This window comes from Trichosurus vulpecula, chromosome 3, assembly GCF_011100635.1.
Source record: "Trichosurus vulpecula isolate mTriVul1 chromosome 3, mTriVul1.pri, whole genome shotgun sequence".
NCBI classification, from domain to species: domain Eukaryota; kingdom Metazoa; phylum Chordata; class Mammalia; order Diprotodontia; family Phalangeridae; genus Trichosurus; species Trichosurus vulpecula.
In genome coordinates, this window is record NC_050575.1 from 111,508,337 (window position 1) to 111,652,515 (window position 144,179).

Below are 144,179 nucleotides of genomic sequence, written 5' to 3' on the forward strand. Positions count from 1 at the left end.
CCCTCTGCTTCATTCTTTTCAATGCAGATGGAAACTTGGTAAACGAATCATCATTTCCCACAAACCTACAAGGACATATCTTGGTATGGAGAAAGAGCGTTGGGCTGGGAGATAGGCACTCTGGTCTCTTCCTGAGTCTGCCATTGATTCCCTGGGTTACCCTGGGGTAGTCTCTGACCCTCAGCTTCTTCATTGATAAAATGGAGCAATCAGACTCATCTAAGCTGTTTTCCCTGTTGAGGCCTTTAAGAGAACATTCTTTTAAGTAACTATTCAGTTTCTCTGACAGTTTATTCATCTTGAACCTCTACTTCTTTCCTCATCCTCCATCCCCACCCCCCACCCCCAGCCCCATATCTTTCCCCTAGATTTTGTATTAAGTAGTCGATGATCTGAAAAGCATAGCAAGTCAGAGCCAGGAGAAATTTCATAGAGACCATCTATTATTCCTCAGGGTCAAATCTGGCCTGTGGCCTGTTCTTATACTGCCTGGGAATTAAAAATGTTTTTTTTAAATACATCCCTTTTTATGTTTATTCCTTCCTTTTTTGTTTAACATTTAAAACAATTTTTCATTTTCAAAATTTTGGTTTCCAAATTCTCTCCCTTTTTCCAGTCCCTTCCCCACCCATTGAAAAGGCAAGAAATGTGGTACTCACTATACATGTGAAATTATGCAAAACATTTCCATATTAGGTATATTGCAAAAATAAAGTACAAAAACAGCTTCATTCTGAACTCAGAATTTATCACTTCTCTCTCTGAAGGTGGATGGCATTTTTCATCGCAAATCCTTTGGTATTGTCATGGATCATTGTATTGGTCAGAGTAGCTAAGTCTTTCACAATTTATCATCATTACAACATTGCTGTTACTGTTCACAATGATCTCCTGGCTCTTCTCATTTCACTTTGTATCAGTTCACATAAATCTTCCCAGGTTTTTCTGAAACTATCCTGCTCATCATTTCTTATATAGCACAATAGCATTCTATCACAATCATATGCCACATGTTTAGCCATTCCCCAGCTGATGAGCATCCACTCACCTTCCAATTCTTTGCCACCACAAAAAGAGCTGCTATAAATATTTTTGTTCATATAGGTCCTTTTCCTTTTCCTTTTAAAATCTTTGGGATACAGACCTAGTAATGATATTGATGGGTCAAAATGTATGCACAATTTTATAGCCCTTTGGGTATAATTCCAAATTGTTCTCCAGAATATTGGGGCCAGTGCATTAGCGTACCTATTTTCCACATCCCCCCCAACATTTATAATTTTCCTTTTCTGTCATGTTATACAATCTGATAGGCATGAAATGGTACCTCAAAGTAGTTTTAATTTGCATTTCTCTAATTATTAGTGATTTAGAGCATTTTTAAGTGATTGTTGATAACTTTGATTTCTTCCTCTGAAAACTTCTGGTTCCTAACCTTTGATCATTTATCAACTTGGGAATGGCTCTTATTTTTATAAATTTGTCTCAGTTCCTTATATATTTGAAAAATGAGACCTTTATCAGAGAAACTTGCTGTAAAATTTTACCCGTTTCCTGCTTTCCTTCTAATTTTGGCTATATTGGTTTTGTTTGTGCAAAAACTTTTTTAATTACGTGTAATCAAATAAATCCATTTTGCTTCCTCTATTTCTTATTTGGTTGTGAACATAGACCATAGATCTGAAAGTTAATTTTTTATCCTCCCCTAATTTGTATTTGAAATCTCCCTTTATGTCTAAATAATGTATCCATTTTTACCTTGTTAGTATACAGTGTGAAATGTTGGTCTATGTCTAATTTCTGTCAGACCACTTTCTAGTTTTCCCAGTAGTTTTCATTGAATAAAATACATAAAACTTTAAATACAATAAAACAAAATTTTAAAAAGTAAAAGCAATTATTAGCTTTCTAGGCCACATAAAAATATGGAGGATCAATCTGATTGTAGTTTTTTGACCCCCTTATCTAATATAACCCGTTAATTTCACAGAGAAGGATATTTGAGTCTCTGAGAGTTGAAATAATTTGATCCAAACAACATAGGAAGTTAATGGGAAAGACATGATCTGAACCCAGGTCCCCTTAACTTTCAGGTCAGGGTTCTTCCCATTACACCATGGTTGCATTGCCTTTATTTCATTCTGTCAGTATTCAGGAGCCTTGCGAGTGATCTTTGTGAAGATCAAAGAGATAATAAGTGGGTTTCCCCAGGTGCAAGGTATCTAGGTTTAATCCTTAATTGAGAAATCTGTACAATTTTCTTTTTGTTCAACCCATCTAGGTTACATTTTGTATCTTCTGCTTTTTTCTAGGTGTCTCCAATAGAGTCAACTCTGAATTTCTTGGCTTCTCTATTCCTGTTCCCTGCTGCCAATGGTAAGAGGCAGCAGACACAAATTTCTCCAAGGGAAAAAAATATAAGCTATTATTATTATTTTAATTGGGCAGTGTATAATGGAGCTAGGTGTGGTTCCACAATCAGTAGTGGTGGGATATATTTATTTTTCCCTCTACCTTGGGCAAGTCATGTCCCCTCTATGTTCTTTAATTTCAGGCTGTCCGGTCTCCCTCATAGGGCGACTTTGGGGATTGAATGAAATAATGGATGGGAAGCATTCTGGGAAGTATGATATTCAAGATATGTTTATGCGAGGCAGTGTTGGGTAAGGGCTGTCTCCTTGGACACCACAACATCTCAACCTGCCTATCTTTGCCTTTGACCTGGTAGGGAGACATTGTTTTCTAGATAAGTACAAAATGAAAGTGGCTGTCAGGCCTCCTTCCCATACTAGCGGGGCCTCCATTTCTTAATCCTTTGCCCCGAGATCATCCTCCAAATCAAGCCCAATTCAAGCTGACAGAAGGCAGGCTCAGTTGTGGGGCAGCAGTTAAAGGCAATGCCAGCTTTCATGCATGTTCTGATTCTCTGTATAACAGCTCTTTGCGACCTTTATTTCTAGCAAAGCTTCAGGCTGGTTTCTCCCTCCCTCTGACAAGAAACATTTCCTTCTATGACTGCATTCTGCGGCCTTATAAGGTCAGTGTAAAGCCCTGCTCCAAGGAGGAGGAGATTCTGGAATGGTTGAGGTGACTTATTGCCCTGATTAGGAGTGAGATTTCAGAAGAGGGGTGAGGGATGGAAGAGGGTATTTTGGGGGGTGCGGATTAAGCTCAAAACTTCAGTAGGGCCCTGGGATGGGAGTCAGGTGGAGAGAAAGGGGACTGACCAGGAGTAGAGAGGGATTGACTTCCATTACACATGGATGTGAGGTTTGGTTTCCACTCACTGATCACTGCTGTATCTGTCTTAACCCTGGCAAGTATCTCTAACACACAGGAGTTTAATTCCAATACTTCTACCGCCACCCTACTCTCAACAGATAACCAGAACTGGCAGGTGAATTTCTGAACCAGATCAAGTATCCAAACCTAATTTGGACACTCAAGGACTAAGGGAGGGAAATGGTCTGAAATATTTTTTGAAACTAGTTTTAAGGCAGGATCCCTGGACTCTTAATTCTGATAGAGAAACTTTGGCAAATTGATGAAGAAAGTCATGCTGTGTAGATGGCAGTCTGTGTATCTGAGGAACCAAAAGGGAAGAATACTGCTCTGTGCGCCATTTTACATTGCCAGGCTTTAAGAAATTGGATCCAAAACTTGAGTGAGGAGAGGTAACAAAGGCACAGCAAAAGTGGACTTATGTGAAAGTCAGCTCTCAAGAAGCATAACTGCCTAGGGCCAAGCTGTAGGAAGAGAGAAAGGAAACAAAGAAATCCTCTGAGCAGATACAACAGATGGCATGAAACTTATATTCTTTAACTTCCTCTAAGTTCTTTCTTCCTATCTTGTTTACTCTTATTTTAGACCCAATGCTAAGGATCTGGGTTCTGTTTTGTTGTGACCTTACACCCCACAACAGAAGAAAGAAATTAGCAGGTAGAAGCAAGAAGAAGTGACAGCTTAAAGTTGCAAGGAGTCAAAATTGTTATGAAGGCAAAAGTACGATATTAAAAATCAAAGTTTAATCTAATTTAGAAAGGACAAGTTAAATTAAGATGCTTGGTTTATTTAAGAAAGCCAGAAATGATTCAACTAAAAAAATGAGTGTTTCTAGGGTAAGCTTCTAAGCATAAGTGAATAGATGGAAAGTGTAAATGGTATAAAAGAAAGAAGACTGAGTAGAAGCCCTAGGTTCAAGACCCAGCTCGGTTACTAATTTGCTTTTGTGACTTTGGGAAAATCCCTTCCTCTCTCTGGGCCCTAGCTTCCTTTTCTAAACAATGGAAGGTTTGGACTAGATGACCCCTAAGGTCCCTTAAATCTATGTCTTTAAGAACAGCTTGTTTTCCAACCTCATGAGATGAATGAGCTGTTTCTTTCTGATCCAAATGAAGAATAATCCTGCTGAGATGGTTATGATGGTGGTGTCTCCAGATAGCATCCTTTAGTGACAGATAGTGGAGGGAAAGGATTTGATATTGCTGGAAGCTTTAGGTATATCCTCTCCTTTAACATAGGATAAGAGAGCAGCAGTACCAGGCACCTGCAGATTTCTTATATGTGTTCAGCCAATGAAAGTTACACGACAGATGACATTTATCTATATCTTTCAGAATATCACCAGTCAGTTGGAAAAAGGATAGATGGGGTCCCAGAGCTGGGCTCAATGCGCACCACAGGGTTGAGGGACCACAGGATTGTTATATCTCTCAGTTGACCTGGTTTCTCATCAAAGTGAGAGTTTGCATTTCTCATTGAAAGCAACTCCCATTAAATTGGAGAGCTGTCTTTTGGGAGGAAAGGTTGATCTTTTCTGTTTATTCTTTTCTGACCTTTCCCTAGAACTATCTACTCTTGGGAGCCAATATCCATTATAACTCAGAGAGTGAAAACTGACTGGAGATCATCAAAAGCATGCTGGAACTAAAAAGGTCACCTTCCCACCTCCGTGTATCTGAGTAGTGTTTCTTCTGTCCTTGTGGATATCGAATGCTGTATTTCCTATTACGCATCTGTCAGCAAAGCGCAAGATATTCCTCGTGGATTCTTTTTCTTTCTCATCTAATTTTTTTCCGTATCTAGAGTCCAAATCTTCCCCTGATATTCCCCCTCTGTCCTGGAGAGAAGGGAAGGGAAAGGAGAAAGGGCACTTACTCTTCTTGCAACACAAAAACCAATAAATATTTATGTTAACTTTAGTGTCAATCTCATTTGATTTCAACATGAAACTTTTTGCACGCATTCTGAGGCTTTGAAGGATTTTATGAAATAATAGCTCTGGAGTTATAGCTAGGCAAATTAAGTTGGTGGAGTGTAGTGGAGGGGCATAGAGGACAACCTATCCTGGTCAAGTATAATTGCTCCAGCAACCTCTGGGAGGAGGTAGGAAAGGGAGGAGAAGGTGGAAAATGAGCAGAAAAGGGACAAGACTCTTGTGGCATGGTATAGGACCAGCCGAAGGTCATGAGATATGTGGATATTGGGTTAGAAGAATTCCATAAAGCAGAAATTCTTAATCTTTTTTGAATCGTGAATCTCTTTTGAAAATTGGCGAAACCTATGGACCCCTTCTCAGAATAATGTTTTAAATGCGTAAAACACAGAGCATTACAAAGGAAACTAATTATACTGAAACACAATTGTTAAAATATTTTTTAAATTAAATTCATGGATCCTAGGTTAAAAGTATCTGCTATATAGAGATGTTCCAGAGTTAGAATCCTAAGGCTTTTAAAATCCTTTTAACCTACCCTAGTTATACCTTAGCTTATTAGACCTGGCTGGGACTTTTGTAATCATAGTCTCATAGGCTCATAGATTTAAGGCAATAAGGATCTAATTTCCTCATTTTATAGATGAGGAAACTGAGGTACAGAGAAGGTAAGGAATTTACCTAAGGTTGCACAAGTCCTAAGTAGCAGAGCCAGGACTCACGAATCATTTGTGTAACTACGTCCAGGGCTCTCTCCATCTGTGACACCACTATGTCTATCCATGATTCTGTGACATTCACTTGAAGTCAGCTTAGCAAAATAGCAGCATGACAGCATCAGGCACTCCACGTGTTATAGATTTAAGTTTCAAGTTCCAGATGTGGATGGGAATAATAAAAAATTGATGTTCCCATGGAACGATGCTTAGTGTGCCATGAAGACTGCATAATGACACCAGGCAGAGAGATCAGATAAGGTTCCCTGGATGAGTTAGCATCTGCTTGACTTTCAAAGATTAGTAAGAAATGAACAAGTGGGGACTGAGAGGAGGTGAACAAAGGAATATAGATGAAAAAGCACCGAGCATTTTTAGGGGCTGAAGATTGGAGAGACATGAAAGAGAATAGTTGGAAATGTGTGTGGCTAAGCCCTGGGGATACAAAGAAAGGCAAAAGACTGCCAGTGCCTGCTCTCAAAGAGCTCACAATGTAATTGGAGAGACAGCATGCTAACAACTATGTACAACCAAACTATATATAGGATAAATGAGAGTTAATCAACCAAGGGAAGATACTAGAAATAGTGGGGACAGAGAAAAGCTGATTGATTTTAGCTGTGACTTGAAGAAAGCCTAGGAGGCCAGGAAGCAGAGATAAGGAGGAAAGAATATACCAGGCATGGAGCATAGCCAATAAAAATGTCCATTATCTGGAGATGGAGTGTGATGTTCAAGGGAAAGCGAGGAGGCTAATGTAAATGGATTATAGAGTACATGGCTGGGGAGGATTGCTTTGTGTAGGGTCTGATATCCCCATGCACAGGGACATTCTCAGCTTCCCTACACAAAGGAGTTAGTTTTTATACTGAAGAAAGAGCCTGGAAATTACAGATTGATTATAGATAGTAATTTAATCAATTGGGTTACTTACTTTAGGGGCCAGTCTGGGGGGCAGCTGCCAGATGAAACAATCTCAGTAATGGATCAATCCCTGCAAAGACCCGGGGAAAGCCCAGTGATAATTATAGGAAACAATCGAAGTGAGGAGGAGCTATAGAGCACATTGCTACTGATTAGTGAATATTTGGGGTTTCTGCTTAGTAATAAGTTCATTTCTGAGCTTGGGTGTTAAGCCAGTGCTGTTAGGTAAATGCCCAAACACAGAATTGTGTGCTGGTCATAAAATGGTCACCATTACCATGTTATGGTTGTTACCAGTTACAGTATCTAAATTATGACTTTTATTGGTCACAGTATCTAAGTTATGGCTTTCACTTCCTATTGTGTTTTATGGATTTTTCTCAATAGGGACCCCACAGTGTATAAGGTGTAATATTAGAAAGGTAGGAGGGTATGGCAAGATTTGAACATAAGTCCGATCCAACACCACCCCCCCCCAAATACTTGGACTACTTACTTCACAGGGTTTTTGCGAGGATGCAAAAAGCATAGTATACTGCATAAATAATAAAACAGTCCCCTTTTCTATTATACTTTAAGGTCTACAAAAACATATTCCTTAAAATAACCTTTCATTTTAAGAATGAGGAAACAGTCTTAGAAAAGGTACATGATTTGCCTAAGGTCATACGGCTTATGTGTATGCAAATAAAATACTTTATTTTTCTTATTATTGTAATCCTTGTGTTAGATTATTCATATAAAACCTTCATTTTGATTGTTTTGTGGTTGTTCTTTCCATTTCATTGCTGTAGTTATCGTGTAAGTTGTTTTCTTGGCTCAGTTAGTTTATTTTTGTTTTAGTTCATATAAGTCTGGCTCCTCTTTGTTCATTATATTTTACATGTAATTTCTTAACAGCACAGTAATATTCCATTATATTCATGTACTTTAATTTATTTGGACATTTCTCAAGTGATAGGAATCTACTTCCCTCCACCCCCAGTTATTTGCTACTACAAAAAGTAGTAGCTATAAACATTTTTTCTGTATATGAGACATTTCTTCTTATCAATGACCTCCTTGGAATAGCTACCTAGCAACGGAATTCCTAGGTCAAAAGGTGTAGACATTTTAACCACTTTATTTGAACGATTCCAAATTGCTTTCCAAAATGATTTTATTAATTCACATCTTCAGCAACAAAGCATTAGCACACCTTTCTTTTCATAGCCACTCCAACATTGACTATTCCCATATTTTGTCACCTTTGCCAATTTGCTGGGCGAGACATAAAACCTCAGCAGTGATCTGGTTTTCATTTCTCTTATTATTCTCTTGGTGGTTAGGTGATGCAGTGGATAGAGTAAGAGGCCTGGAGTTAGGAAGACACAAGTTCAAATCTGGTCTCACATACTTACTAATTGTATGACCCTGGGCAAATGATTTGTTACGTTAGCCTCAGTTTCCTCATCTGTAAAGTGAGGATAATAATAGCAACTTCCTCTCAGTGTTGTTATGAGGATCAATTAAAATAATTTTAAAGTGTGTAGCACAATGCCTGGCACTTAATAAGTATTATTATTGTCTAGTAATGATAGTGGTCATAGTCACTGTCATCATCATCATAGTAGTAGAAGAAGAAGGAGGAGGAGGAAGAGAAAATGGAGGAGGAGTGATTTATAGCATTCTTCATATGATTGTTAATATTTGGCAGTTCCTTTGACTACTTATCTATTGGGAAATAGATTCTGGTTTTGGATATTTCTTTTAATAATATAAGAGTACATACATGTATTGGATTCTAAAACTTTATCTGAGAAATTTCATACAAAATTTTTTTTCCTATTCATTCCTTCTTATCCAAATATGTTCATTTTGTTTTCCAGAAGTTTTTCAATTTTCTGAAAATGATCTCTTCTATCTTTTGTAATTGTGCCTATTCCTTATTTTGTTAAGAATTCATCTCCTACCCATAGCTATTAGATGTATATTTCTAATCTCCCCCTCTTCTAATTTTTTATTGTATAACCTTAATATTCAGGTTGTGTATATATTTTGAATTTTTTTTAGGATATGGTGTAAGATGTTGGTCTAAGACCAATTTCTTCCTGTCTAATTTCCAGTATTATTTATAATTATTATCAAAAAGGGATTTCTTGTCTGAGTGTATATTTTAGGGTTATCAAACACTGAGTTATGGTGTTCAAATATGTCTGATCTTTCTTAATTTAATCTGTTTTATTTATCTACTTTCCATTTTTAAAATACGTACCAAATAGCTTTTATTGCCACTGCTTTATAGTGCAATTTGAAGTCTGGAAGGGTTAGTGTTTCTTCATTTATTCCTTTTCCATTCTCTGTTTTAATATTCTAGTTCTTTACTTACTCTGAATAAATTTTATTATCTTGGCCAGCTCTGTAAAGAATCCCTTTATAGTAAGCGGGGTGGGTGGACTGCTAGAAGGGAGGGTGGATTAAAATAGAATGGAGATAAACATAAAGTTAGTAATCAAAACCTGTGAATGTGAATAGGATGAACTCACCCACAAAATGGAACTGGATAACAGAATAGACAAGAAATCAGAATCCAACAATTTGTTGTTCACAAGAAACATACTTGAAACAGAGAGACACACATAAAGTAAAAATAAGAGACAGAATCTATTCTTCTTCTTCAATTGAGGTTTAAAAAAAGCAGGAGTACCATTCATGATCTCAGACAAAGAAAAAGGAGTCGTAATTAAAAGAGATACGCAGACAAGCTACATTTTGCTAAAAAATACCATAGACAATGAAGTAAAATCAATACTAATCATATTTGCATCAAATGGTATAGCATCCAAATTCTTAAAGGAAAAGTTAAATGAGTTACAGGAGGAAAGAGTAAAACTATACTGCTGAGGGAACTCAACATTTCCCTCTCAGAAGAAGATAAATCTAACAAAATGCAGGACTGTTTCAATATAAGAAAAACCATAAGTATAATTTACTATATCAAAAACCCAACAAAAATCTTTTGACTATCTCAATAGATGCAGAAAAAGATTTCAACAAAATACAACATTCGTTCTTATCAAATGGAGCACTTCTTAAAATGATAAGTAGTATCCGTCTAAAACCATTAGCAAGCATTGTATGGAATGGGGATAAGCTAGAAGCTTTTCCAATAAGATCAGGGGTAAAGTAAGGATGCCCATTACCACTCTTATTTTTCAATAAGAAAAGAAAAAGAGACTGGATGAGTTAGAAAAGGTGATGAGAAAAAAAACCATTCCTCTTTGAAGATGGTATGATGATATACTTAGAAAATCCTAGAGAATGAACTAAAAAACCTAGTTGAAACAATTAACAACTTTATCAAAATTGTAAAATATAAAATAAACCCACATAAATCACCAGCATTTCTATATATTATCAAAAAAGTCTAGCAGCAAGAGATACAGAAATTCCATTTTAAAATAACTGCGAACAATATAAAATACTTGGGAGTCTACTTGCCAAGACAAACTCAGGAACTATATGAACATAATTGCAAAACACTTTTCACACAAATAAAGTCTGATCTAAACAATAGAAAGAGATAATCAAGGAAACTACATTTTCCTAAAAGGTGCCATAGACAACTAAAATTAACAAAAAATTTATAGCAAGCTTCTCTGATAGTGGCCTTATTTCTCAAATATATAGAGAATGAAGTCAAATGTATCAAGATAAAAATCATTGCCCAATTGATAAGTGGTTAAAGGATATGGACAGGAAGTTTTTGGCAGAAGAAATCAAAGATATCTATAGTCATATGAAAAAGTACTCTAAATCACTCTTGATTAGAGAAATACAAATTAGTACAACCCTGATGTACTGCCTCACACCTCTCAGAAATGACAAATGCTGGAGAGGATGAGGGAAAATAGGTACACTAAGGAATTGTTGATACAGTAGTGAGCTGGTCCATACATCCTGAAGAATAATTGGGAACTATCTACAAAGGGTTATCAAGCTGTGCATACCCTTTGACCCAGCAATGCAATGAGAGAGAGAGAGAGAGAGAGAGAGAGAGAGAAAGTTGATGAACTCTGAGTGCAAATTGAAGTATACTTTTCTCACTTTCTTTTTCTTGCTTTTTTATGGCTAATATGGAAATGTTTTACATGATTGCATATATATAATTGATATAATATGCTTACTTTCTCAATGGTTGGGGGAGGCAGTTGGAGTGAGGGAGAAAATTTTGAACTCATAATTTTAAAAGAAGAGAATGTTAAAAATAAATAAATACTTTTGAAAAAGAAAAAATGCTTTGGAAATATGGGCTATTGTTGTTAACTGGCCACTTTCATCCTTTTTAGTTTAAAGCCCTTTCAATCAGATAAAGCTTTATTTATTAATCAGATCAGATATACTAGATCCTTTCCTGGTCTGACCTGAAGTTTTACTTTGAACCACCTTTGAAGAAAGCTTGCTTTGTGAGACCTATGGTGCAACCAGGATTGCAGGGGAGATTTTGTTTTCCATTTCTGTCCCTTAGTGTAGTCATTTTCATGTTAGGGACAGAATCTGTCACAGATTCCCACTTGGCTAGCTTCTGCAATCCAAGTGACTCCACCCTCCTCTTCAAGCCAGAAACAACTATTAAAGGGCCCAGGTTAACTGGTAGAGCCTTCTCTTTCTTCTCAGCACTAAAGGAACCACTAGGATCTGGGAAGCACCTGCTACCAAGCCCATGGTTTTGAACTTGCAAACACTCCAGCCTCCAGTCTGGTAAGAACTTTTATGACCATGAATTATATGAAGTAATTCTGTCCTCATACCTCATTTTACACTTCCTCATGACTCCCTAGGATCATTTACAATGCAGATGTAGGTCTCCTGATAGCTGTGTAGCTCCCCTGGCTCCATGTAGCTCACTCCTTAAACTTGGTGATATTAGACAACACTCTTCCAATTTTGGGCCTTAATTTTTACATCTATAAAAGAAAAGGTACAAACAAATGGTCTAAAAGGCCCATGATAGGTATTTCTATATTCTAAGGCTTCTTCTAGCTCTGACTTTCTAGTTCACATTTTAGCTTCCCTTCCAGATCTTACAGTCTATTTTCAAAGGTCCCTTTCACCTTTGACATTCTGTGTTCTACAGTCTAATTCCCATGGGGTCTGGAGACAGGAGGTGCAAGTGGGAGGAGGTGTGGGAATGGCAGATAGTGACTTAATATTTGAAGGGCTGCCCTTTTACTAAGTAGGTGCTAAGCCCCAGGGCCCTAAACAGGATATATATACCCTGTGGGTAGCCATTAAGCTCAGAGAGACTAGCGAACTGCAGAGACAAGAGAGCTGCAGGATAGAGATCTGTGGAGATGGAGAGCTTCAGATACTAGATTGCTGCCAGAAGAAGATGCAGAGTAGAGAGAGCTGCAAGAGATGAAGAACTGCAAGAGATGCAGAAATGGAAGAGAGAGAACTGCAAGGGCTCTCAGAACCACAAGGGCTTTCAGAACTGCAAGAGGAGAGGATGCAGGCAAGCAGACAGTTAGGATTCATGTTGAGTGTTTATGGGAAGGCCCTAGCAGAAGGGAAGGTTATAGGATGGCTTGGCTCCTTGCTGTGATACTATGTTTCAATCTCCTTGCTGTTACATTGAAGTGGACTTACTGGTTTTGGGATACAATTACTGCTATGTCAAATCGGGGTTATTGGTTTTGGGATTTGATCCTCTGGTGTCTGAATAAATGTTTTACCTCTTCTGCCTTCTATACAGAGAGTCTCTTATACTTTGCTATTCTAAACTATACAGGCATATTCATGGTCACCATCAATACCATGAAGCACATTTGAAAACTCTGACACTGCAATCTTTCTGTCCCTGACACTCTACTGAAACTCTTCTTTCCAAAGTTACCAATAATTTTTAAATTGATAGATCTGATGGTCTTTTCTCAGTCCTTATCTTTCTTGTTGTTGCTGTTTAGTCATTCAAGTATGTCCAACTCTTCATGACCCTGTATGGAGTTTTCTTGGCAAAGATACCAGAGTGGTTTGCCATTTCCTTCTCCAGTAGATAAAGGCAAACAGTGGTTAAATGACTTCCCCAGGTTTACACAGTTAGTAAGTGTGTAAGGCCAGATTTGAACTCAGATCTTCCTGACTCCAGGCCCTGTGCACTATCCTCTGAGCCATCTAGCTGCCTCTAACTTTCTTAGTTTCTCTTTATTATTTGACATTGTTGCCAATAAGTCCTTTCCTTTTGGATAATTTTATCCCAGGTTTTTACTGATGCTGTAGTACTTGTACCTCTGCCTGATCATTCCCAGTCACCTTTTATTATCTCTATCAATTTCTTAAACCTTATGTGTGGATATAACCCAGGGCCTGTCTTTTTGGCTTCTTTCTCTATACTCTGACTCAGTGATCATATCAACTTTTGTGAGTTTAACTGTTATCTCTATGTACATGAACCACAAATCTATATATCTAAGCTATCATCTTGCTCCTAACCTCCAGTCCTGCATCTCCAACTACCTGCTAGGCACCTGTGCCTGGATGTCACACAGACACCTAATCTTTCCCCCAAAGCCACCTCACCTTCTTGCTTTTATACTTTTGTTGAATTCACCACAATTCTTCCTGCCACTGTAATTTCTAGTCATTCAATCAGTTGACAGTTTATTGATTCAACCTTCTATTTATTCCCATGACTACCACCTTGGTTCAGGCCCCTATCACCTCTCACTTGGAATATTAATATAGCCTCCTAATTGTTTTCCCAGAATCCAATCTCCCCTCTCTCCAATCCATCCTCCACACAGTTGCCAAATTTTTATTCCTAAAGCTCAAATCTGACCATGCTCAAGAAGGTTGAGTGGTTCCCTGTTGTTGCTATGAAAACATACAAATTCTTCTCTTTGGCATTTAAACTCCTTCACAAACTTACTACAACCTGTCTTTCCAGGCCTATTATGCATTAGTCTCCCTTAGTACTCTAGCAGCTAGGTGATGCAGTGGATAGAACACTGGGCCTGGAGTCAGAAAGACCCTAGTTCAAATCCAGCTTCAGACTCTTACCAGCTATGTGAACTTGGAGAAGCCATTTAACCTCTGTCTGTTTCAGTTGCCTTAGGATAAAATAGGGATAATGATAGCACCTACTCCTCAGGGTTGATGTAAGGATCAAATCAAATAATATTTGTAAACACTTTGTACACTGCCTATAGGCACATGGTAGGACCTTAATAAATGCTTGTTTCCATTATTCCTTCCTTTTGTCCTCACTGGTTTGTCTGCCTCTTTCATGACAGGCTCTAAGGCCCTCTCCCTCCCTCCCCACAAAAGTTAGCTGCAAACAGACTAGACCAGACTAGACTGAACTAGACCATTCCTAGAGCACTTTCCAGTTCTGACAAACTATGTTCCATCTTTTAAGGTCACTTCTGCCTCTATTATTGTATTTTCTAAGGTCTCTTCCAACTCTGCCAGTCATTCACTATGACTTTTGAGCATGCTGTAGCTGCCTGGTCCTGGCTCTTGTTCTTTTGGTGCTACCCTTGGCTGAGCTTTCTGCCTGGATTCCTTCTGACTCTAGAACCATGGGACAGAGGGCAGTCTATTTCTCAAAGAATCTAGCTCATGTCCCTATGAGGGATGTGAGGCAAGGGGGGGGGCGGTAACCCAACTCTAAAAATCACTGGCTGGAGCAGGGGTGTGGTTCAGTCATGCTGTGTGACATGGGCTGACAGAAAGCCCAAGACGTAGGACTGCAATCTCCAGGACACCATGAGAAGAAAACATGCCCAGCCCAGTCCCAGATATTGGCACCCTGTGCAAAGCCTCACTCTCCCCTCTCTAGGTACAATTCTGTCTGGTGACTGAGCCACTGAGCCCTTTTCCTGGTTATGGGTCAGGTTATTACCTCTTGTTTTCCACTGCTCAGGAGGAGGGTCCCTGCTCTTCTACCCACTCTATCCCTAAAAACACAAATCATTCCCCAGCAACATGTCACAAGTGGCACCATTCTGGTGTTCTCTCTAGTAGTGTCTCTCTTCTTCTTGTGGGCTAGGATACTATTGGAACTCAGAGGCGTCACATAACCCACAGCATTCCCACGTGCGAGTGGGGATTACTGTGAGCAGGGAAGTTGTCATGCACACCTGGGGCAGTTTAGGTCAACTTTGTCCCCAGGTAGATGGATCTGAGATCCAGTTATGGGCCTTTTGGACAAGAGGGGAATGCGAGTTGTTTTTAAGACTTTGGAAAGAAACTCCCAAGAACCTCCACTTCTTCCAGAGTCAGTTTCCTCATTTGTATAAAAAGGATAATAATCACACTTCCTTCACAGGGTTGTTATGAGAATTAAATAAGAGAAAATATATAAAGTGCTTTGCAAACCTTAAAGCACCATAGAAATGTGAATATATATATAATGTATTCATGTTCAACTAGCATATTTTGGCAGATCCAGACCAGGAACCCAGATTTTTCCGACTAAACGTAGTGATCTTTGTATCAGACAGCTTTAGTGAAGTGAAAGTCATACATCCTTCTTGTTAGTTGCACTACACAACAAAGGCTTCATAGAAGAAATGGCTCTTGAGCTTGGCCATGAAGAAAAATTCAGACAACAGAGATGGTAGGGTAGGGAGGAGGTGGTAGAATTCCAGACAGGGATGATGGCATGAGATAAGGCCTGAGGCAGGGAGAGGTAAAGTCCTCTTGGTGCCTTGGACACTTACTAGCTGTGTGACCTGGGGCTAGTTATTTAATCTCTCTGCCTCAGTGTCTTCATCTATAAAATGGGGATGATAATGACACCCAACTCTCAGGGTTGTTATGAAAACAAAATGAGATAATATTTGTAAAACACTTTAAAATACTATTTACATGGTAGTTGTTGTTTGAGTGAAAAGTGAGAGTTAAATCTGGCTAAGTAGCCTAGAAGTAGATGCTATAGGGTCTTGACTGCCAGGTTAGGGGTTTGGGTTTTATCCTGGGTATGCCAGAAAAATAGTTTTGATGGGGGAAGTGACAAGCAAAAAGAGAGGTTCTAGGAAGATTAATTTATTCCCATATATAGTAGCAGATGAATTGAAGAGAGGAGAGATTGAATGTGGGAAGACTACTTACTCAAACCATGAACCATAAACAAACCCCAATCCTTTTTATAAGCTTCATTTTTCTCATTTCCTCATTCTTTTTTATTGCTGAAATATCTCTAAAAACCCTCTGGAAATCTTATTTCCCATCTGTCTTGGTTCCTCTACCAGATAAATACAAATACAATAAAAATGCTCAGCCAATTTCTACAACACCACTCCATACACACACACACAGACACACTGGCAAGAAAGACACTGAAGAGAGTATCCAATTTCCTTTTGCACAAGGAAGGAGCTGAGGATGAGGATGATGGCCAAGATCTGGGCATTGGCATCTCTGCTGCTGGTGATCCTCAGCTCAGGGGTTGGCACCACCAATCCAGGACTAGTAGCCAGGATCACTCAGAAGGGCCTCAACTATGGTAAGAGAGCATTTTCTTTTGCTCAGGGTCTCCTACTTCTAATTTTCGATTACTCACTTTCCACAAGTTATCCATGGTTATCAGTTGATGCCTTTATAAAATAAGGAATCTTACTGGGTAGGGACCTGCCCAAACACTCCAAGTATCCTTTAATGTCCAATAAAGCTCAGGCATTCAGGAATTTATGCCAATTCTTCCTGAATTCTCTCTTGGGGGTTCCATACACCCAATGACTTCTCTTCCCCCACACCAACTTTGCACATTCCACAGAATCACAAAATCTGAGAGTTGGAAGTCACCCCAGCAGCCATCTATTCTATAGCCACACACAAAAGGAATCACCACTCTAAAATATCTGACAAATTGTCTTCTATTCTCTACTCAAAGACTTCCGAAGAAGGAGAACACATCACTTCTCTAACCAGTCCATTTCATATTTGGATAGAGCTAATTGTTAGGAAGGTTCCATGTGCCACCCCCCACCCCAACACACACACACACACACACACACACACACACACACTTCAAGCCTGAAAAGGCCTCTTTGCAACTTCACCCATTGTTCATGGTTCTGCCCTCGAGGGACAAACAGAGCAAGTCTAACCCTCCCTCTATGTGAGAACCCTTCAAATAGTTGAAGACAGTTATCAGAGCCCTCTGGTTCCTCTTTTCTCTAAGCTAAATGTCTCCATTTTCTCTAATTGATCCTCATATGTTATGGATTCAAGGACCTTCATCACTCCATCTGTCCTCATCTGGATGTCTTTTTTTTAAATAGTGATGTCTAGAAGTGAAAACAGTATTCCAGACCATGTTGAACAATTGGCAGAGTATGATGTGAATATCATCTCCCCAACCCTGGAATTACTCCCCTCTTAAAGCACACCAAGATTGCAGTAGCTGCTTTGGCTACTAGATTCATCTGCTAAAATATATTGAGATTTCAATCCACTAAAACCCCTAAATCTGCTGCAGAAATAATTACTGTCTTACCATGTCTCTCTCATCTTATACTTGTAAAGCTATTTTTTGTTCCTCAGTGCAAGATCCCAATTGAATTTTATTAGACCAAAACTATTGATGGAGCCTATCAAGATCTTGGGGAGATCCTGACTATGTCATCAAGTGTATAAGCTGTCCCTTTTGGCTTGTTGTTCTTTGTATATTTAATGAATATATCATCTACACCTTTATCCAAGTCATGGATAAAATGCTAAACAACACAAAGCCTAGTGCAGACCCCAGGTTCCTCAACTGGAGATGTTCTGCCACGTTAACAAGGAAATATTAACAATTGCTCTTTGAATCAGGCCATCTAACATGTCCTGAGCCTATCTGATTATACTATTGTCTAATCCATCTCTCTCCATCTTGTCTCCATGTAAGAATAGTATGAAATACTTTACCAAAAGCTTTGTTCAAATCCAGGTAAATTATATCCACAACATTCTTCTTATCTACTAACTTAATTATTTCTCTGCGAATGATTCTCAGATAAATATATCCAGCACTAATCTCTCTTCTAAGCTATGGTCACACATCACCAATTGTCTTATGAACACTTGGAATTGCATTTCCCATAAGCTTCTCAAACTCAATATATCCAAAACAAAATTTGTTATCTTTCTGCCAAAAATCTGCTCTTCACAACTTCCCTGTTCCCTTCAAGGACATGCTATGCCTCAAGATTTTGGTGTAACCCTCAAATCCTTACTTTTACTCACCCCATATACCCAGTTTCCATTTCACGCTACTCTTACATTTATAACATCTCTTTTTTCATATTTTTATTATTTAATATTTTTAGTTTTCAACATTGATTTCCACAAGATTTTGAGTTACAAATTTTCTCCCATTTCTACCCTCCCACTCACTCCAAGATGGCATATATTCTGATAGCTCTTTTCCCTAGTCTGCCCTCCTTTCTGACACCCCAATCCCTCCCATCCCCTTTTCCCTTACTTTCTTGTAGGGCAAGATAGATTTCTATACCCCATTGCCTGTGTATCTTATTTTCTAGTTGCATGCAAAAACTTTTTTTTTTGTTTTTGAACATCTTTTTTTAAAACTTTGAGTTCCAAATTCTCTCCCTTCTTCCCTCCCCACCCACCCTCCTTGAGAAGGCAAGCAATTCAACATAGGCCACACATATATCATTATGCAAAACACTTCCATAATAGCCATGTTGTAAAAGACTAACTATATTTCCCTCCATCCTATCCTGTCCCCCTTTGTTCAATGTTCTCCCTTGACCCTGTCCCTTTTCAAATGTATTTGCTTTTGGGGCAGCTAGGTGGCACAGTGAATAGAGCACTGCCCCTGGAGTCAGGAGGACCTGGGTTCAAATTCGACCTCAGACACTTGACACACTTACTAGCTGTGTGACCTTGGGCAAGTCACTTAACCCCAATTGCCCTGCCTTCCCCCCTCAAAAAAAGCTGCTATAATATTATTTTTTAAAAGTTTGCTTTTGACTACCTCCTGCCCCAATCTGCCCTCCCTTCTATCATCCCCCCCCCTCTTATCCCCTTCCCCCTACTTTCTTGTAGGGCAAGACACCCAATTGAGTGTGTGTTATTCCCTCCTTAAGTCAAATCCAATGAGAGCAAGATTCACTCATTCCCTTTCACCTGACCCCTCTTCCCTTCCAACAGAACTGCTTTTTCTTGCCACTTTTATGTGAGATAATATCCCCCATTCTATCTCTCCCTTTCTCCTTCTCCCAATATATTCCTCTCTCACCCTTTAATTTTATTTTTTTTTAGATATCATCCTTTCAAATTCAACTCACCTTGTGAGCTCTGTCCATATATATGTATATTCCTTTCAATTACCCTAATACTGAGAAAGGTCTCATGAATTACAAATATCATCTTTCCATGTAGGAATGTAAACAAAATGGTTCAACTTTAGTAAGTCCCTTATGATTTCTCTTTCCTGTTTACCTTTTCATGCTTCCCTTGAGTCTTGAATTTGAAAGTCAAATTTTCTATTCAGCTCTGGTCTTTTCATTGAAAAAGCTTGAAAGTCCTCTATTTTATTGAAAATCTATATTTTGCCTTGGAGTATTATACTCAGTTTTGCTGGTTAGGTGATTCTTGGTTTTAATCCTGGCTCGTTTGACCTCCAGAATATCATATTCCAAGTTCTTTGATCCCTTAATGTAGAAGCTGTGTTATCCTGATTCTGTTTCCACAATACTCAAATTGTTTCTTTCTGACTGCTTGCAGTATTTTCTCCTTGATCTGGGAATTCTGGAATCTGGCGATAATATTCCTGGGAGTTTTCTTTTTGGGATCTTTCTCAAGAGGCAATCGGTGGATTCTTTCAATTTCTACTTTACCCTCTGGCTCTAGAATTTCAGGGCAGTTTTCCTTGATAATTTCTTGAAAGATGATATCTAGGCTCTTTTTTTGATTATGGCTTTCAGGTAGTCCAATAATTTTAAAAGTATTTCTCCTGGATCTATTCTCCAGGTCAGTGGTTTCTCCAATGAGATATTTCACATTGCCTTCCATTTTTCATTCTTTTTGGTTCTGTTTTATAATATCTTGATTTCTCATAAAGTCACTAGATTCCAATCTAATTTTTAAGGTGGTATTTTCTTCAGTGGTCTTTTGGACCTCCTTTTCCATTTGGCTAATTCTGCCTTACAAGGCATCCTTCTCCTCATTGGCTTTTTGGAGCTTTTTTGCCATTTGGGTTACTCTATTTTTAAGGTGTTATTTTCTTCGGTATTTTTTGAGTCTCCTTTAGCAAGTTGTTGACTTGTTTTTCATGATATTCTTGCATCATTTTCATTTCTCTTCCCAATTTTTCCTCTACTTCTCTAACTTGCTTTTCCAAATCCTTTTTGAGCTCTTCCATGGCCTAAGACCAATTCATATTTTTCTTTTTTTTTTCTTGGAGGCTTTTGATGTAAGCTCTTTGACTTTGTTGACTTCTTCTGGCTATATGTTTTGATCTTCTTTGTCACCAAAAGAAGATTCTGTAGTCTGGGCCTGAGTCCTTTTTTGCTGCCTGCTCATGTTCCCAGCCAACTACTTGACTCCTGAGCTTTTTGTCAGGGTATGACTGCTTTTAGAGTAGAGAGTACTTTGTCCCAAGGTTTAGGGGCCTTGCACTGCTATTTTCAGAGCTACTTCTACTCCACAGTCACCGCAAGCTCTACCACATCAGTGCTCCTCCTCCCCCAAGAACTGCCAACCAGGGCCTTGACCCAGATCCAAGCAGGGAAAATCAAGAGAACCCTGCCTCTGTACCAGCAAAGCAACTCCTGAACTCCCTCTCTGATCCACCACTTGATTCCTCTCACTGTGTGGGCCAGGGACTCGGGAAGCAGCTGACACTGGAGCTCTGGAAGCAGCCTCAGGAGCTTCCTGCTGCTGCCCCTGTGCCACCTCCACCATCCCCGGGACTGGGGCCGGACCACACACTTCTCTCACCTAGATCTAGCAGTTTTCCCACTAACCTGCTCTGTTGCATTTGGCATTTGTGGGTTGAGAAGTCTGGTAACTGCCACAGCTCAGTGATTCAGGGCCCTAAGACCTGCTCTGCCTGACTCCTGGTCTGGTTGGTCCTGGTGCTCTGGGCTGTGCTCTGCTCCCAGCACGGTGCGATAGACCCTTCCCAGTGACTATACAGGCTGTCTCGGGCTGGAGACTTATTTCTCTCTATTATTTCATGGGTTCTGTAGCTGTAGAATTTGTTCAGAGCCATTTTTGACAAGTGTTTGGAGGGATTTGGGGGAGAGCTTAAATGAGTCCCTGTTTTCCAGCTTCCATCTTGGCTTCACCCCTTATAACATCTCTTGTATGAAATTCTTTCTCTATACTCTCACAGCCACCAACCTTAGTTCAAATTCTTATTATTTCTGCCCTGGACTATTGCAGTAGCCTTCAATCTGGTCTCTCTGCCTCAAGCCTTTCTCCATTCCAATCCATCTTCCACTTATCTGCTAAGGCAATTATTTAAAAAGCACTGATGTGAAGAAGTCACTTCTCTCAATGAGGTCATTGAGCTCAATGAGCTCCAGTGGCTCCCAATTACATCTAAAATGAAATAGAGCATCTTTTGTTTGGCACTTAAAATACTTCATAATCTGGTGTCTTCCAATTTTTCCAGTTGTGTTATAATCTACTCTTTTCCATGTATTCTGTGTTATAGCCACAATGACCTACTTTGCCATTCCTCAGAAATGACACTTCAGCTCTTATCTCTTTGCCTTTTCGTTGGCTGTTTCCCATGCCCAGAATGTTTGACCTCTCACCTCCACTTCTTAGCCTCTTTCATTTCCTATAAGATTTGCCTCAAGCCCACCTCCTCCTTGACATCTTTCTCAGTCCTTCTACCTGTTAATGCAACCCAGTGAACACTTTCCATCTATTTTGTACATATCTTGTATCTGCCCAGTTTTTTTACATATTGTTTCTCGTATTAGAATATATGATCCATGAAGGAATGAACTGAATTTTTTTCCTTTCTTTGCATCCCCAATACTTAGCAAAGTGCCTGGAACAAAGTAAGCATATTTTTTAGTTTACAAAAGGCAAGTTTAATAAGATAATTAAAATCTATTTGGTAAGTTCTTACAAAGGACTAGTATTTTAATACATGGGAATGTAATGGCCAAAGTAAACATTTCTCATTGACATAAATGAAATTATTTTAAATTTCTTAAACAAGTCACATTAACCTTTCTTGTCATTCATTGTTTTACCTGTAAGACAAGGAAATTGGACAAGATGATGTTCAAGTACTGAAAATATTTTTATTCGTATTTGTGAGATTGTTTATTGCTGAAAATATACTAACAATATTGACAAAAATATGTATTATAGCTAAATCCTATGATTTAGAGCTGAAGGGAACTCAGTAATCATCTGGTTCAAGTCTTTCCTTTTACAAAAGAAGAAACTGAGGCTCAAAGAGGTTAGCTGACTTGCCCAAGATCACAAAGAGCTAGGATTCTGACCCTATTTTAAAATAGACTGTAAAACATAAGGTTTCTCAGCCTACATTTTAGCCTTCTTAGCCATTCACTTAGGTGTTTAACAAAATCTAGAGAAATGCCATGACTTGTGGGAGGGCAGAGAAAGGCAATGCAAGATCAATTTAATTTCATCAACATCTAGGAGCCTCTGATGTCTGTGGAGCCCCAGAAAGACTTCAATGGAAAAAAAAACAAAAAAGATGGCCCATCCAATCTAGATAGACCCAGGCAGCCACCATGGTGATGCTCATTTTCATCCCTTAGCTTATTAACATTTTAAGAAAAAGAAGACAACATAATTTATTTAATGACTGCCACACTGGCAATATTGTAACACTGCTATGTTACAAGATTAAAATGTGGGAATTTCCATACTTTGTGAACTCTGGACATGGAGCCTGTTATTTTAAGCAACCTGTTCAGAAACAAAGCGGTTCTACTAAACAGTGTTGCCTGAGTGATGCTTCATAAGAGTATGTGGACACCATTCTTCCTTTAAGAGAAGCCGTATTTTGCTTAAAGATATAAGGAAACTCAGTGAGTTGTGCATCAAGGGAAACATTTAAAATTTATATCACAATTAAAATGGACTATAAAGGTATAGACTTGTTTATTGTTAATCCTTGGCTCATTATTGGTAGATTTTTTTAACAATAAATTTTTAAATAGAAAAATTCCAGAAGTCTTAAGTATGGCTTACCATCAAATCTAGCTTCAGATTGAAGGAGAAATGGAACAATTCTATACTTCTAGAGTAAAACAGTAAATTTAGGTCAATTCAATGAGAATAATAGCACCATCCACTGTTTCTAAATTTCTCCATGTGACAAATGTTTTAGAGACTTCTTAAGCTATTCCCTCTTGTGCACCATTGTTTATAGTGAATTGTTTCTAAAGGTGAGAGGCTCCTACAATATGTGCAAATTTACTACTCTTTTTGAGCAGTGAGTCATAAGGGGTAACAGATGCTGAGCTAACTCTTTCAAGAGGACACTGCATTGACAGCTAGTGTCGATGTTATCTCTGACCTTGTGCTGAAAGGTCTTGTTCTCTAGTAAACAGGAAGAGAGCCACCTTCACAACCACACCTTGAAGTCTCCATAGGTAATTTGACGATTTTGAATTGTATTGTTGTTTAGACAGAAAATTTTTAGTAAATGCTATGGAAGTGAACTCAACATGAACATTTTCCTGCTGAAATGATTAGTACAAATAGCCTCCACAAATTAACCAAGTTCACTGTTTAGGTAGATCTAATTAGGAAGTAAATTACCTGATATTAAACTCAAAGTAAGTGTTTTTTGTCTGTCAGCTTATTTTGCGTCACTCAAGTGTCACAGCTTAGTGCTTGTAAGACCATTATGCTTTATTTTAATTAGGCTATTCAATTTTTACTTATTCAGGTACACTGGGGTTATAGATTCTTCAATGTGGTAATAAGATGCACACTGCGATGTTACTCATCTACCACAATAATAAAAATCTTTTGCATTGTTAAAACACAGAAATGTTTTTTAACTGATTGTGTGGCTGGTTATTAATTCTTTTGTGGGTCAGAGAAAATTCAAGTTAGTCATTATAGAAAATTTGCACAAATTAAGATGATTCCTAAATAATATGTTTTTCGACTTGTGATTAGAAGCCATTGTGAAGAGCTGAAAAATCTTAGGCTAGTATATATTTTATAAGAGGTGATCTCTGAAAGTTGTCACCTTCCAATATAATAGAAATGGAGTTCACCTTAGGTCTAAAGCATATAAGCTGTCAAAGCATCCCTCCTTCTATGCATGTATATATCATATAGATATACAAATTCTATACAGTCAACATGAAGTTCAGTCACTAAAAGAAGATTCAGATATCTGAACTCTCTTTGGCGTTTTCTTCACCTTCCCCATCAGGCACTGGGGCATCTGGCTTCTCAAGAAAATCTGGGTCCAGTGCTTCAGATATCATTTTGTTTCTTATTGCCTTCACAGGAACACCCACTTGAACCATTTCGAGATACCTGGCATATCTTGGATCCTTGGCTGCAGTTAAGATATGTTCTGCAGCCGCTTCACATTTCTGTGGTCCAGTGTTTTGTATACTCTTCTGCTCAGATTGAGGACCTAGAGATGAATGTTGAACTGAGGGGGCTTCAGGACCATTTGTAACACCATTAATGTTTGCAGTAGATAGTTCAAATTTAACATCCTCTAGACTTGGAATAGATGATAGCTTCGCATCCAAAATATTGAGAGTTGTTTCAATTTGTTGGATCTGAAGAGAAAGTGCTGACAGCTTCCCTTCACAAACTGTAGAAAATCGGTTGAGGAATTGTACATTATGTACCACAAATTGGTTTAGAAATGTAACAGTCTTTTTCTGTTGAATTGCTGGCACTTTGATCAAGTCTATGCTGGACCCCATTGGAGGCAGCCAGTCCTTTTCCATGGCCCTGGTGAGCAGACCCCATGTCCCATGCTTTCCCAGCCCAGCCCCTCGGAGCAGCTCCCAACCAGCCCCTCAGTCTGAGGTCCCACAGCCCTTTCCCCCTGAAAAAGTAAGCATTTGTTACCTTGCAAACTTGGTCCAGAAAACCAAAAGTCATTCTCAGCCACCACCTTCTTAGCCTAACCTGTTTACTTCCCAAATTAATTCCCCCTGTAACCTTTTTCTTTAAGGAGTAACAGTGCGGAAAACACAAGCTGTGCTCCCCAAATTGTCAGCTTCTTGGTCAATATTGTTAGCAATATTTTTAGGTTCATTCTCAAAGGTTTATTTATGTCCATGTGGATCATCAGAAACGGGTAGTTACTATTGGCTTTGATAATTCTTGGAAGGTTTCCTGTTATGTCTTGAATATATGCCATAGGAAGACAAGAGACCTATCATTTGTCATCTAGTTGACAGGCAGCTACTTCAGTACCCCTAAACAAAGAATTGCCAACACCTATTGCTCTTCTCTTCTTCCTCCACTTCTTACTGGATGGTTAGTCACATGATAGTTTCTGTGCCTCTTCCACATCATTCTCAGGAGAAGAAACAGCTATTTCCTCCTCAGAGCATCTATTTCTCTCCCCTTCAAGAGGAGTTTCAAATCTGTTTCAGATGTCCCTTTCCTTCCCTTTCTTTTCTGTGTTAGGCTTGTACATTTTCTATTGTCCTAACAAGGGCCCTCTCCCCTCCTCTACCATAGATCTCTTTATGTCTCCATTGAAGCCTCATTCCTATTTCCTTTAAGACCATTTCATTCTTCCTAAAAATCTGAAATGTTGAAATGTGTGCTTTGAGTTCCATCACTCCTTCCAAGAGGGAGCTCAGCTTATACCTGGAACATAGATAATAGTCACTCAGCTGTGGCAGAAATACGAACATGGCACCCTTAGTGAGAGTCCCTGTACCATTTCTATTATTCCCCATGATGGTTAAGATTTTCAGATGTGTTTCTTTGAACTACTTGTGGGTGTTTACACCTTGGCATTAAGCACCTAATTAAAACTTTGACAGCAAATTATCATCTCTTAATAACTTGACCAACCTATTTAAAGACTGTCTTCACAACTGCACAGTCAGTCATATCCACCCTTCAGCCTTGGGTCAACTTCTCACTGTTTCACCAAGTTGCCCTTTACTCCAATCTACTGTATCCATTTGTTTAACACTTGAATTTTTTCACTCACCTCTTCTTCCTGACCTTGCTTTGTCATACCAATTACCTTCTACTTTTCTTGAGTTCCTCTTCCTGTTGAACTCTCTAATCCTCCTCCATCTCCCCTACTCCTTCGATATTAACCTTGACCCTGCCTCTTTCAATTCAGAAGTAGAATCTGAACTAGAATCTGTATCTTTAGTTTGGGATCCTTCAAATTTTCCTCAAGTTCTCAAATTTTTCTTCCTCCAACTTGACCTCTGACCTACATCAATGATCCAAACCCTTTCAAGTCACTAATACAATTTTCTTCTTATCATTCTGTCTTCTTCTGTTTCTCTTCTTTTCCCAGAGAAGCTTGACATCTCATATCTCTATTTTCCATCTCCATCCTCCAGAGGACAGTAATTACAACCACAAACATTTCTATAATACTTGAAGGTTTATTCAATCAATTTAACATACTGTACTTGTGTAAAGAGACCTAAAGTCTGTTTCTCATCTCTGCCACTAAATTGGCATGAAAAGTAGAGAGATTAGATAATCGTTTCCAATTTCAGCTTCTACTGTTCTATTTTCCAAGGTCCTTTCCAGGTGACACGTTATGTGTTCTATATTGTCATGTCTTTTCCAGTTCTAAGACTCCATGTCATACTGGATAGCTTTTAAAATTCATATTAGATAATCTCTTCTAGTTCCGACATTCTGTTGTTCTATTGCATGTTCGATAATAATTTGTTGAGTGAATGAATGATCTCACAGGGTAGGTCAGATTCCCTTTCCTTTCTCTATTGCTCCAGCCAGACACCATGGAATGATCATTTTGCAGAGAGAGCTGTCAAATATCAAGCTGAAGGATTTCTCTGGTGACTTTAAGGTTGGAGTTTTTGGAAAGGTGAAGTACAATTTTTACAGGTAATGACAACACATTCAAACAAACATGTATTAAGCTCTTGCTTCATATCCTAGCAAGACACCGTGTTAAGCTCAGAGACAGTCTAGAAGAAACAGTTGGGATATCTGTTCATAGAAAAAGAATGGGGTCAGAAGGGAAAAAATGGAAGTTATATTCATAGCTTCGCTGTGACCACCAGAAAATTGTCAAGAATGTAGTTTGTTGGCTGTAGAATGAACTTTACAGGTAAGTATTCTTCCTGAGAGATCAATTCCCAAAGTGTGAAAGTGGGATTATGAGAGGAGGACATCAGCCTATGAAATGGTCCCTCCTCCCTGGTTTCCCAGCTCCATAGTTCCTTCAGTTCAGTATTCTCTCTCTATCAGGTGAAGCCAGGTACATAAAAGCTACAGACAGAGTTGATGGGAGGTACTCTCTGAGGAGAGGACCCTAGATGGGGAAAAAGCTTCCGCAGAAGATGGACTTTGATTTGAGATGTGGAAAAAGCCAAGCAGAGCATGGCACAGTGGATAAAGTGCCAGGGTTGGAGTCAAGAAGTCTCATCGTCCTGAGTTCAAATCTGACCTCAGACACTAGCTGTGTGACCCTGGGCAAGTCATTTAACCTTGTTTGCCTCAGTTTCCTCATCTGTAAAATGAGCTGGAGAAGGAAAGTGGCAAATAACTCCAGTATCTTTGCCAAGAAAACCCCAAACGGGGTCACAGAGCGTTGGACACAACTCAAAATGACTGAACAGCAACACTAAGCAGGGGGACAAATTAGAAAGGCATTCAAATAGTCTTGGCCTTGTTATACCCATTTACAGATATGGAAACTTAAGCCTGGAGATTAAGGGTCTGGTCCATCATGACACAAGCAGTAGGTTGTCAGAGCCAGAATTTGAACCCAGGTGTCCTGACTCTGAATGCACCACTCTCTCTGCTCTACAGCACTGCCTCTGGGCACGTTAGGGAGGTGTTACAGACATCCATCTGACTTCCTTTAAATTTCATCTCTTGCCAAGATGGCCAAACCCATTTGTCTTCAGTGATGCAGCTTTCCCCAAACAATGTCCTCAATCATTTGAATCCTATTTTTCTAGCATACCTCAGAAGGTGAACAAAGTGAACCCATGAAGTTTTTCTGAATTTATTTCTCTTTGCTGATTTGTCTGTCTAAAGCAGTTTTGTGTAATGATCAGGTCTAGTTCTCTGACTCTATGTGGGATGGGCATTGCACAAGAGGCCCATTGCAAAGAGATGCTCTAAAGTTATTGGCCAACAAAGATCCAACTATAAGCAAATAATAAGCAACAAAGGTGAGCAAGGATCTGTGCTCAGTGTCAGTACCTGGTCTGAGAGGGACTGAGGAGAGATAGGGAAGTCACAGAAGGCTTCCTGGAGGAGGTGACACTACAGCTACAACTTTAAGAATAGGCCATTTTGATTTATTTATTTACCTATGATTTAGTTGTAAGATGTGGTTAATCTAGGGAGGATGATCCAGGAATAGGATGTTCACAGCTCCTGTGATTAATTTTGTGTCCAATATCCCTGTTCCGGCTTGGCCTTTAACTGCGTCTTTCTTTACTAGCCTCATAAACAAGGAAATTCACCTTGGGAACTCCTACTTGGGCCTGTTTCCTGGGGAAGGTGTCAAGGCCTCCATCTCTAATTCTGCCATCTTGATTAGAGGGCACTGGAAACTAGAAAAGTTGTTCATGTAAGTTGGACTTTAGTCAGAACTCTCAGAGTCATGTGTCATATCCATAGGCCTCGCTTGTTCTTATGACAGAAGCTAATTCTCCCTCTGACACTAAACCAAAGAATCTTATCATGTTGTAGTCAGTGTGGAAGGGACATTAGAAGACAGGACATAGAATATTTGAACCTGAAAGGACAAAGAAGAATAGAGCTGGATGGAAACAATCTACAAATTGTTTGGGGCTAAGAGAGACCTTTCGACAGAGAACATGCAATTAATTGAGAGAGAATTTGAAGCATAGAATACAGAATTATAGACCTGGGGGAAAACCCTTTAAACATGGAACATGAATTTATGAGCTGGAATGGACTTTAGAAAACAAAACTTCAGAACCAAAGTGACCATAGGTACCATACAGTACAATTCCTGACTTTTAGAGCTAAAAAACCAAGGGCCAGAGACAGGGCAAATGATTCGCTCAGTCACATTGTGAACTAACCACTGAACTAAACTTAAACTCAGTCTGGCTTGCTTCCTTCTGGTTCAGGGTTAGACTATACAATCTCTAAAATGCTCTATGGTGTTAATATTCAATGTCCCTATGAGGGATCTCCTGTTGGATTGCCTTGGTCTTTTGAGTTCAACAAGAGATGGGTTATTAGCTGAAATTGAGAAAGGAAAGGTGACTTGGAAAGAGCAGAAAGTATTAGGAATAGTCCTGTCAAAATGCAGTAGACATGAATAAAAATAACCCAAAGGAATGAAAGGTTGGAATCAAAGCTGGGGTGTATGTGGGGATGGGGCGAGAGAGAGTTATTGAGGCTTCACTCACATAAGTGGGTGGCCACTTACTCTGCTACATATAAGGCCAATATTCAATATAGGAGGACTTCAGTTGCCAAGATCTCCCTCTACCTAGCCCATGCTGAGGGATGATGACTAATCTGATGGATTAATTCCTGTTGCTGTATTAATTTGAGAGATCTGTAGGGAGGAGTTCCAAGTATGTGATTTTCAGTTGTAGGATTCGACATTCCTATCCTTTGTTGTTTAAAAAACAATAATCTTGATAGAAATTCTAAGTCATTTAGGAGGGCTGGGCTCATGATCAGCTAGTGGGGAACTTGGTTATGGACAATTTGGGCCTTGAGTAGCCCTCCAATACCATAATGCTTCTCTTTTTCTTTGCCAGCACTCTTTTTGGAACCTTTGATCTGAATGTTAGTCATATCTCTATTTCTGTATCTCTGAGGTTGGGCAGCGATCCTTCAGGAAAACCCATGGTCACCGTTAATCACTGTAGAAGCTATATTGGCCATGTGGGAATCAGTATTTCTGGAGACCTTAGGTAGGTACCTCTCTGTAGTGCCTAGAATTGCCCCCCTATTAGGTGGACCCTATGTTCCACTCATCCTAAGGTTTTGTCTTTTATGGGGACATCAAATTCTAGTGTTTTTGTTTGTGTGTTTTATCCACAGTGCACACAGTAAGCACTTAATAAATTATTATTGACTGGCTAACAGGTAACTCTGCTGCTACCTCATTTTCTTATACCTTGATCTCAACTCTGGGTGAGTTTACTGAGAAAGTCAACCAAAACCAGAAATTCTTAATCCCATGAATATAGTATTTACAATGGAGCTTATCTTATTCCCAAAAAAGCTGAACAATGAAGGGTCCTCCTAGGTTGAGCCATAGCTTTTATTTCGCTTAACCTCCTATAAGTTTATCTTTCCAGCTGGCTGCTGAACCTGTTTCAGGGTAGAATTGGGTCCAGTTTGAGTAGCGTCTTGGAAGAAAAGGTAAATGAATGAATGAATGAATGAATGAATGAATGAATTAGTGTTATTTTTAATTGGTCAATCAAGTGTGTTTACCTAAGTGATTTTCCTAAAGTCCTTGAAAATAATTTGTTCTCTAAATCAAGTTAAAGATTCTCCAAGAGAATTTTGTTTATACTATTTGTGAATTTTTTCCTCTTCTTTGAGAGATTTATTCATCCCTGGGCATAGGATGGGGGTGGGGTTGCAGGCAGGGGTAACAAGAAATAGGAAACCATGCTTTGCCCATTTTCCCTGTAGGCATCTACAGGCCTGAGCTGAGTTATTCTCTCTGTGGGTCTCATGCTTCTATCCTCCAGTTTGAGAGGAAGTGGTTGAAGTGTAGAAGCTGTCAATTTCATCATCATCTTTGCTTCATTGAATCCCTGAAGCAGACCTTTCCTATAGGGTCCAACAATATGACTACCCCCCAAAATGTAATACCGATGTCAATGACCATCTGGAAGATAGTCTCTGGACTGGGGTAATAACCTTGCTTCATGGCGGCTCAGTAACTCGCATTATAAAGAGTAGAATGGCAGGAGCTGGGGCTGGGGCTACGGTTGGTAATATGCGGTCCACCAATGCCATGGTCACAGCCATAATGAAGAGAACAGAGAAGGTGACCCTAGAAGTAGTGGATTCCAAGCCTATTAAACATATTTCTATGGTTATCTTTATCACAATTTTTCCCATGTATCCCTTCTCCCAAAGCCATCCTCTAAAACAAAGATTGTTTTTCAAAAGAGGAAGAAGAGAACAAAAATTCTATAAAACCAATCAATACATTGAAAAGAACTTGACACCATATGCAATATCCCATACCTGTGGACCTTCTACTTTTGTAAAGGAATGCAGGGAGGTGTCTCATATTTCCTGTTTGTAATTTCACAACATCCATTTTCAGTTGTTTCATGGTTGTTATTCTTTCTATTTACATTGTTGTAGTCATTGTACATAGTTTCCTTGGCTCTGATTATTTTGCTCTGTGTCACTTCATTTGAATCCACACTTCTCTGTATTTGTCATATTTGTCATTTCTTACAGCAAAATAATGTTGTATTACATTTATTTGCAACAATTTGTTTAGCAGTTCCCTAATTGGTGGGCATTTATTTTATTTCCAGTTCTTTGTTACCACAAAAAGTGCCTGGACAAATACTTTGGTGTATAAGGGGACTTTCTTTTTGTCAGTTCTCTTGGGATAATTACCTAGCATTCTTTTATATGCTTGTTAATAGCTGTAGTTCTTTAGAGATTTGTTTATACTATTAACTCAATTAGCAAACACCTCCTCCTTAGATATAACTAAGGTAAATTTCAACTCAGATTGTGTCGGGATTATTATCAATTTAGAATCAGCCAGCCACTCAATAAGCATTTATTAAAGATTTACTATGTATCAAACACTGTACTAAGAGATACAAACAAAGACAAAAGCCTCAGTCCCTTTTCTCAAGAAGCTCCCATTCTAATGGGTAAGAGAACATGCAAATAATGGTAGACAAGATATATACAGTGTAAGGGAAGGAAATCTCAAAGGGAAGATACTACCACTTGAGGAGGAAGAGGAGACAGGAAAGCCTCCTGCAGAAGGATGATTTTTACCTGAGTCTCGATAAAATCTGAGGAAACCAGGAGACAAAGGTAAAGAAGGAGAGGATCTGGGTATGTTGAATAGCCAATGAATAGAGCTGAGAGATGGAGTGCCCTTTGTGAGAAATAGTCAGTGTCACTAGTTCATATAATATATGAAAGAAAAATAATAAAGAATAAAAAGACTAGGAATATAGGAAGAGTCAGAGTGTAAAGGTCTTTAAAAACCAAAGAGAAGATTTTGTATTTGATCCTGGAGGCATCAAGTACATGACTGGATTGGGGTATGACATGATCATACCAGTGCTTTAAAAAAAATCACCTTGGCAGATGAATGGAGGATGGATTTGAGTGGTGACTTAAGACGAGGAAACCAACCAGAAGGCTATTCCAATGGCCAAGTAAGAAGTGATGAGGGTCTGCACCAGAGTGGCAGCTGTGTGAGTGGAGAGAAGGGAACATATAAAAGAGACATCATGAAGGAATACTCTGAGACTTGGCAAGTGGTTGGTTATAGGAACTGAGTGAGAGAAAGGAGTGAAGAAGATATCAAGGTTGTAAGCCTGGGTGACTGGGATGATGATGATACCTTCAAATGTGAAAGGGAATTTTGGAAGAAAGGAGGGTTTGGAGAAAAATTAATCCATTCTGTTTTGGACATTTTGACATTTTAGATGTTGATAGAACATCCAGTTTTAGATGTCCAAGAGGCAGTTGGTGTTGTGAGACTGGAGTTCAGAAGAGAGAGTAGTGATGGATACATAGATCTGGAAGTCATCTACATAGAGATGGTAGTTGAACCCCTAGAAGTTGATGAGGTTACTAAATGGGATAATATAGATTGAGGGAGAAGGGTCACATAAGTAGGGGAACTTGGAGAAATCAGTGTGTCACCAAAACTGAGGAGAGGGTATCCAGAAGAAGAAGAAGGTGACTGACAGTATGGAAGTCTTCAGAGAGGTCAAGAAAGGTAAGTACTGAGAAAAAGTCATTAGATTTTGGAATTAAGAGATCATTAGTAACTTTGGAGAAAATAATTATCAAAGAATGAGGAGCTTAAAAGCAAAATTGCAGAGGTTTAGAAGTGAATGAGAGGAGAAGAAACTGAGGTACCTATTGTGCTATGGATTTCTCAAGGGGTTTGACCTAAAAAGAGATGAGTTATGTGACAATCGCTTGTGGGGATGGTCAGATCATGTGAGAGGTGGACATAGGTTTGTTTGTAGGTAACTGACAAGTAGGCAGTAGACGGGGAAAGATTGAAGATTAGTGAGAAAATGAGGATGAAATAGGGGACAGTCTGCTGGAAAAGATGGGAAGGAATGGGAAGTCAGTTTGGAAGCAAAAATTCCAAAGAAAATTTTAATGATCATGACTAGAGAGAAATAACAACAGTCACTACGAATAGCTAAGATTCCTATAAGGCATTTGAATATCCAAGCTCTTTCACATCTGATATATGATTTCTCATCTGATCTATAGCCCTCCCATGCTGCTCCCAGGTGTGAAAGTCACTCATCCTTCTCCAAGCCTTTGGCACTCAAACTCTGGAAGGTCCAGCTGAGATGAGAAGTCTTTAATTACAAGTTCAGGGATTGACTCTGAATGTTTCTATCATTTGAGGGGCAGCTTAGCTGAGTATACAGAGGCGTATATTCAGAGGGTTGGACGTGGGATGTTGTTTTTGTTTTGGGAGGTTTTTGTCCACTAAAACTCATGAAGATTTTTAATCTTTAGAAGAATCAAAGTACCAATGCTCAAAAACACCTCTAAGAGGAGGGCAGGGCACTGATTGTTTTACCCATTTTATAGAAAATGTAATTGAGGCTCACAGAACCTGCATAGATCACATGACTAACTGACGGAACATCGAATCTAGGATTAGCTCCAAATCTTCTAACTCCAAGCCAGGGGCTAGTCTTTGCCAAAAAAACTGGCAGATAGACTAGAATGCTGGGCCATAATCAGGGAATTTGGCTGGTCTGGAATTCAGTTGTCAGGTCTCTATGCTACTGGAATGTAGCATGCTGAAGTAAAAAAGCCAGATGAGAGAGCTTAGCCCCAGGATGGCTTTGTGACATCCCTCTTCTAGGCAGCTCTGGGCTAGAAAATGAAACAGGTGGGGAAAAGGCTGCCCTTCATGAATCCTATGCCCAAGCCCCACTCTGGAAAAAAACCCACAACTAAAACAGAACAAAACAAAAAACTCTAGGGAGAACAAGGACCTGAAGAAACCTTATTTGCTCTTCTCATTTCATTTTCCCAGATATGTGGGCAAGTCAGAAGTTCAGTGGCCTCTTACCTCCAGCCCTATCTCCAGACACTCCAAGGTATGGAACCAATTTGGTTTATGTGTGGAAAATGCATGCAATCATGCCAAACCTTCAAACCATTCTTTTTCAATTTAGCCACATCCAAGTCAGGTTAGTAGCAAATATAATACAAAGTCACAAATACTCCTAAATCTCATCTATAATCAACTTTCAAATGCATTCTTTTATTTAATTTTCATCATTGATTTTACCTTCTTATTTGCTCTCTGCTTGGATATTGCAGCTGATTCTCCAACCCTTATGGTCATCATGTCAGGGGGAATTGCTGTAAGATTGTATGAGGAAGGACATTGGTGAGACTCTGCAGGGTTAGAGATCCAGAACTTCCTGCAACAGGGGTGGCCAGTGACAGCTTTTCATCATATGGCTTCAGAAGGAGGGTTAATGTCCTGCTGAGCTGGGTCTGGAGAATCAAATATTCTTCCTGCTGGCTGGGAGAAACACGGCAGGGGCTTGGGGAAATGGAGGAAGAGGATAGTTATAAAGTTGGTGAGGATAACCCACAGAGTGGGAGGATGGAGAATTTGCTGAGTATTGTAAGCTTGTGTGAGCAGAAGTTAAGCTGAAGCATACGCAGGGCTGGTGGAGGAACTTCCCTGAGGGCTCAACTCCCCATGGGTTAGATGTGGCCTGGCCAGGAAACTGGACTGGACCCTGACACTGTTTCTTTCTTGGTTTGCAGTCACTGTAAAGATTGATGAGATTTCCAGCTTGGATTACAGTCTATTAGGACCACCCCAGACAACCTGGCAGAACCTGGATGTGATGTTCAAGGTGAAGCAGCCCTGCCCGGCAGAATCCATGCAGACCATGGTGTAGGATAGCTTTGCCCCTTTTCACCTCACCAAACTATGCATCTGGGGAATATCAATGTAGCCCCCTCCCCTCCAGTTATATTGTCCTCCCATTTACCAGTTAAGCCACAGAGGGCTGGAGATGTGGGAGTTTACTCTTATCAAACAAAAGCAACATGTCTGACTTCAGAAGCCTGATCCCTAAGAGACACAAAGGGGAGTCTTTTTTCAGTGGCTGGCCTTGCCTCATGGTGCTTCTCTCCATCCACAGGGGGAATTCTTCAGTAACACCCACCGCTCCCCCATTCCTTTTAATGCTCCTGCCTTGAACCTTCCTCAGGAGAACAACCACATGGTTTACTTTGGAATCTCAGATTATCTCTTCAACACAGGCAGCATGGTTTACCAAGAGGCTGGTGTCATGAACTTCTCCATCACTGATGACATGGTAAGGAAAACCCAAAGGAACCTATTTATGTCTATGCCTATTAATAACATAGATAATAGCTTGCTATTAATAATACAGCATACTGAGCTTTTATACCTCAGATCTTGTTACTATGAACTTCCAGCAGCTATTTTGTCCTAGCTGTTATTTCTAAAAATAAATAAATGATAAAGTAGGTTGTTGGAAGTATTTTGCCATATAGAGATTTTCTTATAGTCATATTTGATCTAACAAGTGGTAAGAATGGCCAGAAGGACAAGCAGAATGAATTGCCATAAATTCAGAATAGAAATCAGAGTCTAACCATCTCCTTTTATTGATGACAAAACTGACACTAAGAGACATAGACACTAGCCTAAGTCAGCTCTATTTTGATGATACTATGGAGACACCAAAGCTATTGACTGATGGAGCTAACACTTCAACCCAGCTCTTCAGAACTGAAATCCATGGTAGAGGCTTTCCCCCTGCCATGCTTCCTCATATCCCCAAAGAAGGACAGGGGAATAACAAGTTCATCAATTATTGGTGGATTCATCATGAAAGATAATAATTTTTAACTTAAGAAATTTTGCCATTGTGGGAAAGGTGATCATAATGTGACATTAGCTTATACTGACCATACTTTGAGGCATGATTTGGAATTCAGATCTAGTGCTTGACAGATAGAAGCGAGAGGCCATAAGATTCATAGGATCTAGAGGTAGGAGACACTGATCCCACCCCATTTATTTTAAAGATGGGGAAACTGAGGGCTGGAGAAGGGAAATGGCTTGACCAAGTTCACACTGCCAATTATTGACTAAACCGAGACTCGAATGAGAGTCTCCAGACTCCAGAATTGACTAAGAGATAGAACAATTTAGTGGAGTCAGAACCCTGAGTGCCAATCTGGACTCGGCCACTAGTTTGCCATGTGACTCTGAGTAAGTTCCTTTTCTGTTCTGGGTCTTAGATTCTTCATCTATCAAATAGGACCTTGGCTCTTGCTCAGTGAAACAACCCACATGTTTTATTACTGGTCAATAGAGAGATGTCTAGGATCCAGTGTTGATTCCTGCCCTAGTAATCCTGTTCCCATAGTCACATCCCTATGGTCCCTTACTTCTTAGGTTCTGAGTGTGTTTCTCTTGCTACAGATTCTCACAGACTTGGGTATCCATCTGAGCACCAACTTGTTCAAAAGTCTGATCCCCAAGCTGGCCGCAGCCTACCCCAATATGCAGATGGAGTTTCAAGTGTTCCCTGCTACATTCCCAATCCTGACCTTCAGCCTTGGCAACGTGACAATTACACCAAAGATACATGTGGAAGCCTTCGTCATCTTACCCAGTGCCCTCCTCAAATCTGTCTTCTGGCTTAGTGTGGTCAGTCTGGGCCTACCCGGGCCTATCCAATGTGTACAAGACCACAGGATCTGGAATTGAAATAGACTTTCCAGTCTAACCCCATCATTTTATAGATGAGCAAACAGAAGTAAACAAGACAGGCATGGTTCCTTACCTTAAGGAGCTTACAATTCAATTTAAATCAAGCAATTCTTTCCTAGTGAGAGTAAATGGGATGAAGGGGAAAAACCTGAGGTTTTTTGTTTTTTGCCCAGAAGCCCATCCTGGAGTGACAGGTCTAGAAGTAGGTGACCTGGGCCACCAACTCTACATCTAAACCATTTAAGATATATGGTGGTTGATTCATTTTCTAGAAATCTTCAGGGACGGAGATTGTTTAGAATATCACTTGCTAGCTTCTTACAGTGTTTAATTATTCTTGTGGTCAGAAAGTTCTTCCTTAAATTTAATCAGATACTTCTTACAGAAGGCACGTTTCCTCTTGTTGAATATGCTTCTTTCCATACCCAGAAACAGTGGTTCCCTGTATCGAGTGACACATTCATTTAGTAGGTTCGCCGTAGGACTAAGTCTAGGTTCCTTTGCCCCAGAATGTGTGTATTGCTTCCTCCCTATTCCCAGGTACAACTTGCACCATCTACAGAAATGTGTGGACTGGGTCCTTCGGCCCCTTAGTTCCTTTCCCAAACTCATCAGTAATTAGCTACGTGTGCTGTGACCACTTTTCCCCAGGCTCCCCCGACCTGGGTCTCTGTTTTTGTTCCTGTGTAGAAATAAGGGAACTGGGCCACATGATCTCTAAGGTCCAGTTCTGATGTTGTAGCCTTGTATGACAAGTTGTGTTTTACTCACCAGTACATCTCCACCCTCTGATTTCCCAAGCTCCATCCCCAGGGCAAACACATTGGCTCTCTGTGCTTGCATCCCCTAACTCAGTTGAACCCTTGGTTCTCTTCTCTTTTTCTAGACCACTAATGTGTCAGCCACTGTGATGTTGACATCTGGAAGAATCACTGGATCCATCCATTCAAGAAGGTAAGAGAAAAGGACAGGTATTCTCACAATCCTCCCCGTTAATGTGCCTGGGGCTCCCACAAATTTTCACTCAAAAATTGAGTCAAGCTTTTCAGAAAGGATGCTAGAGAAGCCAGTTTCATGCTTTCATTTAGAGGTTTAACTGAATATAAGGAGGAATGCTATTTCAGGAAAGCATAGGGCAAAAGGGACTTTGAGACAAATTCAGGTGTCAGGCAGAGTGCCAAGGATTAAGGCTTACTTTTGTTTTTTTTTTTTACTATCTATTCCTTCTAGTGATGTTGTATCCCTACAGAGGCCCAGTCAGTTATGCAGCAGGGCTTCAGTGACAGTCCTTGATGGGACAGGCTTTATGCCCAATAGTAATAGACACCCTGGGGGAATGACTCAGTAATTGTAGTAATCTCAGTCAAGAGACCTGAGTTCCAATCCTGACAACAACATTTACAATCTATGAGACCTGAGGCATCACATAACCTTTTCATGCCATGGTTACCTTGAATACTTTGCTACCTAAAACATAAGGTTATGATGGAGAAAGTGTTTTATAAACTTTAAAGGGCTACAGAAATCTGTTTTTATTATTGTCTTTCATTAGGGTAGGAAATTCCTTCTACTAATGCAAAGCAACAAATTATCTGTAACTTAGAGACTCAGAGTTTCCTGGGACACTGAGACAAATGACTTGGTCAGGGTCACAGAGGCAGCTCGAATTTAGGGTTCAGAGATAAGACTTGTAAAGGCTGAGTTCAGAAGTAGAGGTCAAGGTAATCCTAGAAGGTTTCCTGTAGGAGTTGAAGCTGGAGGCCAAAGAATTCCTCAAAGAATGGAATAGGATTCAGACAGAGATATAGGCAGGGGGCAGGATATTCTGGTGTCCTGTACTATCCCATCATTCCTTCACAGTTTTTGTAGTTTCACTATGTCCCCATCCATCTGACTTACCCACCCTTCACCAGGCCTCTTGAGCTTTCTCTCATTTCTAGGACCCACAAACACATGCTAAACCTATGGGTTAACTCATTCTTCTTTGTTTCTTTGCATAGTCAAGTTGGCTGTGGAACTGAAGCACTCTGAAATTGGCCCGTTTGATGTGAGTTCTTTTTAACCTTTATGATTCATTCTACTTGGCTTTACTCTCATCCATCCCTGTTCTGGGCTATGCTCTGAGGGAAACAGGAGGAAGAGGGGAAATGGCCACTTGTTAGGGAGAGGGGACACATGCAGCAAAGAATCCAGACAGTATGCTGTCATTTAGCAACTAAGATAAGTGGTGTTCTGAGTGGAATCTATCTAGACCAGGGGTGGTCTGGGACATGGTTTCCAAAGTGGCATGACCCCAAGTTCATGTGTGTTTCAATCAATGGGAGAGTGGAAAGATCACTTGTATCCCTCCATCCCTGTGATAGTCAATCATGGAGCTCTTCTCCAATGTTATCACAACTACTGTGATCCTCCATTTCTACAATTCACCCAATTCCTCTGTTTGGGAAGTTCCCAAAGTCTCTCGTTCTGTAGTAGGCAGCTTCTTAGAGCAGTTATAACCTACCTCCTTCTGGGGCACTTTGTAGCTGTGTGAGTGTTGTTGGGAATAGTTCCCAATCTTCCTCTGCCATACTCACCTCTTCTTCCTTAGCAACTTGTGGATGGAGCAGGCACCCTCAGAAGGTACTCTAGGCTTGTGGCCTGTGAATAAGAGCTCTGCCTTACTCCCTATCCAGGCCTTTCCTTTTTCATTTTGGCTAAGATGGAATGACTCACAAAGGATGAGCGGAGATGGGTGAGTTTCTATCTGCATCCAAAAGCTCTTTACATTACCTTTCTCTCAAAACTCACACCTCTTCTGAACTTCTATTTTACTCCTACAGGCACCACCATCTTTGCTGTCACCCAGATTGATAAACGTGGTATCATCTTCAACTCAATTACTCCCTCACTCAATATGTCTAATCAATTGCAAATCTAATTTTTTTTCTTCACATTGCCTCTTGTATCTGTCCCTTTCTCTCCACTCACATAACCCCCACTCTAGTTCAGGATTTCATCACTTCTTACCTGCTTTATTGTAACATCTCAGTTGGTCTCTCCTTTCTCCAATCCAGCTCTATACAGCTGCCAAAGTAATTTTTCTAAAGCACAGGTCTGACCATGGCACTCCACTACTCAACAGACTCCACTGGCTCCCTACTCTAGGATCAAGCATTATTTCAATTTTATTTCATCCTTTTTATAAGGTGCATAATTATTAGTACTGCAACACGTATATAATTCATGAATAAATTATTTACACATGTTGGGGATACAAGCTCATAAACTTTTAAAAGTTAAAAGTTTTCCTGATAGAAGTACACACAACGACAAACCTTAGCTCCCCAACCTCCACTCTGCTTCATTGGCTAACGTGTAAGTGGAGACTTTACAAAATAAATCTTTCCCCATAAACATTACAAGATTTTCAAGGATTTTTCTGCCTCCGAGGCAGCATGGTGTAGGAGAAAATAACCCTGGGCAGATGCTAGGTCCTCTACTCATGGCTTTACCATGTATTTATTTGGGGATAGACTTTGAAATAATCTTTCCTTCTCTGAGCCCCAGTTTTTTCAGCTGTACAACAGAGGAGTCAGACTAGAAGGTTTCTAATTTCCCTTCCGACTGACATTTTGGAATACTAAAGAGATGGTTCTTTTAAGTGGTTTCTCCATTTCTCTGACTACTTCTTAATTCTGACCCTTTATCCTTCTCTTCCTGTTTTATGTTAAAAAGTTAACAGTTTCAGAAAAAAAAGTAGAGCATGGGACCTTAGAAGGGACCCTAGAGAGACGATCTCTTCCAACCTCCTTCTCTTACAGAGGAGGACCCTCCTCCTCCTCCTCTTCCTGTCCCATCCACATGGGGAGTCTTACTCCTACATGTGGATGCTCTGTCCAAAGGAATATAAGTTTTGATCACTTATACTTTGCAAGGTATCTTGGAGTTTGGAGCCTAGATTTTTTTCTTCTCTACTTATTTATTCTGTCATTTTTTTTTAAACTGGAACAATGGGCTCTTTTGTCTCATATAGTTTTCATTTATGATTTCTTGAAATGAAGCTCTGAAAAATCAGGCTTTGATAAAGCCCATTGGGATTTGAATGGAGCTACTTGACTATGCCTTTAAACTCAAATCACTCCAGCTCTCACTGATTGGCCAATAACAGGCCCCAGACCAAGCCGCATTTGCTCGTTGTTTGGATTTTGATGGTTCAGAGTGAGTGTAAGTAGAAATTGTTTCAAATCTTCCCCTCCCTGATGAACTCTCTTGTGAAGACAAAGTAGGTCAACTTTTGCCTCAATTCTTACCTAGCTTTTAATCACTGAATGGATGTTGCCTCAGACAGACTGAGACCCAGGAAAGACCATAGCTCAAAAAGGCCAAGGTCTCCCACTGCTTACTGGGCCATCACCAGTCAGTCCTGACCTATGTCTTGCCACTAGACTCCCATGACTCTGGAAGAGAGTGGGGCTGATGACTTTGCACAACTCTTCTTTCACTTAAATCCAATTCACTTGTAAATCAAGATGTCACTCTCCTGATGTCATAAGACCTCTGTGAGAATGAAGGACCAACAACAATAACAACAACAGAGGAGGACACAGATTGGAAGAGGAGTGACTTGCCCAGGGCCATGTAGAAGCTAATGTCAAAGACAGGGTTTAAACACAGATGTCCTAGACTCCCAGGTTAGGGCTCCTCCCACTATAAAACAGCAATTCTCCAGAGACCCTTTCAGGGGGTCCATAAGGTTAAAACAATTTTCATAATAATACTGAGACATTAGTTGCCTATTAAAATAATACCCCCATGTCTTTCTTTTAACATCTATGTTCTACTGTATTTTTAAATTTTTGTTAAATGTTTCTCAATTATATTTTTACAAAATTTAGAAAAATTTTTATTCTCAGTTCCATTCTCTCTTCTTTTCTACCCCCTTTCTCTTCTCATTGAGAAGACAAGATATACAATACCAATTACACAGAGGAAATCATGCAAAACGTATCCATTTTAGCCATATTGGAAAAAAAGCAAAAAAATAAAGTGAAAAGAAAACTATGTTTCAGTCCTGTACTCAGAGTTCATCAATTCTCTCTCTGAAGGTAGATAGCACTTTTTGTCATGAGTCCTTTGGAATTGTCATGGGTCATTGTATTGATCAGAGTAACTACACGTTTCATATTTATCATTATAATATTAGGTCCTTTTCTTTTTTCTCTGATCTCTTTGGGATACAGATCTAGTAGTAGTATTGCTGAGTCAAAGGGTATACACAGTTTTACAGCCCTTTGGGCATAGTTGAAAATTGTTCTCCAGAATGGTTGGATCAGTTCACAGCTCCAACAATAGTACATTAATGTCTCTATTTTCCCACGTTCTCTTCAGCATCTGTCATTTTCATTTTCTGTCATGCTAGCCAATCCAATGGGTATAAAGTGGTACCTCAGTGTTGTTTTAATTTGTATTTCTCTAATTATTAACGATTTAGAGCACTTTTTCAGATGACTGTTGATAGCTTTGCTTTCTTCTTCTGAAAACCACATGGTCCTATCCTTTGATCATTTATCAGTTGTGGAAAGACTCTTATTTTTATAAACTTGGCTCGGCTCCCCATATATTTGATAAATAAGGCCTTTATCAGAGAAACTTGCCATAATTTTTTTCCTCCAGCTTCCTGCTTTCCTTCTAATTTCGTCTGCCTTGGTTTTATTTTTGCAAAACCATTTTCATTTAATGTAATCAAAATTATCTATTTTACTTCCTGTTATCCCCTCTATCTCTTATTTGGACATGAATTCTTCTTCCCTTATGCCCAAATCTGACAGGCAAAATTTTCCATGCTCCCCTAATGTACTTATGATATCGCCCTTTATGGCTGAATCAGATGGCCATTTTGACCTTACCTTGTTATGGTGTGAGATGTTAGTTTACACTTGATTCTAACAGATTGCTTTCCCAGTTTTCTTAGCAGTTTTTGTTGAATAGTAAATTATTGGCCAAATATCTTAGATCTTTGGGTTTATCAAACACTAGGTTACTGTGGTCATTTACTTCTGTGTGTAATCTATTCCTCTATTTCATGTCCAATACTAGATTGTTTTGATGGTTATCGCTTTGAGATTTAGTCCTGAGCCCTCCCATTTCTAACTATACATCTGTGTGAAGCCAGATGGTGTTCAGACACTTCAACCAAAATAACCTATCACAATGGATTGAATGCAAAAGCCGACATAAGAATCCAGTCATCTCCTATTAAGCCAGATATTAAAGAGATTTGTGAAAATATATAAAAACAATGGCACTTTTCTCACTCTTTTTTGGGAAAATATAGTTATTTTCATGAAAAAATGTCATTTATGACAACATATAATATGTTTATTATTTTTAATGTATTAAATATTTTTAATTATGAGCTTTAATTTCTAATGTGGTAAATTTCAATTGATATAATGCATATAAACCAAAGTTCCCTCCATTTCTCAGTAAATTTTAAGTGTAAAGGAGACCAAAAAGTTGGAGAACTGCTGCCCTACTTCAGTGGAGCAATATAGAGGAGCCCTGTGAGTGTTCTTTTTGTAGAGAAGAGAAACAGAAAGATCAGTGTTTTGTGTCTTCCCCCAGATATGGAGTTTCTCTGTTGAAGTCATAAGAATTCTCTGAACAGTTTTTTTTTTTCATTTTTTCAGCCTTTCCTGTTAAAAGGCACCTTGTACCTCTTGCTTTCTTCTAGGTGGTGAGAATAGAGAAGATCCTGAATTTTTTGACAGCTACCCTCTTGATACCAACTATCAATGGTAAGATGGAACTGTCACCAATGCTTTTCAAGGTATAAATAAGCTTAAAAGGAAATTGAACAGTGTATAATATAGCAAAGTCCTGGTCCCACAATCAGGAGTCCCAGCTTCTCATTCTCTAGTATGGTACTCTCTAAATCTTGGGCAAGTCATGTCCCCTCAGTGTGCCTCAGTTTCCATTTCTGTAAAGTGCAAATCAGAATCTCTGGCTCACCTTTGTCATAGGGCTGCTTTGGGGCAATCAAATTATATTGGATGGGAAAGCACTTTGACAAGCATGAAGCTCTGTATATGATTATGCAAAATAGTGGTGAAGCCAAGGACTGACAGCTTGGACATAGGAGCGTCTTGTCCTTAGTCTTTTTCCCTTGGCCTAATGGGAAACAGTTGCATGCTAGGCTAGTGCAAAGTTAAAATCCTTTCCAAATCAGCACTGCCTCAATAGCTCAATCCTTTGTCCTGAGATCGACCTTCAAACTCCAACTGACAAAAGGTAGCTTCACCTACCTAGGGGCAGGCAAATGCATTTTGAGCTTTCACTCATGTTCTGATTCCCTGGACAATGATTCTCTCTCTCTCTCTGCTCTTAACATCTAGAGAAATTTCAGAAAGGCTTCGCCCTCCCTCTGCCAAAAGACATTTACTTCTACGACCTTGTTTTGCAGCCTTATAAGGTCAGTGAGCAGCCCTGCTCCAAGGAAGAGCATGTGACGGTAGGATGGTTGAGTTGACCTGTGGCTCTGGTTGTGAGTGGTGGGGGGACTAAGTGTGGGAGGGGAAAGAAGAATGTCTTTGATGAGGATTAGGCTCAGACTTCACTAGGGTGTTGCCGTGGTGTGGAGGTAGAGAGGGGTGAGGATGGATGGGCTTCCATTACACATAGGTATGGGGCTTCCTGCCACTCACTGACAAATGCTGCATCTGCCTTGGCTTTGACAAGTGTCTCCAAAACAGGAGAACTTGATTCCAGCCCTTTCCCTCCCAACATATGTCCTCCTCCCACCCAGCAAACCAGACCATGTAGAGTTTCTGAACCAGTTTCCAAAACTGATTGGGGGACTCAAGGAGTAAGGCAGAGAAGTGGCCTGAAATCTCTCCTGAAGCTGGTTCCAAAGCAGGATCCCTGGATGCTGACACTAACAGAGTAAACTGGAGATGGATGGAGAAAGTTGTTCCATGTAGATGACAATCTCTGTATTTCAGCTCCCTAAAGGGACCTCACCAAATACTTCTCAATTCTCCATTTCACAAACACCAGTGGGAAGAAGCAATAAAAGCTAACTAAACACTGGATCATTTGAAAGTCATTTCCAGAAGTCTGGGTACTTAGAGTCAAGCTGAGATTCAAGAAGCAAACAAAAATGGCCCCTGAGTCTCTACAATAAATGGGAGAAAGTTTATACTCTTTAAGATGCCTTCAGTTCCTCAGACCTAGCAAATTCACTTTTAATTTGTACACAGTTCTAATAAGCTGGGTTCTAGTCTTCCAGCCCACAGGACATTAGAAGGAAAAAAATTTATAATGCGTGAAGGAGTAAGAAGTGACAGCTTACAGTTGGAGAGGAGACATTATTATGAGAGCAAGATTTTAAAAATCGAAAGTGTAAGCCCATTAAGAAAGAAGTTAAATTACATTCCTTAGTCATTTAAGAAGGCAACAGAATTTCCAGTATTATTTGGAAGGTTTTCCTATCAAAATGATTCAAAGAAAAAAAAAGAGTGTTTCACTTATGTGGAAAGGGTATGAAAGGAAGAGGACTGACTGTTTTGGAAGCTAGAAGCCCTAGGTTCAAATCCCAGGTCTACTATTAACTAGTTTTTTGACCTTGGCAAAAAATTTTTCTCTTCTCTGGGCTCCAGTTTACAGCTCTTTATAAGCAGCTGGGTGGCATAATGCATAGAGTGCTGGGCCTGAAGTTGGAAGACCTGATTTCAAATCTGGCTTCAGACACTTTACTAAGTATACGATCCTGGGCAAGTGACTTAGCCTCTGCCTCAGTTTCCTCATCTGTAAAATGGCCATAATAATAGCACCTACACCTCAGGATTGTTGTGAGGATCAAATGAGATCACTGTAAAGCACTCAGCATAGTGTCTGGTACCTGGTAAATGGTCTATAATTATTAGTTATTATTATTAATCTCTGTGCAATGAGAAGGTTGATCTATATGACCTCTAAGATCCCTTCCAGCTCTAAATCTATGTCTCTAAGAACAGCTCGTTTTCCACCCTCATGAGATGAATGAGCTGTTTCTTTCTGATCCAAACTAAGGACAGTCTTGCTGAGATGATGATGGTGGCGGTGGTCTCCATTAGCTGTCTTTCCTCCAGCAGCAGCTTCCTCCAACTATTCTTCAGTGAGAAAGAGCAGTGAGAAGGGATCTTACATTTCCCGAAGCTTTGGAAATATCTTCTCCTTTGGGTAATGGGAAATATGACCCGGGGCAGGAGAGCAGCACGAGGCACCCACAGCTTTTTTGTGTGTACTCAGTAGACAAAATTTACAAGGCAGGTGACATTTCTCTTTGTCCTCCAGAAAATAAACCATCAGTTTGTGAAATGATAGTTAGGGCCCAGGGGCTGGGCTCCATGAAGACCATAGCATTGAAGAACAATTATGATCCCTGTCAATTGACCTGATTTTAGATCAAATTGAGAGTTTGCATTTCTGTGAAAGGTGTCTCTTTCTGCCCCCTCCCACAAATTAGAGAGGTGTCTTTTGTGAAGAAAGGATGTTCTTTACTGCTTATCTTCTTCTGACCCTCCCCTAGAACTTTCTGCTCTTAGGAGCCAACATCCAGTAGACAAGCGTGAAGACTGTCTGTGGAACATTGAAGGCATATCTGGAAATGAAAAGGCTACATTCCCACTTCTGTGGATTTGGGCAGTGTTTCCTGCTAGGTGGCTTTGGAACATAGCACAAGATACTCCCAGAGTATACTTTCTCTTTCTCATCCCATCCTCTCCCCTCCTCAGGGTCTAAACCAGGGGGGTGGGAAACCTGTGGCTTAGAGAGCACAAGTGGGATTTGTTCTGTGAAGTTTAGATTCAATCAAAGGACCACACTTCAGGACCTGGAGGGCCACATGTGCCCTTGAGGCCACAGGCTCCTCACCTCTGTAAACCATCCTCCAACATCCCTGAAAGGGGAGCTTATGAGGTTTGAAGGGATGGTGGTGCTTATTGTTTCAAGCTAAACACCATTAAATATTTGTTGCATCAACTTTGGTGTCAGAATTTATTTCAACAGGAAATTTTTATACATATTTGCTCAGGCTTTGAAAGATTTTGTAGACTCATAACTACAAATTGTAATTAGATAAATTTAGTTTGGGAAGGTTCATAGAGGAAATCTGTCCTGGTCACGTTCAATTGCACCAGGCAATTTGATGGAGAGGTGGACAATGGGCAGGAGAGACAGGATCCTTGTTACATGGTACATGAGCAGTAGAATATCACGATGTACATGGATGTTTGATCAGATGGATGCTATAGCAGAATGTTTACCCCAAGAGGTTGCCACCCTGGGAAATATCACTGTAAATTTTTCCAGGAGTATGTAGGAGCTGGATCAAATTGGCTTACAAGAGCCAATTATTAAATTTTAAATGTGAGCATTTACACTTCAGAAATCAGCAAGCTACAAACCAGGGCTTGAATTATTCTTTTGTTTGTTGTCTAGACTTAAGAAGATGATGGAGAACATGTATAGCCTCTATGCTATTGGGCTACTGGCTCAAGCTACACACAGAAGTATTGTCTAAACATACAAGGATTGAAATATGGCCATAAAAGCAGCCTCATGGACCGTCCAACTGAGTTTTCATTCATTTATTCATTCAACAATATTTATTAAGTAACTTCTTCACAATGGGCTTGGCTTAGCTCTAAGAATGAGGATATAGAGGTGAATGAGGCAAAGCCTTTCCTCTCAAGAAGCTCACCATTCATCCAGAGATGCAGCATATAATTCTCCTTCCAAAGAAGCCCACCCTCACAGCCTATGTCTTTCTTTACCTTTGTCATGTTTCCTATCACATCCTCCATTTCCATTATTTGGTTAAAAGATCAGAAATTTAATGCTAGGAGAGACCTTAGAAATCATCTAATCCAACCTGTCCCTTTGCACAAAGGTTCAGAGATGCCAAGTAATTTGCCTGAGATCTGAAAGGTCATAATTAACACAGAGGTCATCTGGACCATAGTCACCCAAATACAAATCCAGCATTCTCTTTGAGGGCAAAGTCTGTGCCATATTCATCCTTACATCATAGCCCTGCATAGAACCCTGGTCATACATAGTAAGGAATCCACAAATTTTTCTTGAATGAATTATTTCACACCCAACTATATATTAGAACTTAAGCTATAGAACATAAGTCATAGGACTTATTAAATACAATTAAATACAAGACATAGGTTCTAAATACCCAATGAAGGGTGCATATAGTAAAAGACTGAGAGGAAAGCAGGGTCAAAGCAAAATGCTGTTGTGAAGGCTGGAGTAGCCAAGGGAGGTCTCCTGGACGAGATCAGGCTGTAGGCTGAGCCTTGAAGTTTGCATGGACTTTAGAGAAGGTATTCTAGCCATTCACTCACAGAAGATCCTGCTACCCGGGAAACTTCTTCCTGCTTCCCATACTATACCATCCAGCACCAGACAATATTTTTACAACCTGTTCATGAGCAAGTCCAGGAGGGATTTGAAATACCGGAATCAGCAGTGGTGAGATAGAAGAGAAAGGCAGAGGGGGTTAACATTCCCTATAATCCTGCCCTTCTCCCTCACTGGATCTGTTATTCCCTCAATCCTGCTTTCCTAGCACTTGTCTCCAAAGCAGATTCCATAGCCCTCTTGGTAATGAAGTAGCTCCTGGAGTCTCGAGACATGGCCCTAAGACAGGCCGGATCTTGGGCAACCAGCTGCACTAGGAAGCTGTGGCTTCTAGCTTCCCATTTATAACCCAGACTTTATGCCACGGGGAAAGTGAAATGTGTGGACTTTCCTTTTCCTAAGTCTCCATTCTGGTATGGCTAGGGAAGATCATTGAACTGGGTACCACTTCCTTATGGGGACAAAGTGGTCCTAAGTTCCCCATTGTGGTTTCCCCTTGTATCTCCCTTTGGATGGTGATAAACACTCACTTTTCCACGATTTGATCTCTTAGTTCAACACAAGATCATAAGATTATGTGATCTCAATTTGAAAAGGACCTTCAGAATTTACCTAGTTCTCTACCTTCCCATTTTATGGAGAAAGAATTTGAGACCCATAAACTGAAAAGGGTTTGCCTAAAATCACAAAGATAGGAAATGGTTATTTTCTTTTTTATCTAATGACTAAATAAGTTTGGATTTTCATATATGTATATATGTGTATATGTATACACACATATATATGTCTTTTTTAAAGTAAATTTGTACATTAACATCTACATTTTTATAGATGTTAACCATGTCATTTCATTTTAGATCTGGAGTCATAGAACATGAGATAATTGAGATAATAATGTTAGAAAAGCTGCAGAAATACAGGTAAACTGTATAAAACACTATTGGTTTTGAAATTGTATATAACCATTCTGGGAAACAATGGGATATTATCCTGAGAAAGTAACTACAACTTCCTTATTGATGGCAGAGATCCCAATCTATACATATACCCCAAAGAAGTCAAAGGTAGAGAGAAAGGTCCCATATGCCCCGCCAAATATCCAGAGTAGCACTAGTTTGGTACCTAAGGAGTGGAAAAAAGCAGATGACCATCCATTGAGGAATGGCTAAACAAATTGTGCACGTGAAAATAATGTTAAAATAATATATCATGACATAAGAAATGATTAGTGTGAAGAGTTCAGAGAAGCATGGAAAGACATGATCTAATGCAGAGTGAAGTAATTATGAATCAGAAAAACTATGTAAATGATTACGACAGCAACGTAAATAGAAAGAACAAAAAATCCCAAATCAAATGTTGTGTAATTATAATAACAAAGCTCAATGGGGACTTGGAGATCATCTCATCCAACACACCCTCATTTTACAGATGAGTCCTCTTCCACCTTATGGTGAGTTTATTCAAGTCACATTCTTATTTAGCTCCTTCCAATTACTTAAGTGTATTTACCTTTTTATATTTCTCTTGATTCTATGGCCGCATTTCACATTTTCTACTCAGATATGGTCTTTTTATTTAATCAAGAATGTTTATGTAATGGGATACTACTGGATAATGAAAGTCTAGCCCTTATGCATTTTCATATGGGCTAGAGTATCATTGGCTGATTCCCCAATATACTTGAAAGTCTGCTATCTTCATTAAAGGTCCACTCTCCCTACCAATCTCCCTCCTCTTACAATCCCCTTCTTGGTTCTAAGCCTTTATCTGTTGCTTTTTGGAATAACATGTTCCAAGATTGTCTCTCCTTTAACAAAGTTGTCTTCCAATCTTGTATGATCTTGACTGACTCCTTGGTGCTTGAATCCTTCCTGGTTATGTACAGTATTTTTCCTTTGAAATTGAAACTTTGGATTTTATCTATGACATTCTTTGAAGTTTTAATTTGAAGTTTCCATTATGAAGTGATTACCAAGTTCTTTCTATTTTTATTATGTTCCCTGGCTCTAATAGATTTCAGCAGTTTTCATTTTGAATTTCTTGAAATATGGTATGCAGACATTTTTGGTCATAGTTTTCAAGGAAATAGATGATGCTTAAGTTAGGTCTCCTAGCCCTGACCTACAACTCAGTTGTAACTAACTGTACATACTTTATATTTTCTTTTATTTTTTCAATATTTTTGTATTTTCTGGTATTTCCTGTTATTTATGGAGTTCTTTTTGTTTTATATTAATTCTCAAAGAGTATACTAGTTGGATAAGATTTTCTATTTTATGTTCTAAGTTACAGAGTTACTTATTCTCCTTCCATTTTTCTTTCCTCTGGAGCTCTTGTTTCAATATTTATTTCTTGCTTTGGCCAGGTACTTCTTTCAGCAGCACTTTTGTGATAGCTAAGAATTAGAAACTAAGTAGAAGCCTATCAATTGGGTAATGACTAAATACATTGTGGTGCATTAATATAATGGAATATCACTGTGCTGTGAGAAATGAAGGGTATGGTGCATACAGAGAAGAATGGAAAGATCTGTTTGAACTGATGCAGAGTGAAATAAGTAGAGCAAAGAAAATAATATATACAGGGGCTACAACAACGTAAATGGAAAGAACAACACACTAAGAAATCAAAAGTAAATGTAACAAAATTACAAAAATCAAGGAGGATTCAAATGAGGACATATGAGAAGACACCTCCAAACTACTCCTCCATGGATATGGGAGGTCCATAGATGTTACACATTGCACATGTTTTCAGACTTTTTCAATGTTTCAATTAGTTGTGCTTAGTTTTTTTCTCTCTGAAAATACTATACTATTAGTAAAAAATACTAATTATGAATTAGTTGTGCTTAGTTTTTTTCCTCTCTAAAAAATACTATACTATTAGTAAAAAATACTAATTATCAATTAGTTGTGCTTAGTTTTTTTCCTCTCTAAAAAATACTATAAGTAAAAATGCTAGTTATCAATTAGTTGTGCTTAGTTTTTTTCCTCTCTAAAAAATACTATAAGTAAAAATGCTAGTTATCAATTAGTTGTGCTTAGTTTTTTTTCTCTCTAAAAATACTATTTGTCCCGTGGGATGGTTTTCTGGAGAGGTTGGAAGAGAGATACTTGGGATAACTATGGTGATATAAGAAATGAAAAATATCAATAAAAACTTATTTTAAAAAAGAAACTTTTGGATATGCATATATATAAAGATAAATATAACTGAATGCATATATATAAGTGTATACATACATATATGTATATGTATACATATATGTAAAAATATGTGTGTATATATATATATATATGTTATGATTTTTGAGTCTCCACTTAGGTCTACCCTTTTTTGCTTTGTTCTCACTTAATATTTTATCATATTATGATTTAAAAGGGATGTTGTTTAGCACTGTTGACATTATACTTTTACTAAAATGTTCTTTGTGCCATAGAACATTATTTATTTTTGTAAAAGTGCCACATGGTGGTGAGAATATTTGTATATTCGTTAATATTTCCATTCAAAGACACCATAAATCTTTCATGTTGAATTTTAGATTTATATTCTGCCTTTTGCTTATCTTTCTATTAAATTTGGACAGTTCTGAGAGAGGAATATTAGTCTTCTTCAAGTATTGTTTTACTAGTTAGAATTGCTTGCATTTCAGTTAACTTTACTTTTATGAAAACAGATGCTATGCAATTTAGTGAATATACATTTACTATTGATGTGTTTTCATAATACAGTTTCCCTGTTTGTCTATCTTGAGATTGTGAAGTTTTGTTTTTACTTTTATTCCAATAACAACAATGATACTACGAATTTTTTGGAAATACCAAATGCAGAGTAAATTTGGCTCCAGTCTCTCATTTTCATGTCAAGACATCTCATTTAGATGTCTTGTTTATATGTAGCAAATTGTTGGGTTTTTTAAGCCATTCTAATATTTTTACTTTACATTCTAACATTTACTTTTATCAAAGTGTTTGATCCATTCACATTTAGGGCTATGATTATTAGGTTTGTGCTTTTCTCCGTCTTTTTGTATTGATATTCATTCCCTTCTTCAGTCAGTATTTTGTCTTTGTGATTAGTTGTGCTTTACTATTTTTATTCTCTTCAGTTCCCGTAGTCTTTCAGGCCACTGCTATTTGCTTTCCTCATCCCAAATTTCTTGAATTTAATTAAATGGTCAACATCTTCCCTTTTTTATTTGTTCGTCCCCTCCACACCCCTTCCACTTTTGATCCTTCCCTATGTACACCCAGATAAGAATGTTTTCTGAAATGTTAGCCATTCTGAATTATTTCTCCCTCCCATTCATGGGTTATATTTTTGATTATTCCTCCTTCATTCTCCCTTAAGGAGAGGGAAAGCTTCTGGGAAATTTGAGCCCCCTCTTCAATTCTATTCTTTCATCATATTGTACATTTTACACGGTAGAGCCTTTCACTTCTATGTCTCTTAGCAATATTAATCGACGAAGGAAGCTGGGTCATGTGGAAGGAGGCACTCTTACTCTTATATCATGAGATTCAGTCATTGTCCCTGCCTTCATGATGTCCCACTGCTCCTAAAGCCATGTTATCCTATCTATGGCTTCCTGACTCCAAGTCCAGGACTTTCTGTAGTATATAGTACCCATTCTGCCAACCTCTTCCCTTCTTGCAGCTTTCTCTGCCCTTGTTTTCTTTCCTCTCCCAACACTTCCCACCCCTTCTATCTCCAACCTCCGTGCTCCTGTGCTCATGTGTGTGCTTGGGAGGACAGAAAGCAAAGGCACCAGTGAGGACTAGTTCATGGCCTCTCCTACCACTCTGGATTGCTAATTGCCTCTGGGAACCTACATATCCCTTATCCTGGGGTGAGATGCAGTTATGAGAAATTTATTTTATTTCTTTTTACATTTCCAGTCTATTGCCCAGGCAAGGACCTCCTAGAGCCCGAGGCAAACCTGAAGACCTGTATTCTCTAGTATGAACTATTTTCCTATTTCTCTTCACTTTGCCTTGTACAATTTTCCCTAAGTTTATCTGAATCTATCTTTTTATCTTTTGTTATGGCACAATTATGTTCCATTACATTCGTACCCCATAATTTCTTCAGTTACCCTCCAATTGCTGGACACTCACTTTATTTCCGTTTTTTTTTTTTTTGCTACAACAAAACTTGTTGCAATAAATGTTTTTGTGCATTGGTGTCCTTTACCTCTGTCTTTGATCTGTTTGAGGATATATATCTTATTAGTAGTATCACCGGGTCAAAGGTTATGCCCATTTCAGTGAAACTTTGGTTATAGTTACAAATTGCCTTCCAGAAAGTTTAAATTAATCCGTAGCTCCACCATTAGTACATCAATATGCCCGTACCCCAACGTCTCTCTAATAATTGTTATTTTCCTTTTTTTAAAAATCATCTTTGCCACTTTGAGGGGGTTGAGGGAGAAACTCGGGGTTGCTTTAATTTTAATTTCTCTTGTTGGCATTTTGGAGCATTTTTTTCATATGGATATTGATAGCTTGCCTCTTTTCTTTTGCGAGCTGGCAGGGATTGATTTCTAAACGGTGTGGCTGACCCCTTTCCTCTCAGTCCCACAAACATTTCCTAACACCCCTCCTGAGGACTCAAACTGGAAGACTAAAAATAGAGTCTCCTTTTGTGTTCTCTAAGCACACACATACAGAATACTCCTTTTGGTGCACTTTTCATACAATTTCTGAAACTGCTTTCCTTGAATCCTGATCCTGAGCTTCCTTTCAATTCAACAGACATGTATTAATGTGACAATAACATGGGCCACATGAACGTTTGTGGACAGCTTAGATACGAATGTACTGGTATAAATGTTTAATAACCAGCTCTGGAAAAAAATGTTATGCACAACATACTTTTAAGTATAATTTGCATTATTAGTATTTTTCCATCACTTTTTTAAGTCTAGAAAATCAATGAAAGAGTAAATTAAGCCCTAATTTGTGGTGTTTGCCAATTTTAGAGAAGTAAATGTTCACACTGAAAATTCAACAATTGACTCTTGCTGGTTAATATAAGCTGGCTCCAACATACCCTTTGTCCTAGGTAACATGATTTGTTGCAGTAACCTACCTCACTGCCTGCTTTCAGCAGAGTGTAGTATATATTTTGGCCACCAGATGGCTCCATCCTCAAACCACTAGCCAATTTAGAGGTTATCCATTACACACGTGCTATTAGGCTTTCCCAAAGGCTACAGCATTCTTGATGGATGCTCAACAGAGGGCGTTCACTATGAGCTCATAGACTACTCTCTTTCACACCATAGAGATAGCTGGGTAGTTTTTCAATATCTAGCTAGCTTTGAAATTCAGTCTAGGGAAAAAGAAAAGAAATGTTAATCTGAAATATCAAAATCATGAATTCTCTCATCTCACATCAACTTTGGGAAATCGCCTGCTTCCTGCTGATCAATCTCATTCATGAGACTTAGACAATTGGTTGTCAATGGACACGTGATTGATTAAACCCATTAAAGTAATATAAGTAAAGTTATATATGAGCATAGCAGAACTAAAAATAATTTCCCCCTCCCCCAAAAGTCTCTGCTCTCCGAATCTCTCAGCTGATAATTCATGAGATAGATAGAGTAGGGAGGAAAATTGGGGCTTGGAACTTGCAAAAACTTGATCTGCAAAAAAATGGAGAAAATAGAGGGTAACATGATGGGATAGGATCAACCTACCAGTCTGATCTTGCAAACAACTTAAAGTTTCAGTGCAGCTGTCAATCTGGACTCTCCTATAACACTGGTTCTGCCCAGCACCACTGGTCTATCTCACCGCCACAATGATTCAGTCCTATCTTTGTCCCATGATCACCGTCATTGCCAGTCTTTGCACATCCTCTGCTACATCCAGTTCAGGGTGCAGTAGCAGTGCCAGCTTAAGAAAGAAGAAAATAGGGGGGCGGAGCCAAGATGGCAGCTGGTAAGCACGGACTAGAGTGAGCTCCGTACCCGAGTCCCTCCAAAAACCTATAAAAATGGCTCTGAACCAATTCTAGAACGGCAGAACCCACAGAACAGCAGAGGGAAGCAGGGCTCCAGCCCGGGACAGCCTGGAAGGTCTCTGGGTGAGGTCTATTCCACATGGAGCTGGGAGCTGGGAACGGAGTGGAGCAGAGCTCAGCCTGAGCGGCGTGGACGAGCCAGACCAGAAGCCGGGTGGAGGGGGCCCTAGCGCCCTGAATATGTGAGCTGCGGCAGTTACCAGACCCCTTGACCCACAAACACCAAAGACTGCGGAGAAGGTTAGTAGGAAAAGCTGCGGGAGTGGAAGGAGTTCGCGGTTCGCTTCCAGCCCCGGGGGCAGCGGAGGTGGGGCAGCTACAGCTGTTGTTACTTCCGGCTCCAGGCCCACCTGGTGGGAAGAATTAAGTGGGGGATCAGAGCAGGAGTGCAACAGCCTGCTGAAGATCTAAGCCCAGTCTGGACTGGGGGTCCTTGGGGAAGGAGGAGTGCGGCTCTGACAGAGCTGGCACCTCCCCCCCAAACGTAGAACATAGAACTCGTTAGTCTACAAGCAGTCATACCCCACTGAAAAACTCAAGGGTCAAGTTAGTTGGTTGGGAATATGGCCAGGCAGCGAAAACGCGCCCAGATTCAGTCTCAGACTTTGGATTCTTTCTTTGGTGACAAAGAAGACCAAAACATACAGCCTAAAGAAGACAACAAAGTCATAGAGCCTACAACCAAAGCCTCCAAGAAAAACATGAACTGGCCCCAGGCCATAGAAGAACTCAAAAAGGATTTGGAAAAGCAAGTTAGAGAAGTAGAGGAAAAATTGGGAAGAGAAATGAGAAGGATGCGAGAAAACCATGAAAAACAAGTCAATGACTTGCTAAAGGAGACCCAAAAAAATACTGAAAAATACACTGAAGAAAACAACACCTTAAAAAATAGACTAACTCAAATGGCAAAAGAGCTCCAAAAAGCCAATGAGGAGAAGAATGCCTTGAAAGGCAGAATTAGCCAAATGGAAAAGGAGGTCCAAAAGACCACTGAAGAAAATACTACTTTAAAAATTAGATTGGAGCAAGTGGAAGCTAGTGACTTTATGAGAAATCAGGATATTATAAAACAGAACCAGAGGAATGAAAAAATGGAAGACAATGTGAAATATCTCCTTGGAAAAACCATTGACCTGGAAAATAGATCCAGGAGAGATAATTTAAAAATTATTGGACTACCTGAAAGCCATGATCAAAAAAGAGCCTAGATACCATCTTTCAGGAAATTATCAAGGAGAACTGCCCTGATATCCTAGAGCCACAAGGCAAAATAGAAATTGAAAGAATCCATCGATCGCCTCCTCAAATAGATCCCAAAAAGAAATCTCCTAGGAATATTGTTGCCAAATTCCAGAACTCCCAGATCAAGGAGAAAATACTGCAAGCAGCCAGAAAGAAACAATTTGAGTATTGTGGAAACCCAATCAGAATAACCCAAGATCTGGCAGCTTCTACATTAAGTGATCGAAGGGCTTGGAATGCGATATTCCGGAGGTCAATGGAGCTAGGATTAAAACCTAGAATGACCTACCCAGCAAAACTGAGTATCATGTTCCAAGGCAAAATATGGATTTTCAATAAAATAGAGGACTTTCAAGCTTTGTCAGTGAAAAGACCAGAACTGAATAGAAAATTTGACTTTCAAACACAAGAATCAAGAGAAGCATGAAAAGGTAATCAAGAAACGGAAATTGCAAGGGACTTACTAAAGTTGAACTGTTTTGTTTACATTCCTACATGGAAAGATGATGAGTATGATTCATGAGACCTCAGTATTAGGGTAGTTGAAGGGAATATGCATATATATATATATATATATATATATATATATATATATATATATATGTTTATGTATATATATAAGTGAATGTGTATGTATGTATATATCTATGTGTATATGTATGTATATGTATGTATGTGTATGTATATATATGTGTGTTTATATATATATATATATATGTAAAAGAGAGAGAGCAGACACGGTGAGCTGAGGATGAAGGGAAGATAGCTAAAAGAAATAAAATGAAATTAAGGGATGAGAGAGTAACTTACTGAGAGAGGGAGATAGGGAGAGATAGAATGGGGTGGATTATCTCGCATAAAGGTGGCAAGAGGAAGCAGTTCTATGGGAGGAGGGGAGAGGGCAGGTGAGGGGGGAATGAGTGAACCTTGCTCTCATCAGATTTGGCCTGAGGAGGGAATACCATACATACTCAGTTGGGTATCTTACCCCACAGGAAAGAAGAGGGAGGAAGATTAAAAAAAAAAATAAAAGGGGGGGGGATGATGGAGGGGAGGGCAGATGGGGGTGGAGGTAATCAAAACAAACACTTTGGAAAGGGGACAGGGTCAAGGGAGAAAATTCAATAAAGCGGGATGGGTTGGGAAGGAGCAAAATGTAGTTAGCCTTTCACAACATGAGTATTGTGGAAGGGTTATACATAATAATACATGTGTGGCCTAGGTTGAATTGCTCAACTTCTTAGGGAGGGTGGGTGGGAAGGGAAGAGGGAAGGGAATTTGGAACTCAAAGTTTTAAAATCAGATGTTCAAAAACAAAAAAAGTTTTTGTATGCAACTAAAAAATAAGATACACAGGCAATGGGGCGTAGAAATTTATCTTGCCCTACAAGAAAGGAAGGGAAAAGGGGATGAGAGGGGAGGGGGGTGATAGAGGGGAGGGCTGACTGGGGAACAGGGCAACCAGAATATAAGCCATCTTGGAGTGGGGGGGGAGGGTAGAAATGGGGAGAAAATTTGTAATTCAAACTGTTGTGAAAATCAATGCTGAAAACCAAATATGTTAAATAAATAAATTGCATTAAAAAAAAAAAGAAAAAGAAAGAAGAAAATAGTGAACAGCAAGAGGCTGCTAGTGGCTGCCTATCTCACCAGCAATACGGAAAAAAAGTTTTGAATGTCAGACTAGAAGTTTCTTCAAAAGCAGGAGAAGAGGAAACTCAAAGATTTTGTGATATGCATGTATGTCTATATAGCTTTTCCTGCCTTCTCACTTCCTCCCTGATCAACTCCTCTTTTCAGTCTTGAAAGTGAGGGAGGGGCTGGTTCATACCACATACCATTATAGGCATATACATATTATGTGGGATGTATGGAGTGTTCTTAGGAAGACTAACTCCTCTGGTGTGAGGCTTGCCAGACTCTTTTCAAGGCTGTTCATACACCTTTGGGGTCCATCTGATTCACCCAACTCTCACCTGTGGCTCCAAGAAGCTGTAGCATGTGCAGCAGCCATACCCCAGTAAAACTATCTTGGCAGATGGGCTAACCCAGGTTGTGGGTAACCAATGGGCCTCAAACATTTCAGTGAGTTAGTTGTCCTAAGAAAAACAAACTCTAAACATGTACAAAAATATTTATAGCTCTTTTTGAGGTGTGAAAGAATAGGAATTTAAGAGAAGGTACCCATAAATTGGGTAATGGATGTACAAGTTATGGCATATATATATGGTTGGAATACTATCATGACATAAGAAATGATGGAAAAAGTTTCAGAGAAACTTGGGAAGACTTTTATGAACTGTTACAGAATGAAGTGAACAGAACCTAAAGAACAATTTGTACAATGACAATAAACATTTTGAAAGAATTAGGAACTTTTATCAGTGTAATGACAAACCATAATTCCAAAAGATTGATGACAAAATGTCATCGTTGTAAGACTATGGTAAAACATACTATCCTCCTGACAGAGATGCAAAGGACTCAGAACGCAGAATGAGACAATTTTTTTATATGGTCAATGTGGAAATTTGTTTTGACTGACCATAGATGTATGTAATGGGTTTTGTTTTTTCTTTTGTTCTCATTTGGGGGAACAGGAAGAGGGGGTTTGGGATGAGAAAGTAAAAAAGTTGATTTTTGCTGATTGAAACAAAATATTTTTTAAAAAATACCTATAGTCCTCATGAAGTAAAATGAGGACTAGAAAAACAAAAAAAAAATATTATATTTAGCAGTTAAGAGGTCATTGGTAGAGAAGAGAATAGTTTCTGTCAAGTGGTAGAGTCAAAAGCCAGATTGCAAGTGGCTGAAAAGTGAGTGGATGCTAGAGGATCTAAAACGTTGGTTATGAAAGTGACAGAGGAGGCATGGTAGCTTGAAGGAATTGCAGGTTCAAGTAGAAGCATTTTTAAAGGGCAGGGTAGGTCTGGGTATAATTGTAGGTAGCTGGGAAGTAAACAGTGGCTAAGAAAATATTAAAGACAACAGAGGAGGAGGCAGTGATTTGTGAGGCAAATTCCCAGAAGAAATAGGAGGGGGTGGGACCAGGAGCACAAGTAGAGAGGTTGCTTTGGGAAGGAGAAGGGCTGCCTCTTAACGACAGACTGGAACAAAGGAGGAGAAGGCAGGGCATGATGAAGGAGGGCTTTAAGGTGTGAAAGAACATTTTTATCAACTGTGCAGTTTAAGGGTAGGTTGCTCTGAGACGGGGGTAGGGAACCTGCAGCCTCTAGGCCACATGTGGCTCTCTAGGTCCTCAAGTGCTGCTCTTTAATCCCCTTACTAAAAGGAATTGCTCTATAAAACTGGAACTCGGTCAAAAGACCACACCCGATGACCTAGAAGGCCACATGTGGCCTTGAGCCCACAGATACCCCACCCCTGCGATAAAAAAAGAAAGTGCCTTTTCTCTGGTATCCTTTGCAATAAGCCCTGACTCCCACACCTTCCGGGCGTTCTTGAATATTTCTAAGTTATAATTGGCCAGGGTTCATGAGTTTGAGTTCCTGGACTGTTTTCTCTGAGTGGTAATTGACCTGGGCACACATTCCTACCTAGTTGACAGTGTTTTCTGCACTCATGGTTGGTCCTTTACTTTCAAGTGTCTCAGATATAGGCAGGTGCTTGTTGTCTGTGGGAAACCAATGGTTCCTGTAATTAACTAAAAGATTATATATGGTCAGTGACTCTAGGAAGTGAGAGTTGTCTTCCGATGGGCAGTCTGCTCAGTTTCAGTACTAATGAATATCCTGAGAGTTACCTTGACAGAAACCACTGTTATCTTAAGAGTATAAGAATGTGTGCCACACACCCCCACTCCCACCCTCCTGCACATAAGTGGGAGAGGGAGGAGATTGAAGTTGGAGTTGAGAGGAAATCTTTTGAAGAAGTCAGAAAAAAAAGGGAGTAAAAACCTGTTAAACTTCTGACAAGCAAATTTATGAGGCTATAAAAAGTATTCTTCAAAGAAAACTATTAACTTTTAACATGCAAGCAAAAAGGATTACAATAAATCATGCTTAATACAAAAGTTTTTTTCTTAGGAAAGCAATCTCTGAAAATAGGGATTGCATTACAGTTTCAGTGGATAATAAATAATAACCACTAAAACAATAATGGCTTGATCCATCAGTAAGCCTCATTTCTAGAGCTAGAAATTCATGCATTAATAGTGCCTTGAACCAGGAAGGTGAATCATAGAATTGAAAATGCACACTGGCTAATGAAAAAGGCCACCAAGGACATCTAGGAGAATGGTTTTTGCTTCAGAAGACTGGCTCTGAATCATATAGATAAGGGGAATAAGAGATAGGATTCTGGACCATAAAGACAATTTGACTTGGTAGAGAAAAACAGTACTTTAAAGGCATATGTCAAAATTAATACAAGGTTCTTTTAGAGATATAACAACAAAGACAGTTTTGCTTGACGACCCTGACTGCTAATACCAAGTGAAGGATTCATTCATTCATTCAATAATGATTACTAAGCACTTACAATGTGCCAAATACTGCAATAAAAGTGCAAAGGGGCAAAAAAAGTACCAATTCCTGCCCTCAAGGTATTTCTGTGTTTTTTTTTTAATTGGAGGAAAAATAATATACAGAAAATTAGATTTAAAATATATATGAAGAAAGTAAAAAGTAGTTTCCAAGCTTAAGGGAACAAAGAACTGGGAAGATCAGAGTCCACTCGCATATCGGAAGTGGAATCTGAGCTGAAATTTGAAGGAAAGTAAGCATTCTACAAGAGGAAGTCTAGGAGAAGGTGCATTTCAGTTATCAGGCATATACTATGTAAAGACATGGAGACAGGAGATATAGTTTACAGTAGCGGGTTTTTTTGGAGCCAGCTCCTATTGGATCAGGAGAGCTCACTCCTTGTAAATTAGCAAAAACTACCAGTTAGAGCTTGATTTATTATTTTTCATTCTCTTAGAGACTTGAGAAAGAAATGAAGAAAATGTTAATACAGATTAAACTTAAAAGTACGCATGGGTACTTTTTTTCCTGAGCAGATTGTTAAACATTTACCAGGTTACCCATGTTTATGAATAACATTAAGCAGGGCAGTTTGGCCACAATGTAGAGTACATGAAAGAGAATAAGACTGGAAAGGGAAGGTGAAGTCAGACTGAAGGTCTTTAAATACCAGAGGTATTCCTAGAAGTAAGGCAGAGCCACTAGGGCTTCTTGAGTAGGGGAGTGACGTAAGCAGACTTGAGCTTTAGAAATATCAATTTGTCAACTGTGCCGATGAGGGATTGAAGGGAGGAAAGATAAGGTCAGATAGGAGGCTATTGCAGTAGTGGAGGTGAGAGGTGATGGAGGCCTGAATGAGGGTGGTTGTGGTATGACTGGGCAGATGCAAAATACATTGTGGAGGTAAAATTGACAAGATTTGGCGATCAAGAGATCATTGTTAACCTCTGTGGAGCACTCCAACTTGAGTGATGGGGAAAGTCAGATTGTAAGGGGCCAGGAAGTGAGGGTAAAGTGAGAAAGTGGTCTCTCAATAAACACTCATTAAGTATGTGTCAGACATTGGGCTAATTGCTGGGGATATAAAAGCATTCCCTGCTATCAGTGAGCTCACAGTCTGAGGGGGGAGACAATTTACAAAGAAATATGTACAGATAGGATGTATACAGGTTAACTTGGAGATAACAACAGAGAGGAGACACCACTATTAACGGGCATGGGATGATGTTGGGAGACATCTTTTTCTAGAGATTTGGCATAGTTTCCCTGTATCATATTCCCTAAAGGTGTTTGCCATGCTCATGGAGAATGCAGTGTAAATTGAAGATTTCCTTATAGATACTGAGGTCTTCCAGATATTCCTGTTAGTAGATGAGATTTGTGCTGAATGTATTAAGGCCCCAAACACTGCTGAATCCCTCAAATTAGAGCTATAATCACTCAAATGACTTCGGCCTGATGTTCCACATAGGAAAAAAAATCCCTATAGTCCAGTGGCAAGACATATATTGGAACAGACAATCCTTAGGGCTTTTTCTCATCAGCACTCCTGTCTTGGAGGGACCTGCAAAATGGACAAAGGCTTTCAACTAGAATTAAACAGGAGGAGAAAAACCTTTGGGAAACGGAACAGTTCTTTTAAAGACCCTGGGCTTGCCCTTGAAACAAAGGCTCGCGATTTTAACTACACCATTTTTCGGGTGATAACGTATGACTGCAAGCGGTGGAATATTATAGTCTCTACTAACGTCCTTACAGCCAGTCTAGTGCTTCCCTTCTGACACTTCCATCCCCGGCTCCTAATTCTATCTGCCGGAGACACGCAAGGCCAGAACATTCCCATTGCACACATCAGACTTCCAGAAGCTGTCATGTTGCCCCGCATGTTGCTTCTTCAGGTTCAAGATCCCCACTGTTTAGTGGAAGGAGGGCCAGTTTACGGAGGACCCATAACAGTATAAGACATAGGATTTTTCGCCCTTAGGCCCTCCATATTAGCATCCTTATTATTTCCTTGGGGAGGGAAGGGTTGTCGCCCACATAAGCGAAGGGAATACTTTTTCTGTTTCAGGGAAGACAAGAGAATGGGAGCCGGGGACGGAACCTATTTCGCGGAGCTTGTTTCCGGGAGGGCCCGTTGCGGAACGGGACTGGACGCGCCTGCGCAGTCGCCGCGGGATCCTGGAGTGATCGAGCTCTCTGGGGACCCGGCAGGTGGTAACGCGGTCTCCTGGCAGCCGGCCGCCGGGTCGTCGCTCTCCGGCGCGGCCTTGCAAAGCCAGGAAGGTGACCACGGACGGACAGGTGGGAAGGAGTGATATTTTACAGGTTCAGCTCAGCGGGTTAAGGGACCCTAATACCAGACCGACTGGTGTTACTGGACATCCCGCACGTGTGCGTCACGGCCTCCCTGTGCCACCCCCCTCTCCCCCACGTGATCTTGGGTGTCAGGAAAGTTTTTTTCCCCTCGTTTTGTTGGTGACCTTGAAGCTCTGGGTCCAAATGGCGAACTTAGAGCGGCTAGCGGGCAGTCAGCGTAGCTGGTGCTGTGGGGAGGGAGACAGGAGACTTTGTGCAAGTCATGTGAGAAAGTGACTTCCCCAGAGTCGGGTAGAGACCCACCAGGAGGTGGTGTCAGAACAGGACCGGCGCCCCGATCCCAGGCGCGGCATTTCCCACTGCACCTTGACATCCAGTGGGATAGTCTTCTCAGGGGGTGCACTTCTGGAATGGTAACTTGTTCCTCTGTAAGTGTCACTGAGGTAGAAGAGCGCAGTAAAATGAACACCCCACCTACCTACACTGTGCAGCAGAACTGCGGATGACACCGTGCCCTAGATAAAAGTAAGAAGGACATAGCGCAAAACGCGCCAGTACTACAGAGGAAAATTTATCTCCCAGATATTAGTGGGGGTCTGCAAATTATCTGGCAATATATAGTCATAAATTATACAGTCATTGGGAAAAAATTCTATTTCCCAACTGAACATTTAAGATACTTTTTGTAGGATCTCCCTCTCCCTCTCTCCCTCCCCCCCCTCTCTCCTCTCTCTCTCTCTCTCTCTCTCTCTCTCTCCCCCCCTCCCTTCCCCTCTCTCTCTCTCTCTCTCTCTCTCTCTCTGTCTCTCTGTGTCACACACACACACACACACACTCACACTCTCTTAGACTTGCCATCTGTTTGACCTTTGTTTGTAGCTTTTCTGGGACTAAAAGGTGAAGTCTTCAGCCTTCTCTTCAATCAAAAGTTCTCCCATTAGTCATTCTGTTTCAGTTAGCATTTGTTGAGGTTCCACTCAGTGTGACTTGGTATACTTTGGGAAGAAACAAAAGCAATGAGAGTTGTAGGCCCTGCCACAATAAGGAAATTGAAAACTGGTTAGTCGAAATGTGACAAAATGTGGCATAATGTGAAATAACTACACAAATAAAAGAAGTATAAAAGTGAATGTTACATTACATGGCTTCTTCCTGCTCTGACATCACATATGTTATGATCCTGGAGTAATGTGAGATTAGTTGGCAGATTTCTTGTAAAAGGACAATTTTTCATGCAGTTTTGGAAAAGGAAAGGGTCTGTGTAGGTGGAGAGGGTGTTCTCGATGTGGGCCTTGACACATATAGTGTGAGGAGAATGAGAAATTCCTTTGCCAGAATATAATGAGGTTTACCTAGCAAGTGTGCAACATGAGTTGGAGAGGAATATAGTAGGAAGTTTGTGATTTGAGGGGCTTTTTCCATGGAAAGCCTTAATGATTTGTGTGTAATACTTCATATTAAATGGCTTTATGTGGGAGAATTGCAAAGAAATAACCTTAAGATTCAAGTATTTACTATTTTTCAAAAAATTTGTTTCATTTATCATACTTTGAAACTTGGGATCAACAATTTTGTTGATGTGAACACACCCTCCAAATTGCACTCCTTTTTAACTTGATAGATGCCTCCTCAGAGATGCTTTGGTTAAAAAAAATTCGTCACCTGTGGTCAAGCTGGTGCTGAACCTCTATGAACTTAGGCAGATCTGCTGGATAGCCAAAATACAGTTGGTCACTGAATCCATACTCAAAAGTCTTTCTCCCTTGGTAGAACAACCAGGGCTTGCACACTGCTGTTATAGTCTGTGAGGATCCAGTGTTATCTCCATGCCATATTGAGGCATCAGAAGCAGACTTCATTAGAAGTTGGTTCATTGATTGTAATTTGTTTATATGTTTATCTTTTTTTAGTCTTTGCACGGTTTGGCTCTCTTACTCCCAACATGCAGCCATTAAAATATGCATTGAAAACCAGTCAGACTCTGAGGCAGAGTCCATTGTCCTCAGTAATCTGGCAGATCCTCAGGACCTACAGAACAACAAGCCCTCTCAATGCAAAAGCATATCCAGAGTTGGAGAAACAGCAAGATGATGGAGTCCAGAGGGATTTCAGCTCCAGACTGGCAGCAGGACCAACATTTCAGCACTTTTTAAGAAATGCCTCAGCCCCTCAAGAGAAATCTGATTCCTCTGCAACAGTGGAGGATCCTCCGCCTTACCTTAGTACAGAAGCCCTTGTAGGAAGAGGGAGAAAAGGTCTGCCTTTAATTCCTTTCTGTCTCTTTGGTCGCCCTCTGTGCCGCCATACAGTTTGCATGTCCCAGGTCTTAACTTCCAAAAGCTGTCATAATATTGATTACTGTGACATTTACTTTTTTTTTCTCTTTTTTATTTAGTAAGTCCATGACATTTAATTACTGAGCTAAGGACCACTCTTTTTTAAAATATTAATTATAACCCCTAGTTTTTAACTTAAACAATAATCTGTAGAATGGATCTGTCATACTGGCTTATATTGGTTCTGAGCCTGAAGGGTTGAGAAGATTTTGCTCCGATTGAGGGTCATTATGGAATTGGATACCTCCATAGAAAAAAACTTCGAAAGTATTGCAGATATGAAATTTCACAGGGTTGCATATTAACATAGAGGAACTCTAGCCTGCCTGGGGTTTGAATTCCTGGGAACTTATTCTTTTAACATGCCTCTGCCTTGCTGTGTGACCTTTGGTTATCTCTCTGCCCTTTTAATTGTTAAAAAGATTGCCAAAAGGCATAAAAGGAATAAAGAATCGTTTAGGCTTATAATTTAAACAAATTCACTGTTTGTTTTTGAATTGGGGATTCAGTAGAACCTTAGTCACACTTTTTAGTTTTATAGAGAGTTTTGTGAAATTGATATTTCTATTTCAGAATAGCAGGATCACAGATCCCAAAATTGGTAGTGACCTCAATAAATCATCTGGCCCAATCCCTTTGTCATTTTATAGATGAGATAACTTACGTATTGCAGTGATATAACTCTGTTAACATGTAGATATAACTGTTACTAGTAAACCTGATATATCACTAGTATTTCCCGGTGTTGTCAGGGTATTTGAAAAGATATTCTTGTCTATGACCCTGTGTTTTCTCCCTCCGATGTTCTGTATTTATATAGGATTTCCCTCCTTTTTCTAGTCTATCTAGAGACTTATGGCTGCCAAATGAATGTTAATGATGCAGAGATTGCTTGGTCCATTCTGCAGAAGAATGGCTACTTGAGAACTAACAGCCTCCATGAGGTAAGATATTTTAATTTTTCTTACGTCCTGGGCCTAGAAGAAAGTTTTCATTAATGGTAAATCCTTAAATGTGGTTTGGTATCTTGGTCACATAGAAGAAATAATACAATATACTTACTTTCTCTTGGTAGAAAGGTGGAAGACTGTAAGAATAAAATGTTGCATAAGCTATCAGGCAGGATTATTTTGTCAGTTGATTTTACTTAGCTTTTTTCTTTGTTATGTGAGGGAAGATTTCTTGGTTTAGAAAGATGGTGTTTATTAGGAAATCATTTATGGAAAACAAAAAGAATCAGTAAGATTTTTTAACATACAAAAAACTGGTTTGCAATGCACATTGGAGTCTTTCTCCCGTGTATGAGATGATATATCCAGTTCATCAGCCATTAGCAGTCTATTACATGCTACGTACTCTTCATACGGAAATGAAAAAACAACAGTTCCTGCCCTCAAGGACCTTACATCTACTAGAAGGATATAACGTGTGTACATAAACATGATAAAGAGTAGAATGTGAAAGTGGTAAAGAAGAGATCTGGATAAAATATATGTGAGTCAGGAGAGGGAGTGGTCACTTTTAGTTGGGGGTAAAGGGGGGTGGTAAGTAGAGATCAGAAAAACTTTTATTGAGGAAGTGGCATCTGAGCCTCCAACCTGAAGGGGAGAGGAAAGCGATTTCAACCAGTAAAGATGAGGAATCAAGCATTGTGGGCACTTTACTTTACACGAATGCATATAAATCTGAAAGGAAGGTTAAGGTCAAAGAAAAGCTTGTAGTTCAGCATAGCTATTTAGAACCTAAGGTGCCTGAAGTGGAATTGAATGAAAAAATGCTGGAAAGGTAAGTTGGAGCCAGAGTATGGAGGGCTATATGCCAGACTGTGAAGTTTGTATTTATCCTCTAGGACCTAGGTAGTAGGGAACCACTGAAGGATTTTGTGAATGGTGATTTTGATGGTTGTGTAAATGATAGATTGACTGTGGGAAAGATTTAAGACAGGGTCTCTCCCAAAGCAAGAGAAAATGTGGACTAAGGTGACCGGATTGTTAGTGGAGAAAATGCAAGATGTGTTATGAAGATAGAATTGATAGGACCTCTGGTATGAGGTAGAAGAACAAATCAGAGATAACATTTGAGATTCCATTCTGGATGACTGGGAAGACGGTGATGCCGTCAATAGAAATACGGAAATTGAAGGGAAGGGTGACTTTGGGAAGAAAATGAGTTCAGCTTTGTATGTATTGAGTTGGGGGTGCTGTTGGGACATCCAGATATAGATTGGCTCTGGATACATAGATTTGGAAGTCAACTACATAGAAGTGATAACTAAAGTCTTGAGATTGAATGAGATCCCTATGGGAAAGAATACAGAAAGAAGGGAGAAGTGGGGAGAAGGTAAAGCCTTAGGGGATACTTGTACTTAAGTGGCAGGTGGAGGATGAGAAGCCAATGAGTAGTCAGAGAGATGGGAAAACCAGGAGAGAGTAGTGAAAAGAAGGAGATAGTAAATAGTGTGAATTCCTGCAGATAGGGCAGGTTTTACAATCTAGAGGTTATTGGTGATCTTAGAATAATTTCACTGTAGCACTGTGGTCAGAAACCGGTTTGCTAAGGCCAGAGGAATGAGTGGATGGTGAGGATATTAGTACAGTCATTGGAGTGTCACTTATTCTTCTTAGAGGTTTAGCAGTTAAGGTAGTAAGAAATATTGGGGGGCAGCTAGGTGGCGCAGGAAGTAGAGCACCGGCCCTGGAGTCAGGAGGACCTGAGTTCAAATTCAGCCTCAGACACTTAACACACTTAGTAGCTGTGTGACCTTGGGCAAGTCACTTATGCCAAATTACCCTGCCTTCCCCCCTCCAAAAAAACTTTAAAAAATTAAAAAAAAAAAGAAATATTGGTTAGTAGCTTGTGGGAATGTCAGGTACAAGGTAAGGTTTTTAATTGTAGACATCTGAGCTGACATCTGACCCTATTTGTAGGTGATGGGAGGAGGACCTGATAGGGAGGAATCAGAGATGATGAGTGAGAGGTTGGGAGTGATTTTTGGAACAAAATCCCATGGAAGATGAGAGAGTAAGAACAAAGGCTCATGTGGATGATATAGCATTTGCACGGAGGTGGAACACATCCTCTGAAACTGCTGTCTCAGAAGTTACCACTGAGCTTTTAGTTGCCAAATGTCATGGCCTTTTCTTAATTCTCATCCCTGATCTCCCTGAAAAAATTGACATCAGTGACAATCCTGTCCTCCTATAAACTCTCATGGTTTTCATGATAGAGTTTTCTTTTGGTTTTCCTCCTCCTTACTGGATTCTCATGCGCCTTTGCTCAGTCATCATCTGTCATACCACCTAACTATGGATGTGCTCTAAAACTTTCTCTGCCTGCTTCTCTCCTTATTGGCTCTTAGGGGCTTAATGATCATGTCGATACAGTTCATTCAATAAGTCAATAAACATTTATTAAGTGCCTATTACGTGCCAGGCACTGTACTAAGTGCTGGTGATACAGAAAGAGACAAAAGCCGTCCCTGTCTTCAAGGATCTCACAGTCTGATGGGGTGACAAGAAGCAGACAAATATATACAAAACAAGTTATATACACGATAAATAGGAAATAGTTAACAAAGAGAGAAGGCACTAGAATTAAGAGAGATTGGAAAAGGCTTCCTGTAAAAGATGGGATTTTAGTTGGGGCTTAAAAGAAGCCAGGGAAGGCAGTAAGTGGAAATGAGGAGGGAGAGCATTCCAGACATGGGGCACAGATACCTGAAGAAAATACTTGGGGGCTGAGAGATGGAGTATCCTGTTTGTGGAGCAGCAAGCATGCCAGTGTCACTGGATTGAAGAGTTAAATTCGTGGTGGGGAGTAAAGTGTAAGAAGACTGGAAAGGTAGGAGGGGATTAGGTTATGACTCCAATTGACTCAAGTCTATTTTATCCTGTTTTAATCTCTTTCCTGAATAATAGTTGTGCATCATTAATTATCTGTTGGACATTTTAAACTTCGTGGCATGTATACATCTTTAATTTAACATATTAAAAACAGAACTCATTGTCTTCCTCTTAAATCACCAAATCCACTCCTCTTCTGAACTTTTTATTATTGTTAAGGGCACCATCATCGTTCCAGTTACCCAGGTTTGCAGTCTCAATGTTATCCTTGATTCCTTACTTTATTTATTCCATCAATCCTGTCATTTGCCAAATCTTGTCATCTACCTCCATGACATCTCTCAAGTCTGTCTGCTTTTTTCTGCTCACACAGCTATCATCCTTTGTATGCCCTTTGTTACCTCCTTCCTGGACTATTGCAATAGCATTCTAATTGGTTTCCCAATTCCCCTTCATATCCCCCCTCCAATTCATCCTCTACATAGCTGCCAAAGTGATTTTCTTTGTCCTTGTCACTCTCCTACTCAATAAATTTCAGCTGTTCCCGATTGTCTCTAGGATCAAGTATAAACTCTTCCCTTTGGCGTTCAAAGTTCTTTACAACCTGATTATAACTTACCTTCCCAGCTTTCTTCCACATTACTCAGCTCTACAGTCCAGCCAGATTGACCTTCTAATGGTTTCCCATACACAGTATTCCATCTCCCATCTCTTTTTTGGTGCACTGGTTGTCACTAGGGTTAGGGTTTTCAGTGATAGGATAAGGGGTCAGAGGACTTAAGGGTAGAGGACAGTAGAGTTCAACTGGTTATGCATAGGTTCTAGATCTTGAAGGGAGGCAAGGGAGGGCAGACCTGGAGAGAAGAGCCTGGGAAATCAGGGCAGGGTAGAATGACTGGAGATTGTCATAAGGACAGAGAATAAGTGCAATTTGTAGTAATAATTCTTCAAGGGAATCCATGACTTCAAAAATGACTGTTTTTCTTTTTCTTTTTTTTTTTTCCTGCTCTCATCTCAGGCTGATGTGATTCTTCTTGTAACATGTTCAATCAGGTGAGGATTTGTCCATACGAGCAAATAAGAATGATTCAACTGTCTTTTGTATTATGGAGTGCTGACCTGACATCTGTAGGATATACAGTGTCTGGTACTTAAAAGGTTCTTAATAAATGTTGATTGATGGATGTAATGCATTTTCTAGGAGTGGCGATGGAGATGACCTGTGCTCAGTTTTCCTCACTCTTTGGATAGTTCTTGTGACCATCAAAACACATTTATGAGGCAGCATTCTAGGACTAAGGATATGCCATATGCTCAAAGGACCTATTTTTCCTCCATTTGAAGTTAGATATGTAGGTCTTACTAGCATCCTTTACTAGTTAAACATTGGTGTTTCTGAGTTAAACATAGGTGTTAGTCCTTGTTTTCCTTTCTAAATATGGCTATATTTCTTTCTGTTTTATTAATGCTCTTTCAAAAAATTTTGTCAGTTCTCAATGCCCCTCTCTCTACTCCCACAGAACCCTCCCCCCCCATAATAAAATGCAGTTATGCGAAACAGACCAATCTGTTGGCTGTGTCTGAAAATGTATGCCACCTTCCATTCCTGTGGTCCAAAACTTCTCCACAAGTGGTCAGAGGCTAGTTTCATTGTCAGTCCTCTGAAGTCACTATTAGTTACTGCATTGAACAGAGTTCTGAAGCCTTTCCGTATTGTATTCCTTTATGTTCTATGTCAATTGTTTGCTCTGCTGTCTTTGCTCTACCTCAGTTCATACACATTTTCCGTAGTTATTTTTCCACCACTGATTACATTAAAGTCACATTACATTAATGATCCTTTTCTGTAAGACCACTAAGAGGAGCAGAGTAATTTGTAACATTATTGTCTCTTTCTCCGGTTGTGTGTTAACACTTTTAAATGTCCTGGTCATTTTGAGTCTAACTTGTTCTATTTGTTTTGGCCACAGGGAGAAGGCTGAACAGGCTATCTGGAATCGTTTAAAACGACTTAAATCTGTAAAGGCCAGATGTCTCAAATCACAGGTTCCTCTTCGAATTGGGATTCTAGGTATCCTAAAGTTTGAAAGTGAAAGTCATTTTGGTGGATTGTGCTCTGTATTGCTATAATGTACTAGATTCTCCCTTCGAGACAGCCACTTGTGAACTCTGAGCAGACCCAACAAGACATCAATGTATCTTGGCTTCAATATGCAGAGACCTCCCAGAGTGCAAAATTTTGTATATTCTAGTGTTAGAAAAGAAAATAGAGTGACAACATGTAGGTTCTACAAGTAAGTGGCAGCCTAAAAGAATGAAGAAAACACATGGCCCTATGTATGTAGGGAGTATGTCTGATAAAAGAAGTCTGAGTAGGACAGTGCCTTAAGTACCTCAAAAGAGATCTCAGTTTTTCAGTGTGAGTACTTTCTCCTCAGGCACAGATCACAACTCCTTCAAACCTCAGTCAAAGGTATTCATGATTGCTGTTGCCAAAAAGTCATTATCTGGTGGCTAACCACCTGGTTATGAGTCTTTTTGAGCTTAGCGAGACTATCCTTAGGATTTAGAGCTGGAAGGGACCTTGGAGAGTATCTAATCCCATCCCCTCCTTTAATAGATGGAAAAATTGAAGCCTAGTTCTTCGAGCAATAGGCATTACATATACCTGGTCCCTGAAACCATATTCTACAACAATAACAACAACTCTGTCACATTTGTGATAGACAAACCCTTCTAGTGTACCTCCCATAGGTCACCTCCATACCAGAACTCAGCAGAGTAGCACTTTAATGAGGGTTCGCACTTCCTAAGCTTCTAAATGAGGGGCTGAGACTTCTCCTGAGCCAGTCCTTGATTATTCCAAAGAGAATGGGGGAATGAGGCCAGCATCTAAGATTGCTTCTCACACTTTTGACCTGAAACACATTGTTGGAAAAGATAAGCCATAATGTGATAGTGAAGCCTTTGCCAGTGTAACACGGTGGAAGGAGCCCTGACTCTGGAGTCACAGGACCGCTTATGTTAACCACTTGTGTAACCTTAGACAAGTCGCTTAACCTCTCTGGGCCTCAGTTTCCTCATGTAAAGTCTTATATAGCCCTAAGTTTATGTTCTTTTGACTTCTCATGCTATCCCGAGCTTCTTGGTAGTTTCTTTTAAGAACTAATATACCAGGATACATTTTCAGACTTCCTCAAATATTTTCTTTAACCTGTGATCACATTGAAGTTCATGCTCCTTCCACTAATGCAGGTGACTCCTCTATGATTTCACAAAATTTCTTTGAGAATTGTTGTGAATTGAAAAATCTGTCACATAGCAGACAACTGGTAATGCATCTTTCTAAATTTAGTTTGTCTTTGCATGAGAGCCACACAGTCTATCAGCATGTCCCTTCTAGTACTGTAGGGCTAGCTAGAGTTTATGTCTCTGTGGCCTAGTCTTTGAGAACCCAGGGTAGCCTCTGCATCATTATCAGGCTCCTTGTCACATGCCCCAGGGTTTTTGCTTACAGATAAGTGTATCTTAGATACCATCCAAGAAGATTTGTTCCTGGTATCCCCAAAAGCATCCTCCTTACAACCAGACATCGTGGGGTGGCTCTCAAACATATGCTAGATTCCATTTCCCATATTTTTAGCAGCATTTAGCAGCACTGGAAAAGGCATAGGTATAGTTGTAAGAAAAAGGTTAAATGAACTTCTGACATAGAGTCATTTTTGGCCTACAAATCATTACAGTTAATGGTCAATTCAATTTAAGGCTCATGCATTTAAAAGGTTTCTGAATAGATGGACCTTTTCTTTTCCTCAAGCAGTTTAGTGGGTTGTGATCAGTTGATGACTTTGAGGATGTAAGGTTCTTTCTTCTTGTTTTATTTGTGCAGAAAAATACTGATTGCAAGATTATTCAAGTTTTCATCACTTTCAGAGCATATCTGAATGCTCTCAGATACCTCCATGTACATAAATTTCATAAGTGGATATAGATTTATATGTTTGGCATGAGCTGTGAGAACAAATACCACTGCGTAACTATACTTATTTTTCCCTCCCCAGGATGTATGGCTGAAAGGTTGAAGGAAGAGATCCTGCAGAGGGAAAAATTGGTGGACATTATAGCTGGACCAGATGCTTACCGGGATCTTCCTCGGCTGTTAACCTTAGCTGACTCTGGCCAGCGATCTGCTAATGTTCTCCTTTCACTAGAGGAGACCTATGCAGACATCATGCCTGTCCAGACAAGTTCAAATGCCACATCAGCATTTGTGTGAGTCATTTCCCCAGTGTTGGGTTTTTAAGTTCTCCTTCTGATGATTTGTGTATTACATCAGATACAAAGGATTCAGAGTAGAGCTCTGTGTTTTAAGCTTTAAGAATCTTAAAGATGACAAGTCTCTGCGTGTCTCTATGATCTGAATTTGATCTTCTGTGGGTGTATACCTTAAAAAAAAAACAACAGTGAAATATTGTAATGTTGGGAAAGTTTTAATTACTTTTTGAATCTCAGAGAATGTCCTTTCATAATTTCTTATGATTTTCTCCCCAGGTCAATTATGCGAGGTTGTGACAACATGTGTAGCTACTGCATTGTTCCTTTTACACGTGGCCGTGAAAGGAGCAGGCCAGTTGCCTCCATTCTGGAGGAAGTGAAGAAACTCTCTGAGCAGGTGATATATTGCTTGTGCATTATTCCTTTTTAGTATTTGGGGAAGGTAAGAGAGGCTGGTATTGTGGGTTTGTTCTGACAGTTCTAGAAGTGAAAGACAAAGAAGTGGGAAGAGGGAACTTCCCAAGTGGAGTTAAGTTAAAGGTCTCTGGGCATTTGATAAGTGTAAATGTGTTTATGTTTGTATCTTTAGCTTCTTGCTATCAACTAATTATTTCTCTTTTGTCTTCAAACATACCTGAGTCGTCTTTGTCCTTGAAATTACTTTAGGACCTTCTCATTTCCTTAAGGTATCATCCTATAGATCTCTTGTTCCTTTCTCATTCAGACTCTTTGAAAAAATAGTTTGCACTCACTGCCTCTATTTCCTCTTTTCTCACTAACTCCTTGGCCCTTTGCAATCTGGCTTTCAATCTAAAGTAAAACCGCTCTTCCCAAAGTTACCAGTGATCTCTTAATTGCCGTATCTGAAGATCTTTTCTCAGACATCATCCTTGGAAATTGTCATGAAATTTGAAGAACAAGAATGTTTGGTAGCTCATTCTTGTTCAAGGCACTAGCTAAACTCATGAGTGTTATTTATCGTCATTCTTCATAGTTTCATATTCACCTAGCATGATCAGATATATGTTCATTTAGTGTAGTCAAATTAGAAAGAACATTATTTGAAAACCATAATGTTTTGCAAAATTATGATCTTCACTAATATTTCAGCAGAATCTATTTATTTTAGATGGTTATATGGATATTATTTGGTAATGATGTAATTAATAAATAATTTATTAGTATCTTTTATGATGACTTCTTTTGAATATCAGAAACAAATATTTAGCAGTATGACTAAAGAAAGAGCCCTTGTGCCATTCCCTTCATTTCATTCATATTTTTAAGTTCTGTTTTTTTTTTTTAAGCTGAAGTTAAATTAGAGCCATCTTGTTAGTGTTTATTCAATTGCAGAAAGTTAGAAGGTACTTCAGGAATTGCCAGACAAAACATCCCCAGATCTTTCCCTTTCTCCTCATGTGATGAGGTTTTCAGTACCGTCATCATCTTGGTCACTTTCTTCTGGACACTCTCCAGCTTGTCAGTGTCATTTCAAAAGTGTGTTGCCCAGGACTGAGTGCAGTACCCTAAATGTTACCAGATTAGAGCAGAATCTAGTGGGGCATCACTTCCCTCATTATGAACGCTGTACTTCATATCAACACATCTTAAAATTAAATTGGTTTTTTGCCTTACTGAAATATCATAATGTCAACTTAGTGAATTTGTAGTCCACTCCAGTCCTGAAGAATAAATTAATTTGATTATGTTGGAGTTATGATTAAGAAGAGACTTCCCTTATAGTTCAGTTCCGAAGGAAGTAGTGGTTGCAGATTTAATTTGGTTTCCTTTTTCTGTTGAGCCTAAACTTCTTAATTACATTAAGAAGTGGATGTCCTAGGGTTCTGGAAAGCAGATGGCTTTCTTTTTAATATTATCCATGATTAACAGGTTCTCTTTAGAACAGGCGCTTACAAGAGGAAAATGGCCCCTTCTTATAGGTTGCTACTGGGTTAAATCTGTTAACCTAAATTGTTCTGTAGTTATTCAGCTTATTTTAATCTTGCCCAGAGTTCTAGAATAATTTAGTCAGATTCTGGATCATCTTGGTGGTTACAGTTTGGGGAGGTATATTGGCACCTGGATGACAGTCATACCAAAATAGTTTTAGTCACATCTTATCTGCTACTTAAAATATAATTGCTTAAAAACTTAAACTTCTGCTTTATTTTTCCACTTTATTTCTAAAGTTAGTGGTTGGTGTGAAGGTACAATGAGTATTTCCTAATTCCTCCCATTATGTATTTGTGCCGTTATGTAGGGCCTGAAAGAAGTAACGCTCCTTGGTCAGAATGTCAACAGCTATCGAGACAATTCAGAGAGCCAATTCAATAACACCTTGCCTACTAATCTGAGTCGAGGATTTAGTGCAAATTATAAGACGAAGAAAGGAGGCCTTCGATTTGCTGATCTTCTGGATCAGGTCTCCAGAGTTGATCCTGAAATGAGGATTCGCTTCACTTCTCCCCATCCCAAGGACTTTCCTGATGAGGCAAGTGTTGAATCTCCATGAGGACGTAATGTCGCTATTATGATGGAAGCCTTCCCTTCAGAAAGTCCAAGTTCAGGACGAAGAAGAAATCAGAGGGCTGGTGTAGTGTATTCCCTATCTTTGAAATCCGTTGTTCTTTTGTAGGAATGTAAGACTGGTCTTCAGGCAAAGATGGAAGATCCAGCCTGTGATGAGCATGAGGTTGGGGCCAGTTGTTGGCTAAGTGAATCTCGGGAGGAGAGGCAGGACTGAAAGGAGGATAGGTTCTTGGAGTTTTTATAGGACTCTTGCTATGGCAGTACCCAAGGAAACATTAATTGGCTTACCTGTGCTGATGTGTTCTCATGCTGTCTGATTTCACCACAGGACGTCACCATTAAAGTTTGACCACATTCCAATGAACTCGAATTTACTGTGGGACAAATTCTCTGAAACATGACATTTCCTTCAATAAAAGTTAGTTAAGACAGCCAGCCATTTAAACTGGTGATATTACTGCCCTCTGACAGCAGCATTCTGTGGCTGTTCTGTTCTATTTTCAGAAGGTTTTATGTTGTTATGCCAGTAGTTAGTAGTGTGGGTGAGAGGGCAGTGAGCAGGTCTTATAGCTCAATCATTCAGCCTGCATTTATTAAGGTGTGCTATGGTATGTGAGGTTAGAGCCAAGTTAGTCCGAAAAGAAATTGAGCTGTAGCTAGATACAGCTTTGAACCCACGTAAAACAAGCAATGCTCTATACCTTTTGTGGCTGTTGATATTCATGACCGCATTACTGGTAGTGTGGTGTCGTAGTATAGAAGACAACCTGGAACCCAGGTCTCCTGCCTCTGAGGCCAATATTGTTTCCATACGTTTTGAATTTTTAGTAAGAAAATGACTATATATTTGTTTGAGAAAATCCAGCCAGATCTCAGTTATTAGTAGATAGTTTGAAATTCACAAGTGTTTTTTTATGTTATTTTAGCCTTTAGTTTCACTGCCCTCCCTAGTTTGACTTTTTCCCTGAGCACTTACAGCCTGCAAAAATGATTTTTCTGTTTTATCTTTTTTTTTCCTTACCCTCTCAGTTTTGTGGGAGTGCTGTGAGACACTAGAAGGGGGGAAGAACAAAACCATAGTCTAGGCTATCCCACAACTAATACTATCCCTACTTCTCTATGGCCAATTCTTGCTTATTCAAGAATTGACTATGAGGAGTAAGAATTGTTAGCTATTGGCCATAGAAGGAGCAGTGCCTTTTGTTGAAACTTTAATAACCTACCCTCTTAAAATTGTTCTCTTTGGTCCAGGTTCTACAATTGATCCAGGAACGGAACAATATTTGTAAACAGATCCATCTGCCAGCCCAGAGTGGAAGCAGCCGGGTCTTGGAAATCATGAGAAGAGGGTCAGGCTTGTTTGGGACCATTGACTACCACCATAAATTGCTATGTATTTTCACTAGCCTTAGTTTCAACATTGCTCACAGATCTGTAGACTTCGGAATATAGTGTATACTTGACAAAGTAAAGACCTAGAAAATAGATATTTTTTAACGTTAACATTCTCAGGCCTTGGGGTTTAAATGGTAGCTACTGTTTAGGTACCTGTTCTCATGAGGATCAATACTGCAGAGTTAACAATGCAAGGAAGATAATTCAGTACAGAACAAGCTTGAATTATACCGTCTGACTTGTTTGCTATATTGGCACAGACTTTTGGAAATCACCTTAAATGTTTACTTGTTCTTTTCTTTATTAAAAAAGAAGTGAAAAGAATTAACACTACCACCCCTACTCCCCAGATTGGTCTAAAGTACATATTTTTGGTTATAGTAGGATTTTTCTGGACTTCTACTTAAACAATTCCATAAAAACACAAAACCTTTGATTTATGGCATTTTGGTGAAAGAGGCAAATTTTGGCAAACCACAGTACTTAGGCTCCCTTATATAATATAAATTAGTTCATAGGATCATAGACTTAGATAATGCAAGGGGTCAAGGGGCCACAGTCCAAACCTCTCATTATGTAGATGAGTTAATCTTTTTCTTTGCCTCCCATTGTAGATATACAAGGGAAGCTTATTTGGACTTGATTCACCATATCAGAGAATCTATTCCAGGTAAGCTTTTTTTTTTTTTAAAGCGATGCCTTTTGTTCTTTACATATCAGATGTTCCCTAATATGTCTCCCACTCCCAAACATTCCCTCATTATAAAGAAAAACAGTTAAGTCAGGCTTTCTTAACCATTTTTGTATTATGGACCCTTTTGGCAGTCTGATGGATCCTATGGACCCCTTCTCAGAATGTTTTTAAATACATAAAATAGAATATATATGGTTACAAAGGAAGCCAATTCTGTCGATATATAGTTATCAAAATATAAAACAGGAAAAAAAAAAGTCCACAGACCTCAGGTTAAGAACCTTGAAATAAGCAAGACTAGATAGTACAAGCAGCATCCTGTACCTGTAGTCTTCTTTCTTTCTTTTTGGAGGAGGCGGATGTGCTTCATCATCTGTTTTCTGCAATTGGTCATTGCCTCTACTCTAAGTTCAGTTTTTCTTTTAATATTGTTTCATTTACATGGTCACCGTCATTTTGTTTATTAATATACACAGTGGGTCTTCTCTCCTGGGTCATCTTAACTCAGCATCAGTTTCTTTTTTATGATATCCTCTTTTTTTAAATGGTGCAGTAATATTCTTTTACATTCATGTGGCACAGTATGTTCTGCCATTTTCTTATCGGTATGCACCTACTTTATCTACAGCTTCTTATTCCAGGTTAATATTCATTAGCCTCTTTTGCTGGCCATGTTTCCCCTAAGTGACCGCAATCCTTTAGCCCAGACATAGGTAATTTTGGGCCCCTAAATCAGTCATTTTGGGGTGTACACTTCACCATACTCACCTTTTATTCCTTTCAGCTTCCTGATTTTTTAGCAAACATTTTTTAAGCACCTGTTCTGTGTAGTGTACTCTGCCAGATACTGAGAATACAAAGATAAAGAGTAGCATAATACTTGCCCTCTAAGATGATTCTTTTTGTCCTTGGTCCCTTTCTTCTAACCTCTGTTTTTTTTAACACTAAAAAGATCAGAATTTAAGAATACCTTAAAGGACTAAGCTGCATCAATTGAAACAGAACCTACTTTATCCATAAAGAAAATAGAGATCAGATGAAAAGTTTTATTTCAAAGTAAAAACATTTGTGTCACCATGCCTGGCCCTTCTAGAGTGAGGCCTGCTGCATCCATGCATTGTTTAGCAAATTGCTTCACCTTAAGGTTAAAGAGATTACCAATTCCAGCTCTACATTCTAGTTTCAGATCAGATGGGAGAGAGATCATGCTCTCTAAATGCATATTTTTGCAAGGTCTGGAATAGTTAAGCATGATGTCTATTACATAATATCATATGGTTTTGAATTCTGGAAATGAATCCTTTTCCTATTTGAGATTATAAAAATTATTTACCCGGCAGGTGTACTTGATTGTTGTTTATAGTTTGTATTTTCCTTCATGGAGCAAATTTTAACTCTTTTACCAATCCATTAAGTGACACCTTCTCTGGTGTAGATCACAAGGAATTTGCCAAATTTTCTGTACATCTGGAATGAACAATGTCAGATGTCTTGCGAGGTTCCTTCTCACCATTAGTTTCTGCTATCTCTGTACGGCAGGAGTGAGCCTCAGCAGTGATTTCATTGCTGGATTCTGTGGAGAAACAGAAGAAGATCACCTCCAGACTCTGTCCTTGCTTCAGGAAGTCCGCTACAATGTGGGTTTCCTTTTTGCCTATAGTATGAGACAGGTGAGTTCTAGGGACATAAAAGAGAGTGTTGGGAAGTTCCTAACATTCTCAGCTGTCCTTGTGTCTGGGGGTATGGTAGGCTTCCAGGTGGGATGCAGAATGGCTCTGGAGAGCGCCCACATGCCTTGCACACAGCTGGTTGTGTGATAAAAGAGCTGTACTCTTTGCATGTGCTGCTATATATATTGGAAGTTGAATTAACTCAGGTCCTTTCTGACTTCCTCTGCCTCCTGTCTCATTATAGAAGACACGAGCATATCACAGGCTGCAGGATGATGTTCCAGAGGAGGTGAAACAGAGGCGGCTTGCAGAGCTTATCACTACCTTCCGACAAGGTGCCGCAGAAGCCAACATGGCTGTGGTCGGCCACACGCAGCTTGTCCTTGTGGAGGGGGTAAGCGCCTTGGGAAACTTTCATCAGTCTAAATACCTTCACTTTCCCTCTGTTCAGTGGCCCTTCTTCGCCGTTCTCCCGGTATAGACATGGATTTTCAAATTTTCCAGTGAAAAGATAATTCCTTCCAAAAAGAATGTGAACATTTCCTATAATTATGTTTGTGTCAGATTAGCCCTTGCCAAGGGAATTTGGCAGGTAACCAAGCATTGAGATAGTCCTGAATCTGACCTGGCAAATGCATGTTAGGTATCTAAGTAGTACAGCAAGGAGAGGGGTTCTAAAAGCCCCCCAAAGCCCAGCATTCTAGGTGATGGCTTAAGGGTGAACCTGCTTACTTGGCAGTGGATAGAGGGTGGGCTGTGTGACCCTGGACAAGTCCATGTAAGTGCAGGGCAGGTGCATTAATCTACATTGATGGAGATTCTTCATTGGGAGTTCCCAAAGACATCACAAATCTAGTGCTACCTCTGCATCCAAAAAAAAAGTAAAACACTTAATGGTAGGAAGCAGAGATTATAAGATTTAGAGCTGAAGGTGATCTTAATGTTTCCTCTGTTTCAGGTCACTTAGGATAATAAAAGAGTCAGTACTTGGTTATCTATAATGATTAATCTGACATCTGAATCAAAATGTCAGCTATTATTATCATTAACTTTAATCATTATTTTATCCTGGATGAGTTTCATTCCCATCACCTAACAGGTTCCTAAGTGACAGTTCCTGTGTTTTTAGGTGCTAAGTGCCCAAGAAGCACAAATTTAATTAAAATTGTCCAAACTTAGGTAGGATGGTAATTCTGCTCCCAGTAAAATTGTGTATACATATCTTTTGGAAAGGAAGCTTTTTTGTAATCAAGTATCTTTCCAAAATGATTTGAAGTTGTTTTTGCTATAGCTACATGGCAAAAATTCCCACTGCATTGGTTCTGTTTGTGATTATTTCAAGATAATGAGGCCTGTCTCTGGTGTAAGGTTGTAAAGCCTGCAATTTGTCTTTTTGTTTTTTCAGTTATCTTCTCTTTACCCCTTCCTTCCTCCAATTTAAAAGAAAGAAAATACATTTTTTGATTGACTAGTTATACTTTAATATGGCCAAGTTGTAGCATATTCTTTCTCTCCCTCAGTAAACAGGCATTTATTAAGCACTGCTAAGTGCCTGCCACTGTGCTGAGTGATTGAGGTACAAATAAAAGTAAAACCAATACTTGCCCTCAAGGAGCTCATATTCCAGTGGGGAAGATGATATATAAATAACTAGGCTCTAGACACAAGATACCTATCTATCTGTCTATTTCTCTCTATATATCTGTCGAGAGAGAGAGAGAGAGAGAGAGAGAGAGAGAGAGTAGATTGGAGGTAATCTTAGCAGGGAGGCCGCTAGTATCTGGGAAAGGCCTTCTGAATAAGGTGGATTTGAGCTTTTTAAATTTTTTTTCAATTAGCAAAAATCTGTTTTTCCTCCCACCTCCCTCCCTTTGAAAAGAAAAAAAAACACTATTGTAATAAATATGCGAAGTCAAACAAAACAAACTCCTGTATTGGTCATGATCTCCATCTCCTTCCCGCCAAAAGAAAGAAATTGTTTTTCACTCTGCCCCTTGAGTCCATCACTCTGGAAATAGGTAGCATAAGGAGTCTTTTGGAGTCATTGAAGTGAGTCTTGAAGCTATAGAAGTTCAGAGGCAGAAGTGGAAAGAGAGAACATTGCTGGCACAGGGGACAGCCAGTGCTGAGCCACAGAGATGGGATATGGTGTATGGGAGAAACAGTAATAGGTAGGATTGTGCAGTGCTTATAGAGAGAAGTGTAAGAAGAGGAAAACAAAATAGGAAGGGTTATGCATAGCCCTCAGTGCCAAACAGAGCACTTTTGTGTTTCATCCCAAGGTGACAGGAACAGCTAGAGTTTGTTGAGTAGGGGAGTGACTTGGTCATTTCTGTGCTTTAGAAAAGTGACTTTGGCCACTCAGCAGAAGATGGATTAGAGTGGAGTGAGACCTGAGCAGAGTCTAGTTAGAAAGCAATTACCAGTAGTCCAGGCGACCTTAACTAAGTGCCACTGTGTGTGTGTACGGTGAAGGGAACATATATGAAAGATGGTGAATGTTGAACAAGTACGTATTTTACATTTTTCACCATACCACAACTCAATTCATTTGATCATCTTTTACAAAGCATTTACCGATTCTACCATAACTTCCCTAGCTTGATGTACTGGATATACTGTGCTCTCCACCCACTACACCACACTGCTCCTTGAGTGCCCTGGTGGGGTGGTAAGAACACTGGATTATGCTCGTATGTTATTTCTAATTCTGTGAATGAAGTTTCTGACAAACAAGCATGTCCCTGGAATGTGTCATCTTCTCTGTGTTTCTGTAATTTTTGAGATTATCTCATGTTTTAGATCAGCCATGGCAGTGCTCCCTTCATTGTGTCTAGCAGGTCATATTTCTATTGTGTGTTATACTTGACTGAGTGCTTTTGTCTTTATAGATAGCACATCACTCCTGTTTTAGTGACAAGGCCTTGGGAAGTGGTGGATTCTTCTTTACTGGAGGCCTTCAGGCAGAGGCTGGATGACCTCTTGTTGGGTGTATTGTAGAGGGGATTCTTGATTAGCTATTGGTTGGACTAGATGTCTTCTTGAGGCCTTGAAAATTTAAGGTCAATCATACCACTAATGGTATATTTAGGATTTGATACCACTAATGGTATATTTAGGATTTGATTCAGATTTTTCTGACTTTGAGTCCAGTGTTCTTACCAGTACTTTCAAGGAGCAGTGTGGTGTAGTGGGTGAAGAGCTGACCTTGGAATCTGGAAGATCCTAGCTTTAAGTTCTGCCTATACCATATTTTTTTTGTGTCATTTTGGGCAAGTCACTTAATCTCTTGGTATCTTAGATAACTACCTAGGATCCTTTGTCACAGAACAGATACTGATCTGCATTAGTGGAAAAGGGATTTTCTTACTAAAATTTACCAATACAATGAAATCACAGGTCTACTCACCCCCAAAAAAACCACACACACACCCCCCACATTCTTCACCTTTGTATTTGTTTGTTTACATAGGTGAATCTAGTATTTATTTTCATTTTGAGGCAGTACAACAGATATAGGAAGAGAGTTTGTCTCACCTTCCTCACTGAATCTGAGATTCTGTTCCATAGAGTGTAATCCTGCCACACTAAAAGAGTTATTCTTCTTTTGTTTGTGTGAATACAATTAATTTTCAGTATAATACATAAATTTCAGAGTTAGACTTCAGAGGTGATCTCGTACAGTCAGTAACTAGAGGAAAAAAGACCCTTCATAACATACCTGGCAAGTGTACCCTACCTAGCTTTTACTCAGAGACCTAAAGTGAAGGGGCACCCATTGCCTTGAATGGTCGCTCCCTTAGTATTTGGATAGCTCTGATTGGTAGGAATTTTTGCCTTGTATCAAATCTAAACCTGCCTCTTTACCTCTTCCTTCTGGTTCTGCCTTCTGAGACCAAATAAAACAGTTCCAATCCTTCTTCCCCAGGGTAGCTCTTCACATAATTGAAGACAGTTATCATGCTTCCCCCTTAGCCTTATCTCATCTCCAGGTTCAATATCCCTACATCTTTTTTCTCAGATAGTTTGAACTCCAGGCCTTTTAGCATCCTAATCATCCTCCTCATCGGTGGCCTTCCCAGAATGTGGTGCCAAAAACTCAATACATTTCTAATGATATGATCTGACCAGGGTGGAATATAGAGAGACTGTAATCCACTTATCCACTTACTCCTAGAACTTTCTTAACAAAGGGTAAGATTGCATTAGGCTTATTGCTGCTGTGTCATACTACTGGTCATACTGAGTATATTGTCTGCTAACCCCCCCAGACCTTGATAAACAAACAAAAAAATGCTTTTGAGATTAAAATTCCCCATTAGAGAAGTTCTCCTCCACCCACCCACCCTCCTCTGGAATTGCATTCTGCTTTTCATCTCCTAGTCCTTAGTAGCCATGTCTGAAAAGGGAAATAAATCCTCTGTAATGTAATGTCATGTCATGAGCGTCTCCTTTCAGTAAGTGTTCAAACAAATGCTCAGTGTTATCTGCCTGGGAGCATTAGAGTGAATTAGTTGGTTGCATAAGGGTTTGGTCCAGGGTGTCTTCTAGGCCTAGGTGTTAGTGATCTTGCAAAACCTTGCCATGGCGGTAAAGACCCTAAGCATCTTTTCTCCTTGATCCTCTTCTTCTTATGTCAAATCACGTGCTGCCCTCTGACATCAGAAGTTATTTATAATCCTGTCCCTCTGCACTTCCAGGGTTGTTTTTAGAACAAATCCAATGGTTTTAGGAGAGGCTTTGGAGAGGGATGAGTCACTGTGCCAAAGCAATGTTGTTTTTTTAAGCTGGGAGGCAGTAACAGCGGTACTTTTCTCTTACTATGTCTTCACCATTGCTTGTGAATTGCTCAAGCATCAAGGGATGCTGTTTGCCTACAGTTCTTCATATTACTGAGACTTACCTTGTCCTGGAGTTACTCTGTATTATTCCCTTCTTCATGAAAGCCCTTCCCTCTTCCTTCTATTTATCCAAATGTTGTCCATTCTTTAGGGCCCAACTTGAGTCCTATCTCTTTTGTGAAGTTTCTGTGATTACCACAGCCCCACTGATCTTTTTTCTTCTCTTACTATCAACTTGAAAGTAAAAGGAAACCTTAGGGCTCATCTAGTCAAGCCCCCTCATTTTGAAGATGTGGAAACTGAGGCCTACAGAGATTAAGGTCTCATAAATAGTTTAGTTAGCAGAGAGGAGATTTAAACCCACATCTTCTGATTGCAAATCTAACGTCTTATTCCATTACACAGTTGAGCACCTATCTATTGGTGTCTCCTGCTATTCACTGGTGCTCCATGTGATTTAATTTTGCCTCTTCAACTGAGCTCTTTGGTCTCTAATGTTCTTTCCTTTGATTCTTTGGGACCATGTCTTAAAGACTTCTTCATCTCCTGCATTGCCTAACTGCTTAAATCACACCCAGTATTTTTTAGTTGACTGGTAGTATTCTAGTCCTTGAATCTCTAGCATTTACTTTCTGTGTAATTTCCAAAGATTAAGCCAAAATCTGTTCATATTCTGCTATCCCCAGTTCTGGGGTCCTAAGTGGTTTAGCGTTGTTTTCCTATTCTTCCGCCTTCTCAACACGAGTCTGTTCATGGCGGTTTATAATTAATGTTATTATCCTGACCCCCTGCTTCTGGACAAGGAGCACAATTTCCCAGTAATAGCTTGGGTTTTTTCTTTTTTTGGTGGTTTTCTTTTGGGGGGAGGGGGGAAAGCAAGGTAATTGGGGTTAAGTGACTTGCTCAAGGTCACACAGCTAGTAAGTGTGTCAAGTGTCTCAGGCCATATTTGAACTCAGGTCCTCCTGATTCCAGGGCCAGTGGTCTACTCACTGCGCCACCTAGCTGCCCCAATAGCTTGGTTTTTAATTTAAAACCCTACATTGGACCATTTGGGCTCCTGTTCACTAACATCCAGGGTTATTCAAACATGGATACAAGTAATTATCTTTTTAAAAAGTTTATTGATATATTTTGGTTTTGTATCACCATAATTTCCAAATGTATCTCTCTTCCCTCCCCTCCTTAGAGAACTGATCTCTTGTAACAAACCAACTTTTTTTTTTTAAAGGAAACAAAAAAGTTCAGTAAAGCTAATCAGAAAATCAAATCTGACCATATGTATAGTATTCTATACTCATGCTTTCTTGCCTCTGGAAAAAAGAGATAGGGCATTTTCTCTTCTTTTTGTTGTGAAAAGCTTGACCGTTGTAATTGTTTGGCTTCGTTGTTTTTGTTCTTTCCCTTTACATTTTTGTACTCGTGTATATTGTTTCTCTGGTTCTGCTTACTTCAGTTTGCATCAGTCCATAGAAGTTTCTCCATGCTTCTTTATATCCTTCCTATATATCATTTCTTATAATAAATAATATTCCACTAATAATTGATTTTTTAAGCCATTCACCCATCCCAAGTGATTATTCTAAATTTCATTCACTGCCCACTTTATTTCTCTCTGTAGCCCAGTAAGCGCTCTAGCACTGAATTATGTGGAAGGAATGATGGAAACATCAAAGTGATCTTTCCTGACATAGAGATGGAAGACGGCGCTAACCCTAGGGGCCTAATCCGAGCCCAGCCAGGAGACTATGTGTTAGTGAAGGTATGGCTCCATTTTTAATTTAAGTTTGCTTTAGAAGATGAATGTTATATTTTTCTATTAGACCTGTTTCAATAATCATTCCAATAATTTCTGGTATAACAGTTTTACTACTGAAATCCTAATTACTCTAAAATGTGCTTCTCAGTTCCTATCTTGACTCCATGCTAGTTGATGCTGGGTTTGCAGTGGTCAGGGAAAGGGAGAGTGGAAAATGCATTTCACCATTGCCTCAGTACCCTCCCTCGCAAAGAGCGAGATATGGAAATGGAAGGAGGAGTGGAAGAGAAATGCAGATTCTTTGCTTCCACCTTTCCCCCCTCCTGCTTTAAAGGAGATGGGAGAATAAAGTCTATCCTGTCCCCACTCTTCTTACTACTCTCCATTCTTGTTTCTGTTCTTCGCCACAGAGCCCTCACTCCTCTCTCTTCCCTCCAGCCCTTGTCCACTTCTCCCTTGACCTGCATCCCCATTCTTCACTTCCTGTCATATTGCTCTGCCTTTTCATCCCTACTCATTTCTCCACCTCCTTTACTCTCTGCAGGCCCTCACCCTCCAGAGCACCACCAGAACATCTTTCTCTGTTGGTCTCCTGTATGGATTGTGTAGGGCTACTGAAGCTTGCAGTTCTCTAGCAGCCACTGCACCTCTTTTCCACAGTCATCCTTCCCCCAGAGAACTACAGATGAATTCTTTATGAATTGATGCTTTTGGCCCTGTTGACCTTGTTTTTTCTTGGATGGCTTCTCTTTTTCCAGATCACGTCTTCAAACTCCCAGAGCCTGAAAGGAGTTGCTCTCTGCCGAACGTCTCTGCAGGAGTACTCAGCACGTTGCTGACCCGTATTGAGAACCACAGAGTTCTTCTGGATGCCCACTTATTAGTGATGTTGAGAGAAGATTCTTGTGGCTGCAGATTGGACTAGATACTTTGGCACTGACAAGGTTTTACCAAAGAGAAAGGGAGAACTGATTGGTTACAGCAGTAGTATTTCTCTGAAGGGAACTAAGTTTATGGCAAATGGAAAATGAATCTTCTGGATTCACTCGCTAGATGGAAGTATCTCTAAGAATCACTATTAAATGATTCACCTGCAGTTAAAATATTTCTCTTTTTTCTCATGTAATTTTTCTTTGGTTAGGTTTTTGGGAACTCTGTGAAATTCAGTCAGCTGCTTTTTTTGTCTCCTCAACATCAATCAGTTTTCTAATTTAGTTGATAGGTGATAGATGGGTTAACAGATAATCTTTCACCTCATCTTGCATGGCACCCCATGCTGCCACAAATATTACATTTCCCTCTCCCCATCCCACCCCAGTGTGCCCTTTCCAACCTCCCTTTATGTGTTGACTTCTCTTGATTGAATGTATACTCTTTAAAGGAAGGACTGCCTTGCATTTGTATCCCCAGCGCTTAGCACAGTGCCTGGTACATAACACTTCTCCCCTTCTCTCTCTGTCTCTCTCTCTCCCTCCCTCCCTCCCTCCTTCCCTCCCTCCTTCCCCCCCCACCTCAGATTAACCACTGAGTGTACAGTTAAAAGTTGAAGGGAACTTTTGAGATAATTTAATCTAACTCCTAAGAACCTGGAGCATAAACACCTACAGTATTCCTAGCAAGTGTCCAATTTCTGTTTTAATACCTCTAGTGATGGGGAATTCATTGCTTCCAGAGGAAGCCCATTATATTTTTGGATACTGATGGGGTGCTCAGGCCCCAGCCCCTAAGATCATGTCTTTGGAAACCTCCCAATTTCTCTGTAGGTCCCTGTCCTTTGAGAAAATTTTCTCTTGTTGCAGAGCACATTTTCTTATCAAAACAGACAGATGGGTGACTGGCCCAAGGACTTTTGTCCTGGCTGGTCCAGGGACTCTTCTTCCCACCAGATTCCCAAGGTCCATGTCTCTGATGACTCCCTCAGTGTCTGGTATAATCCCTACATTTTCACATCCATAGCTTCCAAAGACACCTGGACCCTTAGGTTACCTAGTTTTTATCCCTGGCATTACTTTCCCATATCCCTTTTCTGTATGAACCCTAGCACTATCCTCAGTCTCCTGCAGGGTTCCTATAAGGACTCTTGCCCTTTGCTAAAGCGTTACAGTAAATTTTTTGCCACTTGACTAGGAAAACGCCTGAGTGTGTGAATTCATTCCAGGAAACTCTGCCTTGGCATTCTTGGGGTCCCAATACCTGTCATATTGGTGGCCTGGTATTGACCTGCCTGACTCTTCTTCCTGTCAAGTTCAGATGATACATCTTTTTCACCCTGAAGTCAGGGGTCACTCTCTAAGCACCTAGGAAGGCTTGGAGGTGCTTTTTGAGCCTGACCTTCTCAAGCTCTCTGCCCAGGGGTTTGAGGCCCTGGACCCAGGCACACCTTCTGCTGCATAAGGGAAGCCCTATCTGGAAGCATATGCCTACTTCACTCATTTCTCTGGGATGCTGGGGAACTCGAGTGGCTGCAGGTGCTTTTTGGTTTCACAGGTTTACTGGCAAAAGAATGGGGCAAACTTTTTCAGTCTCCAAAAATTCACTCCTGGATTGTCTTTTTTAAGAACTGGAGAAAGTTCAGGTTTTCTGAGCACCCCATAAGATACCTCTAATTTTTGAGGAATTTTTTATTTTGAAATAAAATGTGTTTGACTTTACCTTTCACACCCCCACTCCCATTAGACCTAGTTCTACCCTCTGAGACCAAGAATAAATCTGATCCCTTTCCCACATGATAATCCTTTAAGTAATTCAATCTTATGCATCCCCACTTAGTCTTCTTTTCTGGTTAAACTCATATGACATACTTACAAATTCTCTTCCCTCCTGATCACCCACCACCTTATCAGTATGCCTCCTAAAACATGGTACTGAGAATTAAATATTTTTATTCAAGTGTGGTTTGATCAGGGCAGAACCCAGTAGGACTATCATCTCATTCATTCTGAAAATTAAACTTCCATCAATGAAGCCCAGAACATCATTAATGTAATGTTTGGTTACTCTGCCACGCTATTGACTTATATTGAGCTGGCTGTCTCTTGCATATGAATGGTCTTATAAGACTTCCCTTATCCTGTACTTGTTCAGCAGGTCAATGGCTTGTTCCATTTCCTATGCGATGATGCACATTAAGTGGTCAAGTTAAGTCAGTGTGGCTAATTACTCATGTCCCAAACAGCCAATGCTTTATTAATAGTTAGCTATAGAATGAAATCCTCTATTTTTAGAGAATTAAGGAAAATGAGTCACTTTCTTTTTGCAAAGAAATGAGGTCATTTATTGAGAAAACAGTGACAGAAATGCAAAATAGTACATGTTGCCAAGGCATACTTATAGCTTTTTGCACATTTGATTAAAAATGATTAGATTAAAATGTTATGCTTTGACACTCAAAAACTCCTACAATCATGTGGATGTTTTTGGCTCAAAATGTCAGAGAAAAATGGTTTGTCAGGACTTGTCGTTCTTCCCGAGCTCTTCTGGTGAAGACTGGAAAAACTCATTCTGGCTTCAGGTTGGTTGTTTTATTTACTTGCTATGAGATCACCCTGAGGAAGTGGGAGAAGAGAATAATGATTATTCACAATGTAACTTCTTATGGTTACAAAGTACTTAACATGCACTGGCTCATTTGTTCCTTCAACATCCCTATGAGAGCGTCAGTAGTGGTACCATTATTCTATGAATTAGAAAACCTAGGCTCCAAGAGATCAGGATTCTTTGAGCTCATACAGTTGGTAAAAGGTGAAAATATGAACCTAGATGTCCATTGTTCTTCCCACTGCACCATGCTAAGCATGAATCTTCATGAAACCAAGAAACAGAGATTTTTAGGAGTTTGTTTCTCTGATAATTATTTCCATGAGAAACAGCGTTATGATGATGAGGTGAGAGGACCAGGGAAAGAGTGGGATCATGACCACCCTGACCAGGAAGAAGGGTGCCTGGCTTCATCATCCTTAGACCTTCCGTTATCTGACCCTACCCCATTCCAAATTTTCCCATTCAGATCCTTCTCCCACCCAAACCCTCAGTACCTAACTGAAGTATTCTCCTTCCCACGTTTTTTCAGTTCCTGTTGACTCTTCGGCTCATCTTATTTCTCCAGAAAACCTTCTGTAGGTATCCCAGCCCACCCTGAGCTCTTCTTCCTCCAAACGCCTCTTGACTTGGTAGTAGCACGGCTAGCATAATGTCCCATTCAGTGACCCCCGTATGTGATTTATATCCTCCACGATGTTAGGTACATCAGGCTCATAGGATTTAGAGTTGGAAGGGATCTTGAAAACTCTCTGATCAATCGACAAACATTTTTTGAGCGCCCACTGTATAAGCAGTACTTAGACACTGGAAACATTACACTCTGCCCTCAGAGGAATTCAGGTGGGGTAGAAAACATGCACCCATATAAATATATACCCGACAAAATAACTTGGTGGAGGGGAGAAGCGTAATAGCTGAGAGGACCGTGAAAGCTCTGATCCAGAAGATGGCACTTGAACTGGGTCGAGAAGGAAGCCAGGAATTCCAAGAGATGGAGGGGAGCAAAGAGCGCATTCCAGGCATGGGAGACAGCGTTGTGTCCAAGTAACAGCAAGGGGTCCGGTTAGATTAGACAGTAGAGTAAATGGAGGGGAGAAATACCTAAGGAGGCTGGAAAAGTAGTTTGAGTTGTAGGAAGCCACAGGTTTAGGGAGCACCATGGCCAGACCTGCACTGTAGGAAAGTCACTTTCACAGCCTTGTGAAGGGTTGGCTAGAGAGTGGAGAGACTGGGGACAGAGATCCTAATTAGGAGGCTACTGCAGTAATCCATACCGATGTAATGAGAGCCTGTCGTAGGTGTATGCAAAGTGAGGAGGCAGGTGTGAAAAGTTAGAGAAGATTTGGCAACTAGTTGCACATGTGGGAAGATGGACACTCAGTCCAGCGCTTCTTAAGCTGTGACCCCATACGGAGTCAAGACCCACAGTTAAGAAGCACTGAAGGAGTCTCAAGTGGAAAAAATTTAAGAAGCCCTGGGTTAAACTGAGCTTGTGAACTTGGGTTCCTGGAAAGATAGTGGTGTCCTTGACAGAAATAGGGAACTTCAGAAGAGGGATAGTTTTAGGGAAGAAAGATGAGCCATATTATGGACACGTTGGGTTTGAGATACCTAGGGGATTTCCAGTTTAAAGTATGCTGTAGACAATTGGTGATGTGAGACTGGAGCTCCAGGACAGAAACTAGAGTTGTATTGAGGGAATCATCTTTATGGACATAGTTGAACTCATAGAAGCTGATGAGATCACATTAAGAATATAGAAAGAACAGAGAAGAGGGCCCAAGAGAGAGAGACTTGGGGTACACCCATAGTCAGGGACTATAACATGGATAATAAGAGCCAAAGAGATTGAGGATAAGCAGTCAGACAGGAAAAGAAGAACCAACAGAGAACAGTGTTATAAAAACACGGAAAGTATTTAGACCAGGGCTGAGGAATCTGTGACCTCAAGGACACAGGTGTCCCTCTAGGTCCTCAAGTACAGTCCTTTGAGTCCAAGTTTTACAGAACAAATCCTTTTATTAAGGGGATTCTGTGAAATTTGGATTCAGTCAAAGGGCCACACCTGAGGACCTAGAGGGACACCTATGGCCTCAAGGCTACATATTTCCCACCCCTGATCTAGGAGAAGGTGATGGACAGTTTAAAAAATTCTGTGAAAGTTAAGAAAAAATGAGAATTAAGGCTATTGGGTTTGGCAATTAAGAAATCATTGATAACTTTGAAGAGAGCATCTGTAGTTGAGTGATAAGATCAGAAACCAGATTATAAAGAATTGAGGAAGAGGAAGTGGAGGCAATCATGGAAGACAGATTTTTTTTTTTTTTAAGAAAACACTATTTTGAGGGGAGGGTTGGGTCTCTTGAGGGGTTTTTGTTTTTGTTCTTAAGTCTGTAGGAGATGTGAGTGTGCTTATTGGCAACAGGAAAAGTATCAATACGTAGGGAAAGACTGAAGATTAGAAAAGGGTGTGGGGGGCAGATGACAGAGGGACAGTCTGCTGGAGAAGATGGGAGGGGACAAGATCAAGGGTACTTGTAGAAGGGTTGGCCTTGTGGAGGAGAAAGATGATGTTGTTCCTCAGAGACTACAGTAAAGGAGGAGAGACTGGGAATATTAGTGGATTTGGAAAAGGAAAGAAAAGGAAACTCTCAGTGAATGATCTTAATTTTCTCAATAATTCTTCCCCCTTTCCCCACATTTTAAGGTTACATGCTAAGTGGCAGAACTGGAGCTGGAATCAAGGTCTGGAGCCAGATTCTGTACTTTTCCCCCTACTTTACGCTATTTCAAGTAAGGTCACAGGTACAAAAGCAAAAAAAAATTTAAATTGAAAACAAGAAACCCATTGTACTAGGAAGCTCTGGTGAGGATGAAACAAATGTAAATCATATGTGTCAGAAACAGGATTTCTCTTTGTTCCTTAACTAGTTTGGCTTTGGGACTAGGTAATGGAGGAGAAGGAGCTATGGGAGGGCAGAAAAGAACATGGTGAGAAGACCAGGGAGTAAGGTGATATCAGGATTTTACCTTTTTTGGTAGATCAGACTTGTGATTTCAGTGATACAGGAAACTCCCAGTGTAGAAGCTTCCTTTACCAGTGCAGGTGAAAACCCATTTTGCAACTTACAATCTTAGAGAATTGCCTTATACACTAATCAATTAACTGATTTGCATAGGGTGATTCAATTAATATGCATCAGAAGCAAGTCCCTGGTCTCGCCACCATGGAAGCCGACTCTCCACCGTTTCCAGGTCAGTGGAGTTGGGGATAGGGTGTTATAGTATCATAGACACAAAGATAGGCGGAATTGTAGAGACCATCTAGTTCAATTCCATTTTATAGAAGAAGAAACTGAGGCCCAAAAAGGTGAGATAGTCCAAGGTCACACATATAGTAATTGACAGACCTGGTACTTGAACTTAGGCCTTCTGACCCAAATCTGTACTAAGCTGCTCTATGATGCTTCCAGGGGATACAGAACCCTGATTCTAGCTAGGAAGAGAAACTAGGTGGTTTTTAGGAGGGTGACCGAAGCCAGGAAGAGCAGTATCCTGGTCTCAATAGCTCTTCTTGGTTTTCCTGGGAAGGTCCCCAGGGATCCCCAGAAAGAAAATACCCAGATTGATCTTTCTTACCTGAGGATCAACTTGAACAGGGACATTGTTTAAAACTTCAATTTCTGGACCGAGTGGCACGTTCAGGCGTCTTAAATCCTCTGTAGTGAAAGAGAACACTCTCCTGAGATGTGAGCTAAAAGGAAATTGGGCTTAAACCTTCATAGGGTTTGAGGAGCTGAGTCATGTCCACCAAGGCCGACTTCTGAAACAGCCCTTGTATCCCATTTATGCACATGGGGAATAATTTCCCCTAAAGGACTTATGCAACCCCAAGAGAGTTCTTAGCTCCCTCCCAGTGTTTCTATATTCGAATTAAAGCAAGCTTGGATTTTCACACTAATTCTCAGTGTACATGAAAATCGAGATTTAAAGCTAGAAGGGGACTTAGAGATGTTGAATCTAGCATCTTCATCTTAAGGAAGAGGAAACCAAGGCCCTGACAAGTTAAGTGACTAGCACAAATTCCTACAAGCATTAGGGTTGAGAAACTTGATTTTAAGATCTATTAAGGTGTGAAGATGGAAAAACAGGGCAGATGTAAGAGCATAGTTCCATGGCAGTACATTGCGCAAACTTTTGTTTATGAAGCTGCTGCCGGTGACCCACTACCAGATGGACGTGTGCTCTAAGTTGTTTCCTCAGCAGTGGGGACAGATTGCATTCCACCATTCACACATTCCTTCCAGCCCTCTGGTGCCAAATCGCTTAAGTAGGTGAGATGATGTAAGGAATGAATTTTCTATATGCAGCACCAACTGGCCACAGGTGACAAACATCCTTGTTTGTCTTCATTAGCACCACACGTTTGTGGCCTGTGCTGATGGACATTAAACACAAACAAGTCGTGCTTTGGTGTAGGATACCAGAGGTGCTTATTTACTGTTTGGAGTTTCTCAAGAACTCAGTTTACGTAAAATCATAGGATGGATAGCTGGAAGGGAGCTTGGCATTCGCAGGACACTGACTTGTCCATGTTCACACAGGCAGTACCAGAGCAGGGCTGAACAAAACACATCTTCAGGTGCCAAATTCATTGTTCTTTCCCCTCTGTGGCTCTGCCTTCAATGCTGCTGAATGAACTTGGCCTCAGCCCTCTTTCAACAGTGCAATGGAATAATTCACACCTTTAAAGATTTCAGACATGGCTTTCTTGCCCACTGTAAAGACTAAGCCTTCAAATGGTAGGATATCTAAAAGCAAGGACTGACCCTACAATAATAGAATTAATTATGCACTTGGAAGCTATGGAATCCTCACAATGATTTAGGCCATGCAGTTTGTCATTACTGATCATATGTTGGGCTACTTACACCTTTTAAGTTTACAGATAGCCAATTCAACATACCATTTGTGTTGCTCACCAGCTTCGTAACTATCTGTTTTCCCAATTCCTTGGCAACTTCATTCTGCAAGGAGTAATTTGTTTTTAGGATTTTAATTTTTTTTAAGTTCTGAACTTAATAGATTTCAAGCAAACAAGAACAATTCCATGTACAGAAAAGAAAAAAAGGGATTGCATATGAAACTACAAATCTCAAGTATAGTTTGGGATGTGTGTATGTGTATACACACATATATATGTGTATAATACCATATATAATATATAGTAAAATATGCACATATATGTGTATAAATAGTATACATCTTTACATCTACACACGATTATGTCTATAGAGATGGATATAGATAAGTGCAACATATTAGTTCCAAAGCTGTCCTTTTTGTTGTTGTCTCTTCTGAACTTCCCTCTGTCTCATACATTTAAACAAAATATTTCATTAACGTTCTATTTTTTTTCTTTTCCTTTTGGCATCATCATCACTAACCCTCCTGTGCAAAGAAAACCCCTAATCCAAAGTATAGCCTAGCCAAATTAATCTTCACATTAGTCATGTCTGAAAATATCTGTCACTGCACCTCTAGCCCATCACCTCTGTGCCAAGGTGGGGTAAGTATGCTTCCTCATTGCCCTTCTGGGGTAACAGGTGGTCAATGCATTGATCAGAGTACAAGAATTCATTTTTCTAAGTGTGGTTGGGATAGATAGTCCCATGCCACTACTTAATAACTAAAGGTGGTGTAAAGATCCTGACTTGTAGCTCAACCCGTTTGATTTTCGGCTGATGATCAGTTCAAAGGGCCTTGGATCAGAAAGGAATCTCAGAGGCTGCCAGTTCAGCCTGTGCTTATGTTGGGGCCTCCTCCATGGCATCCCTAGAGAGTCCTCAGTTTGAAGACCTTGAGAGATGGGACTCTGGAGAGACCCCACTCCACACATTGACAGCTCCCTTCATTAGAAAACTTTTCTTTCTGTTGATCTGTCTACTTCTCTATTACTCTTTGTTCTGCCCTCTGAGGTTAATAGTTCCTAGCATTTACATAGCATTCGAGGGTTTGCAAAGCACTTGGTCCTCACGACAAGCCTGTGAGGTGGATGATATTAATACACTCATTTTACATATGGAGAAACTGAGGCGAGTTGAAATGACTCACCCCAGATCACATAGCCATGAGTTATCTGAGGCATGCTTTGAGCTCAGGTGTTCCCTCCTCCAAGACCAGGCCAAACTGAACAAACCTAATTCTTCCACATGATAGCCCTTCAGATACTTGAAGACAATGTTCACATCCTCTTCTCCTCTCCACCCCAGCCCTCAAGTCTTCTCTTTCCTACCTTCCCCGGTTCCTTCAATTGATCCTCCCTCTCACCATCCTTACTACCTTTCTTCAGATGTGCTCCAACTTACCGATGTCTCTGCTAACTCTATCACCCACTATGATTGGTGGATAGAGTCATCTGGCTCATAATGAGTTCCTGTGTATGCCATATGTGGATTATCATTTTCAGAGAACTGAAACATGATAAAATCCATTTAAACCTAACATGATAGTGATCCTGACTAAAGCATTCAGTGATTCAGAAAACACTGGGGAAACTGGCAAAGATTTAAGTTCCTTACTCTAAGCATTAGCTCTCAGGCCCAGAGGATTTAGAGATTGCCTACTTAAACCTCCTCATTTAACAGATTTTAAACTGAGGAATAGAGAAATGGAGTCATGTGCTCCAACTCACACAGGAAAATGCCAGAACTAGAATTTATTTACATTCTAACTGAGTCCTTTGAGTGTAAAGCCTTTGCTCGTTCCAGTAAAGGGTTAAGAAGTGAAAAGAAGCATTTGTTAAGCTCCTATTATGTTCCTAGCACTGTGCTAAATGCTTTACAAGTATTATCTCAATAGGTCCTCACAACAATCCTAGGAAGTAGATATTACTATTTTTTTTGGAGGGGGAAAAGCAAGGCGATTGGGGTTGGGCAATTGCCCAAGGTCACACAACCAGTAAGTGTCAAGTGGCTGAGGCTGGATTTGAACTCAGGTCCTCCTGACTCCAGGGCTGGTGCTCTATTCACTGTGCCACCTAGCTGCCCTACTATTATCCCCATTTCATACTTGAAGAAACTGAGGCAGATAGAAGTTAAGTGACTTTTCCAAGGTCAGATAGCTAGTAAGTGAGGCTGGATTTGAACTCAGATCTTCTGAAATCCAGGCCCAGTATAATACATTGCTTCTGTTTTTATTGTATTTGAGATGGAATTGGCCCTAGCCCCATGCCATTTACTAGGAAATAACTGCCATTTTGATAAATCCCTACTAGATAAATACATAGGTGGTTAATAAATAAGTTGGTATGGATTTAGCTGGTTTCCTTATAGCTTATCCCTTTCAGCTAAAAATTGTTTACAGAATATGCAATTTACTGAATAAATCATCTTTTATTAGTTTATTTAACTCAACATCAGAAGTATATGTAAAATATTCCCCGAGGTTAGGATTGTCTTATCTGATCTCTTAGCTTCCATAGGGCCTTGAACAGTGCTCTGCACCCAGCAGGTACTAAATAAATGTTTGCTAAATGAATGAATTCCGTGTAGTCATGATGGATAAAACTAGGAGCAATTGAGGGAGTTACAAGGAGATAGAGTTTGATTCAAAATAAAGCACTTCGTAGCAGTCAAAGCTCTCCTTTGTATGAATGGACTGTCCTATCACTGGAGATCTTCAGATGGAGGTCAGCTGATCATCTGCTAATTACGCTGTGCAGAATTCATGCCTGATAGAGGGCATAGGCTAGCTAGCAGTTCTGAAAAGTCATTTTCAACTTGAAGATTCTATGATCCTGTAAATTTGATTGATAAATATTTTGGCCACTATTACATTTTAATGGAATTTTCATGTTTAAATTATTGGTGAATTTGGTCCTAATGAAAGTAAGGAATTATGCTAATGACCAGGGTATGGGGATGTTTTCTGATGCTCCCTCTTCTGATTTTACTTATAAGAAGGCAAACATGATGAGAAGTACAGTCATGTATCCTCTCCCATAATTCCACAAGTGTATGTTCAGCCTTGAGTAAAACCCATCCCCAGAAGAGAAGTATTGTTCTAACAATGCAACATTAGAGTTATCCTCTGACTCTCTGAAAACGTTAGCATGTTAGAGCTGGGAGGGATCTTAAAATATACAATATTAGAGCTGAAAGGGACCTTAGAATAGAAATGATTAGAGATAGCAGGAACCTAAGAATACAGAATGTCAGAATTGGAAAGGACCTTAGGAAGAATTTAGTCACAGTCTCATATAATTTTAGAACTGGAAAGGACCTCAGTGTCCATCTAGTCAAACTCATGCCCTAAGAATTCCCACATGACTTATAAATGGTCACCTAGCCTCTCATTGAAGATTGCCAAGCAGGAGCAACCTGCTACTTCCCAAGGCAGCCCATCCTACCTTTAGGTAGTTCTGTTAGGTAGCTTTTCCTAATATCAAGCCTACATTTTCCTCTTTGTAACCTCCACCCTCCACCCACTACTCCTCCTTCCACCATCTGGTGCCAAATAGAACAAGACTAACCTCAATTCCACATTAAAGTCTTTCAAATACTTGAAGATAGCTACCATGTTCCCCCCAAGTTTTCTCGCTCTAAACGTCCCCAATTGCTTCAATTGATCCTCTTAGGGCATATGTCCAGCCATTTCATTTTCAGACTGGGAAGCTGAGGCTGAGAAGGGAAATTGCTTGTCTTTGGCCTTTCAATGTTAATGGAAGATCTGGAGTTAAAGCTTAATTCCTTCCAAAAAAAAAAAAAAAGCCTAATTCTTCTGACTAGTTTTGGTGTTGATTCACCCTGTTTTCTGTCTTCTCTATTTTGACCCATATTAATCTTTCTTTCTGAACTCCTGTTGCCCTTATAGTATACACTATGGTCATTATTTGTATGTATGCATATATACATATATATTTGTTAAAAACAAAAACAAAACTAGTTGACTTACATCAGGAGGTTCTATCTTCGTTTCAGAGCTGTCAGGAAAGGAAATATAAGGAAAAGTTGGTTTTGTTTGGTGTATTTTCTCCCTCTGCTAAGGTAAATTTTTTTTAGATTTTTTTCTATTAGTTCCCTTTCATTTCACCCAATCTGCAATGAGCCGCATAGCTCAGGCATTCCAGTATACATCAAGAAATAACTAGATGACTGGACAAGAGCAGATGAGTTTAAGACTTAACATACTGCTAGGCTGATCACTTGTCAACTCACCTGCCATCCCTGACTCATCAAAAATCTCCCAAGTAAAAATAGCGAAACCTGGATACAGGAAAGATCTGTGATTTCGTCAGTATGGGAAACTCCTGTTGGGCAATTCTCTGCACCAACAGCAGATTAAGTCCTCTATGATTTAGTAGATTTATCTTGTCTAATTGCCAGAGATGTTGTTGTTCAGTCATTTCAGTTGTGTCCAACTCTTTGTGACCCCTTTTGGGATTTTCTTGGCAAAGAGACCAGAATGGTTTTCCATTTCCAGATGAGGAAACTGAGGAAAACAGGGTTTAGTGACTTGCTGAGGATCACACAGCTAGTAAGTGTATGACATCAAACTGGAACTCAGGTCTTCCTGACTCCAGACCCAGCACTCTAGCCACTGTGCCAATTAACTGCCTGCTGTTGCAAGAGGTACGTATGGCTAATAAGCATTAGAGGTAGGATTTGAACCCAAGTCCTCCTGACTTTAAGCTCAGGAGTATATCTACTGTGCCATGATGAGGATGATGGTGATAATAATATTATTAATAATAGGTTTCTGTAGCTTTCCAAGGTATATAGAAGTTTCCTCACAAACAGCCTTTGACGCAGAGAGTGCAAATAGCATTATCCTCTACCTTTCAGAGGTACCTTTTAGAGGTAAGGAATCCAGGGCTTAGAGATAGAATGACTTAGCAGAAGTCACATAGCCACTAAGTCAAACTCTTTACCACACCAGGCTACCTTAGTCTCCTTCTTTTATGGGTCTCTCTAAACATGGCTTTTAGTTCTACTAACTACTAGGTAAGTAATGCAGTTCTATACAGTACCTTACAAGGCTGACATAACCATTCAAGTAGCCATTTGTAACCACACAGCTGTGGAGGAGTTGCAACAACTAAGATGAGAAAAAAAATAAAGTGAGTTAGAAATGAGAATTAGCCCTGGCAATTGTCTTGAGTGAACAGATTACAAAGTAGCTTCATAGGACATCTGGAGCAGGAAGCTTTCTTCTCTACAATCTGGCTCCATCCTATTGAATCTAGCCCATTTTTCCCTCAAACTGACCCTCCATTGTATTAGGTAGACCTCATGCTTCCCTGTGCTTGAAATGCCTCCTCATTCTCTCCACCAACCAAATTGCTATCCTTACTTCGAGGGCCAGCTTAAATGGTAGAATTTAGAGTTGGAAAGGGGCCTTAGAAATCATCCAGTCCATTCCCTTTATTTTATAGATGAGGTCCAGGCAAGATAAGTAAGCTGCTCAAGACATACAGTGGATGAGATACAGAGCAGGGCCTCAGACTGCTGCCTCTCCCAGTGACTCATCTGCCTGACTTTCAGGGTCACTGAATCCAAACTCTCTTCTCAATACTCACCAAATCTACAGAGGCAGTCTTGATACCATTCTCTTTCAGATCAGAGTGGACATTTATTTGGGCTTTTTTATCAACTAGTTTGTAGCTCAACGTCTTCACTTTCAGTTCTCCATCATTTGACTGTTCATGAAAAGAAAGTAACACGGAGTATGAATACAAAGGAGGATTGTCAATGCAACCAAGAGTAATTTATTTTTTAAATTTTTTAAAAAATCTTTTAAATTTAAAAAAAATTTTTAAATCTTATTGATATCTTCTGTTTTTTATAACAACTACATTTCCCAATGTATCTTCCCCCAGACCCCCCTCCAAGAAAGTCAGAGGAGGATGGAGGAAGATGGTAAACTGAGAAGGCAAGTCAGGTTTCATTTTGGAATTTGGAGTTGTTAGTGCATTCCTTCTATCCATTATTTTTCTTTTGGTCTTTCCAAATAACTACTTTTTAAAAGAGACCCTGCATTATTTTCATGCTATTTATCTCTGATAAGGTCCTTCCAATCACCTGTTAGGACATATGTAAAGTACTTTGCAAACCTTACTAGCTATATAAATGTTGGTGGTGGTGGTGGTAGTAGTAGTAGTAGTAGTAGTAGTAGTAGTAGTAGTAGTAGACAATAGTACATGGTACATAGTAGTAGTTGGACTTGGGTTTATACTGAATTTTGTCAGTAGAAGGAAGGAAAGAAGGAAGAAGGAAGGAAAGAAGGGAGGAAGGGAGAAGGAATGTGGTAGATGCTATTATTATCCCAAGTTTACAGTTGAGGCTGAGAAAGGTTTTTCCAGCTTGCCCAGGGTTACACAGTTAAAGTGAAGGAGACCAGATTTGAACTCAGGTCTTCCTGACTCCAGGCACGGTCTCCACTATACCATCTAACTGAGGTAGTAATAGCACAGGGCCTTGAACTCAGGCCTTCCGACTCTGAATGAAGGTCCTTTTCTGCAACACTACTCCATCATGAAGAGATTTTAAAAAGCAAGAAGCCTTCTCAGCTGAGTTCAGAAGGAAAGGGGCCCAGACCAAGGATATTCCCTTTGGAAACCACTGTTGACAATGCTTACCTTTACAGAGCTTTCCTTTGCAACATCAGTAACTAATGCCTTGACAATGGTGGAAGAGAGTGCCAGGGAAGCCTCACCATCTTCAGAGATTGGAGGAGAAGGGCCACCAGCCACAGGGATTGACTTATCATGATAATTGATCTCAGCCTAGAGAGTGACAGAGTCAATGCTTCAGGTTCTAAGCAACATGTCTATTTGCTTGGATATTGCTCATCTACTCTGATTCTATTATTCTACATGACCCAGCTCACCATTATCCTTGAGGACCTTTGAGAAATCAAGGAAAATTCAGCTACCAAGCTTAGATAAAGAGATACAATGCATTTTAGATGCATTGCCCCCAAATCTATTTCCAAGGGTTCAGCAGGGACTATAATTCTAAATTGCCTCAATAGCCCCATGGAAAGAAGGCTTTGAAGTGCCAACCAAAGACTCAGGGTGGCAGTAAAAGAAACACTCTCAAGTTAATTCCCAAACTGCATTTGTGATATTAGTGAATTATAGGTCTCTGGCTTTGTCTGCCTCTCCCAAACCTGCATTAAAATCTCTAGCTGGAATGCTAGAATAATGATGGAGATTGGTTCAGGTGTCACAAGTCCTAACCTGGCATTCAAAGATCTTTGTCATCTGACACTAGATGATACCACTCTGTTCCAGGCAGTTCTGTTTTCTCGCTGTCCCTCAAATATTATGCTCTGTCTCCTCTGTGCCCTGTCCCTCCACACTAGCCACCCTCACCTGAAAGGTTGTCCCCTTCCTGTCTACTTTTCCAAATCCTGCCTCATCCTCCATGTGGTCTTCCCATATCACCCTGGGGCCCCCTAGTTTCTGCCACTCTTGACTTCCTATGACATCACAGCTCATAAGATTTGGTGCTGAAAGGGACCTTAGAGGTTGCCAAGTCCAACTCCATTATTTTTGAGAGGAACAAACTGAAGCCTAGAGAAGGGCTTGTCCAAACCATGCAGATAGAAAGTAATAGATGCATCATTTGAACCCAGGCTCTGGGCTACAAATCCAGTTCTCTACATTGTATGGCCTCAATGTAGCCAAGCTGCCAAATTTGGAATTTTCCACAGATAGCACCAATTACAAATAATCTATCCAATTATGTGAGTATTCTCCTCCTGGTCATTTTATTCTTTAAACAAAGGGTTCAGCACAATTTATTTTTTAAAATGTTTGTAAGATTTCTTATATAAATAAATTTGTACATCAAAGAAAAGAATCAGACTACATGCCTTGAGTTTTGATTTGGAAAATATGAGCGCTGCAAAATTTGGCAGTTACCGGTTTCTAATTCTTTTTGTGCATAAGACTTATTTCCTTAAACAAATTGTAAACTCCTCGAGTGCTGGGTCTATACCTGGTCTCCTTTGCTTATATCCCCCTCTGCCCTCCCCACAAACTTGGCATTGACCTTGGGGGCATCATCAGTATGCACTGGTGGATTGATTTCCATCTCAGCAACTTGCTTAATTCATCATGGGGGAAACTGAATAGGAAATCTGGTTTGGCTGCTCCTGGTTTGCCCAGTGCCAGGGCCAGTTGGAGCAAGTTAGGATGCTCAGCAGGTTGGGCCCTTATTAAAGGAATAGGGACCAGGCAGTAGAAGGGCCTAGCTTCCTATTCTACTAGGAAGTATTTCTTTAGCTCACAGGAGCATCTGATTTTAATCTCATCCTTGTATGAAAAATAACACTTACACAGTAGGAAATCAGAAGGCCCTTGGAGGTGAAATTCGAGGTTTTTATATGGTAATTAAATAAATCTCCCTTAGCAGATAGAGTTGCTTCTGTCAGACAAGGAAAAAAAGAATGTTAGAGCCCTGTTAACAAAGACTAAGCAGTCATCAAGTTTGGGGGGATGGGGTTTACAGTCAAGATCATTTTGCTGAAGGATAAACAATCAAATACCTGATATTTATAACAAGCTTAGTTCATGGAGCCTGATCCCAGAGATCATAAGAGCACATATTTAAAGCTAGAAGAGACATTAAGGAATCATGATAATAGCACTTTAAGGTTTGCAAAGAATTCTTGTATCTTTCATCTGATCTTCACAGCAACCCTAGGTTGTTGTTGTATGGTTGTTTCTGTCATGTCTGACTCTTCATCACCCCATTTGGGGTTTTCTTGGCAAAGATACTGGAGTGGTTTGCCATTTTCTTCTCCAGCTCATTTTATAGATTGAGGAAACTGAGGCAAACAGGGTTAAGTGACTTTCTGAAGGTCACACAGCTAGTAAGTGTCTGAGGCCAGATTTGAACTGAGGAAGATGAGTCTTTCTGACTCCAGTCCCAGCACTGTATCTCCTGTGCCACATAGTTACCTAGAGCCATTATTATCCTTAAGTTACAGATGAGGTAACTGAGGTTGAGAAAGGTTAAGTGACTTGCCCAGAGTCACATTCAAACCCCAGGTGATCCTGACTTCGTATCCAGTGCCGTGCTGTCCAGGTGTCTGTCACCTAGCCCAACCCCCTTTATTCTGGAGATGGGGAGATGAAAACCCAGAGAGCTCCTTAGGCAGGTAGTAAGTTATTTCACATTGGCTCAGCACACAGTTTAGATGCTGTAGAAAGATTTAGAGCCACAGAAGCTCCAGGAAATGTTTGGCAGTTCTCTAATGATGTCATGCCCTGACCAAAGTCACAACATCATAAGATTTAAGAGCTGGAAGGGATCTCAGAGATCCATTTAGTTCAATTTTGTTCAATCACGTCCGATTCTTTCTGACCCCATTTGGGTTTTTCTTGGCAAGGATAACTGGAGTGGGTTGGCATTTTCTTCTCCAGCCTACTTTATGGATGAGAAAACTGAGGCAAACAGGGTTAAGTGACTTGGCCAGGGTCACTCAGCAATGAGTATCTGAAGCCAGATTGGAACTCAGGAAGATGGCTTCCTGACTCCAGGCCCAGCACTCTATCCACTGCACTACCTAGCTGCCCCTAATAGTCCAATATCCTCATTTTCAGATGAAGAAATGGAATCCCAGAGAGTGGAAGCAACTTGCCCAAAGTCACACAAGTAGTAGTAATAGCAACCTGTTGGCCATAAGATAAAAGTCTGAACTCCTTAGTCTGGCGATCAAAGCCCCCCAGGATCTGGTACCAGTGAACTGCCCAGTCATTCATTCATTCATTCGATGAACACTTGAATACTTCCCGCGTTCTAGGTACTGTATAACCTTTCAGAGATTTCCCTTCCTAAACTCTTTATTCCAGCAAAGCTGATGGACTCTCATGTACACCTTGTATTTTTCCACCTCACCTTTTGCTCAGACTCTTCTCTCACATCGTATCCTTCCCCTACCCCCGCCCCCTCCATCTAAATAAATCTAAATCATTCTTCTTAACTCCGTCTTACCTAATTCTGTTTCCCTCCCAGAGCTAAGCCCTGGGCTCTGTACACAGTAAATACTTATTACTTTTTCTTTTCTTGTATTTTTTGTATTATATTATTTTGTTAGATAGTAGAGGTTCGATAACTATATTGAATAATTGATTTCAGTACGTCTGTGGGTAGAACACAACTTCCTCCAGGTGATCTTGCACATATGCATGGTTGCATTCATCCATACATTATATCAATCATTTGTCAAACTCCTATTGTGTGCAATATATTAATCAATCAACTAGAATCTCAGCATCAGCAGCAGTAATTTGTATTCCCCAAAATGGGAATGACTAAGACAATAGTAACCACCATTAGACGCCCGCTTATCAAGATGTAGACCCTAGAACCATGGGGTTGGGACCTTTAGAATCTTCTGATCCAGAGGTATCAAGCACAAGACCAACAGGCTGCAACGTGGCAAGTACCACCTGAGCCAGATTAAAATGTCATTGGGAAAAATTGAACAAAATAAATAAAAACACAATAAAACATAGATAATATTAATTTGTGGTTTTCTAAGTCAATGTATGGCCCACCAGGGCCCTCATGTGTGGTTTAGTGGCCCCCCACTTCTATTTGGGTTTGACATCACTGATTTAGCCCAACCCCTTCCTTTTACAGAGGAGGCCTTTGATATATGTAGAGAGAGAAAGGGCCATTTTTAGTCACATGGTTCATCAATGGCAAAGCCAGACCTGAATTCTAATATTCTAATAATATATGTTATTATAATATAATTATATATTTTTATATTATCTATTACTATATATTATATATTATACGTATAATTATATACATATAAAATTATATAAATATATAGCATAATCATAATATAATATATAATAATGTTCTAATTCTAAAATTCTGTGACTATTCCTGCTCACTAGGATATTTTAGAAAAAGCATTATTCGCCTGAGGTCCATGAATCCCCAAAAGGTCATGAGTAGGTTTCCCTTGGATGGGGAAAAAATTGCCTTTGTTTTTCACTAACCTCTAACTGAAATCTAATATTCCCTTCAAAGACACAATTCTGAGAAGAGTCCATAGGCTTCACCAGATTGTCAAAGGAATCTAGGACACACCAAAAGGATTAAGAACCCCTGGTTTAGAGAACTTCTGAGGCACCAGCTTGTGAAGTTGCTGCTGGACTACATGTCAAAAGACTTGCATTTGAATCCCACCTGCTGTACTTCTTGGATGAACGATTCACCTAACTCAGTTTCTTCCTCTGCAAAAATGGGAATAATGATGCTCCTACTACCTGACATGGTTGGGAAGAAAGTGCTTTGTAAACCGGAAACCTTTGTAGGAGTGACAGAACTCAAAGACTCTTGGGATGCCTTTTGCTTTTATATTGATTTCCTAACTGTTATCTTTAGTCTATGTAATAAGGACTCAGAGTCTTCAGAGGCATTTCATCACTTGAGATCAGCCAGCCAGGGTATTTGGGTTTATGCCACTCACCAATTTTGCACGCAGGATTCTTTAAAGTGAGGTCGCACTCTCCTTCCTGTAACATAGACACACAGGGGCTTCAGGGAGGACAGACTGAGGACATCAGAGTTGAAAGAAACCTCGGAGGCCAGCCAGTCCAGCTCCCAACTGAACAAGTATCTCATCGACGACATGCCCAATATGAGGCCCCCAGCCTTTGCTTGAAGAACTCCATCGAAGGAGAATCTATCACCTCCCAAACTAGCCAGTTCTCACTCTTAGCAAGCTGTTGGTTTATATTCCTGAAATCCAGCCTAAATCTGCCTCTTAGCACTGGCCCTGTTGCTCCTCTTTTTCCCCTTCAGGGCCAAGCAGGACAAATCTAATCCCCCTTCCACAGGACAACCCTTCAAAGACTGCTACCATGTTGCCCTTTTCTTCTCTTAACTAAACGGCTCTTATTCCTTCATCCAATCCTCATTTGGTATAAATTCCAGGCCCCTCACTACCCTGGTCACCCTTCTGTGGATACTTTCCAACTTTCTTATAATGTAGCCCCTCCAGAACTGAACACAGTGTTCTGTATGTGGCCTCCTAAGAAGAGAGTACAGCGACATTATGATCTCCCCCATTCTGGACACTGTTCCCATCTTAATTCAGTCTAAGATCTCATGAGCTTATGGGGCTGCCATGCCATCTTACACTATTGACTTTTAGTAGGCTTTCATTCTACTAAAACAAAACAGAACAACAGCAAACACCAACCCTCCAATTTGTTGAAAGGGCTATTTTATCTGGTTTTGAGATTCATGTTAAGATTAGGAAGCCAAATGCTTCACCAGGCATAGACAGACTGTGAGAATGGTATCCCTGAGTTATGTTTAAGCCAATCATTATGACCTGAAAATCTGAATCTCTTTCTTTTCTGTAGACCTTCCATTCTATCTTATCCCTTCTTCAACTTGCTAGTACCTGCTCCCAAACCAGGTTTTGCTTAAGGGTGATCCCCAAGTTTAAGGAGGTAGTTGACCTTTAACCTAGGACCTTATATGAAGCTTAGTCACTAAACTCAGGTTGTTAGTGGGCCAGACCTGAAGAGACACCAGCTACATGCCCTTACCCAGGCAAGCATCATGCATAACACTGAAGTGGTTACCCTGTAACTTACCGGAGATGTCCCATTTAACATCAGCAGGGCAGGTATAAATGAATCCAGTGGAACTGGCACTACATCCATTAATTCTCTTTTAAGCCTGGAAAAGCAAAGGGGTAGGCTCTTCGTGTTACAGTTGTTAGCACAGGTACGTAGAAACCCACTGGGTAAGGGACAACCCCTCCTGGGTCATACTGCTTTCTTGAATGCCTTAACATTTAGTGCCTAGCTACCTTCTCCCCTCCTACAACTACCCACATGTAGAAAGAGCATTGTACTTGGAGTCAGAGGACCTGGATTTGAATTCTGTCTTTGTTCTTTATTAGCTATGTGAACTTGTATATGGCTTGGCCTCAGTTTTCTGCTCCATATGAGAGGGTTGGACTAGATCAGTAGGTCTCAAAATATGGCCCAATGACTCCTGGGACCCTTTCATGGAGTCCATGAAATCAAAATTATTTTTATAATGATGCCAAGTCTAGTCCCTTTTCCACCCTACAGTGCTATTAGGAGGAAGGCCCCTTGTAAGCCGAAAGACCTACAAATGTTAGATGTTCTGTTGACATTCAGTGGTCCATATTTTAAGATTGCTTTCTGCCCTGACATTCCAGCTCTTGGCTCCTTTGCTGCTCTGATGTTTTGTATTGTAAGGTCCCTTCCAGACTGGCCGTCCTATGGTTCTGTGATTCAGTTCTGAAGTGAAAGTTTCTCCTACTCACCTATCAATGATTTGTATTTTTACTTCTTCAACTTTCATTTTTTTTTCCAGGATTTCAAAAAGGATGCATTTGGTACCATTTATATTCAGATCAATTACCAGTTGTACTGCAATTCCCACTTGGAAGCCCATTAGGTCTGTGACAGAACCCAGCAAGCTAAAGAAGAAGCAAGATTTAGGTTAAAATGCAGCATTAGTAAGAGACTTTGTTAGCCCAGAGTACAGCCAGCCTTTGAATCTTCCAGTCAAATTCATGTGTCTTCTTAGAATATTTTCAGCCAGATATAATCATGGCCTGGCCTTGATTATCATATGAGAAAAAAAAATCAGGCAAAGTTAAAACCTTGTGTTTTTAAAGGGGAATATGAACCTTGGCACAAGACTGAAGCTATATGAATGTGGAAGGACAAGGCTCCCCGTGGGACCCATCTGCTTTTCACATGAATCTAATGCTATGGGAATTCACTTTTAGGTATAATATTTAAATTTTTGGCATAACATTTATATTTTGTGACATTTTAAAAGTTGTCATATTTTCTTTTTTTTCTAGAAAGGGAGCATTTTTTTCAAGATATGATTTTAAAAGTTATTCAGAGGCACAACTTTCATTACTTTATTGGTCTGCCATTTTTTTTTAACCCCCAGTGGAACAAATCTATGCTCTTATAATTGAGGTCAGTTGGATCATGGGAATCAAATTGTAGAAGTTCATTACAAAATAGAACCATTAAGAACCTTTTTTTTTGTAAGGCAAGATAGCCATGCATGCAAGAGGGTCTTTCTTTGCTCACAATCAATGTAAAATTCTTCAGGTCAATGGCAAAGTCAAGAGAGTCTGCCAATATTCATAACCTGACTTTGGGAGACTTGCCATGTTTTAAGCCAGGGCTGTCTAAAATACCCACATGCAGCCCACAGTGTGATTTTATGTGGCTCACCTGTGGGTTTTAATTTTCACGAGCAAAAAAATAAAATAATAATTTGCATGGAATGCATATTAGATTTTTTAATTCCATCACTAATAAATAATCTTGTTGATGTCAGTTTTCCTTGGTGTTTTTAAGCAGCATCACCAACGGAACATATTGCATGGAATTTTCTGTTGATCTGTGGGACGTGTTCTGTCTGTACAATGCAGACTAGTCAGTATGCACCTCCCTTTATACTGTTGTGTTGTCGCTTTGTTGTTTGCTTGCTTTCACACTTCATACCTTCACCTGTCTATTGATGATATGCTTTCTAAGAAGTTATGAGGCAACCTTTTATATGTAGAATCGAACCTTCAGCTGGAATTGTGTGATTTGCAAGCAGACCCTTTCTACAGTAACAGAAGTTAAACAGGAGATTTTTAAAAATTGCTGTCAATAGATAGGTACTCAAAACTGAAGAACTTTGGGCTGAAGATGTGCTCAATGCTCAGAAGGACCTATTTATGCAAAAGCACATTTTCAACTATGAAATTTATTAAATCAAAGTACAGATGTTCATTGACAGATGATTCTTTGGCCAATTTACTGCAATTGACTACTACAAGCATTGAAATTGACCTGAATCCTTTAGTAAATGAAGCCAAGCTACTGCAGAGCTCTCACTAAAATGGCAAATCAAAATATATTGTCTATTGTTTCAATAAAAACTTTTAAAAGTACCATGACTTTTCATAGAGCTTGCTAAATCTAATTAAGGTGAGAGTACAAATTAACTATTATATTAGTGTACTGTATTTTTTATTCTGGGTGTGGCCCTCAAATAATTATTTCATTTTAATGCGGCCCTAAAATAACCTAAGGTTGGACAGCCCTGCTTTAAGCTACAGGGATGATAACATCTTTGCATGCCAAATCCAATAGCCATTTTTAAAAAGACCATTTGGAAACCTTTAAGGTTTTCATTAATGAGGGGGAAAGTCCCTCAAGATCAAAATATTTTAAGGGAACTTAAATCCTTTAAACCCATGGAAATGTAGTATACATAGGACAATAGGTTGGAAGATAATACTACATACACTGTCCAAACACTCAGTTCAATAAACATTGCTTAAGTGCCTGCAATGTGAAAGGCACTGGGGGTATAGAAACAAAGAGAAAAGCCTTCTCTGTTCTTTGGAGCTTCCATTTTCCTGGATTTGGGTGGGAGGGGCAGGTACATAAAAATAAAAAATATGAGCTAATCTGAGGAGGGAAGGAGTACTAACCTCTGGCCGGATCAAGGTCAGCTTTATTGGAAGGCAGCACTAGACATTGAGGATTCTAAGAAATTGAGGTGAGCGAAGGCCTTCCAGGCCTGGGTGAATGGAGGGAGGTGGAGAACGGAGTGTTGAATTGAGGGAACAAGAACTCTCAGGCTCTAAGTGGTTACGGGGTGAGGACAGTGGTTATGGTGGTGCCTTTGGGCAGTTAAGGAGCACTTAAGGGTTTGTGAGAAGAAATCAATTGCCATTGCAACGTTTCATCAGCAGGGATTGAACCTTGGTAGATGAGGTTGATGAGAACATTAGAGGATTGTAGTAGAATGAGGTAGAAAGGGACTTACTCATCTGAGCCTCTTACGTTTGCTTGGACATCGGCATCGACATTTACTAAACTGCCTTCTGTTCTTGTAGTCATATTCTTTATAACAACATCGCTGACATGAAGTCTGTAAGACAACAAGAAAGAGAGTCAGAAGAAGCTCAGGGAAATGGATTCTCCAAGTGGGGGAAGGCACCTTTATAGGGTGCCTGATAAACATCTTCCTAACACATCTCCACTGAGCAGATTTTAAGATTTTGTAGAAGGAATAGTCTTTAAAATCTATGAGTCCTCTCTTACTTCCCTCTCTCCTCCCAATTACACATAAAATCCCTGATCTCTGATCAGATTTCTAACTAGGGGACCAATTTTGCAGTACAGAACTTGGATTTAGTTTGAGTAGGTTATAATTTGGCGTGGGAGTGAGTAGAGAGCAGAGAGGGGGAATTCAGGCCTATTTCATAACTATAGGGAATTCCATCCATCAATGCAGATCAGCAACTGATTTGTAACTTATTGTCTTAGAGAGCTATTTGGGGGTTAAAGGAGTTGTTTGAGAGGTTAAGTGACTTACTATGGTCACAAGGCTACTTTGCACCAAAGTAGGACTCGGAACCCACTTCTTCCTATGTCCAATATGTCCTATGTCTCTACCCACTCTGCTATGCAGCTTTTCAGATTGTAGATTACTTCAATGTAAACTCAGCAAGGATGAAGACCATGCTTTACAGAGTGATAGATCCCCAGAGCATGAAGGACCTGAGGGGCCATTTTAGCTGAGAAGGAAACCTCTCTATAAGTGTTGATCGACCTTCTGCTTGCGTAACTCCTGTGACTGGGAGTCCATGGTCTCTCAGGGCAGTCCTTTCTAGTTTTAGCCTTAGCTCGACTCAGAATGTGCATTTCAGGAACTTCCCTCCACACTGTAACTAGGAATAGTTAACCTCTCTGGGACTAGTCAGAGTAAGTCAGATCCCTGTGTTCTGTAGCAGCCTTTCTGATACTCAAAAATAGCAATCAGATTCCCCTCCCGGCAAATATCTTTTTTTTCCAAGTTAATCATCTTCTGTTCCTTCTACTGATCCTCTCCGTGGTATAGTTGCTAGTCCCCTCTGCCATTTGCCATGACCGAAGGCAAGCCACTTCCCATGCTCACTCCACCCCACCAGATCCCAGGCTCCACATATGAAGAGAAATGGATACCAGGTGATCCCAACATTCTCTTTAGCTTCAACAGTAAATGATTTTATAACTAAAAAGTCACCATCACCTGAAAATCCATCCCATTGCTGGGTATCTCTGATTATTACAAACCTTTTCTTCCTTATATTGTTTCAAATCTATCTACCTGGAACCTGTTGTCCAAGGTCTGCCCTGCTGGAACTGCCCAGCCCAAGTCCAAAGCAGCATCGTTGTCCATCCCCTAGCATGGTATTCTACACGTAATTAGTGTTTGATAAATGGCTGTTGAAGGAATGAATGGCTGAATGTGGGCATTGATTTGTTGGAAAAACAGCTTTTCCTTTAAACACGTATGTCATCTCCTCTGTAAAATGAGGGAATAGGCTAGATGATCTCACAAGTGTCTTCTAGCTCTGTTATTCTACAGCTCTCTGCTTTTAGGGATTTTGTGATAAATTCAGTTTTAGAGAAATGTGGACCTGGTGCCCCAAGGGACTTTTTCCAAGCCAAATGTTTATATAAATAAAGACAAATCCGAAATTAGAGTCGAGGCCCAGTCCTGCCCATACTTTCCTCTCTACCTACATACCTTTCTTCTTCACCTCTTCACATTCTCCTAGAAAATTCACTGGCCTCTTGACCTTGAGGAGAATTCAAGAATATCTCTTCAATGCATCATTCTCCTCATTTAGCCACTGACTTCAGAAGATCCATTTGCCCCCTTGTCAAGACATTGTTCATTGACACAAACAAGACCTACTTCTTCTGCCCTAAGCTTAGTTAAAAACTTAGGATCACAGACTCTCAGATCTGGAAGAGATCTTAAAGATGTTTTTGTCCAACATGTACTTGAACAAGAGTCCTTTCCAGAGCACAGATGGCACAATCCTCTTTTTTAATTGAGTGGTGATCCCCCCACCTCCAGAGTGGCCTCTTCTACCATTTAGACGACTCTTCTAAGTCCTTCCTTTTATGGAAATCTAATCCCTTTTCCACAGACCAGACCTTTAAATACTATAGATAGTTATTATGTTCCCCTCAGTCATCCCTTCTCCAGGCTAAACCTGCTGTCTGTATCAAGTAAATAACCAAAAGTATGCTTTCTGGCTAAGGAGTTGACTTACTTTAGATCCAGTCTTTGAAGTAACTGACCTATCTTCGCTGGGTTTTCTTGTAAGGCACCCAGACCCACACCAGATATTTCACTTGGACCTGAAGAGGCAGGTTTTTTTAGAGCTTCAATTTTGTCTAACCCTTGGCTTTCCACTGAATCTTTGCCATTCCTCAAAGCTGATTGCAGCAAATCACCAGGACTCTTTCCTTCTGGTGGATTTCCACTTGCACCTAGTACACTTTTTGCTCCTCCAACAGCAGACGTCAGTTTATTTCCATTCCCAAGGAGGTTAGATGCCAAATCAAGACCACCAGAACCACCTACACCTGGTAAACCGCCAGGCAGAGAATTTAAAAGGCCACCAGACAGACTACCCACAGGAAGAGGCAAAGAATTCGTCAAACCAGACAAGGGACTGCCGTTTTCCCCTAGACCTGCTGATGAAGCGATTTGGAGCAAACTGTTGATATTCGCTGTCTCCAAAACGGTTTTAACAATTCCTGACAGTTCAAATTCAGCACAGTTGACCAAGTTTTTAATAGCTTCTGGAATAGTGTCATTTAGATCTGAAAAGAGCAAAGGAAATCAGGTTTACATATGATAAATAATGAGTCCCATGTGGCATCCTTATCCTAACTTAGTGAGTATTCCCACCATTTGGGGGTAGGACTCAAGGTAGAGAGAGGAATGGGTGTGTTTGGTGACTGTGGCTGAGAATTTTGGAAGAGAGAATGACTCAGGAAGGAAGGTGGTATGGAGAGGAGGGTATGACACAGACACCTAACTTGAAAGTACCAAGTTAAACCATCCAGTCCAGGGAGGGGTGAGGGGCCCAGCGGTCTTGAGGCCATATGTGGCCTTCTAAGTCCTTGGGTGAGGCCTTTGACTGAGTCCAAGTTTCTCTGAACAGATCCTGGGATTTGTTCTGTAAAGTGCCACAGGTTCCCCACCTCTGATCTAGTCCAACCCATCCTTGAGTGAGAATCTCCTCTTTCACATCCCTGACAGCACATTGCCTCTGGAGGCATTCCATTCTACTTACAGGGTAGTTCTCATTGAAAGGGATTTTTTCTGGACATCAAACCAAAACTTCCCCTTCTGCATCTTCTCTCTTCTGATCTTTATTTTGAATCCAGGACCAAGCAGAACACGTCTAATCCCTCTTCCCCATGAAAACTTTTTAAATATAGTGATCATATTTCCTTCTAGAAAAGCTGTTTGTCTAGATTATTGGAAATCAAGGAGACAGAGAAGCTAGTACGGTATTTTATTATCTATCATCACTTACTGCATATTATCATGGCCTGCTAGGATATTTGTAAGGAAGCTCTGGAAGATTCTACCAGCTGAATAGGCTTTGAATGGGATATTGCTGATAGACTGTTGGTCTGAGGATAATGCTGAGAATCTTATCCTCGGAAGGTTGCTTCTCAATTAATCAACAACACTTATGAAGTGCCTACTATGTGCCAGGTACTGTGCTAAGTGCTAAGATTACAAGCTCAAAGATAAAGCAATCCCTACTCATGAGGAACTTATATTCTAATGGGGAAGCAATAAATACTTATGTAAAATACCAAGGAGTTTAGGGGAGAGGGCACTGGCAGTTGAGGGATCAGGAAGGGTTTTATACAGTAGATGGTACTTGCATTTGCATCTTAAAGGAAGAGAGGTGCTCTATTAGGTAGAAGTAAGGAGACAGGACTTTCTAGGCATGGAGGATGGTGAGTGCAAAAGTGCAAAGATAGGAGATGGGTCTTTGTATGTAAGTAACAGAAAGAAAACCAGTTGGACTGAATTAGAGAGTGCAGGAAATGTCCAATGAGGCTAAAAAGCTAGGTTGAGATCAGGTTGTGTAGAGCTTTCAAAGCTAAAGAGGAGAGTAATACCAGATTTCAAACTATATTATAAAGCAGTAATCATCAAAACAGTCTGGTACTAGCTAAGGAAGAGAATGGTGGATCTAACGTAATAGATTAGGTACACAATGTACAGTAGTAAATGGCCATAGTAACGTAGTGGTCAATAAACTCCAAAATCCAAGCTTTGGAGGCAAGAACTCACTATTTGATAAAAACTGCTAGAAAGCAGTTTGGCAGAAACTAGGTATAAACCAACATTTTACACAAGATAATATCAAAATGGGTACATGATTTAGACATAAAGGATGGTATCATAAGCAAATTAAAGACGCATGGAAAAATGTACCTGTCAGGCCTATGGATAAAGGAAGAGTTTATGACCAAACAAGAGATAGAGAAGATCACAGGAAGTACAACGGATACTTTTGATTACATGAAATTAAAAAGTTTTTGCACGAACAAAACCAATGCAGTCAAAATTAGAAGGCAAGCAGAAAACTAGGGAAAGATTTTTGACAGCAAGTTTCTCTGATAAAGGGTTCATTTTTCAAATATATAGGGAACTGAGTCAAGTATATAAAAAAAGAGACATCCCATAATTGATAAATGGTCAAAGGATAGGAATAGGTAGTTTTCAGAAGAAGAAATCAAAGCTATCAATAGTCATATAAAAAGTGCTCTAAAGCATTATTGATTAGAGAAATGCAAATTAAAACAACCCTGTTGTACCACTTTCCACTTATCAGTTTGGCTAATGTTACAAGAAAGGAAAATGATAAATGCTGGAGGCAATGTAGAAAAATAAGTATACTAATGCACTCTTAGTGGAGTTGTGAACTGATCCAATCATTCTGGAGAACAATTTGCAATTATGCCCAAAGGGTTATTGAATTGTGCATGCTCTTTGACCCAGTAATATCACTACTAGGTCTGTATTCTAAAGAGATCTCAACCCCAAAGGAAGGACCTATATGTGCAAAAAATATTCGGAGTAGCTCTTTTTGTGGAGGCAAAGAAGTGGAAATTGAGGGGATGCCCAACCATTGGGAAATGGCTGAACAAGTTGTGGTATAGGATTGTGATGGAACGATATTGTGCTATAAGAAACAATGAGCAGGATGCTTTCAGAAAAACATGAGAAGACTTAGAACTGATACTAGGTGAAGTGAGCAGAACCCGGAGAATATTGTACACACCAACAGCAATATTGTAACAGTGATCAACCGTGAAAGACTTAGATATTCTAATCAATACAATGATCCAAGATAATTCCGAAGGACTCAGAAAGAAAAATGCTACCCACCTCCAGAGAGACAGCTGATGAAGTCTGAGTGCATATTGAAGCATACTTTTTTCTTGCTTTTTTGCAGTATGGCTAATGTGGAAATGTTTTGCATGACTTAACACATACACTTAATATAATATAACTTGTCTTATCAAAGGTGGGGGATGAGCAAGAGGAGGGGAAGAGAACTGGAATCTCAAAAATTTTAAAAAGGAATGTTAAAATACAGTATAATTATTTTAAAAAAAGAGATGAGTTATATTTTCCCCTAGAGACAATAGGATGTCGCTGAAGTTGATCGAGAAGGAGAATCACATAACTGGACAGAAATCTAAGGACAATTTCTTTGGATTGGAGTGGGAAGAGACTTGAGGCACAGATTATTGTGGCCACAGCGATTTTTGAAACTGTATTCTAAGGCATCTGCCTGAATGGAGCAGGTACTTATCCTGATAAAATCATAAATATTTACAATATTGAAGTCAAAGCAGTCAGATCTGCTGCTGGGCCTCTAGAATAAAATATAACTCTTCTCTTTAGGTTTTAAAATAGGAAGTCACTGAAGCTGATGGAGTGGGAGAGTCACATAGTTGGATGTATATCTGAAGACCTGAACTAGGGTGGTGGCTGTGTGGGGGAGATCAGGTGAAGGACGGATGAAATAAATATCATAGGAAATTCTCTCTTCTTCCCACAATGGAGAAAAATTTAGAGGGGGCTTGTTTAAACAAAGGCAGCTAGGGGCAGCTAGGTGGCACAGTGAGTAGAGTACAGGCCCTGGAGTCAGGAGGACCTGAGTTCAAATCCGGCCTCAGGCACTTGACACATGTACTAGCTGTGTGACCTTGGGCAAGTCACTTAACCCCAACTGCCCTGCCAAAAAACCAAACCAAACAAACAAAGGCAGCTTATTGTCCTATTGGATAGAGCACTGGGTCTAGAGTCAGGAAGACCTGAGTTCGAATCTAGCCCCAGACGCTTACTAACTGTGTGACCCCAAGCAAATCTCTTAGCCTCTGTTTGCCTCGGTTTCTTCCACTGTAAAGTGGGGATAATAATAGCACCTACTCTCAGGATTATGAGGCTCAGATGACATAATATTTTTGAAAAGCACTTGGCACAGTGCTGGGCACATAGTAGGCAATATATAAATGCTAATTACCCTCCCTCCTTCTATGTTCAAGCCTGACCTCTGACACTGGTTGTGTGACTCTTGAAAAATCACTTTGCTGTCTGGTACCCTAGGTACTCTAGGACTCTAAGTTGCAGAGAAGAAATCCACTTTCATTGGTTAAACATGGGAAATTTGCCATGTCAGTGAAATCACAGGTCAAGTCCCCATCCCCATCCCACAGAGCTAGTGAGCCAGCAGCAGGGCATAGATTTGAAGCTGAAGCCCCCGTATACCAAAGCAAATCCTCTCTTTGCCACACCAGATCCTTTTGGTTAGAATCCTAGATCTGATACCTCCTTAGCTGTCTAGTATTTTTCAAGCTTTTTCATCTTTCTATGCCCCAGTTTTCTTCTTCTGAAATAAGAATAATCATCATTACTCATGGCCACATGGCTTCTTAAGTGCTGCAGGTCAAACCCGAAACCTGGGTATCATCTTGACTTCAAGTCCAGGGCTTGGTTTTAATCCTCACTGCTCTGCCTTGCACTGAGGGGCCTTGAGAATGACATCCTTGCCTTCTAAGGAGTTGTGTGTGATTGAGGTGGCCCCTGATCATATGGGGCAGACTAACCATTGAAATCCAGCTGTTCAAATAGCCATGTCCTAGAGATGGTGATGGCCAAAGACCCTTCTCTAGATCTACCTTCACCCATGTTGAAGGTGTGACAATGAAAATGAGCACATTTGGGAATTGCACATTGGATAGAGACTATCAGTCTCAAAGTTGATAACGTGATCATTTCAAAATGTTGGCTAAGTCTCTTGGAGAATGAAGTGTAAGTCTTTGGTGAGTCAAAAGCGCTTGTAAAAATAGATACACTTTCATTTACTGAGGTACTTTGACGAGGCAGAAATCCATCCAGTGACAAAGCAGCTATGAGAATAAAACTCTAAATAGAGGGACAACATAGGCATCTACTAATTGTTCTCTCACTATGACATTGGCTAAAATTTACTGCATCATGTGGCCTAAGTGTTATAATAAGCAGCAGTATTTGCTTGGTCTCCCACCTTGCTACCCTCTTGGGGATACAGTGAATCCAATAAGGTTGTAAAATATCCCTTCCTAGTTCCACGAAGTCAGAGACTCACATGTTAACTAAACTTGGCATTCACTCTAACAACAGGTATACTGCTCTACATACAGTAGGCACTTAATAAATGTAGAATGACCCTGCATTTACAAATTAATTCCTCCTTGGGAGACAGGAGTTGGTGGAGTCCTTAGATAGGTCATTGGGGACAATTCAAATTTAGAAACCAGTAGGGGCTATAGTCTACCCAACATGGTGAACTCCAAAAAAAAAATGTTTTAAAACTCTCCACTTACAATCATCAACTTTCTTCTTAGAGATGAAATACCATGCTGAAGCTTCACAATGCTGTCCATTTGTTTCAGCTGGGTCTTTCTGAGGCTTTTTCTTAGGCTGGGCTGGAATTTCAGGAACAGGAGCTGGTGGTGCTAATAGCCTTTGCACGCTTCTGGGAAAGTTCAGATTTGTTGCAGGTGCCAGTGGAACAAGTTCAGATGTTGGCAAAGATGGCAAAAGAGTATTTTCGACAGATTGCAATAGCTGGCCTGAAACATCATTGAGACCTCCAATATGGATGGATAGAAGGGCAACCAAGGCCCAGGGCACTGACATCTTTGATCTTGATCCCTGCAAAAAGGCATTTACTTTTAATATTGATCGTGATCCTTCCCTAGTTAGAAACATGCAATGACTCTCCATAAATACTAAAAAAATTCCCAGACTCCTCTGGCTGGCATTCAAATTTCTCTACAATCTAGCCCCAACCTACCTTTTTGGTCTTTTCATCCACTACTACCCTCCTTGTCCTCTAGGCCCCTAGTCATTTCCTGAAAATACGCTGTGCCTTCTCCCTCTCTGCACATTTTTATTGCTTCTATTCTTTATGTACAGTCTGCCTTTCCCACTTCCTTCCCCCGTCCCCTGCTGACATCTTCTTACCCTTCAAGCAGTGCAGTGAAAAGGTGATATACTTGGGGTCAGAAGACCTGAGTTCAAATCTTAGTTCTGACACTTAATACTTGTGCTGCCTTGGGAGATCATTTAGCCTCTTTGGACCTCAGATACCTCATCTCTAAAATGAGGGGGTTAGATCAGATGACTTCTAAAGTCCCTTCAAGCTCTAAATTTATGAATCCAAGGCCCAAATACTATTTATCACATGAAAATTTCTCTGATTCCTTCAGTTAGTAATTACCCTTTTTCTCTCAGGAACAGTTAGGTGGTACAATGGACCAGAGCAAGTGGATCTGAAAGTTGGAAGCCCTGAGTTCAAATCTAGCCTCAGACACTTACTGGCTGTGTAACCCTGGACAAATCAGTTAGTGTCTATCTGCCTCAGTTTCCTCATCTGTAAAATGGGGATAATAATAGAGCCTATTTCCCAGGGTTGTTGTGAAGATAAAATGAGAGATAACATCCATAAAGCACTTTGTAAACCTTTGGGCATGTTATTATTATTATTGTTAGATTGCAAAGTGCTGTGTTTGCCTCTGGATTTTTATTCATTTGCCACTTCTTGTTTCATCTCGTAGCTTGGTCGGTGGGGTATGGGCTAGAGGTCTGGAAGGGAACTGGTCCTGTTGGCTTTTTCCTAGGCAGAAAGGAGAGCAGTGTCTGTAAGGCGGGCTCAGTCTATGTTAAGGAGCGTATCCTACTCTGCCAGCTGGCTGGGCGGCGATCAGAGAGGTCAATTCTTTCTCTAAAGGGAGGTTGTGTCTAGCCAAAGCCATTTTCCAGACATCCTCTCTTGGGGAGAATTTGGTCTCAGTCCTTGTGATCTGAAGCATTCTGATGCTAGAATATTGGAGCTGGAAAGAACTTTGATACATAGATGATTGAACATGGGAGGTAAAGATGACCTTAGAACAAAGAACCTGGAAGTCAGAGCTGGAAAGGACCTTGAAATGTGGAACACAGAATATCAGATTTGGAAATGATTTTAGGACAGTGTTAGAACTTGAAAGAATACTAAGACATAGAGGACTATCAAAAGAGGAAGGGTCCTTAGAAGATAGAATACAGGATGTCAGAACTGAAGATCTTAAAACACAGACTGCTACAACTAGGCAGAGTAGTGACATCAGAGCTGGAGACCGTAGAATGCTGGCCTAAGAGGACCCTTCCAGTGCCTAGCACAATGATACTCATTTATAAAATATTTGTGAAAACTAATGATTAAAACAGGATATCAGTGTTAGAACTTATGTTATCTAGTCCAACCTCTTCATTTTATAATTCAGAAATCTGAGTTGCAAAACATAGACTTGATTTACTCAAGACCACAGAGACAGATGAGTGGTAGAGCTGTGTGTGATTTGAACCCTGATCCTCTGACTCATAATGCAGTCTTCCCTCTACTTTGCTATGCGAGGTATAGAGCCCTAGGGTGGTACACATATAACACAAAGACAGCTGTTAAAAAAAGTGACAAATTCAGACCCTTGGGTGGTTATATCTATTCAGGACCAAAGAAGCAGTCTGACTAATTTGTTTACAGATTTGATGTTTAACAACATTGGGCTAATTTGACCAACTATTTTATTATTGTGTGTCTTGGCCCTGACACCAACTTGCTGTGCGATCTAAGGTGAACCACTTCCCAACTCTGGGTCTCACTTTCCTTTTTTTGTAAATCACTGGATTTTGGCCAGATGATCTCTTAGGTCTTTTCCATCTCTCATATGCATAGTGCAGTAGTATTTATTTGGAGAGAAGAATGCAGCTTAAATTGTGGATCTGCCATTTACTACTGGTGTGACCTTGAGGACATAACTTACCTAATCTTAGGGCCTCAGGTTCTAAGTGAGGGGTATGGACTATATAACCTTTACAATATATACTTTATGATGCTAGAATTCTAAAATTTCATGAAATAGAAGTGTTTTAAGGTTCTGAATCCTAAAAAAAAGTCAGTTCAGAAGAAGATAAATAAGAGAAGCAAGTGTATTGAACTATAACTAGCACTGATTTGGGAGTCAGGAAAGCCCCAACCACTTACAAGAGAGGCACTATGGTGTAGTGGGTAAAAAGTTGACCTTGAAGTCAGGCAGACATGGTAAGACCAAGTCTTGACTCTGACCCATAATGGTTGGGTGACCCTAGACAAGTCACCTATACCTTCAATGCTCTAGAAAATTCTCTGATGCTCTAAGTTATAGAGAAAGTCCTGACCTGATGTGGGTAAAGGAAGATTTCTTACCTGAAAATTCTCTGAAACAATGAAATTTGATCCCTACTCTTATCTTATACTTACTAGTTGGGTGACCTTTTAGCAAGTCATTTCCCTCTATCTGACCCCAAGTTTCCTCACCTACAAAGTTAAGAACGTTGGATCTGATGTTCTCTCAAATCCCTTCTGATTCTAAGTTCCTATGCTCTATGTTCTAAAGCCCCTTCCTGGGCTGACATCCTATTTCCAAGATTTCTGTGGAAAAAAAGTTTTGAAACCCATTAACTTAAAAATCAAACAGTTCAGTAGTCATGAGATAACAGAGTAGTAATAACCCAAGCCCACTGGGTTTGAGTCCCAGCTTTGACACCCCCTAGCTGTGTGATTCTGAGCAAGGCCCTTCTCCTTGCCAGGTTCCAGTCTTATTGTCTATAATGTGGAACTGATAATGTCCATATTACCATCCTCTTAGGGTTGTTGTACATTACAAAGTGCTGCAAGAGAGAGATGAGGGCTTATTATTACTCAAGACAAAACCACCCATTACTCAAGACAATGCAAAATAACCAATAAGGGTCCTTTTAATAGATATTTCATGCCCCTGACACTCTGTTTTGGTATTCTTGCTTACCGCTTGCCAACCAAAGATTTCTTACCTTGCTCAGTTGGGAAGAGACTCTTTAGAAGTGACTTCTTCCCCTCCGTCTGCTGAGCTGTTGGTACAGAAGGGGCAACCCCATTTTATACTCTGCACCTACCCTGGAGAAGGGCGGAGAAGACAAAGAGAGGGAAGTGTGAGCCAACCATACTGATAAGGGATGGCATGAGAGGCGGGCCCGAGACCTCCAGTCCAACATCAACAGTCCACAATGATGTAACCTTTGGCCACCTGGCTTCCAAGAAGATGCCACGTCCTCCAGCATGAGAGTGTGAGATGGAACTTCTGCTGTTGCCCACCATAGGGAAAGCCATGAGCCTCTCTCAGACCTTCAGATTGTTTGGCATCTGATGGAGGAAAAGGGTTGAGTGAATGAATATCAGGTAGTATTGTCTTATGGGGGCTGCTTTGGCCCCTAAAAGGCTATGCTGAGAGCCACTCTCCAGGTCAATTCCACAGCTTTATAATGGAATCAGGTCAATCTCAAAATATGCACTAAATGTTCACTATGCATCTGACATTCTAAAAACTTCCATAAATCAATAAGGAAAAGTTGAGAGTCTAGTCACTGCCCAGAGAAGACAAGCCAGGAGGGGTTAGCACCATAGTGTGGTCCCTGAGTATCCAAAGGGCATCTTGAAGGATGAGTATAAAGACACAACATGTAGGAAGAACCCCAAACAAACTGTTCACTTCATGGTTGACCCAGAAGATGGAATTACACAAAGTTACCTGGGATTGAGTCCTTGTTCTGCCACTGACTTTCTATATGACATTGGACAAGTCATTCTACCTTTCTGGTCCTCAATTTCCTTATCTAAAAAAGGAGGGCATTGAGTTAGATGGTTTCTAAAATCTGTCCTAGTCCTAACCTTTTAAGATGCTGTGGTCCTGAGTGTTAATGAAGATGAGTTTAAAGGGCAGAAGTGGGGGGAGGAGAGAAAAGGGGTATACACCCTTCTCCAGGGTGAGATGCAAAGGGCCCAAGCAGGGGGTACCGCTGGGAAGGGAAGCATTGCAGTAGCCCTAGGCAGATGTTGACACTTGTCCTAGGTATGTGAGGTGATATCCTCAAGGAAAATGGAGGGGCTCTTAAGGCAGGCCACTCACCTCATCATTTTCCTATGGTCTGACCTTGTATCTGACAGATAAAAAAAAAGAAGAAGGCATCGTTCTGGTTTAATTACCAATCAAGATCAGAGGATTGGCCTCGAACTCTGCTCTTTGGAAGCTTCACTGTTTGTATTGGTCCTTTGTTTAGAGGGAACACCTCTGGTCTCTTACCTTCTAAGGCAGGGGATTCCTAAGCCTTTTTAGTGTCATGGGCCTCTCTGGCAGACTAGCAAAGCCTGTGGGCTCCTTCTTAGAATCATGTTTTTAAGTGCATGAAATAAAATACACAGGATAACAAACAAAACAAGTTATATTGAAATACACTTATCAAAATATTAGAGAAACAGATTTGCAGACCCCTGGTTCAGATGCCTAGCATCTAAGCTAAGGTTAATTTTTCCTTAGCCTTGTCCCTCAAGACAACATAGAAAGACTTCACTGGCATTTTGCCACCACATGGTGGCATTACTACAATTTCGATGGCATAGAAGAAAGAATATGTGACCTTTTCATAGCAGACAGGGCTTAGGCCATTATATATGACAAAAGGCAAAAGACAAGCCGTGATAGTTTGGGGCCTTATTTTTCTTGGAAATTGGAGAGGGATGTAATGCTCGGGTCTTAGAAATCTATGACAAGTCAGGGTTTAGTTTCTTCCTGCCAACTGGCACAGTGACTGGTTTAAGGGCTGTAGGTGGGTCACAGGACATGGAAGGGGCTGAGGCCAGCTTCCAAAGAAGAAATGGCATGCCCTTCATGACTGAGGCTAAACCCTCTGCTTTTCTGTTCTTTGTTGCTATCAAGTAGGAAGAGGGAAAGGGGAATTCTTTGAGCTAAAGGTCATCTGGTGCATATCACCTAAAATCATGAAAGTTACTTATGGGGCCTCACATACAAGGGGCTGTTTGTTCCTGATTGCTCAGTGATTTGACCTTTTAGCCTCGTGGCTGTGAGTCTTCTTTTAGGAAATTATTGTCAAGTTCCATGAATGCCAGCCCTCAAGGTCATGGCTGCTGCTATGCCTGATAGCACAGTGAGGACAGGGGAAAGTCTGGGCTTCTGATGGTGGACTTACTCAGCACAAATTCCTTTAGACCTCAGATTTTCACCAGAGCTGATAATAGGGTGTCACAGACCCACATATTTAGGACAGCCTAAATGCTTCAGAGTTGCCAAAGTATTTTCACATTCATGAGCTCACTGATAGTGACAGAGACTCCTGGGAGAGGGACTGGGCAGGACCCCACAGAATCATATGTTGTTAGAGCTTGTCTGTCAATGAGTCAGTCAACAAGCATTTATAAAGCACTTATCATGTACTAAACACTATGCTAAGTGTTGGAGATTCAAAGAAAGGCAAGGTCAGGCAAGGAGGGGTGGTGGTGGCAGGGAGAAATACATGCAAGCAACTATGTGCCTACAAGCTATCTATATGCACTCTAAAAGTCCCACAGGAAAGGCACTAGCAGTGATAGGAGGCAGCACTGAGTGGGGGGTGGGGCAGGACAAGCCTCCTGCACACAGTAGGATTTGAGCTGAGGCTTGAAGGAGGGCGGGGAAGTCAGTAGGCTGAGTCACGGAGGGAGAGCATCCCAGGCATGAGAGACAGTCGGTGCAAAAGCAGAGTCTCAAGATGGAGTGTTGTATTCAAGGAACTCCAAGGAGGCCAGTGTAGCTAGACAGGAGAGTAGGCAGAGGGGAGTGAAATGTAACAAGGCCAGAAAGGAGGGAAGGAGCCAGGTTGTAAAAGGCTTTAAATGCCAAGCAGAGCATTTTATGTTGGATCATGGAGGTAATAGGGAGCCCCTGGACTTTATTGAGTTAGGGGTAGGGGTGATATGGGCAGACCTACACTTCAGCAAAATCACATTGGCAGCTAAGTGGACGATGGACTGGAGTTAGGAGGGACCGGAGGCCGGAAGACCAACCAAAAGGTCATTGCAGTGACCTGGGCATGAGGCAATGAGGGTCTACACCAGCGTTGGTGATATTGAGTTAAGAGAAGGGGCAGGGTGGGTGGGGGAGGTTATATTGTAAGAGATGATACGGAAGAAGACATGATAGCATTTAATAAGAGATGCATACATGTGGTGAGTGTGAGTGAAGATGACAGTATGGCTCTGAGGCTTGGGGATTGCTGGTGCTATTGACACTAGTACAGAAATGAGAAGAGCGGAGGACCTGATGGGGCAAGATAATGAGCTCTCTTTTGGACAGGTTGAGTTTGAGATGCCTATAAGACATGTAGTTCTAGATGCCTCAAAAGTGGTTGATGATGTGGATAGATAGACATATAGACAGACAGAGAGACAGACAGAGAAACAGACAGATAGATCTGACAATCATCTCCATAGAAATGATCATCAAACCCATGGGAATCAGTGAAATCACCAAGTGAGACAGTACTATTAGAGGGGAAAGTAAAGAGGGACCATGATTACGGGGCACACCCTGGATAAAGATCCCCCAAAGAAGCCTGAGAAGAAATGGTCATAGAGGTAGGAGAAGGGTATTAAAAATGTCAGAACTACAATGGAGTTTAGAGACCATCCTTTTCAACCCTCTCATTTTGCAGAGGTGGGAAATGAGGCTCAGAGAGAGGTAAGGACTTGTACCTGTTCCCCCCCAAAAAGGTCAGTTAACAGCTGTGAGCCAGAATCTTTGGATGCCTGAGCCAGACTGTAACAACAATGTTGCTAGCAGCTACTGTGGGGGTGAAAGACCAACAACAACCGGCACAGAGAAGGGCTGCTAACACAGGTTCTTTGATCTGCTTTTCTAAGGAAAGCAACTTCAAGGGGTTAACAATCTCAGTTTAGTCAAACATACATATATCGTTCACTTAGTTCAGGGGGGAAAAATCAGCCCCCTGACCTTCAGGGCAAATACAAACAGAAGTTACAAACATCACAGACCTTGTCTGATCAAATCACAATTCATAGTTACCAGAGAAGCACCAACATCTGGGTTACAAAGCCAGGGAAGGGGGCAAGTTCAACAGCTTGCCCAGAGTCTCCTTACCCACATTCTTTCAATGGGTGTACTCCCAAAAGTCAGTTTTATAGCTCTATGGTAATTATTCTCACAAATCCACCGACACTGTACCTGTTTTGCCACATCCTCTCCTATATTTTTCATTTTTCTTTTCTGTCATGTTAGCCAACCTGATAGGTGTGAGGTGGTACCTCAGAGTTGTTTTAGCTTGCATTTCTCTAATTATTAATGATTTAGAGCATTTTTGTGTCACTACTGATAGCTTTGATTTCTTCTTCTGAAAATCGGCTGTTCATAGACTTTGATCATTTATTAATTGGGGGATGGATTTTATTTTTCAAAATTTGGTTCAATTTTCTATATTGTTGAGAAATTAAGTCTTTATCAGAGAAATTTGATGTAAATTTCCTCCCCCCACCCTAGTTTTCTGCTTTCGTTCTAATTTTGGCTGAATTGGTTTTGTTTCTGCAAAAATTTTAAATTTCATATAATCAAATTCTTACCTCCCATCTTCCTCTCTAACTCTTATTTGGTCATAAATTCTTCTTTTATCCATAGACTTGACAGGTAATTTTTTCCATGCTTCCCTAATTTGCTTATGATATCACCCTTTATGTTTAAATTATATACCCATTTTGAACTTATTTTGGTATACAATGTGAGAAATTGTGCCTGATTTCTGCCACACTGTTTTCTAGTTTTTTTTCCAGCAGTTTTTGTGAAATAGTAAGTTCTTGTCCCTAAGCTTGGATCTTTGAGTTTATCAAACACAAAATTACAATGGTCATTTACTTCTGTAATATTGTATATTGTATACATAATCTATCACACTGATCAACCACCTTATTTCTTAGCTATTACCAGGTCATCTTGATGATTTATTACTTTTTAATATAGTTTGAAGCCTAGTACTACTAGGCTACCTTCCTTCATTTTTTTTCATTGATGTCTTTGATTATTCTTGATCTTTTGTTCTTGCAGATGAACTTTGTTGTTATTTTTTTCTAATTGTATGAAATAATTCTTTGGTAAGTTTGATTGGCATCGCACTGGATAAGCAAATTAATTTAGGTAAAAGTGACATTTATATTAAGTTGTCTTGGCCTACCAATGAGTAATTAATATTTTCCTAATTGTTTAGACTGTGTTTGGAAAAATGTTTTGTGATTGCATTTATATAGCTCCTGTGTGTGTCTTGACAGTGGTGTCCCAAATATTTTATATTGTCTGCAGTGATTTTAAATGGAATTTCTCTTTCTATCTCTTCCTGCTATACTGTAGCTTATTTCATAAGCTACAACTTGGCTAAAGTTTTAATTGTTTCAGCTAGTTTTTTAGTTAATTCTCTAGGGTTCTCTAAGTGTATCATATTGTCTATAAAGAGTAATAGTTTTGTTTCCTCATTATCTGTTCTTATTCCATCTATTTCTTTTTCTTGTCTTTTTACTATAGTTAGTATTTTTAATACAATATTGAATAATAATGATACTAGACAGCCTTGCTTCACCCCTGATTTTTTATTGGGAAGGCTTCTAGTTTATCTCCATTACAGATAATCTTTGCTCTTGGTTTTAGATGGATATTACTTATTATTTTATGAAAGGGTTGATTTACTCCTATATTTTCTATTGTTTTTTAAAAATAATAATGGGTCTTGTATTTTGTCAAAGCTTTTTCTGTATCTATTGATATAATCATATGATTTTTGTTATTTTTTGTTGATATAACCAATACTTTTCTTTTACTGATATGATCAATACTTTTCTTTTACTGATATGATCAATACTTTTATTGATGTGATCAATACTTATACTTTTCATAATATGGAACCAGCCCTGCATTCCTGATACAAATTCCACATGGTCATAGTGGTGATATATTGTTGTAGTCTCCTTGCTGGTATCTTATTTAAAGTTTTTGTATTAATATTCATTAGGGAAATTTGTCTATTAGATCTATGCTGAAGGTCAGGTGCTTTCAGTCCCACATTTTTTCTAGTTATAATTTACTCTACAGAACACTTGAGGAAGTTTAGGGGAAACATCAAACTCTCTATAGCTCTTAAAGACCCTCTGCATTAACTGTTTCTTTTGTGAGGGGCAGTACTCATTTTGTTAGGCTAGAAATGTGGTCTTTCCTATCTTCAGATATCTAAAGGGCTGTCATAAAGAACAGAGAGTCTAGGCTCTGGGTTTGCAAGCTTAGACTAGTTGCTTACCTTCTCTGAACCTCAGTTTCTCATCTATAAAATGGGGATAATTATACTTATACTATCTACCTCATAGAGTAATTATGGAGAAAGGACTTCATAAACCTTAAATTACTTTAGTTATTAGAGTTGTTATTAATAATGATAGTGATTATTATTACAACTGTATTTATCTCTGACCATGCTACCATTTCTTCATTTGCAACATGGGGATAGGTTGACACTTTGACTCTCCATCTTCATGGGCTTTTGGGAGGACAGTGACTTTTAAATCTCAATGGATGCTATAGACATGGTCATTAGCCAGCTCTGGATTCAGATTGTCTCACAGCAAGCCACAGAGATTGGCCCATCACTTTCCTCTGTTGTTTCCCCCTAACCATATGGTAAGGTCCTTGATGGCAGGAAGTGTGCTATGCATCTCTTCTATGTCTGTCAACATCACACCTACCCTGTGGTCTAGTACGTTAAGTAGTGTGAAGCTTAATGGGGAGTTCTGATGTTTGGTCCCAAGTTTGCTACTAACTGGATATATTCCTGTAGGAATTTAAAATAGGAAATCTAAAAACAGAGTGGTTGTTTACCATTCATTCATGCAACAAACAATGTAGTAATTAAAAAGAATCTAGGCTAGTTCAAATCACGAACTTCTTATATGGCCTTGGGCAAATCACTACCAACTTTTCTGGTCTTGAGTTTCCTCTTCTTTAAAATGGGCCCTGAATTGCATATTCTTTAAAATTGTGGAGGGGTGGAGGAGGGGAATAGACTACATGACCTCTAAGTTCCATAATAACTCCGACATTCTATTTCCTGACATTCTTTTTCTAACTTTCTTTGTTCAAAAGTTCCTTTCAGTTCATGATTCAATGTATATCAAAGCATGCTATTTTTATTTTCTTTATTTTTTCTTTTTCTTTTTTTGGTCTGTATCTTCTTTCACAACATGACTAATAAGAAAATATGTTTTGCATGATTGCATATATATATACATACACACACATATTATATATAATCTATATCAATTTGTTTACCATATCATGGAGGGAGGAAGAAGGAGGGAAGGAGAGAATTTGGAATTCAAAATTATAAAAAAGTTCATGTTCCAAATTATTTTTACATGTAATTGGGAAAAATATTAAAATATATACACATATGTACATACATATATACACACAAACATGTATATGTATGTATGTGTGTACACACAAATATATGATCTGAAGAGACAGAGGAGAATCCTTCCCTGAGGATAGGGAACATCACACAGGGATCTTGTAAAGGTCACCTGCTTTTTTTGGTCTTTTCCACCCTCTTCAGTCCCAATGATTCACATGGAACATGAATGGCATGATGGAAGAAGGTGGGGGATGGAGGGGGGGACAACATCGAGAAATATTGTTTCATTTAGTTCTTTTGAAATTTTGCTAAATGGAGCTCCTGTGAATTATTTTCCTTCATGGAAGCAGCTGAAAGAGGTTTTCCTACTGCTACTCAGGTAAGTATTAGACTGAGAAAGTCCAAAAAACTTTTGGATTTAAAAATGAAAAATTTAAGAACGCCAAGGGGAAATGCTAATTTTCTTGTTACAATTTTACATCTGTGGTTTACAACAGAAAAGAACAAAAGATGGTCCCTGGGGCTATCAACTAAACTATTAGCTTCTTCTCCTAAAAGGGGAATGCTGCTGCTTAGTAGCTTAAAGCCAGGAGATGGTAGCAGAGAGCAATAGTAGTCCCATTGGAGATGCCTCCAAATGAGCGGTAGCCATAACAGAGATGCTGAGAATAGAGTAGCAGTAGAGAGCAAAAGAGATGCCACTCTGCAGAGGCATCCAGCTATGATCAGTGTGGCAAAGAGCACAGAGGAGCAGAGCATCTCAGCTTATAAAGGGGTAGCTGGACTTTTGGAGGATCATGAGAAAGACCTTATATATAGAAATGCACAGAGTTGGAGTTAATAAATAAAAATTAGAGATCCAGATGAAAGGAAACAAAATGAAACTTGATGGACTAGGATTTATGACTGGAATATACCTCTGGAATATACAGTGTATATTCTGAAAGGGTATATTTTATAAAAATGAACAGAATTAATCAAATTAGATGAAGAGGGCAAATAGCTTTGTATATTTAGAAGATAAACTCATGTCAAGAAATCCAGGAACAAAAAGGAGTAAGCTCGATAGAATTTGGATGAAAATCAATGGCAGGACATGTAGAAATGACATTGTCATAGGACTATACCACACGTGTCTTGAATGGAAGGAAGAAATAAATGAGTTTGGGAAATAGGTCAAATATCTGCCATAAAGGCAAGATACAGTAGTGATGGGGTACTTCAATTTTTCTGGACATGCTGGAGTTTTCTATATGACAAAAGCATAGTAGCTAATAAATTATGGGTTTGATTTAATTTTAGTTTCATCTTTCAAAAATAGGGAAAATGACAAGGGGCACTATTATTCTGGACCTAGTTGTGGCCAACTGGGAGGAACTTGTTGATGGGAATGTGAAGGGGGGTTGGGCACTGGGAAATGACCATTCCATCTTAGAATTGGTGAGAGAGTAGGAAAAGAAAGTTGGTCATTTGTCTAAAAAAAGTATAGGGGTTAGCTCAAGAAGAGCTAGTAATGTGGCATAGCCCAAACATGCAGGGATCAAATTTAGGCTGTTTCAGAAAAGTCCAAATTTTCATAATGGTGGAGGTAATAATCTCATTGTATTCTGTCTCCTATGATCAGACCACCTCAGGAGTCTTATGCTTAGCTCTGAGTTCCACATGGTGGGGGGCGGGGGAGGAGAGACAGTCAACAAACTGGAAAGAATCCAGGCAAGATATAGTAGTGATGGGGTACTTCAATTTTTCTGGACATGCCTGCACATAGAGATAATGAAGATTAATTGGACTCGGTTGCCTAAGTTAATAGTGCCCCCCCACTTACCTGAGTTCTTCCAGCAATTCAATCAATTCAATTCAGCATGCATTTATTAAGTTACTACTCTGTGCTAAGCATTTTGCTAAGTACTAAGGATACAAGACAAATATTAAACAGTCCCTGCCTTCAAGGAACGTAAATCCAACTAATGTAGAATAAGCTAGATCACTGGATTTATTTATTCATCCCCTAAACATTTATTGAGAGCCTACTATGTGCCAGTTACTATACCAAGATGCTGGGAATATAAAGATAAAACAATCAAACAAACAAAAACAACAACAGGGTATTTTCTGCCCTCATCAACATGTACACAGAAAAGTCAATACAAAATAATTTGTGGAATAGAAAGTGATCGTCAGGGGAGAGTACTAGCTACTTGCAAGCAATCAGGACAGACTTTCTGTAGGACATGGCATCTACGATGAAGGTGTCTAGGGATCCCTTGAGGTAGCGATGAGGAGGAAGTGCATTCTGGGGACAGGGAAGGGGCTGCGCAAAGGTATGGACACAGATGGAATGTTCTGGGCCAAGAATGGCGAGTAGCACAGTTTAGTTAAAATGTAAAGTGCATGGAGGAGAGCAAAGGGCAGTAATCATGGAAATCTAGATTAGAGCCAGACTAAGAGGGGCTTTAAACAGAAGGGTTTATATTCTATAGGCAAGAGTGAGGCATTACTTGACAAAGGGAGTAACATGATCCAACCTGTGCTTTAGGAATATCTGTTTGGTAGCTGTATGGAGAATGAATTGGAGAAGGGAAGAAATTGGCTGCAAGATCAATTAGGAAGCTATTGTTGTAATCTGATTGAGAAGTAATAAGGGCTTCAACCAGGGTCATGGTCGTATGAGTATAAATAAGAAGATGGATGTGAGAGCATATTATGTAGGTAGTATCGGCAATCTTTGGCAACTGATTGAATATGTGGGGTAAAGGAAAGGGAAAAGCCAAGGTTTACTCTGAGGTTATTGACTTAGAGTACTGGAAGAAGGTGGTATCCTTAATAGGAAGTGTGGAGAGTTTGAGGAGAAAGAAATCAAGTCCTGCTCTGGGCATGATAAGTTTGAGATATTTATGGGGCTTCTAATTGGAGATGGTCAGTAGGCAGTTGAAGCAGAATGGGAGTTCAGGACATATAGATTTGGTAGGATATATAGATTTAGGAATATTCATAGAAATGATAACTGATCTCCTGAAAAGTGGTAAGAGAGAAAGAGAGCAGGAGAGAGAAAGGGAAAGGGAGGGAGGGGGACATACAGAAACAGAAGGACAGACAGATACAAAGACAGAAAGACCGAGAGAGAGAGTGAGAGAGAGAGAGTGAGAGAGAGAGAGAGAGAGAGAGAGAGAGAGGGAGAGAGAGCAGAGAACCAGGATAGAGCTCTGCTATATTCTTTCCTCCCTCTATCCTGCCTTCCTGATTCTCCTCCTAGCTGTCCAAATACTTCTTAGTCCCTTTTGTATTTCCCACCTTCTAACATGCCTGTTCTTCAAGGCGCCCATCTGGAGCCTCTTCTCTTCCTACGTGCTCCCTCTCGATTATCTCATATCTTCGTATAGTCGTGATTATTTTTTTCTATATACTTCTTGGCCCAGATTTGTCTCTGTGGAACAGTATTTCCACTAAGGTAGGTTTTCCTTTTCTCTCTGTGGATGGAAGATCTTGCTTCAGAGTGTGAGATGACAATGGCTGTCATCTTTTTACGGGAAGCCCTGGATTTGAATCCTGGCTCTGATGTTTACTATGTGACTTGATGTGACTTCAGGCATGTTGTGTTATAGAAACTGGAGTTCCCTTATTTGTAAAACAAAGATGACACTCGCATCTCCTACATTGAGGCCTGTTGTGAGGAAAACATTTTGTGAACTCTGAGCTGCTCTAGAAATGTCATTTTGTTCTTAGCATTATTACTCCTTTCCATACTCACCCTGAGGCTTACTGCATGGATAGTGATGTACGTGTTGGCATACAGACGGGACAGGATGTCACTGTAGACCTGCCCAGGCAGTATGGGGTCAAACATGCTGTGACCCATCACGGGTGGCAGTGACCATGGGGTGAAGAGCCAAAGATATGAGATATGCCTCTCATTATTGTGTGGGGTTATGAGCTTCCAGGGAATCAACAAGACAGGAATTCAGCGGGACTGACAGGTCCAAGGGACCTAGGGGCTTGCTGTGAGGGACAGGGACAGGGAATCCAGCTATAGGAAGAGCCTTATGTTAGGTTTCAAGGATTCTAGGATTCAGAACTGGAAGACACCTTGGAGCTCATCTAATCCAGGCCCCCATTTCATAGATGAGAGGGCTGAGACCCAGAGAAGAGAAAGGACTTGTCCAAGGTCACATGTAGCTCCCCCGATGCCAAAGGCAGCACTCTTTCTTGAATGTCCCTCTTTGGACCTCAGTTTCCTTCCCTATAAAATAAGGGTGAGTAGGGCTAGATTTTTTTTCTAAGGGCCTTTCTAGTGCTGAGGTTCTATGATTCTATTTTAATCCAGACTGATCTCTTTCTCTTCTGAAGGTCAAAAAAAAAAGCATATTGTCCATTGTTCTCTATGGGACATTTGATTCTTTCCACTCTTATCTTGTTCTAGGACTTTGGTTTTTGACTCCCCTGGGATCCTAGGACACTCGTAAGGGCAAGGATGGGATCTTACACTGTCCTGTCTTCCCTAGAGCCTAGCCCAGTACAGGGGTGAGTATTCAGCTTGATATTTAAGCAAAGACTTTTGAAATACAATTGGATTTAAGGAGGAAAACTCAAAGTTTGACCTGCACCTTGCCCCATGTCCCTAAAGAATTAAAGATAATTTCCTTCACTGATATCCAATGCCCAGTGATCTTTTAGGGGATTAACTGTACCTCCCTCCCTTTATGGTAATGATAACTGTGCCAGGAAGAATTGAGACAGGATAGTGTTCTGGAATGAACGCCGAGTTTGGAGGCTGAGGACCAAGGATCAGATTCCACCTCTGCGGTGTACAGCTTTGCATGACTTTAGACAAGCTCCCTCCCCTCTCCTGACCTCAGTTTCATCCCTTGTAAAACAAGAGGATTGGACTAGATAATCTCCACAGTCCCTTGCTTGTCTAAAAGTCTGTGATTGTATGTCTGGGCACAGGGCAAGAGAAGAGATGAGCCTATCTATCTAATGGACAAGATGGCATACTGGAGGGAATGCTAGTTTTGGAGTCATGAAAAATTGGCTTCAAATCCAAGCCTCTGAAATGTATTGTCAATCTAAGGCAAACCATTCTACTGTGATACTTGAGTGGCCAGCTGGTGCTAGAAAAACCCTGCCCCCAGCCCCTAACTACAAACCCCAGCTTTGCATACTAAAGAGTGGGCTCAGACCTTTTGGAGTCTAGCAAACACCCCTGGGCTCCGTGACTCCTCCAAGGAATGTCAATAGATAAGGTTATCCCACTTAACGATAACCTGTCAGAATCTGTTCCTGTACCCCCAGACCACCCTGTGACCTGGCATGTAAATCCGCTATATAAACTACCCTGTCACTTCGAAACGGGGCCATTGATTTGTGGTTGCAGTACTCCAATGGCTGCCGGCTTATAAATTCTCCACTTAAAACTTATACTCTGTGGCGTGTCTCACTCGCTTCTGGTATAACACTACCTCTCTGAGCCTCAGTTTCTTCATCTGTAAATGGGTAATAATAACTTACTGTACAAACAGCATGAGGTTGTTGGGAGTGAGAGACATGATTATTTCTCTCTTGTGTCAATAACCAGTTATTGAATTGGGACTCAGATTTTCCCTCTTCCTATTTCCTCATTCAGAAATCAGCCCCTGGAGGTTATCCTTTGAAGGTTATCCCTTTGAACGGCAGGGCTGAAGATAAGATGAAATCCTGGGCAGATGCATCCCTCTGGGAAAATTCATATCTGATCAAAAGGTAAAGAAATTCTAGTTTAGGTGAATTTGTGGATTCTGGCCCATTATGCTTTAGTCAGACAGGGTAGAAGTTTGACGAAGACTGAATGATTAGAGTCATGTCCCCCAGACCCTCATTAGAATAAGCCTACCTCTCATTATAATATTCATTCTCTTATTACTTGTTAACCAATCAGAGTTGATCTCTACCCTCAGGACCACCCACTCTTCCAAGGGCATATGAGCTTTGAGTGGGTTCCATAGGGGTTTTTGGTTTAGGAGAGACAGTCTAATGATCCTTTTATTAATTATCTGCTAGCACTAATTAATAAAATGATTAATTACCCAGAAACCATGTCTCTTGAACTTTTTATACAACACAAGAGCAGTAAATGAGATAATGTATGCAAAGTGCTTTGCAAACTTCAATGTGCTGCATATATGTCTGTTATTATGATTTAAAAAAAAAATCATCCCTCTCCATTCAGACTCCAATTTGGGTGTTCTTAATCAGCTCCAAAGGAAGGATCCTGAAAAAAAAAAGAAGCAGTGGGGCCCTGACTCATGGCTTATGGACTAAGACACAAGTGTCAGACTCTGACCTTCTAGCCACATCTGTTCACAAAACTCCCAAGTGCAGTGGGAAGCAGATTAAAATGTAATTGAGAATTGTCTACCAGAATAAGTAAAAACCCAACACAACACAGATAATGTTATTTTTGGTTGGCTGGTTTCTAAGTCAATATGGAGCCCTCAGGGAGCCATTTCTATTTGAGTCTGACACCATTGGGTCACTGAAAAGTGTCTTCCAGCTTCTCCAGTTGGTTTCCACAGAGAGGCTTTGGCTACCTCCCCACTCACTTGACCTGAGCATCAAAGGCCCCTTGTAGCCATTGAGAAAACATTCAGTCATAGTCTGTGGAGAGCTCTCTTGACTGATCTCTCTAGATCGCTGCTTCTGTTCTGACTCTGGGTTTCACAGACTCCTAGACTGTCGGAGCTAGAAGAACCCACAGGAATCATCAAATCCAACACTTTATTTATTTATTGTTTAATAGAGGACGCTGGGGCCCAGAGAAAAGAAGGGTTTCACCTAGATGAGTTAGTGGCACAGCCAGGACTTGGACCTAAGCCTCCTGACTTCCAAGTCCAGGGCTCATTCCATTAAAATGTTGCCTCTTAGGACTCTATAGAAGCTCTTCAGATTCTGCAGAGGGGGCAAGATTGAATAATTGAATTCAAGAATCAGGGTCGGCTAACTGCATCACTAACTTGTATGAGTCCTTGAAGGCTACTGGCAAAACCTCCCACCAAGGGCGGGAATCCCCTCTTCAACATTCCTTATAAGTAATCATTTAGCCTCCCTTCTAACGTGCTTAATAATGGGTAACCCACTGCCCCTGGAGGCAGCCCCTTCAGTTGTTAATAGTAATAACACTACAGTGTTCGGAGCCTTACAGAGCAGTTTTCTCACAATTTTATTACCTCCATTTTGCAGATGAGAAAACTGAAGCTTGGAGAGAAGGCACCATCTCCAGACTCCTGTGCTGAGGCAGAGACTCGAACTCAGGTCTTCTGACTTAAGTTCATCACTCATTCCAGGGATGGAGGAGAAAATTTCAGCTCTGATATTCTGTGTTCTAACTTTTCTCCTCATGTTGAAGTGACATCTGTCTCCCTACAATTCCATGCCCCCACACACTGTTCCTCATTTTACTTAAAGGAAGCCTCCATTATGTACTTACTCCCTTAGGAGTAAGTACATATCCTCTTAGGGATGAATACAACTTGAATATTTTTTGGAGGGGGGAAGGCAGGGCAATTGGGGTTAAGTGGCTTGCCCAAGGTTACACAGCAAGCAAGTGTGTCAAGTATCTGAGGTCAGATTTGAACTCAGGTCCTCCTAACTCCAGGGCCTGTGCTCTACTCACTGCACCACCTAGCTGCCCTATATAAATTGAGTCTTAATGTGAACTGAAGCAGGCTGTCATTTAAGACCTATACAGTGACTTTGGGTCCCCTGGCACCCTCTAGGATCATCCTGGGAAGAAAGCAAAACAAACAAACCAGATCATACTGATGATAGTAGTCAGGGAGGGGATACAGAGTGGGAGAGGAGGACAAAAGGGAGTCAAACCTTTTGGAGTCTTAAGTCTTCAATGGAAGAACCAATCATCCAAGTTGCCTTTCTCACTGGAACATCTCAGCCCCTTCATGAGACTAAGGCTATGTCTACCCCAATTCAAAGGAAATTCCTGACCATATGAGTCAGGCACCAGATTTGAAATGAAAGTGCCTGGGTTCTATCTGCCACTTAGTACTACCTGTGTGACCTTGGATAGATAACTTCTTTATAGGCCTCAGTTTTCTTATCTGTAAAACAAGGAGGTTTAAATTAGATGATCTCCAAAATCAATTCTGCTGTAAGTCCTGTGAAACAAAGGACAATCAGAGTCAAATGGCAGTAAATCCATAGTATCAGAGGTAGAGGGGCCCTTAGATATGGAATGTTGGAATGTTAGAAACCACCTTGTCCCCTGGTCTTCCCATATCACCCACCATGGTCCCCCTCTTCTCCCTCTTTACTTGTCGAATTTCCACTTGTCCTTTAAGACTCAATTCAGATGCCACCTCCTCCAGTTAGCCTTCTGTAACACACACACACACACACACACACACACACACACACACACACACACTCCTTCACCCCACTGACAACAGCTTTCCTGCTTGGACCTCACACTGCGTTTTACTCACTGGTTACTACTCCAGAGGCAGCTAGGTGACACAGTGGATAGAGTGCTAGGCCTGGAGTCAGGAAAACCTGAGTTCAAATCTGGCCTCATGTATTTACTAGCTATGTGACCTTAGGCAAGTCACTTAACATCTGTTTGCCTCAGTTTCCTCATCTGAAATATGAGAATGGTAGTAATAGAACCTACCTCCTAGGACTATCATGCGGATCAAGTAAGATAATGTTTGTAAAGTGCTTAGCGCAGCACCTTCAACATATTTTGGCCCTTAATAAATGCCTGTTTCCCTCTTCCCTACTCTTCAAATATGTAGAGCCCATCATGTAATATTATGTATGAATCATCTTTATTTGTATCTGATTTGGCCAACTAGGCTTCAAGTCTTCTATGTCTAATGATTTCCATGTGAAATCAATTTTACTTTGTTTTTTTGTATAAATGCCTTTGTTTTCATGCTGGTCCCTATGCCCTGGATGCCCTTTTTGTCTGTCAAACTATGGCCCTTCCTTTTTCTTTTATTATTATCTTTTATTTGTATTACCTTCATTTCTGAATATATTCCTTCTGTCTCCCCTAACCAGAGGACCATCCTTCACAAAGTATAAAAAAAAGAAAGACAAAAAAATTAATTCAGAAAACAAAACAAACCTAACCAACACATGAGCCAAGTCTGATAGCATATGCAATGATCCATACCCATACTCCCCCATTCACATACACACACACACACACACACACACACACACACACACCACAAAGAAGGGAGAAAAGTGTATTTTGTCATCTTTTTTGGGTAGGTACGTGGGGCACTTAAGCCCTCATTCTTCAAAGAGCAGCTCAAATTTCATTTCCTCCATGAAGTCTTCCCTACCAATGTGGTATAATATAAAGGGTGCTCTTTTAGGAGTCAGAGGCCTTGACTCAAGACTCACCTCTTGTGCTTACAACCTATGTGACCTTAGGTAAGTTAGTTAACCAGTCTGTGCCTAAGCATGCTTATCTACAAAATAAAGCGGTTGAACTAGATGAACTGCTGAGGTCCTTTTCAACTCTAAGGCTAAGATTCTAATGTTCCCTCTAGGTGGTAATGCTTTCCCTTACTGCACTGCCCCCACCCCGCCCCAGGTAATTTGAGAAAGGAGGGAGCACTAATAACTGGAGGGAATCCAGACAGGCTTCACAGAAGAAGTGGCATCTGAATTGAGCCTGGAAGAAAGATAAGGATTTTGAGAGGTGACATTGAGGAGGGAATGCATTCCAGAAATGGGAGAACTTTGCATTACAGCACAGAGAGTGAAGATGGAATGTCGAGTTTGGGATCAAAGAACAGGCCAGTTTGGCTAGAACATAGAATTTATAGAAAGGAGTTATGTGGAAAGGTAAGTTGTAGCTAGATTTTAGGATGCTTTAAGGAGTTTGTATTTATTGCTAAAGGCAATAGAGAGCCACAGCAGATGGCCGGAGGTTTGAAATGAGTGGGTGGTGAGGAAGTGGAGGTAATTAGGGAAGGTGCATGGATGTATTCACATGATATTAATTTATTCAACTGAACATTTGTTAGAAGCACCTACTATGCATTAGGTGTACACTTATCTGTGTAGATGTTTTATCTCCCCATGAGCCCTGGCTTCTTCCCTAAATGCTGAATATCTTTGAACACCAAGCCCAAGGTTCTGAATATGGTAAGTGCTTAATAAATGTGTACTAACATATGTTGCCTGGCATGTTGTGTTGTACCATATTATATCCCAGGAACTGCTTGGATTTCAGCATCATCCAGCAGGTGTGGAAGGAGGAGATGGAGAAGGTATTAAGGTCTTCCCACCCTCTAGAAATGTCACTCCTTAGGCTGGCCATATTTAAGGGAAATGAGATGTCATGGTTAAGTTTCCATAAAGGTAATGCTAGATGACCCATCCAGAATTAGTTCCCTAAAATCCTACCCACCCCTTATGGAGGAAGGGAGAGAACCATTTGCACAAAGAAGAACAAGCTTTCTTGGACTCACCCTCCAGCCTATGTCACTTTTGTAACCATAGGGAACCTCCTCCCTGTGAGTAGATCCGCAACCAGGGACAGGTCAGTACTGAAGACTACCACCACGATTGGTCCCTTTCTTGGCTAGCTTCTCTTTAACAAAGTGCAGGTTGTACAAAATGGGGGCCCCATCAGATCCACCTGTGTCCTCCATCAAAGGAAACCTTGGTGATACATTGTAGGCCACCTTTAACAAAGAAAATGTCTGAAATCTCTAGGGAGATTGCATGTCTTCAGTGAACATGGACCTGGGTTCTTTCCTTCTGCCTAGAACAAAGAACCGTGATGCCTTCTTTCTTTTGAACAGAAGGAAATGGCTCCTTACCTCTGGTCCACCTCTTCTGAGATTATAGGCCCACTCATGACAAACTTAATGAAATTAGCTACTACCTTCCCCTGCTCCTAGCCCTAACACAAGTTAATCCAGGGGTGGGGAACGTGTGGCCTCCAGTCCCTCTAGGCCCTCTGCCTGAAGTCAAAGGGCTGCACTTGAGGACCTAGAGGGCCACATGTGTCCTCGAGGCTGCAGGTTCCCCACCCCTGAGATGATCTTTTCATGGACCTGCTGTCTGTTCACTTTAGTAGGAAATAGTGCTGAGCATTAAGCTTTGGACTTGGGAGACCTGGACTCCAGGAAAGCAGCGTAGTAAAATGGAAAGCACTCTGGCTCTGGAGTAAGAGTACCTGGGTACAAATCGTGTTTCTGATGCGTACTATCTGTGTAACCTTGGACTAATCACTTAACTGCATCTTCTGTAAAATGAAATGGCTGGACTACACGCCCTTTGGTCCCTTCCAGCTCTAAATCTTTACTTCGGTCCCCCAGGCCTGTCCCTAACATCCTGTGTGAAGTGATTTCTCCACCTTGGGACTCACTTTCCTAATCTAGGAAACTTGGATTAATAATTGGGTTCCCTACCTGATAGATGCCATTATGAGGAAAGCACTTGGTAAAAGTTGAAGCGCTATAAAAAGCAGAGTTGTTATGTGTTATGTAACTATGTCACACCCAGGAAAACTGTCACTTGACCTTCTGCTTAAGTTCGTGGCCTCTCCTTCCTTAAATACCCTCCTCAGTCTTTCTCACAAACCCTTGTTTCCTTCTGCTCATAATTGTTCAGCTGGAGCTCTGGGCCTTGGAGGCCATGCATGAGTTCCATCACTCCCCTGTTTCAAATTCTTTCTTTGACTCTCAAGAAGATTCTATGTTCAGGACTCCCAGGCCAGGGTCAGCAGGGCCCAGCAGAGCTCAATGGCCCCCGGAAGCATTGTGATCACTGAAGCTCAGAGAGGCCAGTGTCCCCACCTAGCAATGAGGTTGACAAGGCCACACTCAAGAACATGGAAGACAAAAGAACTCATTCTAAGAAATGAACCAGAGAAACACATGAAAATCAAGCCTCTATGGGGCTGTAGGGGACATCAAGTCGTTTCCCAAACATTGTAGGAATCCTCTCAGTTTCCTGGCACTGAATCTTCTCAACCCTGAAGGTTATCAGATCAAAAGCCATCTCTCCTGTAGTCCCTCAGCCAGAAGACATCTTTCCTTCCTTGGGCATTATATGATACCTTGTTTTCGCATCTTTTGCCCACATCTCTTTTGTTCTAGTTATCTGCTTACTTATCTTCTCTTCCCAACTAGATTGTAAGCTTCATGAGGGTAGGAGCTACATCATATTCATCTCTGTGCTTCCCTTAATGCCCAGAACAGAGCTCAGAAGAGGAAAGAGAGGAAGAAAGAAGGAAAGAGAAAGAGAGAGAAAGAAGAAAGAAGGAAAGAAAGAAAGAAAGAAAGAAAGAAAGAAAGAGAGAAAGGAAGGAAGGAAAGAAGAGAGAAAGAAAGAAAGAAAGGGAGAGAGAGAGGAAAGAGGGAGTGAGAGAGAGGGAGGGAGGAAAGAAGGAAGGATAGAAAGAAGGAAAGAAGGAAGGAAGGAAGGAAGGAAAGGAGGGAGGGAGGGAGGAAGGAAGAAGAGTGGCACAGGGTAGAGGAGAGCTGAGGGTGTGGGAGGGAGGGAGAGAAGGAAAAGATGGTGATAAAAGAAATCACTCCAATTTCTATAACACTGAAGTTTACAAAGCATTTTTCTCAACATAATCCTTTTAGGAAAGTAGTGCAAATAGTTTTAACCCTATCGACAAATAGGGAAGCTGTGGCCCAGTGACCCTGCTTATCCTAAGTTGTATAATTAGCGAGTGGCAGAGAGCAGAACGGAGATTCAGAGAATCTCGGAGGAGACAGGTGATGGATCTCACAAATCACCCAAGACAACCCATGCTAATCTGTATTCAAACCCATGTCTTCTGACTTCAGTCCAACTCTCTTTCCCCCACACCAATCCATCACAGTAAGTGCTAGCACTGCCTAACCAGGGGAGCTATACAGAGGCCGATTCTGGTTAAATACTGTAAAGAATTTAATCATAATAGCAGCATTGTAGGGTAGTGAGCTCCCTGTCACTAGAATCTTCAAGCAGAGGCAACTGTCAGGGATGTTGTAAAGGGGATTCCTGCTCAGGTAGAAGTTAGATGCATGATTTTTTAGCAGGTTTCTTAACAGCTTTGAGGTTTTAATGATTCTAATATTCTTCTCCCACCCTCCCTTTTTACTCTTTTATGAAAATTCAGTCTTGACTTTGCCCTGGCCATTCTCAGAATTTGTTCTGCTCCTCACCTGCCTCTCCAATACACAGTGCAGAGTAGAAACATAACCTCCTCCCTCTATTCTTCCCTCTCCTCTTTCCCTCTAGGAAGGAGCCGTCCTTGCCTATAACCCTGAGCCTGTCTCAGGGGCCCCACAGAAGTAGGGTGGGAGAGATGACACAAGCAAGGAGTGCTCCAAAGGCCGACTTGTACCGCCTCTCAAAGACAGACAGAACAGGGGAGTCCTCGCAGTTATCAAGTGGACAGGAGGTAGGCTTCGGCCAGAGCTTATAATGGAAAGCCTTTCCTGGGTTTCAGTGGCAGAGCCCAGAAAGAATTCCCCAGATCTTTATGTCATAGGCAAGGGGATGCTTGCATGAGCCATCACCCAGGACCTCTATTTCCAAGATAATCATTCCCAGCACCAGTAGCCTTGGCCTGGGAAGATGAAACTTGGCAAGCAGGAGCATCAATCAAAGTCATTCAGTGGGGACATGAAGACCTCCTTTTGCTGCGTCCTCACCTGAGAGCATTAAGGGAGGTGGTGAGGGTGGTACAAACTACTGACCCTGCCTCAGGCCAAACCATGGACCAGATGGATAAGGATCTTCCTTAGATATGTGGCTCAGCACTTGGGTGTGAGGTCCTGGCTAGTCTCCATTAAAAAAACATCATATCTGTGATCCCATTGGTATAGGGGACAGAAGGTAAGTAACTTTCCTCACCAATGCTGATGGGACTCACTGCAGCTTAGAGTCTTAGATAGAGTTGCTGTGGAGCACCGGGAGGTTAAGTGGTTTGTCTGAGACTTGAAACCCGGTCATCCTGATTCACAGGCTAACTCACTCTTGCCTCCTGCTTTAAAGATCAAGAAAGTGAAGCCCAGAAACACTGACTTGTCTATACACGTGACAAAGCTGGGATT

At 40.3% G+C, this 144,179-nt stretch overlaps 3 protein-coding genes across 5 annotated transcripts; 2 read left to right on the forward strand and 1 right to left on the reverse strand.

Moving 5' to 3' along the window:
- Positions 1 to 24,188: 24,188 nt before the first annotated feature.
- On the reverse strand, positions 24,189 to 24,770 carry LOC118844836 (WASH complex subunit 3-like). Its single transcript, XM_036752829.1, has one exon. It carries the CDS (start codon positions 24,768 to 24,770, stop codon positions 24,189 to 24,191), a length of 582 nt encoding a protein of 193 aa, XP_036608724.1.
- Positions 24,771 to 24,790: 20 nt separating this feature from the next.
- On the forward strand, positions 24,791 to 63,464 carry LOC118842162 (lipopolysaccharide-binding protein-like). The gene is made up of 9 exons (XM_036749782.1): positions 24,791 to 24,879; positions 29,760 to 29,915; positions 30,306 to 30,369; positions 34,250 to 34,313; positions 34,999 to 35,090; positions 35,382 to 35,558; positions 36,698 to 36,925; positions 37,875 to 37,942; positions 63,218 to 63,464. Exons 1-9 carry the CDS (start codon positions 24,791 to 24,793, stop codon positions 63,462 to 63,464), a joined length of 1,185 nt encoding a protein of 394 aa, XP_036605677.1.
- On the forward strand, positions 63,279 to 87,911 carry CDK5RAP1 (CDK5 regulatory subunit associated protein 1). 3 transcript variants are annotated; one of them, XM_036752927.1, is made up of 14 exons: positions 63,279 to 63,450; positions 65,376 to 65,720; positions 66,642 to 66,745; positions 70,662 to 70,696; positions 71,614 to 71,714; positions 73,705 to 73,915; positions 74,195 to 74,315; positions 76,179 to 76,409; positions 77,699 to 77,796; positions 78,457 to 78,512; positions 80,076 to 80,206; positions 80,451 to 80,600; positions 86,669 to 86,809; positions 87,565 to 87,911. In XM_036752927.1, exons 2-14 carry the CDS (start codon positions 65,408 to 65,410, stop codon positions 87,643 to 87,645), a joined length of 1,773 nt encoding a protein of 590 aa, XP_036608822.1. In that variant the 5' UTR covers positions 63,279 to 63,450; positions 65,376 to 65,407; the 3' UTR covers positions 87,646 to 87,911. The 3 variants fall into 3 exon arrangements, with proteins under 3 accessions (XP_036608822.1, XP_036608823.1, XP_036608824.1); XM_036752928.1 differs by lacking the exon at positions 63,279 to 63,450 and adding an exon at positions 63,657 to 63,990; XM_036752929.1 differs by lacking the exon at positions 63,279 to 63,450 and adding an exon at positions 63,657 to 63,809.
- Positions 87,912 to 144,179: the final 56,268 nt, after the last annotated feature.

Coding starts and splice junctions, on each gene's coding strand:
- LOC118844836 (XM_036752829.1), bottom strand. CDS start 24,770: ATGGAAAAGGACTGGCTGCCTCCAATGGGGTCCAGCATAGACTTGATC.
- LOC118842162 (XM_036749782.1), top strand. CDS start 24,791: ATGTCCCATGCTTTCCCAGCCCAGCCCCTCGGAGCAGCTCCCAACCAG. Junction 24,880..29,759: donor AGCCCTTTCCCCCTGAAAAA/GTAAGCATTTGT, acceptor TTTCTTTGCCAG/CACTCTTTTTGGAACCTTTG. Junction 35,559..36,697: donor TCTCCATCACTGATGACATG/GTAAGGAAAACC, acceptor CTCTTGCTACAG/ATTCTCACAGACTTGGGTAT.
- CDK5RAP1 (XM_036752927.1), top strand. CDS start 65,408: ATGCAGCCATTAAAATATGCATTGAAAACCAGTCAGACTCTGAGGCAG. Junction 71,715..73,704: donor TCTTCGAATTGGGATTCTAG/GTATCCTAAAGT, acceptor TTCCCTCCCCAG/GATGTATGGCTGAAAGGTTG. Junction 74,316..76,178: donor TGAAGAAACTCTCTGAGCAG/GTGATATATTGC, acceptor GCCGTTATGTAG/GGCCTGAAAGAAGTAACGCT.